The following is a 144,179-nucleotide window of genomic DNA, read 5'->3' on the forward strand; positions in this document are numbered from 1 at the left end:
ACCGCCTAAACCGACAATCGGCCCAATAAGGGAGCAGTGTCTAGCGCGGCATCGCAAACAAATTGCAGCCCCTGCACCAGCTGGTCCAACAGCTCCCCAAAAGGCAGGAGGGACTTGTTTTCCCTCCAAGTCAAGGCGTAGTAACTTCGCCCATTCAGTCAATGTCTGCGTGACAAGGGCAATGGTAAACACTGGACTCAGTGCAGTCCCCGCCAGGGAGTACATATTGCAGGCCACAGCCTCAGCCTTTCTATCCTCTTGGTCCTTAAAGGACGAGGATTCCTCCCCTGGAATAACAGTAGCCTTATTCAGTCCGGAGACCGGTGGATCCATCCTAGGTGGCACAGTCCACTTCTTAACCAGAGACTCCTCAAAAGGGTAGCATCTAGCAATCCGCTTAGACACCCCAGGGGAACGACAGTCCTATTCTTTTGTAAGCATGTTGGCAAAATAAGCAGGAAAGGGAAAAATATTTTCCGCCCTAGATGGCTTAGGAGTGCCAAACCTAACCTGCGCCCCAGGCGCAGCTGCGTCCTCCAATTTCAGGGTCTTACTCACAGAAACAATTAGTGCGTCCACCAGCGCCTTATCTTGCACAGCAGTGGAGGTAGAGATGTCATCCTCGCTATCAGAGGAGACAGGGCACGAGGTAGCAGACCAGGCAGGGAGACCCGTGTCTGCGGTGGCTGAGTCAGACTCAGAATCGGAGACATCAGATGAGGCAGGGGTAGGCAGAGGGTTTTATTAGCACCTCGCCCTTTAAAGGCCACCTGCACCCGGGACACAAATGCTTCCAGAACCGCCGAAGTTGCAGCTGAGATCCAAGGGGCCCTTTTGCCTCCGAGAAGGGGTCAGGTGGGATCACACGTTCTGTAGGGTCCATGTTGCACCAGGGGAACCAGTCAGCAAAAGTTGAGAAAATGACAGAAGTCCCAATGCGCTACAGCGTCCCCCAAAAGGTCAGGTAACATGCCGAAGACCCCCAGATTCCTAGCAGAGAATCCACCACAAAATGGCCGAACCGGGTATACCAAGAAGGCCGCCGATCTCTGCAGCACATGTGGCTACAAGAAAATTGCACCCCCCCCCCCCCGTGCGGCGAGCAGAGCATCTGAGGACTCTCAAGGGGACCCCCCCAACATAATCAATCAGCAGGTGGGTTCTGTAAGTATAGACCGTGACCCCCCCCCCCCGCACGATCATTCAGCCGCTGGCGGTGGTGCACCCCTGACCCCCCATCCTGCCTGAGAACATGGCCCCAGCCCCCAGGAGTAGGCCCAAAACAGCCCCCTGCATGGTGGGGGGTGGGGAGGAAAGAAGAGGGGGTGCATGACAGGACAGAGGGGAACCCGGGATAGTGAGGGTGTGACCGTCCCAGGGAGAGGACCGCGTCCACCCCAAAATCTGCCAGGAGGAAAAAGGGGGAACATTTACTCACCATACCAGAAACACCCCCGCCTCCTGACAGGACCCCTCTCCACCGAAGTGGGGGGGGCTGTCGGCAAAATAGGATCAATGCAACTCGGGTCTAGACCCAGTCGTGTGCGACCTGGCGAGACGTTTAACTCGCAGGGCTAGTCCCCGTCCAGTGGAACTATGTCGCGACCGACCCAGCCCAGAGCTAATGTCTGCGCGGGCTCGCTGGCAGGCTGGGGTGACCAATGGATCTATTCATCCAGCCTGTCGCCCAGATCCGGCATAGTTACTTGTAGAACTCACAGGAAAAAATCCAGAGAAAGCTAGCTAAAAAATTGTCTACATATAAAAACACTTTTTGCCAGGAACAGAGATATCCCAGCAATGAACTAGGTCCTTACTCCTGACTAGGCAAAATAAAACTGACATCCTATGCAGGAAGAGAGAGGGTAATACCCCCTGGCACTGCCAATAGGCGAAGCCAGAACTTTTTTCTGCCTAGTGTCCTACTTCTGTAGGGGGCAGTAAAATCCTACTGATATGCATCAGAGGACTGCGTCCATCATTGAACGATAGAGAAAATAGGTTTACGACGGTTTAAACGCTAGCACAAAAAGGGGAGGAAACGACTGTTGAGCCACGTTTGCAAGAGGTTTCCACACTCCAAGAATGTGTGACAGCAGTTCTGCGATCAATTCCTAAAGAGGCCTTTTTTGGCAATGTTCATAAAACTTCTGGAGTCAGCAGAGTGTTGTAAAAGATGGCGATTATTTTGAAGGCCAATAAAAGGTAATTTGTTTGTATCTTCTATTCTGTTTGTGTTCCGACACCATTCACCAAACTTTTTAGACACGCCTTTTTATACATACAATTCAAACATTGCCCCAGTATATGAAGTCAGAGATACAGTGACCCTGCCTTACCTGTCCACGACACTGGACCATTGATAAAGTCTGGGCTTTGCCCGTCTCAGTGGGCATACCCAGAGGGGTTTCATAGGGCATTCCCGGCATGTGCCAGGAATGTAACTAACATTGGTTGTGCCCTCAACCAAACCATCTGGTGGATGTTATGTACCTTGCGCTCCTCCACCTTCCGTTTAGGATGCCCCACAGATGCTTAATAGGGTTTAGGTTTGGAGACATGTTTGGCCAGTCCATCACCTTTACCCTCAGCTTCTTTAGCAAGGCAGTAGTCTTGGAGGTGTGTGTTGGGGTTATGTTGGAATACTGCCCTGCTGCCCAGTCTCCAAAGGGAGGGGATCATGCTCTGCTTCACAGTACAGGTTGGCATTTATGGTTCCCTCAATGAACTGTAGCTCCCCAGTGCCATAAGCACTCATGCTGCCCCAGACCATGACACTCCCACCACCATGCTTGACTGTAGGTAAAACACACTTGTCTTTGTACTTCTCACCTGGTTGCCGCCCCACAGCTCGACACCATCAGAACCAAATAAGTTTATCATTGTCTCATCAGACCACAGGACATGGTTCCAGTAATCCATGTCCTTAGTCTCCTTGTCTTCAGCAAACAGTTTGCGGGCTTTCATGTGCATCATCTTTAGAAGAGGCTTCCTTCTGAGACGACAGCCATGCAGACCAATTTGATGCAGTGTGCGGCGTATGGTCTGAGCACTGACAGGCTGATCACCCACCCATTCAACCCCTGCAGCAATGCTGGTAGCACTAATACATCTATTTTCCAAAGACAACCTCTGGATAGGACGCTGAGCGCGTGCACTCAACTTCTTTGGTCGACCGTGGCGAGGCCTGTTCTGAGTGGAACCTGTCCTTTTAAACCACTGTATGGTCTTGGCCACCATGCTGCAGCTCAGTTTAAGGGTCTTGGCAATCTTAGCCTAGGCCATCTTTATGTAGAGCAACAATTCTTTTTTTCAGATCCTCAGAAAAATGGATTTTTGTAAGAACTTACCGTAAAATCCTTTTCTCTTAAGCTCATTGACAGACGTAGTCTTCTTGATTCTCAAGAGCTGGGTTATGTTGTCTCCGCAGGAGTAGGACTAGGCAGAATGACAAAACGTTCTGGCTCCACCCTAGGGGGCAGTCCCTGAGGGTATATCCTCCCTCTCTCTGCTACAGGGAATCAGTTCTGTTTAAAGCAGTACAGAGAAATTAACCCAACCCAACTCAATGATAGAGGGGCGGGTACTACGTCTGTCAATGAGCTTAAGAGAAAAGGATTTTACGGTAAGTTCTTACAAAAATCCATTTTTCTCTATCGCTCATTGACAGACGTAGTCTTCTTGATTCTCAAGAGCTGGGACATCCAGAAGCAGTGCCACAAATGAGGGGTGGGATTGACAAAATCCAATCCAATCTAGTAGGCCCAACCGGTGCCAAACTGGAAGTTTTAAAGGCTCATTATAAACAAAGAATGAGACTAAAGAAAAAATTTTCCAACGGAAAAAAACCCTCGAGGTAGACCACTGGTCTCCTCAAATTGCAGCCTGCAAAACCTTGCGGCCAAATGAGGCATCAGACGATGCCATTACATCAACTTTATAATGTTTAGAGAAGGTATGCACCGACGACCAGGTAGCCGCCTTGCACACCTGGACCACTGACGCCTGATGGCGAAAGGCCCATGACGCACTAAGTGCCCGAGTGGAGTGCGCCTTAACAGGGAACGGGGGCTCCCGACCCTTAATAGAATAAGCCTGCACTACCGTCTGTCTGATCCATCTGGAAATGGTCGCGGCAGATGCAGGCAACCCCTTTTTGGGTCCATCTGGGATCACAAAAAGTGAATCCGTCTTGCGAAACGAGTCTGTCGTTTTCAAGTATACCCTGATCGCCCGGACCACATCCAAGGAGTGCAAAGCAAATTCCCGAGGATGACTGGGCTTAGGACACAGGGAAGGTAATACAATTTCTTCATTCAGATGAAATTCTGAAACTACTTTTGGTAGGAAGGATGGATTCGGACGAAGAACCACCTTATCTCTATGAACCACCAGATATGGTGAACGACAAGATAATGCGGCCAGTTCTGACACCCTGCGTGCAGAAGTAATAGCCACCAAGAAGGCCACCTTCTGGGACAACGTGGGTAGAGGAATCTCCCTAATATCTTCAAAGGGAGGTTTCTGAAGAACCGACAACACTAAATTAAGATCCCAGGGGGGTAACGGCGCGTGCACTGGCGGAGCCAGATGTCGCACCCCCTGGATGAAATTCCGCACCAAGGAATGAGTAGCCAAAGGCTTCTGAAAGAAGATGGCTAATGCTGAGACCTGACCCTTGATAGTACTCAAGGCCAGTTTCTGCTCAACCCCTTGTTGCAGAAAAGCCAATATTCGACTAATCGAATAAGACCGAGGACGGAACCCCAAAGGTTCACACCATGCAATGTAGGACTTCCATGTGCGATGATAAATCTTTCTGGAAGTCGCTTTCCTTGCTTCAACTAGAGTAGGAATAACTGAAGCTGACAAACCTTTGTCCTTCAGCACCTGGGTCTCAATAGCCAGGCCGTTAAAGCCAGCGATCGTAAAGCAGGATGGAGGATCGGTCCCTGAGACAGTAGATCCTCTCTGAGAGGAAGTCTCCACGGGACGTCCGCCACCAGTCTGACCATGTCGGCGTACCAAGCTCGACGAGGCCAGTCCGGAGCTACCAGGATTACTGGGATTCCTTCCTCCTCTACCCTGCGAAGAAGTCTTGGCAGTAACGCGAGAGGAGGGAAGGCATATATTAGCTGGTATTGCCCCCACGGGGCGATCAGTGCGTCTGCGGTTTCTGCTAGAGGATCGCGGGAGCGAGCCACGAATCTCTGAACTTTCCTGTTGAAACGTGATGCCAACAGATCCACATCTGGGGTGCCCCACCGTAGGCACAACTGGTGGAAAACGTCTGGATGGAGGGACCATTCCCCCTGATCCAGGGTCTGACGGCTGAGATAATCTGCCTGCCAATTCTCCACCCCCGGAATGAACACCGCAGAGATTGCTGGAACAAATCGTTCCGCCCAGCGAAGAATGCAAGCCACTTCTTTGGCCGCTCGGACACTCTTGGTGCCCCCCTGGTGATTGACATAAGCCACGGCCGTGGCATTGTCCGACTGGATCCGAACCGGGCTGCCCTGGAGCTGCTCGGTCCAGTGAATCAGACAAAGTCTGATCGCTCTCAGTTCCAATACATTTATCGGTAATCTGGATTCTTCCGGGGACCAAAGTCCCTGGGCAGATAATTGACCGAGAATTCCTCCCCATCCGGATAGACTGGCATCCGTGGTCACTATCGTCCAATATATTGGCAGAAATGACTTTCCCTGGCTGAGCATTGGAGACCGAAGCCACCAAACCAGAGACTCTCTGGTCTGTTTGCTCAATCGTATCTGATTGTCCAGGGATTCCGGATTCCGATTCCATCTGAGGAGAATCTCTTGCTGAAGAATTCGGGTATGGGACTGGGCAAATGGGACTGCTTCGAATGAAGCCACCATCAACCCCAGAACCCTCATGCAAGTCCGAAGGGAAGACCAGCTGTTGGACAGTAACAACTGGACTGCTGATTGAATCTTTCGAAGTTTCCCTACCGGAAGAAACACTCTTGTCCTGACTGTGTCTAGAATTAGACCCAGATATTCGAGCCTCTGGGTGGGAACCAGAAAAGACTTTTGCTGGTTCACCAGCCACCCGAATTCCTGTAAAGAAATCATAGTAATTTCTATGTTTTGTAGCAAGGACTGAGGAGACTCTGCATGAAGCAGAAGATCGTCTAGGTAACCTAGAATCGATATACCTCTTTGGCGCAGAAGTGCCAACATTGGGGCCAACACTTTTGTGAAGACCCGCGGAGCCGTGGCGAGACCGAAAGGTAACGCCACAAACTGATAGTGGTTCTCCTCTACGGAAAAGCGTAGAAAACGCTGATGTCCTGCGAAAATGGGAATGTGAAGATAGGCGTCCTTGATGTCTATGGACGCTAGGACATCCCCTGGATGCAGGAAGGCTGCTACCGTGCGAATGGACTCCATTCTGAATCTTCTTATGTTGACGAAAGAATTGAGTGCTCTTAAGTCCAGAATTGGACGCACTTTGCCCTCTTTCCTGGGTATTGTAAACAGGTTTGAATAAAACCCTTGAAACCGTTCTGTCCAAGGAACGTGGACTACCACTCCTTGTTGTAGTAGATCTGTGACTGCTCTCCGCAGATCTTCTAGACGATCCGGAGATAGTCGGATATTGGAAGGGAAGAATCGCGCCGGTGGGAGAGATCGAAACTCGATCTTGTACCCTGACTTTATGACTTCGCAAACCCATTTGTCCGGGATTCTGGAAAGCCATGGATCCGGGAACCGGCGAAGACGTCCCCCCACCCCAGTTATGGGTGGGGGCGCACCTTCAGGCTTTGGATGGTTTATCTTCAGGTCTGGAGGGGGCGGGCTTTTGCTTGCCCGACCAACGACCCCTGATGCCTCCTGTAGGAACCTTGGAGGACTTAGTTTTTTCACCCGCTGGACGAAAAAACCTCTTGTGAGCAGAAAAAGAAGGCCCTCGTCTTTGACGAGTTCCTCTACCTTTAAAATTTTGCGGTAAAAAGGTGCTTTTTCCACCGGTGAGATCCTTAATGATCTCATCTAAGTTGGCTCCAAATAGACGTTCTCCTGAAAAGGGGATATTAGCCAATGCTTTTTTGGAACCTTGGTCGGCTATCCAACCTTTTAGCCACAGTGTACGCCTGAGAACCACTGCTGAGACTGATGCTCGCGCCATTAATGGAGTGGCGTCTAACGCCGCATCACATACAAACTGTAACCCCTGTATCATTTGCTCCAACAAATCTGATACCGCCTGAGGGACTTCTTCTAAGTCCCGGCGTAACCACTTGGTCCATTCAGTTACAGCCTGCGAAACCAGACCAATAGCAATTATTGGCCTGAAAGCTGATCCAATCAAGGAAAACATGGTGCGAGACATAGCTTCTATCTTGCGATCCACTGGATCTTTAAAAGACGGAGCGTCTTCTAAAGGAATAACCGTGGCTTTATTCAATCTAGCAATTGGTGAATCCACCACAGGTGGTTCTGTCCATTTCTTAATAAGGGTTTCCTCAAACGGATAACGCCTGTCAATGCGTTTGGAAATATTAAAAGTGCGTTTTGGCAGACGCCTTTCTTCATCGATTGGATTGCCAAAACATTTGGGCAATGGAAAAACCTTTGCCACTTTGATGCGCTTTTTAGTCCCAAAAGGGATCTCAGTTTCAGCTATTTCTGATGGAATACCCTGTAACCTTAAAGTCTCTTGAACAGATACAATGAGTGCGTTTACCAACGCTTCCTCTCGGGCTATGGCAGATGCCGAAACATCCTCCTCACTGTCTGAAGAGACAGGACCCGAGACACCAATACCAGATGAAGTACCTGCAACTGCAGAAATAGGCTCAGAGTCTGAATCCGAGGTTTCAGATAATAAGGGGTTAGGCGGGGGTCGCTTTCTTGCGCCCTGTCCCTGACAAGCCACTTCCACCCGGGACACAAAAGTTTCCATAATGGCTGACAAAGATTCAATTGTCAATGGGGTGCTGGAGGATCCCGCAGACCCCTCGAGGGGATCCGGAGGAGATACATGAGTGGCAGGGTCCATGTAATACAGGACACTTTTGCCAGCAATAAACAAAAAAACCTTTTTTTTTTTTTTTTTTTTGTGTGTCTCCCCCTAGCGCAATAGCGCCCCTCAGAGTACCTGCTTCTCGATCCCAGAGAGAGAGAGAGGGACCCCCAAGGCTCACCAACCGATGCAGTGCAGTTTCCAACAAACTGCAGCCAGCGTCTGTCTTACACAGACTGGAAGGAGCTGTTTGCTTTTTCCCGGGCAGAAGGCGTGGCTCCGCCCCCTGTGTACGCCTTCCGGCGTTCCCAGCCCTCCACGAGGAAGCTGGGCTCACAAAACATGGCCGCCCCCATAGAAGAGACATAAGACTCCAAAAACATGGCGGCCGGCGTGACCTGAGGACATACATGCATTCGGTCTACGGCAAAATGGCGGCGGACCGCCGATATCATCTTCCCAGCACATCCACCTGCACTCTGCTGAGAAGTGACATATGGATCTACAGAGATACACTGCACATAAGGTAGGATTATACCTCCTATGTTTGCTGTAATGTTACAGTCTGCTGGGTAGAGTGTTAGCTCTTGAACCAAGTCCACTTCCCACAAACACATGCTGTATTACAAGGGGGACTTGTAAGTGTCAGATATATACTGACCATATATGGAGGGGCCCATAATATATACTGCCTCATAAATGAGGAAAAAAGGGAACGTTTACTCACCATACCGAACCGACAGGCACCCTCTCTTCACAATACCCTCTCCACCGGGGTGGGGGTTTGTGGACGCCTCGACTCTCTGGTCCTGGCGTCCAAGCGAGCTTTTAACTCGCAAAGTCAGTCCCTTTACTGGGACTCCGTCGCGGCCGACTCAGCGCACTGGTCTGCACGCGTCTTTAGGCAGAAACCGGGGTGACCACTGGATCTCACATCCAGCCCGTCGCCCGGCCCCGCATACTTACTTGAATATGTCGCGGCCGACCAAGCGCAATGCCTGGTCTGCACGCGCTCGTAGGCCGGCTGGGGTGACCACAAGTGTCGCCCAGTCCGGCATTTTTGCTTGAAGATCTCACAGGAAAAAAACACTGGAGAAAACTACCTAAAAAATGTCTTTTTCTTAAAAGAAAAAAAGTCTTGCCAGGACCAAAAGATCCCAGCAAGGAACTTAGGTCCTTACTCCTGACTAGACAGAAAAAAACTGATTCCCTGTAGCAGAGAGAGGGAGGATATACCCTCAGGGACTGCCCCCTAGGGTGGAGCCAGAACGTTTTGTCATTCTGCCTAGTCCTACTCCTGCGGAGACAACATAACCCAGCTCTTGAGAATCAAGAAGACTACGTCTGTCAATGAGCGATAGAGAAAGCTCTTTGCCATGGGGTGCCATGTTGAACTTCCAGTGACCAGTATGAGAGTGAGAGCGATAACACCAAATTTAACACCTACTCCCCATTCACACCTGAGACCTTGTAACACTAACGAGTCACATGACACCAGGGAGGGAAAACGGCTAATTGGGCCCAATTTGGACATTTTCACTTAGGGGTATACTCACTTCTGTTGCCGGACAATTAGACATTAATGACTGAATTTAGTTATTTTAAAGGGACAGCAAATTTACACTGTTATACAAGCTGTACACTCACTACTTTACATTGTAGCAGTGTCATTTGTACTGCGTTGTTACATAAAAAGATAATAAAATATTTACAAAAATGTGAGGGGTGTACTCACTTTTGTGAGATACTGTAACTTGTGTCGCAATTGTATATACTATACCTAAAAGGGTGCCCCCCCCCAAAAGTGAAGTCACCCTTTAAGTTGTTCCCAACTGCATTTTATAAATCTCTAGACTCAGTGTTTTGTGGCTTTTCCACCAATGTATTACATATCCATTCATACTAATGCAGTTTTAGAAAGAAGGATTTAATGGAAGACAGTTACTATAAAGAATATATTTTACTACATTATTTTGCATGTAAAAAGTACATTTACATTTTAAGCAAACATTCAATTTAGAATAGTACATTTTATGGCCCGTTCCATTCATTGGCCACATAATGTTGCAAAAAAACAAAAACACATAATATCTCAGACACCCCCCCCCCCCCCCCATGAATGTTACTATGAAAGTTTAGAACGTTAATAGGCTATATTATTGTGCGTAAGCTAAAAAGATTTACTATTTGTCTTGAATTCCTATTGAAAAATAGCAGTGCACTTCCTGTTCTAGGTTAGTCTGTGTCTTGAGCTACACAGCTGTACTGCCCCATGCACACGGACATTTAGATGCTAAAAAAATCTTCAAGCATAAAATGTATGGTGCTTTCCCACAACTGAGGAGCCATAGGCAGGGCCGCTGATAAGCCAGTACAACTGGCCCTGTTGTACCGGGCCCGGAGTGCTCAGCTCAGCAGGGGGGCCCGGGCAATCTAAAATCAAACACATAGTGCAGAATAAAAAAAAAAAAGCCTTAATGAAAACCAGGCAGCACCCCCCTCCTAATGACAGCTGGGTGAGTTTTTCGTTTTTCTGGGCCCCTCTGCAGTGATGTTCTGGTGAGTGTGTGGGAGGGACTACTTCTATTTCGGGCGCATGTCAATTCAGTGCCTGCCCTGCATAGGATTCTCTGTATATTGCCTTCCCTGGCGGAGTGATCTATCTTCCCCTGCTCACAGTGCTCAGCTCTGCTCTCCACTCAGCCTGGATGTTGTGAGGCGGCAGAGGAAACAGCTCAGCCGACATTTCTCCACAGGAAGCAGCACTGCAGGAACTGAGGAGGAGAAGAGGTTGGTGATGCTGCCAGTGCCTAACACAGCAGAACAGGTGTGTCTGACTGTCTGAAGACACATTTATTTCACATAAAGTCAGGCAGGGCTATAAATTCAGGGAAAGTCCAGATTGTCTCTTTATTTATTTAACTTTGTGAACGTTTGCAGGATTGCTATACCTAAATATGTGTTTGCCTGTTATTTCCCAAGTCAGCCTAAAGGCTTCTATAGTAAATAGAAATAAAAGTTATCCTTTGACATGTGTGCTTTTAAATCAAACTTTCTGAAAACCAGACTTGTATAAAGTACTCGAAATTTCTACTTGAGTAAAAGTACAAGTGCTCGATCAAAAAATTACTTGAGTAGAAGTGGAAGTGCTCACAGAAAAAGTTACTTAAGTAGAAGTACTAAAGTATTCAACATTTTTTATACTTAAGTATTGCAAGTAGTTTTTTCAAAAAATTTGCTACTTAAGTACTAAAAGTAAAAAGTACCAGTAGTTTTGAAAAAAAATTTCTACTCAAGTACTGAAAGTAGAAGTACAAGTACTGTGTTATGTAGTTATTAAAGAAATAAGTCAAAAGTTTGAACATCATATTGTTTTTATTATTTCAAATGATTTATTCAAATGATTAACCTGTGTTTGTTAGTAGTTTCTTGATGCACTTTAAGCGCTGTAGCACCATTTATTTGTTTGTTTCATATTTTCTTTTTATTGGAAAGATTTGGTATAGCAGCTTTTATTATACACAGCCTTTATTTTCGTATGCGCTGATTTACAAATAACATTATACACATTTTTTTGAGCTTTATGCAACCTGCCATCTAGTGTTCTGGCAGTGGTAATTTTTTTAAAAGTAACGAGTAACTATGCAGCACAAAAAAAAAATACTTGAGTAGAAGTATCGAAATCATCGAAAAAATGTAGTGAAGTAAAAGTAGAAGTAGGAGAAAAAAATTCTACTCTAGGAAAGTACAGATACCGCATTTCGGTACTTAAGTACAGTACTTAAGTAGTTCTACTTCGTTACTATACATCTCTGCTGAAAACAGAAACGTTTTTTTTTTTTCATGTTGGAAATAAAATGCTAACTAACCATATAGCAGTGTCATTGGATGCATTCTGTCACTTCTGTTACAAGGGAAAGTATCAGGAATTCAATAGGTAATGAATTAACAAAGAGGATTCTCCCTGCCAGAGGTGGGAAGCATTATAACACTGCCCTAACAATCACTGCTTTCACTTTATATAAAAACTCAGATGAGAGAGAGGGGGATGGATGGATAGATGGATGGGGAAAGAGACTGAAAGCCACAGATGGAGAAAACAAGACATAGAGAGAATTACAGATGGAGGGGCAGACAGAAAGAGAGAGACAGATAGATAAATATTATATAAGAAAAAAATGAAGAGAGAGCGAGAGAGAGAAAGAAAAATGGAGAAAGAAGCAGAGAGGTAGGCAGAAAGAGAGAGGGGCGGGGAGAGAGAGAGAGAAAGAAAGAGAAATAGAGAGAAAAATAAAGAGAAAGACAGAGAGATAAAGATTATATATTACAGAATAAAGATAGATGGATAAAGAGAGAGAGGGGGAGAGAGACTGAAAATATAGAGATACAGCAGAGAGAGATAGAATATATATATGTCATAGGTAGGTAAAGAGAGCAAAATGGACAGAGGGAAAAGGAGAGAGCAGAAAGATAAATGGAGAGAGAGGAAAGGATGACATAATGAATGAAAGAAAGAGGAACAGAGTGAACGAATGAGGGAGGAAAGAGAGAAAGAAAGAGACAGAGAACAGAAGAGAATGTAGAGAGGAACAATGAGATGAACTGAAAGATCTATATACAGTATCTGAAGCATCAGCTTTTATCAAGAGAACATGAACTTGTATAGAAGGCTGTATACGGTGGCACCTGCAGCTCCTCAGGTGCAGAAATTTTATGCCCAGCTTATTTTTGAGGTTTTTTTTTTTTTAGTTCCCAACGCCACTGCTTTAAAATGTGGTAGGGATAGCACTGGCGGCAATTTATTTCAGTGCCACCCCAGTGCCATTTCAAAACAGCTAGCTTACCCTCAGCATTTTCTGTGTGCCCCCTTTGGATTTAGTAGGAGGCCCAAACACGCAGGGGGCCCACACAGGGAGGGGGGCTTAGTGATGAACTCTTCCTCCAGCAGCCGAAAGCTGGTCTCCCCCCCTCTCCCTGCTGCCAGCTTTTATCTACTGAGAAAGAGACAGTTATCCTTCACTAATCCCCCTCCCTGTGTGGGCCCCCCTCCCATCCCTGGCTCTAATGTTAGCTCTGCTCCTGAGATTTTTATCTCTATCTTTGTTTCTCTCCCTCTGTCTCTCTGATCCAGAGCTCTAACTGCCCAGCCTGTATATTTTTTCATCTCATCTTCATTTTTTTTTATTAACTCAGTTTTTTCTTTTAGATTTAGCAGGAATTCTGTGAGTTATGTTGTATTTGTTTCTGCTAATAATGATTTTATTGTATTTTTAGCTAAATATAGCTTTAATATTTTCTTGGGGGCCCTGTCAGGTAGTCTGTAAGGGGCCCCGCGATTTCTATCAGCAGCCCTGGCCATAGGTGCTATGTACAGCCACCCATAAAAGTGAATGGCATTATGTGGCTGTACACTTGTAAACGCGGATGGCTTCTGCATCCGTCTTTACCCGCATCTGTGCATTTTGGAAATTTCCCCTGAACAAGCCACTTTCACATAGTAAAACACAGAGGCAGAAGCTATTGGCCTGTGGTCCCCAACTGTGGGTAAGCGCCAAAAAAACTTTATGCTTGAAGACTTTTTGAGTATGTAAATATCCATGTGCATGAGGCTTAGCTCTACAGTGCAACCAAGACTGGCTTTTTTTTTTTTTAAACAGGGATAAAAACTGTGCCCCCCGAATGCTAGTTTCAGGAGATTTGATGTCACTACTGTGCTGCTCACGGTTATCTCTGTCCAAGAGCTGTTGTACAAGGCACTTTCTGGGAAGTACTGGGGAAGGGGCAGCTATAGGAGCCCCATAGGCAATATCAGTGATCAGCCCTTTGCCTTTTATGGGCACAGCTTCCACAGTTCCTCTTTAATAATATATGTATATCACTCTTCCTATCCCACACAACTAAAGGCTTACTGAACAAAGATCAGTCTAGTATCAGAGATTAAATATTTTAATCACAACTCTTTAAAAAGCATTATTGAAAGAAAAAAAAAAAAAAAAAAAGGAATAAGCAAAGCTGGGCCTGCCAGTCATTCATGGAATCAAAATATCCCATACAGCACTAGCATGAAAACATACCTTTCTGTTTTAGCGCATTTTTTAGGCTCCATTCACACCTGGGCGTTTTTGAGTGTTTTTCAGCTCCAAAAACGCTCAAAAAAACGTTCCAAAACGCCCAACAAGTAAAACCCCATTCATTTAAATGGCCCCTGTTCACATCTGAGCGTTTTGCAAAACGCCTGTAGCTGAAAAAAGTACATGAGCTTCTTTTTGGGCTGATTACCAGCGTTTTTGATAGATGTCAATGCCTGCCTCCAAAAACGCCTGAAAAAATTGAGGTAAAAAAATCGCTGTAAAATCGCGGTAAAAAACCGCGGTAAAACGCTACGCTCAAGTGTAAGCGCCGGTTCACATTACCGCAACGCTACTTCGGGTGGCGACCTCCGAGGTCGCGGTGCGAGCCGCGACCTCGGAGCGGCCGCCACGGACTTCATAACATTGAAGTCTATTGCGGTCGCCTCCTGGTCTCCCCAAAGAAGCTCCGGACCCTTTTTCTAGGTCGGAGCGACTTGTGTCGCTCCTATTAGAACGGGTCCGCAGCTTCCCTATGGGAGGCAACCAGGTCGCCTCACAGGTTGCCCTAGTGTGAACCGAGCCTGAATGCAGCCTTAATCTCATGTGTTTTGTTTTTTCTTTGAAATCAAAGAAAAACAATTAAATGCATACATGCATGTGTTCCACTGGACTTTGCATTGCATAAAGAATCACAAGTAAAAAACTAAAAATATGCGTTTCCAGTCCTAAAATTAATTTTTCACCTTTATATAAAAAAAAACACAACCACATTCAAGCCCAATTAAACCCTCTTGATTCATGTAATGCAGTCATGTTGCTCATATAGCCAAAAATATGCCACTTCAAATGCAATTTAGCTGCCAAATGCTTCAGCAAGGGTTAATTATACCCTATAGCATAGTCATCTATATGACTAAGAGGCTGGTTAACTATCATTTCAAAGTAGACAAAATACTGTAACGGACACAGAAAGGTTTGGATGTGCCCTTACACCGCATTTTAGGCAGATAAGGGACATGATGAGATTAATTGCTTAAAGAGGATCTTCAGTTCAAATAAATAAAATGTCTGTTCCGTGCGAAAGTGTTAGCGGGTCTAAAACAAAAAACACACCTCCAAAAAGTGGGAGGGAGGAGGAGTAGGTGTTAAAGCACAATCTCTTTTAGTGTAAATTTCCGCTTTCACCAGAAACTACAATGATCAGCCATAACATTATTACCACTGACACATAAACGTGCATAATATGGATTATCTAGTTTCAGTGGTACCTGAAAGAATATATATTACAGATATATTAGGCAGTAAGTGAACATGTTTTTCCTGAAGTTTGTGTTGAAAAAATAAAAAATGGGCAGGTTTAAAGATTTCAGCAAATTTCAAAAGGGCCGAATTGTAATGGCTAGATGACTGGTTTAGAGAATCTCCAAAACTGCAGCTCTTGTGGGGTTTTCTTGGTCTGCAGTGGTTAGGACCTACCAAGGGTGGGCAACTCATGGCTTTCATAGAAATGTGTCACAACACAGTGCATTGCAGTTTGTTGTGTATGGGTTTGTGTAGCCGCACACCGGTCGGAGTACCCACGCTGACCTGTGTCCACACAGCCAAAAGCACCTACAATGGGCACATGAGCATCAGAACTGGAGCAAACATGGAGCAAATGGAAGGTGGCAGCCTGTTCTGGTGAATTCAACAATGGTTTGAGGAACACAAAAATGAGTTTGAGGTATTGACATGGCCTCCAAATTCTCCAGATCTCAATCCAATCAAGCATCTGTGGAATGTGCTGGAAAAACAAGTTTTATCGATGGAGGTCCCACTTCGCAACTTTCAGGACCTTAATCACCTCCCGCCTGCCGTATAGTCAAATGACAGCAGGCAGGATGTACTCATTCCGAGACGTCATATGACCTTGCCCCGCTCATGCTTTTGCAGGTGCTCTTTGTCCCGGTAAAGATACGATGACACGGCTCTTTACCTATGTGATCAGCTGTGTCCAATCACAGCTTATTACATGTAAACACGAAGTCGAAGTGCCAATAATCAGCTCTCCCCGCCTCAGACTGACAGAGCATGAGGAGAGGAGAGACAATCAGTGGCATTTCCTTGCAGGGGAAACCTGTACAGGTAATCAATGCAGCCCCAACAGCGGTGACAGTCAGTGCCCATCAGTGATGCCAATCTGTGCTGCTTTTCAGTGCTCATCAGTACTGCCTATCCATGGCACCTATCAGTGCAGCATATTAGTGGCACCTATCAGTATGGCATATTAGTGCCACCTCATCAGTGCCCAAAAGTGATGCCTCATCAGATCAGCACCCATGAAGGAGAAAAATTACTTAGTTTGTCAGAAAATTTTGTAAATAAAAAAAAAAAAAAAACACTTTCAACATTTTCAGTGTTTTTTTAAGCAAAACATAAAAAAAACCCCTAGTTGTGATTAAATACCGCCAAAAGAAAGCTCTAATGTGAAAATGATAAAAGATTCATTTGGGTACAGCGTTGCATGGCCACACATTTGTCATTCAAAGTGCGACAGCACTGAAAGCTTGACTGGGTTGGAAGGGGGTAAAAGTGCCCATTATTGAAGTGGTTAAAAATCTGCTATGGACAGCATTGTGCCAGAGTCCATGCCTTAATAGGTTACCATGGGTGGTCATGTTCTGGCTGATCGGGTGTACGTGTGATTTTCTGGCTGCAAAGTGTAGAAATCACAAATTATTTGGTGGGTATAGCAGTACACATGTATTTCAAATGTGTAGCCGTTTGCCAGGAACTTGATAAGAGAAGGAACTTGATAAGAGGAAAAAAAAAAAAAAAAAAAAAGAACAAAAAAGACCTTTTTGTCAAGCCTTGAATTTCACTTTTGACCTAGAGCAAAGTTACAATATGTCCGGCAACAGCATCGTTCCATTTTAAGGAACAAAAAAAATTAAAATCTTTTAGCATGTTAGAGAATCAGCGCAAGCAACCTCTACAGAAAATTCCAAATACTATACACTGCTAGCTATGGAATTCAGAATTGGCAGCATTGCTAACAAAAATAAGTAGCAGAAACTACTAGAGGGAAAAAAACAAAAAAAGAAAAAAAAAAACCCTTTACACACTAAGCAGAAAAATTAATTTAATGTTCAAATTAAGGCTCAACGCCAGCCAAATATTTTTTTTTTGGAACAGGGAAAAGTAAATACTTAAAAACTAGTGCTTTGTTCTAGTCTGTGTCCCTAAAACCAACATTAAAAACCTGTATCTGCATCAGTTTTGATAACATTGCATACAGTGGATATAAAAAGTCTACATACCACTATTAAAAAGGTCAGGATTCTGTGATGTAAAAAATGAGACCAAGATAAATCATTTTAGAACTTTTTCCACCTTTAATGTGACCTATAAACTGTACAACTCAGTTGAAAAACAAACACCCTCTGTTAACTGGGGATGTAGCTGTGTTCACATTCAAATACAGGTTAAATAGGAGTCAGAACATACCGGCCATCATTTAAAGTGCCTCTGATTAACCCCCAAATAAAGTTCAGCTGTTCTAGTACGTCTTTCCTGACATTTTCTTAGGGTCCTTTCACACGGGCGGTTCGTATGTCATTTTTTCATCCCATTTTGTTGCGGATGAAAAAAACGGACATAATGCATGTCAATGGGATTGCGGATGTCAGCGGATGACCATCCACTGACATCCGATTTGCGTCCTTTCCTATCAGTTCCGTTTTTTGGAACGGAAGAGAACCCTATTTTTCTTACGTTTAAAAAAACAGAACGGACGCAAAAACGGATGTCAGCGGTGTCATCCGCAATCCCATTGACATACATTATCTCTGTTTATCATCCGCAAACGGATGGGATGATAAACGGACATATGGACCGAATGACACAAATGTCATCCGTGTCCGTAAAAAAAAAAAAAGTGCCGGAGCAGATCACAAAAACGATCCGCCCCGTGTGAAAGGACCCCAAGTTGCATCCTACAGCAAACGCCATGGTCCGCAGAGAGCTTCCAAAGCATCAGAAGGATCTCTTTGTTAAAAGGGTTATCAGTCAGGAATTTCCAAGGCTTTAGATATACCCTGGAACATAGTGAAGACAGTCATCAAGTGGAGAAAATTTGGCACAACAGTGACATTATCAAGAACTGGACATCCCTCCAAAATTGATGAAAAGACGAGAAGAAAAGTGGTCAGGGAGGCTGCCAAGAGGCCTACAGCAACATTAAAGGAGATGCAGGAATATCTGGCAAGTACTGGCTGTTTGGTACATGTGACAACAATCTCCTGTATTCTTCATTATGTCTGGGCTATGGGGTAGAGTCGCAAAATGGATGCCTTTTCTTAAAGAAAAAAAAAAAAACATCCAAACCTAGCTAAATTTTGCAAACACACATCTGAAGTGTGTTTGCAAAATTACTTCCCGCCACATAAAATATTTCAGTTTGTTTTTCAACTGAGTTGTACAGTTTATAGGTCACATTAAAAGGTGAAAAAAGTTCTGAAATTATTTATCTTTGTCTCATTTTTTTAACATCACAGAAACCTGACATTTTAGCAGGGGTGTGTAGACTTTTTATATCCACTGTAGGACCTTAGACTGCTGAAGCATGGAGAAGAGGTGATTGCGGGGTACTGGAGATTGAAGGAACTTGTAAACCCTTCCATATACCCACTGAAGTGACTGTGATACACATAGTTGAAACAAAACCTACATAAGTTGTACCTGTTAAACTCTGGATTTAATGGAGGTAGAGAAGAGAAGACTACAGTTAATTAAGCTTGATTGAGTGGTCAGAAAAAAGGGGGGTAGAGAGTTGAAAAGACACATTGAAGAGTTTCATGAGTAGAGCTCGATGAGAGCTGATTGGAGAGGAGGGACACATCCCCCCCCCCCCCCCTCACACGACACACAGGAACAGAGCTGAGGCTGTCAATCTGCTGGAGCTACCATCCGTCACATTTTTGGTCGGGAAAACTCGTCAGAAGTGACCCATGCAGATAGAGGAACGAGACAGCAAACAGAAATGACACTTTGTGCTCTGGATAGAGGCAAGTACACACTATAGAGGGATATGCTTTGTTCATATTTGCTCCAAGGTGTAAAACCACTTTAAAGTGCATTACTGAACATAAACCAGCAGTTAACCCTTGCACTATGGACGCAGCCCCACTGCAAGAGGATTGTTCGGTTTCTTGGAGTTCAGCTTTAAAAAAGAGAAGTATGGGAAATGGGGTTTTTGTAGAATACTTACATAGGTGGATGCAGCATTGGTCTGATGCTGCATCTGTTCCCTGCCGACTCTAACACTGAGAACCAAGTGATCAAACACCAACAATCGCTCAGTTCTCAGAGCTTCCTGAGCAGACACATTTCACCAGCTCTCTGCTCTTCCCCCCCTCGTTCACTGGAGCGCTGGGTTGTGGAGGGAGTGGGAATGGCCGGCTCAGGCTCTTAGAGGCTCACTGAGAGGCTAAGCTAGGAGAGGGTTCAGGCATGTGGGCGGATCCTGACCATATGGTCGTGATCTTGCCTGAGCCTGGACAGACTGACGTCAGTTGACAGCGGGCTTTAATTAACAAACTACACTCCTGTGATCCACAAGAGAAGTAAAGCCAAACAAGCTTTGGCTGTGCTTCTCCTGTAACCACTTAAGGACCGCCCACATACTGCGGCAGGGCGGCCCTTAAGCGCAAAATAACGTACATGTATGTGATTTTGCGTTAAGGCTATAGGCGGCGTGCATGCGTCGCCGGACCGCTGTGATTAGACACAGCAGGAGCCAGTACGCAGGACCGGTGGCCGCAATCGCTGCCGGCCTCCCGCAATTGTCAAGGAGACTGACAGAACGCCTGTCTGCCTATGTAAACAAGGGAGTTGGCTGTTCTCTCAGACAGGAAGGGAGAGATCGTGTGTTCCTAGTAATCAGGAACACAGATCTCTTACTGCAGTCAGTCCACTCCCCCCACAGTTAGAAAACATTGCTTAAGAGCACACTTAACCCCTTGATCGCCCCTGATGTTAGCCCCTTCCCTACCAGTATCATTTATACAGTAATAGGGCATATTATTTAGCACTGATCACTGTATTGGTGTCACTGATCCCCAAACCGTGTTACTTAGTGTCAGATTTGTCCGCCACAATGTGGCAGTCCCACTAAAAATCACTGATTGCCGTCATTACTTAAAAAAAAAAAAAAGTCCATAAATCTATCCCAGAGTTTGTAAATGCTATAACTTTTGCGCAAACCAATATACACTGTTTTGGTATTTTTTTTTTTTTACCAAAAATATGTAGCAGAATAAAAATTGGCCTAAACTGATAGTTTTTTTTTTATATTGGAAAGGTTTTGTAGCAGAAAGTAAAAAAAAAAATTATATTATATTATATATATATATATATATATATATATAATTGTTTTTTGTTTCAAAATTGTCTGTCTTTTTTTTTTGTTTATAGCGCAAAAAAATAAAAACCGAAGAGGTGATCAAATCAATTTTATTTGGGTACAGTACGTACCGTATTGCAAAAAAATGGCCTGGTCATTAAGGGGGTGAAACCTTCCAGGGCTGAAATCATTACCGGTTCATACCAGCCTAGTGTTTATTCAAATGAATAGCAGATCATCATTTATTATTTCCTAGTTTATTGCTTCGATAACTCATTTCAAGAGGAAGTTCAGTCAAAAAAAGGTTTTTGTATTGGATAGTTAGGAAAGGTTTTAAAGTAAACAAGGCATGGATTAAATATGGAGGGCTGCCAATGCCAACTTCTGCTAGTTGCCTAGATGTTAGGCTAAAACAATGTCTTCAATACTTGGGAATACAAAATCTTCAATACTTGGAATTCGTGGCCTAAAACAGGTATGCAGGGTTGGAAAGGCAGAAGCACTTACCAGCAGATTTGTTTTTTTTTTTATGGAAGAGGTTCAACATGATAGCCAGGCACTAGCATTTAGAAGATTAGATGGCTGCTATGCCTAACCTTTGTATTTCTCCAACAACCGGTTTCTGTGAATGCTGCCTGCCCTTGTTGTAGAGATTGCCCTTAGTGACCACAAAGTGTAGAGAACTTTCTCAACGTGTGCATAGCAATAAAAACATTCCCTTTCACCCAAAATAACAGAAGATTTTGGCTTGAGACCCACTTTAAGGCTTCCAGTTAAGGTCACCCACCTAAGTCCTCCTATACTAGTCATTGGTGCAATTTCTAGAGAGGGAATAGAAGAAACTTCTAGGTAGTATAGGTTTGTTGCTAATCTCTATGCACAGAAACATGCACACGATGCCAAGAATTGTTTAGTACACCACGCAAGTTCCATATTGGTGCCACTGTATCAGGCTGCACATTGTAACTGCTGTCAACAGCTTTGCAAATAATTGTTACTTCTTTGTCTTCAGTGGGTAGAGAAGCCTCCAGCTTCCATAGTTTCCATGCCCATGACTGTCCTTCCTTTTGCTTTTCCCCATATAACTCTGCCACGTTCCATGTGTTCCCTCCATCAAGAGACACGTCTACTCGAACAATCTCTCTCCCATCTCCACTCCAGGCATAACCCTTAACAGTCACTTTACCATCAGAATCTGGAGTGACTGGTTGCCCAGGCTTTGGCTCTGTAATGGCAGACTGCACAGGCAGCTCTTGTATGGAAGGGGAAGATTTAAAATCCACTGTATCCCAGTCTACAGATGGGTTGAACCCTTTGTAATCATTCTGCTGCCAGTGACTAAGACTCTCTTCTGCGCTCACTAATACTCGACCCAGCCACTTCACATTGCGAGCACCCACTACTCCTGGAACAATAACTCGTAAGGGAAAGCCATGGTCTTTTGGAATTGGCTCCCCATTCATTTCATATGCAAGCAGAACTTCATTTTGCTTGTTCATTGCACGTTGAAAGGAGATGGAAGCTCCATAATTTGTTCCTGTTAAGTCTTTATCCAAGCCTTCAAAGTGCACATGTAGAGCGTTGGGTGTGTCCTCTGTGTATCCAGCATCTAATAATACATCTCTTAGCAGTACACCTGCCCATTGGGCATTACTGATAGCTGCTATACCCCAGTCTAGTCCTTTGACTGGTTTCACTGCACTCATCTCAGAGCGTCGGTTTCCAGCACACTGCAGGGTAACAATAACCTCATGTCGAGGAAATTTGGTCTTCAGATCATTAAGGGACAATTTCAGCGGTGTTTCCCGATTCGTTCCATGGGGTCCATCTACAGTCAAGTGGTATTCATCAGGATTTATGTTAGGCACAGGTAAATGGTTTCTCTTGAAAAACAGCTCATTTGGAGTGATATAATGCTCAGTGAGAATTTCTGGAGGAGGTTCAGCATTAAATGGTTTTGCACTGTTGACCTTTAGAACTGGATGTCGAGATGGATCTTGGGAATAGGGATCAGATAAGTCGGGCACCTCTTCCTTGTCACCTGGATCAAGTAATCCCACTTTGTACTCCTGCAGAATTTCCAGAACATGCTCACTTTTGTGCACACCATAAAGAGCCCAAAAAGGTTCTAAAGCTCCTCCAGCTGCCAGCAGGATTCGGTCCCCTCCAGGATGTAACTCTACAAAATCTGTGATGTCAAACACTTCTCCTGCATAGGTCACCCACACCCTGCCAGCCAGCGTTTTGTGTTTCTTTACATCTTCTCTTGTATATGTGGGGAAAGGGTGCCCAACTACAGGGTGCTCCTCAAAATCAGCTTGAGCAACCTAGGAAAAAAGAAAAAAAAGTCCAGTTAAAACGGATTCACTTTGATTCTAAAAACAGCTGTAAGGGTAAAGAATGCAAAGAAGGTATTCACACCTCTGTGTATTAGGTGCAGTGGGTTTTACATGCATTAACCTTCATCCCCATAGAACATTTTTCTGAAACTGCTCCAAAGATGCAGCATGTGGGTTTTATGTTAACACACTGTACCAATACATAGGTGTGGATGTACCCTAAAATGGTTACTGACCGGGAACAAGCATGCAGTAACTAAAGCCAGTGGCTAAGAATTATTGAAGTCCTTGGATCAGCATGACAGACAGCGAGTATCTTTAGAAGGAAAGGTCAGCAACAATTTAACTACATGTGGCCTTATAAGCAGATGCTGGAATTGCTGTATGACAGCCTGGTGTCATTTGGTTGTACTCCGATTTCTACAGAATTAATTTGGTTTCTGTTCACAGTCAACTGTTAGTTTTATCAGACTATCAAAGCAATTAACACAGTTGTACTAGTGTTGGATTAGATGGTGACAACATCATGTAACGTTCTAGGCTACATAGCAACCTAACAAGTCATATATTGTTTAAATCCAATTCCAACTCACAACAGATTTGAATTACAAATTGCCAATCCATTCATCAAAATTAAGCAGCAAAAGATTAAAGATTAGGAACACAGTTGTTATGGTCTTTAACCACTTGCCCCCCAAGCCAATTCTGACACTTCTCTCCTACATGGCGGTTGTTGCACTTTAAGGGATTAAAAAAAAAAAAACACACCACACACAGCACTAAAGTTAGCCCAATCTTTATATAGTGTGAAAGATGAAGTCATGCCAATTAAATAGATTCTTAACATGTCACGCTTTAAAATTGTGCACACTCATGGAATGAAGCAAAACTTCAGTACTTAAAAATCTCCATAGGCTACACTTTAAAATGTTTTACAGGTTACCAGTTTAGAGTTGGAGGATTTCTTGTACTAGAATTATTGCTCTCGTTCCAATGATCACAGCAATACCTCACGTGTGTGGTTTGAATGGTGTTTACATATGCGGGCACAACCTATGTATGCGCTCACTTCTGCATGCAAACACAAGGGGGCGGGGCGCTTTGAAGAAAGAATAAACTTTACACTTTCCCTTTCATTTTTTTTAATCACTTTTATTCTTACTACAAGGAATGTAAACATCCCTTGTAATGGGGAAGTGGAGAAATGGGATTATTGTGGTGCAAAGAAATCTACAGCAAAATTTTCTTTAGTTAAAATATAAAGCATTTTATTAGTATCAGATTAAAATATGCTGTATAGAGAAGCAGCGGCACAAAACAGTTGCCATAGCACTTCATCAACAAAAAACTAAAAACTAGAGTACAAACGTAAGGGTTATAATCTACTCTTCAATTGCAGCCCGGTGTGCCTTTCTGGCCTCCAGCGATTGCAAAGTCTGTCTGTTCCCCCTCCTAGGCATTTGTTCCATTTAGGAGGCTTTTTTGTGGACGCTGATCAGGCGCCTTCTGTTCAACAGCATTTGGGTGAGTCTAATATGGGCGTGAACACATTGGGTGCAAACAGACAATTACTTAGACATAGCATTGTTACCACTTTGGGTCTCTCTGGAGCATGCGATTGTCTTTAACTCCTTTACGACCGCCCGCCGCAGATGTACTGCGACAGGCAGCCGCTCCTGGGCGAATCGCCGTACATGTACGGCGCTCGCTCTTGGGAGTCTAGGGGGCGAGCTCCCGCTTGTCAGCGGGGAAGCCGATGCGTGTGTCAGGCGGCTCTGATTGCCGCCTGACACCTGCGATCGTTCCCCGCTGAGAGAGAAGGACGGTCGGCTGTTGTAAACACAGCCGGCCGTCCTTCTCCCTGTGATGATCACAGAGCCCATGTGATCCTGCTATATAGGATCACATGTCTCTATGGTCATCTCAGAAGCCATGCCCCCCCACCACAGTTAGAATCACTCCCCTAGGGTCATATTTAACCCCTTGATCACCTATACCAGGGGTGTCCAAACTATGGCCCTCCAGCTGTTCAGGAACTACAATTCCCATCATGCCTAGTTAGGTCTGTGAATGTCAGATTTACAATGCCTCATGGGAATTGTAGTTCCTGATCAGCTGGAGGGTCATAGTTTGGACACCCCTGACCTATACCGTGAACCCCTGTTAAGCACTGATTACTGTAGTAATGTCACTGGTACCCCCAAAAGTGTCAAAAAATGTCAGTCAGTTAGGGGTCCGATCTGTCTGCCGCAATGTCGCAGTCAAGCAAAAAAAAAAAAAATAAATAATATATTTCCCGTAGTTAGACGCGATAAAATTTTGCGCAAACCAATACACATATTGCGATTTTTTTTTTACCAAAAATATGTAGCAGAAAACAAATTGGCCTAAAATGTTTAAAAATTTTGATTTTTACATTTTTTTTGGGAATGTCATAGCAGAATGTGAAAAATATATATATTTTTTTTTTTTCAAAATTTTTGTTTTATAGTGCAAAAAAAAAAAAAAAAAAAAAAAAACACACAGGTGATCAAATACCATCAAAAGAAAGCTCTATTTGTGGGAAAAAAAGGACTTAAATTTAGTTTGGGTACAGTGTCGCATGACCACGCAATTGTCCGTTAAAGTAATGCAGTGCCGAATTGCAAAATAGGGCCTGGTCAGGAAGGGTAAAATCTCCTGGGCTGAAGTGGTTAATATTTGTATTTTTTGTTTGCTAGTCTCTGGATGGTTGGTGTTTACTTCAAAGTCCACTGAAGAAGCCGGTTCAGGCGAAACATGGGATGATTCGGAGCACCGTCCTCCTGTTACGACTTAAATGCATGGTTGTTCACCTATATGTTTGTACACTAGTTTTTCATTTTTTGTTGATGAAGAAGTTCTATGGCAACAGTTGTTTTGTGCTGCTGCTTCTCCATACCGCATATTTTAATCTGATACTAATAAAATGCTTTATATTTTAACTAAAGAAAATTTTGCTGTAGATTTCTTTGCACCACAATCCTGATTCTCCACTCCCCCCTTTTTGAATTCTATTATTTTAGGGATGAGATGCTTATTCGAATAAAGCCACTATCTGCCCGCATAATATCCTTTTATCCCTTGTAATAGGAATAGGGCATGACAGGTCCCCTTTACAAAGAGATCTGGGGTCTACAAGTCCCCAGATCTCTCCTCTATGCTGAAAAGCTAGAGAGAAAAAAAAATATGTATTGATCCCAGGCTTTCCAGTTTTTACATGTGCCAGCACCTGAAGGGACGTCACTCCCGGCCTCCGAGGGTCAAAGAGATGGGCGGGGACCATCTGGTACACGGCCAGTTCTATGGTAAATTTCCGCCGCCGGTGGATTTATTCTCTGGCTCCCCGATCACACGGGCGGGACCGGAGGGCGTCCCCTTCCGCAGCCCCCTTCCGTCGCATGCAAAAAGCAATCAAGAGGCAAAACAGCTGCTATAATGGTTTTACTTTGCAGGGAATCGCCTGCTGAAAACAAAGCTATCTGCATGATGCCTGTAGCCTCAGGCATCATTCAGATATCGTTACTTCAAATCCCGGACGTCATATGATGTTGATCGGGGGGGGGGGGGGGGAGTGGTTAAAACATTCACTACTTCGAGCAACAAAAGCAAATAAGAGAGTTAGATAGAGTTAGACTAACTAGTAACTCGGTTTCTAGGAGTTGTCCAGGACAGCATAGAAGATAGGCTCCACCTCCCGAGGTAGGAAACACAGAGCCTCCCGAGGTAGGAAACACAAAGCATCAGGTGTATAAAGGGGCGGTCACCATCCCACTTCCCCAGTCTAATTCAAGAAATCCCCCGGAAAAAAAAAAACACTCGTCCAAGGATACAAACAGCATATAGGGAGGGAAACCCTGCTGTCCTGGACAACTCCTAGAAACCGAGTTACTGGTAAGTCTAACTCTGTTTTTTCTCCAGTCGTCTGTCCAGGACAGCATAGGAGAGGATCAACACGAACTTACCAGATTTGGGAAGGGGGGGGGGGGGGTACTACCGCCTGGAGGACCTTTCTCCCAAACGCTTGATCTTTTGCTGAGAGAAGGTCCAGTCTATAATATTTAATGAAGGTCGAGTCACCCCAGCTCGCTCCGCCCAAGAAGCAGATAGTGCCCGCGTAGAGTGAGCCAACAGGGAAAAAGGGCATTCATTTTTAAGGCTTTTATAGGCCTTTACAATTGCTTGTTTGAGCCATCGAGCAATTGTGTTCTTTGAGGCTTGATGTCCCAATGTAGAACAGAGCATTTGTTTTACTAATGCCTTCGGATAATTGTAAATAGTGTAAGACATGAGCTTTCACACATCCAGAAGGTGGAATTCTGCTTCTTTAGGATTAGTTGGAGACATACAGAAGGAAGGTAAAACAATCTCTTGGGTCCTGTGGAACTTGGAGGCCACTTTAGGTAAGAATCCCGGATCTCTACGCATTACCAGTCTGTCCTCAAAAATTTGCAGAAATGGTTCCTTTATTGAAAGCGCCTGCAGTTCGCTAAAGCGTCTGGCTGCAGAAATCGCAACCAGGAATAATGTCTTGATGTAACCCACTTTAAGGACACAGATTCCTCCTGCGAAAGCTTTATTGTAACACTGTTGCCAAATCCCATTTAGGTACAATTTTAAATGGGACTGGTCTAATTCTTGCCAAACCTTTAAAGAATCTGTACACTAGGGGTTCTAGTGCCAGAGATTGTTCAAGAAACACCGACAAGGCCACTACTTGGACTTTCAATGTACTAATGGCCAGTCCTTGGTTTACCCGTCTTGCAAAAAATCTAGGATGGTTGGGACACCTGCTACCTGCTTTTTGGTACCCAACCAAGAAAAAAAAAAGAAAAAAAAAACAACTTTCCGATATTTTAAATAAATTGCTTGGGTAACTTTTTCCCTACTAGACAGGATAGTGAGCACCACCCCATCTGAAAGTCCTTTTGACTTTAAAAGACTTTCCTCAGATACCAAGCCGATAATTTCAACAACATCTGAACTTTTGGCAACTGGATCGGTCCCTGAGCCAGCAGATCCTCCCTCTCGGGTAACCTAAGGGGAGGTTCTGACCCCAGACGCAAGAGGGTAGAAAACCAAGGCCTTTTTGGCCAATATGGGACCACTAGGATCAAATTGGTGCTCTCCTGAGCAAACTTCCTTAGGACTAGGAGAATGAGTTTCAACAGGGGAAAGGCGTAGCACCGGTGAAAAGTCCATTTCTGTGCCAGGGTGTCTATGCCTTTGGCCCCGCCGTCCTTCTCCAGTAAGAAGTATATCGAGACTTTGTTGTTCACCTTGCTGGCGAACAAGTCCACATCTAGGAGGCCCCACCTTTCTTTGAGTCACTAGCTGGAAGGCGTTCTTGTTCAGAGACCACTCTGATTAGTGCACCCAATGGTGACTTAAAAAGTCTGCCACAGCATTGTCCACTCCCCTGAGGTGGACTGCGGAACTTGATTTTAGGTTTGCTTCCACCCAAACAAATATGGGTTTGCTTCCACCCAAACAAATGCGGCCAGTCGCATTAAGGAAGAGCACCATGTCCCTCCTTGTTTATTGACATCTGCTACTGCCACCACGCTGTCTGAGAGGACTTGCACATGGTGACCCCCAGATCTTTTGCGAATGCCCTCAGGGCTTCCCATATCGCCCGCAACTCCCTCCAATTGGCCAAGCTTAGGCATTCTATCCTGGACCAAGCCCCCTGGGCCACTTTCATTCCCCAATGGGCTCCTCATCCCTAGGTACTGGCTTCCGTGGTAATACGGATGGTCACCAGGAAGCACCACTGAAGACCTTTTAAAAAGGTTCTCCTTGTTTCTCCACCACCAAAGCGTCTGCTTGGTCTTATGGGAAAGGCGAAAGGTTTCATCCAATGACTGTTGACTCCCGTCCCAGACATTTAAGATGTTGGTTTGGAGACCCCTGTAGTGGGCCCTTGCCTAAGAAACCGCCGGAATCATTGCCACTAAGAGCCCCAGGCCCGACATGGCTGTCCTGAGGGACAGTACTTGATTGTTTTGAAAGGTAACCGCTGTAGCCTTTACTTTTTCTGCCATGAGAAAAAAAAAAAAAAAAAAAAAAAAAAAAACTTTCTGCGCCACAGAGTCTACTTTGTACCCCAGATAACACAAGTTTTATGTTGGGATCAGGTTTGATTTATTAACCAGACTAGATCCTCTAGAAACAGAATGGCAATCCGTAAGTCCTCCTGTAACTTGGGCAACGAGTGAGCGAAAAATAAAAGCTAGTCTAAATACGGGATGATTGAGATCCCTTTTAGTCTCAGGGGGGCCAACGCCTCCGCGAGGACCTTCGTAAATATTCTAGGGGAAGCAGATAGGCCAAAATGGTAGATGGTAGAGCCCTGAACTAAAGATGGCATACCTCCCTCCCACACTTGATTGCTACTCAAAATTTGTTGCGATTTACAGTGAATCGGAATGTGCAAAAAAGCATCCCTTAAATCGAGGGGAGCCATATAGCAAACTGGGGGGAGAATCGCTTTTACGCTAAGGATGGTTTAGATCCGGAACCTCCTGTAGGATACCCACTTGTTTAGAGAATTTAGGCTCAAAATAAGACAATTTGCCCGATGGTTTCTTCACTACAAAAATGTGTGAATAGAAACCTTGGTTTGACTGTTGAGGCACCGGAACTAGGATCTTCAGATACATCAGGTCACCAATTTGAGACAGAAGTACAGACGCCTTCTGAGGATCTCTGGCGGAGTGTCCCTGAACTTGATCCAATAACCCTCTCTGATGATCCTTAGAATAAACCCATTTGGGGTAACTTTTTCCCACTGTGGGAGGAACTGCCCCAACCTTCCTCCCACTGGGACCCAGTCACTGGCAGTTGGGGTTTTTGTTTTTTTTTTTTTTTAGGAGAAAAAAAAAAAAAAAAAATACGAACAAGGACACCCGCCTTCCATTGTCCCCTTTCCCACTGTCTTAGTGACTGGTACTTTAGAGGTCTGCCCCTGCAGTTTTTGGGTACGGAAAAAAAAAAAAAAAAAAAACTTTCCGGAACCTTTTTGGCCTTTATTGGAAAGGCTTTCTTTTGATCTTCTGTTTGCTGTCCAGTCCAAAACTTTCTCTTGACCAGTCCAAAACTTTAAGTCCGGTCCAAACAGAAGATCCCCATCGAAAGGAATACCGCAGTCTTACCTTTGAGCCTGAATCTCCTGACCAGGATTTCAACCACAGGGCCCTGCAGGAAGAGTTTACCAAGGCTGCAGCTTTTGCTGAAAGTTTAACCAATTCCCTGAGGCATCTGCCATGTACCCTGCTGCTTTACTAAGCATTGGTAGGGAATCTAGGATTTCCTTCCAAGAGGTCCCCCCTTCCAAATGGGCTTGAAGTTGGTCCAACCAGACTTCCAAATTACGGGCCACTACTGTTGTAGCCATTGCGGGTTTTAAATTATTCACGACTACTTCCCATGTCCTTTTTAATAGAACCTCCATTCTTTTGTCCATGGGTTCTCGAAGGATCCCCATGTCCTCAAAAACGCAAGATCCGTCGCTTGGGCGCATTGCGAATAGGCTGCATCCAATTTCTGAATTTTATTTCGAACGCAGGAGGGATCTTAAAGGAACCTCTTTTTTAACCACTTGCCTACTGGGCACTTATACCCCCTTCCTGCCCAGGCCAATTTTCAGCTTTCAGCGCTCTCACACTTTGAATGACAATTGCGCGGTCATACTACACTGTACCCATATGAAATTTTTATCATTTTTTTCACACAAATAGAGCTTTCTTTTGGTGGTATTTAATCACCTCTGGCTTTTTTATTTCTTACAAAAAAAAAAAAAAAAAAAAAAAGGAAAAAAACACAAAATTTTGAAAAAAAAAAAAAAAAAAAAAGTTTCTCATTTTCGGTGAGTAAATTTTAAAAATAAAATAAATTTTTCTCCTTCACTGATGTTCGCTGATGAGGAGGCACTGATGGGCACTGATGAGGTGGCACTTATGGGCACTGATGAGGAGGTACTAATATGCCGCACTGATGAGCACTGAGAGGCGGCACTGCTGGGCACTGAGAGGCGGCACTGCTGGGCACTGACGGGTGGCACTGCTGGGCAGCACCATCAGTGCCCACACTCAGTGCCCATAGTGCTGCTAGTCAGTGCCTAGATGAGCAGGCACTGACTGTGGGCACTGATGGCGGGCACTGTGGGCAGTTGTGGCATTTTTTTCCCCTCTTCTGTAATCAGGGCACTGGTGATCAGTGCCCTGATTACATTCCTTTGTGTCCCCTTACCGGTGATCTGCTCTCCTCTTCCTCACACTGCAGTCTCCGTGTGAGGAAAAGAGCTGGCGATGAGAGATGATCTCCTATGTTTACATAGGAGATCATCTCTCATTGCACGGTCCGATCACGTGGTAAATGGCCGCTGTGATTGGCCATTCACCACGATCTGTGATTGGCGGTGTCCAAGGGACACGGCTGACACAGATTATCCCCGATGCGCGCTCGCGGGAGCGCGCGGGGAGCCTGTTACTGGGAGGCAGTTTAAAGACGGCGTCCGGGAAATTCGAGTCCGCGCTGTAGCCGTACTTCGGCTATAGCACGGGTCAGAAGTGGTTAAACTTTTTTAAAAAAATTATTTTTATCTCAGGCTCCAACCATTCTTTTTTGATGGGAGTCTGATAAAGCACTATGAACCAGAAAAACCCTAGTTTGACCTTTCTTCAGGGTTTGGTACATTTGGTCATGCAGGGACAATGAAACCTGTTCTTTAATATCCAGAGTTTCATAAAATACTCCTAGCAGGGCTTCCACCTCTTCAAGTGAGAGCTTGTATCTAGGTGATCTTGTCCCAGATTCTAGGACATGCCTGGAAGAAGCAACCGTTTACCTACCCTCCTCTGTTGCTCAAAAAGGGGGAACATCCACTGGTTGTTTGGGGGGTCTCATTATTTGACAACATAGACTTAATTGCCTTCATCTCTTTTTTAACTTAATTGCCTTCATCTCTTTTTTAACTCCGGCAATGAAGTCTTTACATGCCCCCATTGCCTCTTTGTAAACCAGTGTGTCTATACAAGGTTTATATAGAGTGGCTCTTTCCAGCCTTCCTTAAATTTGGAAGCACCGGCTGTACATCTTTCTCCCCCCTGATGTCTCTGTTTCTTTGGGCGGAGCGTGAACACCCCTGATGTCTCTGGTTCTTTGGGCGGAGCGTGAACAGAGAGAGGAAAGAGAAAAAGACAAGATGCAAAAAAGAGGTTTAGACACCTTTAAATGAAAAAAAGGTGCACCATCAACAGTAAAAAAAAAAAAGAAATGGTGCTCGATCCGGGGCTTTCTAGCCTGGATCCAGCCTGAGGGAGAGAGGGACAAAAGGACAAAGGTTAGATCACCAACCGCTGTTGATGGGTTATTTCCCCCCCTCTCCCCCACACCCAGCTCCATAGGTTTAGCCACCCCTGGGCTCTGAGGAAGAGGTTAGCCTCGAAACGCGTCAGCCGTCATCTCATCGGATATGGACTAATTTATGGACTACTCCTGATATTGGAGCAACTGAGCGTGATATGATCTTTTTTCGCCTACGTTTGTGAGTAGCCATTTTATATGTTGCATGAATAAAGCCTATTAATGAGGATAATGCGCTAGGTCGGTGCGCCCTTTCTTTGTTTCTCTTTGCCTCTACCCCTGTGGTTCCTACCTGAGCCAGGCCGGCGCCACTATCGTTCTGTACTGATGGTTCCACGGATCTTTTATCTTATCTACGTTGTGCTTGTGCAGGAAATAGGACCGTTAGCTGTCGGCGGCTGGCGTTTTAAAACCGCCATAGTTCCGTCGTCCTCGTCGCTGTGAGACCCGGAAGTGATGCGTCGGAGGCCCCGCCTTCTTCCTAATGCTGTGGAAGTGGGATGGTGACCACCCCTTTATACACCTGATATTTTGGGTTTCCTACCTTCAGAGGTGGAGCCTCTCTCCTATGCTGTCCTGGACAGACGACTGGAGAAAAATGACCTAATTAATACAAAAGTTTTCTCAAGCCAATCTCTTGGAACAGGGGTCTCCCAACTGTAGCCCTGGGGCCGAACGGGCCCCTTTGCTTGCCTTTATCTGGCCCTTGAGGTACTACTGCTCCACCTGACACCAATGATGGGGAATTGTTTTCCTTCATTCACATTTGGAGGCATTTTCTGCTCCCACTGGCTCCAGTCTGGCCCCCTTAAATCCTTAAAAAAAAAAAAAAAAAAAAAAAAGACAGTAAATTGGCCTTTTTCTCAAAATGTTTGGAGACCCCTGTCTTAGAATAAAGGTAGGGGAGACCTGCTGTGCTCCAGCTACCTGGGAACAAAAGGTGTGCACTGCCAGAGGATGACCCATCAACTAGTGCACAAAGTGGTTAACAAAAGGCAAGAATATAGGTGGCGATGAAAAAAGTGCAGTGCTTTATTAGGCTAAAATTCCACCTAAAGCGCTATACAGAGCGCACTGGTGTAACAAGCAGTGCTTGCCCAACAAATAAATGGATGATGTGAATACTGTATCCTCCTCATAGGCCATATAGGGCCGATGCGACTACAGCACATCACCTACATAAATATAGTTACATAGTTAGTGAGGTTGAAAAAAGACCAGTCCATCCAGTTCAACCTATGATGTGTGTGTGTGTTTGCTTTTAACCGTACATTGTATACCCCTGTATGTTGTGGTCTCTAAGGTGCCCATCTAACAGTTTTTTGAAACTATCAATGCTCCCTGCTGATACGACTGCTTGTGGAAGAGAATTCCACATCCTTACTGCCCTTACAGTGAAGAACCCCTTACGCATTTTAAGGTTAAACCGCCTTTCCTCTAGTTTTAGTGAGTGGCCACGTGTCTTATTGCATCTCCTTTCTCTGAATAGTTTGTTCCTTATGCTAGGGTCACCAGTACAGTATTTGTACATTGATATCATATCCCCCCTCAGTCGTCTCTTCTCCAGAGAGAATAGGTTCAGTGCTTGTAGTCTTTCCTCATAGCTGATGTCCTCCATTCCCCTAATTATTTTTGTTGCCCTTCTCTGGACTCTTTCCAGTTCCAGCACATCCTTCCTGAGGACCGGTGCCCAGAACTGGACGGAATACTCCAGATGTGGCCGGACCAGAGTCTTGTAGAGTGGGAGAATAATCTCTTTATTTCTGGAGTGAATCCCCCTTTTTTATACATCCCAGTATTCTGTTGGCTTTACTTGCAGCGGCTTGGCATTGCATGCCACTGACAAGCCTGTTGTCTACCAGTACCCCCAAGTCTTTTTCCATCCTAGACTCACCCAGAGGCTCCCCCCCCCCTAGTGAGTAGCTTGCTTTCTGGTTTTTGGCCCCCAAGTGCATTACTTTACATTTTTCAACATTAAACCTCATCTGCCATTTAGTTGCCCACCCCGTTATTTTGTTCAGGTCCGCTTGTAAGATTTCCACATCCGGCTTAGAAGATAATGGCATGCTTAGTTTAGTATCATCTGCAAATACTGAGATTGTACTAGATATCCCCTCCTCTAGATCATTTATGAATAAATTAAACAGGATTGGTCCCAGGACAGAACCCTGGGGGACCCCACTTTCCACACCCGCCCAATCCGAGTACTCCCCATTAATCACCACCCTCTGAACTCTCCCCTTGAGCCAGTTCTCTATCCAGGTACTCACCTTATGGTCCATACCTACCTTCCTTAGTTTGTACAGTAAGCGTTTGTGGGGAACGGTGTCAAAGGCCTTTGCAAAGTCCAGATACACCAAATCCACAGGCTTTCCTTTATCTAGGTGGCAGCTCACTTCATCGTAGAAGGTTAATAGATTGGTTTGGCAAGAACGATTTTTCATAAATCCATGCTGATTACTACTTATAATACCGTTTTCATTACTAAAGTCTTGTATGTGGTCCCTTAACATCCCCTCCAAAATTTTGCAGACTACTGATGTTAGGCTGACCGGCCTATAGTTCCCCGGGATACATCTCGGCCCCTTTTTAAATATTGGTACCACGTTGGCTTTTTTCCAATCAGCTGGCACCATACCCGTCTGTAAACTATCCTTAAAGATCAAGAATAATGGTCTGCCAATCACCTGGCTGAGCTCTTTAAGAACCCTCGGGTGCAAGCCATCCGGTCCCGGTGATTTATTTATGTTAAGTTTCTCTAGTTTAGTTCCAAGTCTAACTTCTGTTTGCCATGGCGGCATTTCCTGAGGTGTATTGTTTAGTTCGGCCTTACAAGCAAGGTTCGTGTAGCCCCCCCGATTCTTTTGTGAAGACTGAAGAGAAGAAATTATTTAACACTTCCACCTTTTCTCTGTCCTCAGTGGCCATATTTCCTTTGTCATCTTTTATGGGGCCAATGTGTTCTGGCCTCGCTTTCTTACTGTTTATATACTTAAAGAATTTCTTGGGGTTCTTTTTACTCTCCTCCGCTATATGTCTCTCGTGTTCTATTTTAGCCGCCCTGATTTCGTCTTTACATTTCTTATTACACTCTTTGTAATGCTTAAATGCTGCCAATGACCCCTCAGTCTTGTATTTTTTTAAGGCCTTTTCTTTAGCACTAATATGCATTTTTATGTTGGAGTTTAGCCACCCAGGGTTTAATTTTGCTCTTTTAAATTTTAAATATGAACAATTAAGACTGGTTGTTAGTCATCTCGGGTATTTTCATTCTATAGTAGAACATAGTATAGAGGAAGTAGGAGGAATGAAAAGGCATTGAAAGGAAAAAAAAAAAAACAGAGCAGATAGAAAGAAAAAAAGGGGGGAGTAGGAGGGTGCCAAGACAAACCGGTTGCCGGGATCCCAATCCAGTATGTATTCTAACCTGACATATTGACCGGAAGCGATAAACTACCGTACTACAAAGAATATAGGAGTACCGATAACCACAATATCAATACAACATGAAAATCAGAGGCAACTCTAACCAGAAGACATAAGCTCTGCGTAGCGTGGAATACACTTTAATGCCAGCCAACATGCCCATATATTAGTGAAGGGTGGTTGAGTGTACATAACTCTGGTGAGGTCTTCCATATCATAGATATGGTCAACTGTTTGTAGCCACAATTTCAGAGTAGGTTTTTATGGTTTCCTCCAGAAAAGAGGGATTAGGGAAGCATTCAATAAGTAAGGTACAATGGAGTGTTTGTAAGTTTTAATAGATTCTTGAGAGGAATAAAAAAAAAAAAAAAAAAAAATGTATGATCCAGGGATCATCAGGTTATGGAACCCCAGAAATGTGAGCGATAAGAGCCCCCAAAGAGTCGCAGAATGAGGCACGTCCGCAAAATAAGCGCATGAGTGGCCTCCAGATCACAGCCTCGCCTGCAAGGGAAAAGTTAGACGCGACAGAGTAATGTCATTGTTTGAGTAATTTAAAGTTAATCTCAGCCGCCTTGGAAGATAATGAGGAGATGTGAGCCAGTTGAAGTATTTGGTCTTGTTGGGCCTTCGAAAGTGTAAATTGCAGGTCTTGCGCCCAACCTGCCAGGTAAGGAGAGTAATCCATGTATTCCAATCTTTGAAGAGCCATGTAGAATTGAGAGATGCCCTTGTTTGCGGCAAAGATATGTTCCACGGGGGTGAGATCTTTGAACGATCTTAAAGGTTTTGGAAGTATGCAAATGAACTGAGATAATTGCATGTAGCCCCATTCCTCAACTTTAGTAACTGGGGAGGATGGTTTAAGATGTCAAAGTAGTATGAGTTCCTCATGTTGGAGTACATGATGGAGGAGCATTAGCCCAGGATAGAAAGCCAGCATCTATGCGACCTGGATAGAAGTAGGAGTGACCCAGGATTGGCAATATAGGTGAATTATAATCTCCTTATGATTGCTTCAAAATAGAGTCCCATATGGCTAGGGTCAATTAGGTTAGAGGGGATGAGGAGGGTGAGCGATCTTGGAATGGTTATGAAATCCAAGGCATTAAAAACGTAGGGAAGCCTGAAAGTTCGTATCACAGGTGGATCCATAATCTACTGAGATGGTGAAAAGGCCATTTTGCTATACTATTCAAAACAGCCTAAAATAACGTTTTAAATCTGTTGGGCGATACCACCTCGCATTTTAGATCTACACAAAACTGACATTCACACTAGGCACTTAGGGCTCTTTCACAGGGTCCGCCTCCGTAGGCGGATCCCTGCTGCTCAGCGGGGATCGATCCGCCGATCCCCGCTGAGCCGGCGGATGACAGCTCCGTCTCCGCTTGCAGTGCAGAGAGGGAGGTGACACAGCTCCCGCTGCTCTCTATGGGGGATCGGATGAGAGTGGACCGTCTGTCCGCTCTCATCCGATCCGATCCCTGAACGGATGGAAAAATAGGGTTTCCATCCTTCCAGATTTCACGGACAGGATCGGATACGGATGGCAGCAGGTGTCAGCGGAGGTGTCTCCGCTGACATCCGCTGCCCCATAAAGCTGCATGGAGGATCCGATCAGATCCGCCTAAAAAAAACTGACAGGCGGATCTGATTGGATCGCCCGTGTGAAAGAGCCCTTAAGCTAGTTTCCAGAAATTTACCAATAATAGACTGAAAGAGGTAGAAATATACAGGCGGGATACCAAAGTGAATCATTTAAAACATGAATAGCAACACGTTCATCTTGACGAGGTTTATCCTCTCCAGCCAAGTATGAGCAAGTAAACTCCAGCGACTCAGGTCAAGTTTGATGGAATTAAGTAAGGACAAATAATTGGCCTGAAATAGTTTTAAAAGGGATGGGATTAGCAAAATCCTGAGATAGGTCAAGGAAGAGCCCTGCCAAGCTAACAGGAATGTTGCTTTCAGGGCCTGTGCCTTTGCTTTCTGAATGTGAAGGTTGAGGATCTCTGACTTGGTGAGGTTAATTTTAAAAATTGGAGATCTTACCAAAAACTGAAAATGCAGACATTAGGTTGGGTAGGGAGATCTTGGATTGTTGTAAATAGAAAAGAAGGTCATCTGCGTATGCGGCATATTTGTGTTCTCTTTAACCTACTGTTATGCCACAGATGTTAGGGTCTCCCCTAATAGATAAAAAAAAAGGTTCAAGGGAAAGAGCAAATAAGAGGGAGGGGGGATAAGAGACATCCTTTTTGGGTACTCTTGTGTAAGGTGAACGGGTCAGAGTATGCTGTTTACTCCAATTTAAACAGTAGCTTGTCTGTAAAGAGCTGCGACTCGGGCAAGCATTTGAGGGCCAAAGCCTAAGTGTGACGACCATCAGCAGATTTTCCCAGTCCACCCTGTAAAATGCTTTTTCAGCATCTGTGGAAAGTAGCAGGGTGGGCTGGGAACAAGGTTGAGTGCCATCAGCATGAACGTACTAAGAGTTGTCCTTGGCCTCTGCCAGGAACAAACCCTGTCTGGTCAAGAGACCCATTTCGGAAGTAAAGGGAGAAGTCTGTTCGCTATGACCTTCCCATATATCTTGGCATCAATATTTAATAGCAAAATGGGCCTATAGCTTCCACAGCAGGTCGGGTCCTTACCCGGTTTTGGGATGACAGTATTGTGCGCATGAAGAGTTTTTGTTCTAAGAGAGCCCTCTCCAGATACAAAGTTGGCATAGAGTGTCAGAGTAGTCAGGAGGTTTTGTAGTACTTAGTGTAGTCACCTGGTCCAGGGGCCTTACCAGAGGCCAACTACTTGACAGTAGTGCCCACTTTTGCTTTGGAAATGGGTGACTCTAAGAGGTCTAACGTGTCGGTAGGGAGTTTAGGAAGGTCAGCTTTAGCTAAGAAGTCAGCTAGCAATGTCTTATGGACAGCAGGGTCAGATACAGGGTGTTTTTTGGACGTCATACAAATGTTGGTAAAAGTCTCTGAATAATTTGGCACTGTCAGTAGAGTTATGTACCATGGAGTCTGATCCAGATTTAATCTTGGAGATAAAAATGCTGATTTTTTTTGAACGAAGTGCACAAGCCAAAAATTTACTGGGTTTGTTCCCCCATTCATAAACTTCTCAATTCACTAGCTGGAAGACTCGTTTGTGTTCCATTTGAAGGAGCGCCTTCAATTCCTCTTGTCCTTTGTAAGTTGCAGAAGGATAGAGGGATTGGTAATGCATTTGTGAATGCGCTCTAACTCGCCTACCTGTCTCTTGAGAGAAGCTGAGGCTTACTTCTCAGGAAGGCCTTGTGCAGCTCCCATTGAACTGCTGGAGAAATGCCCTCAACAACATCAAAGTATTGTTGAAAGTTGGGTTGAGAGGATAGGGACGAGCTGGATTAGAGAGAAGAGAGTCGTTAAGTTTCCAGTTTGTCGCTCAAGAAATGGGGGCATGATCGGAAAATGTAACCACTTCAATGGCAGCTTCTCTGAGCCATTAAAAGTAATCGTGATAGAAAAAGATGTAGTCAATTCTTAAATAGGAGTGTAGGGGAGAGTAATATGAGAAATCTTGATCAGTCGGGTGTAATGTCCGCCAAGTGTCAGTCAAATGGTGCTAATGTAAATGTCGCCTTAAGTAGGCACGTTTTTTTTATTAGGGATGCTTGAGGCTTTAAGAGTGGTGTTATTGTGAAGGTCAAGAGCTAAACTGAGATCCACCAGAACTATCCGAAGACCCTGCGCAAAGTTGGACAAAGTCTCTAGGGTGCAAGAGAGGAATTCAACTTGTTTTTGGTTGGGGGAGTAAATTGTTACCAAGACGCAGAGAATCTGTCTAATAGTCTTTTAGGAACAAAAATCTGTCTTGAGGGTTTGCCAGCATATCCTTTAGTTAAAAGTGGAGGTTCTTATGAAATCCGATGGCGACTCCTTTAGCCTTATGAATGTCAGACAGACTATAGTACAAAGCGGGATATGTGGTTGAGGATAGTGTGTGTAAGGTGTCTCTTGCAAAAACACTACATCACAAGATAGTTGCTGCAATTTGCACAATAGTTGAGGTCTTTTCCCCGCAGCATATAAGCCACATGCATTATAGGAAATTACACTTAGTCGCCATGGATTGATTAGAATCAAATAAGCTTTCACTGGGTCAGACTGGGATCTCAGGCACCAAATAGAAAAGAAGGAAGGGAACATAGGTGAAGAGTAAGATAAGGGCAAAGAATGCTAAAGACAAGAAAGAAAAAGCTTAGACAAATGAAAGCAAACAGCATCTGGCAATTCACGCAAATATTTGCAGTGATATAGCAGGGGGTAGACCCTCCAGCCAGTCCCCAGGGAAATGGGGAGCAATTGCCCCAACACCCCAAGGGGAAGCTGTAGTCCCCAAAGATGCAGTGTGTTAGGCCTTGGTCAGGACAGAGGAGAAATGCTGGGTCTTGTTGTCTCCCCAGTTGTAGTATAGCAGGCCATGATCAGGACACAGATGCAACACAGATGGAAGGCTGAGCCTTGTAAACCCCCCAGTTACAGTGTAGTAGGCCCCGATTAGGAGAGGATGATTGCTGGGGTTGGAAGCAGAGCTGCGGCCAGTTGTGGATGAAGTAGCAGTAGGTGCAGATGCAGTAGGGCTTGTACAGGTCCCGAGTAATGAGCCTCATGAGGTCTGGCATTTGGAGCTCAGACTAAGAGCGGTGCGGAAGTCGTGCACGGTGCAGGCAGAGAGCAGGGAGGGCAGGGCCTCCTCAAGCAGTCCATTGTGGGCGGCAGTTTGCTCTGCAGGCTCTGGAGGTGCCAGGGGTCGGGCCCGATGAGCTGTTGGTGGGTGGGTGATGTCGGCGGTGGTGGCTCTTGGGGCCCTCAGAGACATCATTCCCAGCCAGCGTGTTATCCCGACCTTCCTCCTCATCCTCTCCGCAGTCGTCCTCCACCTCCCCTGGCAGTGCCAGGCTGTCCCCGGGGGGAATGGGAGAGCATTCCAGGGGTGCAGATGTGATGCGGGATCACGCTGCATTTTCGCAGCATTCCTGCATCGCACAAATGTGAACCGGGACTTAAGGTTTGACATGTTGAGTATCTATGTACCTTTGCAGTAACATTGTGTGACATAAAAATTGTAACAACCACTATTTTATTCTCTAGGGTGTCTGCTTTCAGAAAATAAATGTTTGGGGGTCCTATGTAATCTTCAGGCCTAAAATTATTTTTTTAAACGTGTGCAAAAAACATAAAATGGCTCTGGCTGTGAAAGGTTAAAGGATGAGTTCATCTTCGGGAACATGTAACATGTTCCACCCAAAAGATTTGTTGTTTAAAAAAAACTGGCTCCTAGATTCCAAGTCAATCTGTTGAGCCCTGGTTAAATAGACTCAAAAATATTCCTAAGCAGACTGCTATGCAGGCAGACAATGTGATCAGTAAAATGGAAAGCTTGCAAGCATAAATACAGCCATGAGTACTATGAATCCAGTGTAGGTTGAATTACCAATATAGTTAGCCAAGGGCCCGGGAAGGGACTACATCCTAGTGCTTGCCTACAGGCAACTGCAATATTGGCTGCGGGAAAGGCAGAGGCATTGTCAGCTTAACCCTGGGGCTGTAATGCAGCTGCATCATGGCCCTTTCCCATGCAAATAGGCCAGGAGAAGAGAAAAAAAAAAGCCAAGCCGCGAGCCGTCTTTACTGTAGGGATCTGAAAACAGCAATATGGGCTGCAGCGCGCTGGGATCATGTGATCCTAGAATGAATGCGTAGTGTTTCAATAAAACTATGCACCCTGCTACTAGCCTACACCACCCATTCTCACTGCTCCAAAAAAAAAAAAAACAGCAGACATTCCCCTTTGTGTACAGCTTACCTTTGCTCTTAAGGCTGGGTTCACACGCATCCAATCGGCATGACATGCAAGTGTGACTGACTCTCAATGAAGCCAGCTCACACAGGTCCGGATTGAAAAAGGGTCCTGTGTGTACAAGTCAAAAATTCAGGCCCGATTCGCACCTGGACACCAAACCGAACTACCCAAAGTACGAACCCGAGGCCACACATGTGAACCAGCCTAAAGCTCTTGTCATTTAGGACTTTAGTGATCACAGCTTGTCTCCATTTCTCCCTCCCATAACATTTCTCCCTCCCAATCATTGATGAGCTTTAGCCACCAATATGCATTCCACCCAGTCACCTCCATTAACCCACCCACTTACCACTCTCTGCCGAAGTCCAATCACCTCTTAATTCACAGCTAACTTCAGTATGACAACCTTTATTAACCCCTTCCTCAGGAACACATTTTTCTGCCAACCACTAATAACCCCCCCCCCCCCCCACTTTTTGTTCATTACCCAATGAATGCTCACCTCTACCCACAAATTCCACTTACCAGCACATAACACCTTGCATTTACAGTGGCCACAGCTACACCAGTCTATACACATTCCTGGTTACTTATCCCTGACAATCTCCATTCATCAGACAGAGCTCATCTTGCCTAACAACCTCCATTCCATCTCCGCTTAAAGTTGTAAACCCCTTTTTACTCCCTTCTCACCTTTGCTTGACAACTTTCACTCACCCCCTGATATTTTGCAAATACTATTTTGGTTTCTTTCGTATAAACTTGACGTTATGGAAGGAGTGAGCATGTATATATTATAGTTTTGAATTGTACCTACTTTTCTCTGCTGTGCCTCATAAATCAGGAAGCTGCCCAATCCCAAAAGAGCCCCAGCTGTGATGACACCCTTTTTCCAATTTTTTTCTCTGGGTGTTGCTTCTGTGCTCTTATATCTTCTTTTTTGTGAGCAGATCTGTACACAAACAACCATCTGCTTCTGCAACCTAGGAAACAATGCAAAGGATAGTAAAATACAATGGTGGAAACGTGCAAAATCTGAGCAGATCAAAGTTGATTGGCACAGTTGCTCCAGATTCTAACTTCAGCTTGTTAAAAGTTAAGCTGGATACACACTACTCAACTTTTGTGGTTTGATTTCCTTTAGATTTACCTTCAACTATGTAGTGCAAGGGCCTGCCTGATAACATACAAATTAAAAAGTGTTTAGGTTTGAACTCCTATTATATGGTTTTGGTAAATCTAAAAGGAAAAAAATCTAAAGAAATTTGTATATGGTGCATTCAGCTTAAAGGGCCATACACACTAAGATTTTCTGAAGACTTTTTCCTTCAGATTTACCTTTTCTATGTAGTGCAAGGGCCTGCCAGATTGCATACAAATTGAAAGTGTTTAGGTTTGACCTCATATTATCTGGTTTTGGTAAATCTTACGGAAACAGTCTTCAGAAAATCTTATAGTGTGTATGGCCCATTAGGCTTTAAAAATGAAAGCTAGACATAGGGGTTGATTTACTAAAACTGAAACACACACACAGAAGCTGGTGCAAGCTGTGCATAGTAAGCAATCAGATTCTAGGATTGTCAAAGCTTAAGGCCCCTTTTACACGGCTCTGTTCCGTCAACAGAGCCGTTCTGCTCAGCGGGGGAATCGATCCGCCGATCCCCACTGCGTAGGCGGATGACAGCTCCGTCTCCGCTCTGTGTGCGGAGACGGAGGTGTCAGATCCCGGTCCCCTATGGGGGAAATCGGATGAGAACGGACCGCCTGTCCATTCTCATCCGATCTGCCAGACGGATGAAAAATAGGGTTTCCATCCGTCAGGATTTGACGGACAGGATCAGTGGGGGATCGATCCGCCGATCCCCACTGAGCAGGCGGGTGACAGCTCCGTCTCCACTTTGTGTGTGGAGACGGAGGTGTCAGATCTCAGCTGTCCCCTATGGGGGAATCGGATGAGAACGAACCGCCTGTCCGTTCTCATCCGAGCCGATCTGAAAAACATTGCCTAATTTGATGAGCCTCAATTTCAGCTGCAACATTCAGATGGTAGGGTCAGAATTTGGCATAAACATGAAAGCATGGATCCATCCTGTCATGCATCAACAGTTCAGGGTGGTGGTGGTGTAATGGTGTGGGGGATATTTTTTGGCACACTTGGGCCCCCTTAGGACCAACTGAGCATCATTTTATTTTTTATATATAATCTTTAAGCAATTTCAACATAGAAACAGAAAAAGGTAAGAAATACAATACAGTAAACAAAAAAAGAGGAGGATTAACAGAATAGATCAATTTCAATAGTGGCAATATAAACCAAGTCAAAGTCATGAACATATTGGACAGTCTTAACATGAAGATTGTGCCTATCGGCCAAACAGGGGTATCCCTCATACAACTCCTGTCTCAATATCCGGATATCATAGCCAGGGAGGAACCCCTGGCGGGACCCAGAGAGTACATGATCTCCATCAACCTAGATCCACCGGCGCAATTGCCACCCAACTTGCACTCCATAGGAAAGATCAGAAGAAAAGAGAGAGAAAGAAATAGATAGTGCTCCATGGAGCCAGTAGAGTACCAAGAACAGGAAGAAGGAAAAAAAAGGGGGATAAAGCAGAAAGACGTCCTAGGGAAATCGCATACGCCCCGAAGGTGAGGTAAGGGGACAGAAACAGTAGCACCTCCAGTTCTTTAGCCCTCCCCGACCAAACTACATATCAAGGATCTCCTCCGAGTAAAACATCCATCCCGTCCAAAATATCCATAAAGCGAGATTGCTGCCCCCGAAGGGTCAACACCCTCCTTTCCGCCTCCATGATCCAGTTAACCTCCCGTTTCCATTCGGCTAAAGTGGGGATCGTGGATTGCTTCCAGTGCCTGGGGATCAGACATTTGGCAGCATTCAATAGAAACGGGATAACACTCAGTTTATATCTCTTCACAGAGGAGTGGGTGTCATGGAAAAGGTATTGAAGGGGAGTGCGACCAGGCATGGAGATAGCCAATTTCTGTATCCAGGGATGGACGGCATCCCAGAAAGGTTGAATAAGTGGGCAGTCCCACCAAATATGCAAAGAGGACACCACCCTACCCACCTTGTCAACAGTGATCGGGGCCTCCAGGTCAGCCAAAACCTGCGCCGGGAGCGGAGGGAGACCAGATTCCTGCACGTAGGCCTGTATCTTGGCTAGCCTGTCCCCCCCCAGGCGTAGGAAGGCGGTACAAAGTTTCATAAAAAGATTGAAAAGACTGCAACATGCAGGCTAGGAGTCTGCCACACTTATTACCATGTTCATAAGAACGATGGGCCCAAAAGCAGAGTCTATCCCGAGCTCTACGGTCCAAGCATTGTGTCAGTGTTTCCCGAAGAGGCCCAAGCTCCAGCGCATCCTCCAGGGCCAAGTCACGTTTAGGTTTCAACTCCAGGGTATGGATCCTCTCCAAGAGATCAGAGACCTCCTGTTGTCTCAGCTTCTTCAGCCTAGTACCTTGAGAAATCAAAATCCACCTGATCACCGCCTTGTGGCCTTCCCAAAGGACGTAAGGTGCAACTTCTGATGAGGAATTCATCTAAAAATAGGCACGCACTTCCGCAGTGACCTTCTCCAACACGGATGGGTCATCTAGGAGATTCTCATTGAGTCACCACATCCGGCGCATACGATGAGCAACAGGAGGTACGAAGGTGAGGGAGACTGGGGAGTGATTAGAGAGTGATTGAACCTATGGAAGTGGACTCAACAGAGTCCAGGTGAAATTGGTCCACCAGGAGAAGATCCAGCCTGGAGTACATATCGTGAACCTTGGAGTAAAAGCTATAATCCCTAGCTCCCAGGTTAGAGATCCGCCAACAATCAACCAAGTGCAATGACCTGAACAATTTCTTGAGGTGCTTATAGGCTTTGAAGGAGAGGGGGGGGGGGGGGATTTACCGGAGGAGTCCAATTCCAGGTCTAAAACCACATTGAAGTGCCCCCCCAGCACGACTATGCCCTCTCGGAAGCCCGCCAGTCTTCGCAACAAAGCGGAGGACAGAAAGGAGGCCATACCAGTGTTGGGCTCATATAAATTAGCAAAGGTGTACAACGGACCATTAATGACACCCTTAAGAAACAGAAACCGTCCCTCCGGATCCTGCAATGCAGTCGTCAAAGCAAACGGGCAACACTTGTGTATGGCTATGGACACCCCTCTAGCCTTAGATATCGGAGACACACTGTGGAACCACTGGGAGAACATCCGAGTAGGCAAGCGTGGGGTGGATGAGGCAGTGAAGGGAGTCTCCTGAAGCAAAAGAATGTCAGGACATAAATGACGCAGTTCCTGCCACATCCTCCCCCGCTTATTGGGGGAACACAGCCCCTCGCACATTGTACAAGGTCACTCGTAGAGAAGTAGCCATAAAGTTCGAACAACATTAGCACTTAAAAATAGACCCAGCCCATCCCCTGACAGGTCAATTGAGCATCATTTAAAAGCCACAGCGTACCTGAGTATTGTTGCTGACCATATGCATCCCTTTATGACTACAGTGTACCCATCTTCTGATGGCTACTTCCAGCAGGATAATGCACCATGTCACAAAGCTCAAATCATCTCACCACTGGTTTCTTGAACAAGACAAATGAGTTCACTGTACTCCAATGGCCTCCATAGTTACAAATCTGCCGCAACTGCATGATGCGATCATGTCAATATGGACCAAAATATCTGAGGAATGTTTAAAAACACCTTGTTGAATCTATGTCATGAAGAATTGAGGCAGTTCTAAAGGCAAAAGGGGGGTTCAAATCAGTACTAGCAAAGTGTAGGTAATACAGTGGCCGGTAAGTGTACGTACTATGAACATACATATGATATACGTTGGAGAGAGGTGGGCATATGGTTTTGTGTGTTTTGGTATGTGTGGTATTGTGATGTCATTTTAAAATTTGATATATGAAATAAAAGTATAGTGTATTTTTGTATTTAGTCCAGTGAGTTGTCTATAAAGCTCTTCTTTGTGCATTTATATATGAGAGTTGAATGAAAATATATACTAGTGCGCTAAAAATGTGTTTCATAAAGACATAATAAATAATGCCAATAAAAAAAAAAAAAAAAAATGACAAAAAATTGTACATGTGACTTATGCTCTTAAAAATAAGTGCTGTGAAAGGTTCGTGAGCTACCAGCATAAATGCATGTAGCAAAAAGTAGTGCTCTAAATCAAAATTCATAGATGAAATAAATACAATGTGAAGGAAAAGGTCTTATTAGGTCCGGCTGGTGTTGTAGAGTGAGCAGTGAGTGAACACAGCTGATGGAATCAAGTGTTGCATGCACCCCCATGGTGGTCAAACAAATGGGTGACTGCTTACCAGAACCAAATGAACTCAGTGCTGATATATATCTTATATGGCGGGATGAGCAGACGGATGCAGCAAGCACCTCAACGGATACAGCAAGTGCTTCAGCAGCCCCGATCCATGCAACTGAACTTCTCATACAGTGCCTTGCGAAAGTATTCGCCCCCCTTGAACTTTGCAACCTTTTGCCACATTTCAGGCTTCAAACAAAGATATAAAACTGTAATTTTTTTGTGAAGAATCAACAAGTGGGACAATCATGAAGTGGAACGAAATTTATTGGATATTTCAAACTTTGTTAACATATAAAAAACTGAAAAATTGGGCGTGCAAAATTATTCAGCCCCTTTACTTTCAGTGCAGCAAACTCTCTCCAGAAGTTCAGTGAGGATCTCTGAATGATCCAATGTTGACCTAAATGACTAATGATGATAAATAGAATCCACCTGTGTGTAATCAAGTCTCCGTATAAATGCACCTGCACTGTGATAGTCTCAGAGGTCAGTTTAAAGCGCAGAGAGCATCATGAGGAACAAGGAATACACCAGGCAGGTCCGAGATACTGTTGTGGAGAAGTTTAAAGCCAGATTTGGATACAAAAAGATTTCCCAAGCTTTAAACATCCCAAGGAGCACTGTGCAAGCGATAATATTGAAATGGAAGGAGTATCAGACCACTGCAAATCTACGAAGATCTGGCCGTCTCTCTAAACTTTCAGCTCATACAAGGAGAAGACTGATCAGAAATGCAGCCAAGAGGCCCATGATCACTCTGGATGAACTGCAGAGATCTACAGCTGAGGTGGGAGACTCTGTCCATAGGACAACAATCAGTCGTATACTGCACAAATCTGGCCTTTATGGAAGAGTGGCAAGAAGAAAGCCATTTCTTAACCACTTTACCACTGCTCACATTGCTGCTACTGCAGCAATGTGGCTCGTTATCGTCCAGCGACGTAGACCTACGTCGCTGGACTCCGCCCCTTGTGGCGGCATGCGCGCACCGTCGGAGGCTCGCTCCCGCTGTTTTCAGTCACAGCGGGAGTCGGGCCAGGGAAGGAGCGGCGGCGATCGCCGCTGCTCTTCCCCGATCGTTGGGGAATCTAGTTTGGAGATCCGCCCGCTTGTGTAAACAGAGCGGGCGGATCTCCTCAGTGACAAGGAGTGACAGATTGCAGTGTTCAGCATAGCTGAACATGCGATCTGTCCTTGTGTCACTCAGTCAACTCCCCCCTACACGTTAGTAAGCACCAGGCATACATTAACCCCTCCCTCTCCAATAAAATTAACCCCTTCCCTGGCAGTGTCATTTTTACAGTAACGGTGCATATGTATAGCACTGATTACTGTAGTAATGTCACTGGAACCCCTAAAAAAGTGTCAAAAATGTCAGTCAAGGGTCCGATCTGTCCGCCGCAATGTCACAGTCCTGCAAAAAAAAAAAAAAAAAAACACACACCAAAAATGACAGAAATCTCTCCCTTAGTTAAACGCAATAACTTTTGCGCAAACCAATCAAAATACGCTTATTGTGATTTTTTTTTACCAAACAGATGTAGTAGAAAACAAATTGGCCAAAAATTAAAAAAAAATTTGATTTTTACATTTTTTTGGGGGGAAAATTTCATATAAAAAAAATGTTAAAAATATTGTTATTTTTTCAAAATAAACGCTATTTTTTTGTTTATAGCGCAAAAAGTAAAAATCGCACAGGTGATCAAATACCACCAAAAAGAAAGCTCTGTTTGTGGGAAAAAAAGGACGTAAATTTCGTTTGGGTACAGCGTCGCACGACCGCGCAATTGTCAGTTAAATTCGCACAGCGCCGAATCGCAAAAAGTGGCCTGGACGTAAGACAGCAAAATTCTCCGGTGGTAAAGTGGTTAAAGATATCCATAAAAAGTGTCATTTAAAGTTTGCCACAAGCCACCTGGGAGACACACCAAACATGTGGAAGAAGGTGCTCTGGTCAGATGAAACCAAAATCAAACTTTTTGGCAACAATGCAAAACGTTATGTTTGGCGTAAAAGCAACACAGCCCATCTCCCTGAACACACCATCCCCACTGTCAAACATGGTGGTGGCAGCATCATGGTTTGGGCCTGCTTTTTTTAGCAGGGACAGGGAAGATGGTTAAAATTGATGGAAAGATGGATGGAGCCAAATACAGGACCATTCTGGAAGAAAACCTGATGGAGTCTGCAAAAGACCTGAGACTGGTACAGAGATTTGTCTTCCAACAAGACAATGATCCAAAACATAAAGCAAAATCTACAATGGAATGGTTCACAAATAAACATATCCAGGTGTTAGAATGGCCAAGTCAAAGTCCAGATCTGAATCCAATCGAGAATCTGTGGAAAGAACTGAAAACTGCTGTTCACAAACGCTCTCCATCCATCCTCACTGAGCTTGAGCTGTTTTGCAAGGAGGAATGGGCAAAAATTTCAGTCTCTCGATGTGCAAAACTGATAGAGACATACCCCAAGCGACTTACAGCTGTAATCGCAGCAAAAGGTGGCGCTACATGGTATTAACTTAAGGGGGCTGAATAATTTTGCACGCCCAATTTTTCCGTTTTTTATTTGTTAAAAAAAGTTTGAAATATCCAATAAAATCGGATTTTTGTAAGATCTTACCGTAAAATCCTTTTCTCTTAAGCTCATTGACAGACGTAGTCTTCTTGATTCTCAAGAGCTGGGTTATGTTGTCTCCGCAGGAGTAGGACTAGGCAGAAAGACAAAACGTTCTGGCTCCACCTTAGGGGCAGTCCCTGAGGGTATATCCTCCCTCTCTCTGCTACAGGGAATCAGTTCTGTTCTAAAGCAGTAACAGAGAATTTAACCCAACCCAACTCAATGATAGAGGGGCGGGTACTACGTCTGTCAATGAGCTTAAGAGAAAAGGATTTTACGGTAAGATCTTACAAAAATCCGATTTTCTCTATCGCTCATTGACAGACGTAGTCTTCTTGATTCTCAAGAGCTGGGACATCCAGAAGCAGTGCCACAAATGAGGGGTGGGATTGACAAAAATCAAAATCCAATCTAGAAGGCCCAACCGGTGCCAAACTAGAAGTTTTAAAGGTTTATTATAAACAAAGAATGAGACTCAAAAGAAAAAATTTCCAACGGAAAAAAACCCTCGAGGCAGACCACTGGTCTCCTCAAATGGCGGCCTGCAAAACCTTGCGGCCAAACACGGCATCAGATGATGCCATTACATCAACTTTATAATGACTAGACAGAAAAAAACTGATTCCCTGTAGCAGAGAGAGGGAGGATATACCCTCAGGGACTGCCCCTAAGGTGGAGCCAGAACGTTTTGTCTTTCTGCCTAGTCCTACTCCTGTGGAGACAACATAACCCAGCTCTTGAGAATCAAGAAGACTACGTCTGTCAATGAGCGATAGAGAAATTTAGATCCACTTCATGATTGTGTCCCACTGGTTGTTGATTCTTCACAAAAAATTACAGTTTTATATCTTTAGGTTTGAAGCCTGAAATGTGGCAAAAGGTCGCAAAGTTCAAGGGTGCCGAATACTTTCGCAAGGCACTGTATGTAACACCAGACTTTCCAAGTTTGACATGCAAATGAAAGAAAGGCTAATAGTGCATTATCCTTAAAATGCTTTATTCAATAAAAAGGTTACACTTACATGTAAATGGAAATGATCTGTCATGGGTACACAAATGGAGACAAGAAAGCCCGGCCGCCTGCACTGTGGACTGAGCACAGCGACGATGCGGCTACTCAGATGCGTTTCCCCTCAGAAGGCGTCAATTGGGATTGGAGGACCTCCAATGCACTATTAGCCTTTCATTTGTTTGCATGTCAAACTTGGAAAGTCTGGTGTTCCATATGAGAAGTTCAGTTGCATGGATCAGGGCTGCTGAAGGTGCTTGCTGCATCCGTCCCCTCATCCCACCATATAGGATATATATCAGCACTGAGTTCATTTGGTTCTGGTAAGCAGTCACCCATTTGTTTGACCACCGCGGGGGTGTATGCAACACTTGATTCCATCAGCTGTGTTCACTCACTGCTCACTCTACAACACCAGCCGGACCGAATATGAACTTTTCCTTCACATTGTATTCATTTCATCTATGAATTTTGATCACTACTTTTTGCTACATGCATTTATGCTGGTAGCTCACAAACTTTCACAGCACTTTAAGAGCATAAGTCACATGTACAATTTTTTTGTCAACTTGATTGCCATTATTTATTATGTCTTTATGAAACAAATTTTTAGCACACTAGTATATATTTTCATTCAACTTTTTTTCCATAGTTCGGGGATTTTTTAGTGCTGCTTTTATATTATTGGACTAGCACATCCTATCTCTACTATTTACACATATATGAGAGTTGGTTTATTAAATCCTCCCTACAGATTGATTGCCATGCTCCAGATTTGATCTGCTCCAGTCTTAATAAACTCCCTATGTGAATAAAAAGTTGCAGTCATTCTCTCTGTACTCTCCCTACCGTACTGCCTGATTAATTAATTGGTATTTTTAAAATAAAAAAAACAGACTTTACAAACATATACTTACCTGCTCTGTGCAGTTGGTTTTGCACAGAGCAGCCCGAATCCTCCTCTGTGCTCCTGGCCCCTCCCTCCTGTTGAGTGCCCCCACAGAAAGCAGCTTGCTATGAGGACACCCGAGCCGAGCTACAGTTCCCTGTGTCCATTCAGGCACAGGGGTGCCGCGCGGCCCTCCCTCTACCCCTGATTAGATAACTGACTTTAATGGACAGCAGCAGGAGCCAATGGCACCATTGCTGTGTCTCAGCCAATCAGAAGGGAGAGGCAGTCGTGCACATTGCAGAATAAAGGGGGGCTGCTGCACACAGGTTTTTTTTCTATCTTAATGCATTAAGATAAAAAACCTTCTGACTTTATAACCACTTTAAAATAACTGCATGATAACCACATTGGTCAACTTTTGCAGCCTGCTGAATGGCCGGATCATACAGGATTAAAAAATACAGATGTATGGCCAAATCTGAAAAGCTGAAGCTTTGCAATGGATTAAATGGTCCAAAATTGCATGTCCAGCCAGCTTACCATTTCTTATGGACAATCCCTTTTGCCTGTATTTGAATTCTCTAGGTCAGAGATACTCAAACTACGGCCCTCCAGCTGTTGCAGAACTACACATCCCATGAGGCATTGTAAAACTGACATTCACAGACATGACTAGGCATGATGGGAATTGTAGTTCCTGAACAACTGGAGGGCCATAGTTTGAAGACCCTTGCTCTAGGTCATGGACTTGTGAATAATAGATCACATGCCCTTACTAATCAGTACAACATTTTATATAGCCCTGGCAATCGGGTTCTACTTTGTTTGCACTGCAGTTTGGGAAAATCTGGTTAGCTATGGTGAATACTAATTTATAGATATTTTATACGCCAGCAAAACTGCAGTAAAAAATAGCTCCACAATAGGCAGTCCAATAGAAATTCTGACCACCATTCATATTTGTACACAAGGCCTGACCACCATTCATATTTGTACACAAGGCCTTTTTCCCCCACACAAAACCAAAAGTCAATTTAGACAATGGAATATATGCCTTGCTGTCCTTTTACGAAAAATATACACAAATCAACAAGGACAGCAGTTTCTCTGAGGAGGAGTTTATTATTAGGAGTTCATATCAGCAGCAATTACCTGATAAGATAAAGGCCATAAAACTAATTGCCCTGGCATATTGTGGAACCGGAAGGGAGATAAGGAGTTGCCTCTAAATAGTGGAGGAGAGAAAGTATTATCTAAAATCGAACAAGGACAGGAAGGTTCATTGATTGCATTGCATGAGCACAGGTTTTTCACTAATGAGGAGATATTTATGAAACCTAACAAAATGTATAGCACAGTAATGGCTTTTTTTGTTCCCAAGTGTAAACAGGACTATAAGCTACTGTGACTCTTCTGCTTCCTTTCTTGTTCCTGAATTTTTCTACTGTGGAACTGTCTGAGTTAGGTCGAACAATATGAATACAGTAGCCAATTTTTTAACTACCTCAATACTGGGCACTTAATCCCCCTTCCTTCCCAGACCAATTTCCAGCTTTTAGTGCTGTTGCATTTTGAATGACAATTGCGCGGTCATGCAACACTGTACCTAAACCAAATTTGTGTCATTTTTTCCCCACAAATAGAGCTTTGGTGGTATTTGATCACCGCCAGGTTTTTTCTTTTTTGGTGCACAAATAAAAAAAGACCAAAAAGTTTGAAAAAAAAAAGTTTTGTTTAGGTTATAAAATTTTGTAAATAGATACGTTTTTTCCTGCACTGATGAGCACTGATGACGCTGCACTGACAGGCACTGATGGAGACACTGATGGGGTGGCACTGATATGCAGCACTGATGGGCACTGATAGGTAGCGCTGATATGCAGCACTGATAGATAGCACTGATATGCAGCATTGGTGGGCACTGATAGGCAGCGCTGATGGGCACTGATAGGCAGCACTGATGGGGACTGATTGGCAGCACTGATGGGCACTAATAGGTGGCACCGATGGGCGGCACTGATCGGCACTGCTGGGGGGGGAATGATGGGCACTGATAGGCAGCACTGGTGGGCAATAATGGGCACTGGTGGGCAGCACTGATAGATGGCAATAACGGGCACTGGTGGGCAGCACTGATAGATGGCATTGGTGGGCAGCACTGATAGGGGGGCTCCACTGGCAGGCTCTCTGAGCCCTGTTTGCCATCCCTGGTGGCCATGGTGGGCATCCCTGGTGGTCATGGGTGGGCATCCCTGGTGGCTCTAGTCGCACCCCCTCCCCCCAGGGCTGCACTGGTAAGCAATGTTCTGATTACCAGCACAGACCCCCCCTGTGATCAGGGAGTAATTAGAAATACTCACTGATCACCTCAGCTGCAGCACCGATCCTCTCCTCTTCTCCTCACTGACAGGATCTGTCAGGAGGAGGGGAAATCAAAGCCGTTACAATGGCTCTATTTACATTACAGCCGTCATGTGATCAGGAGGGCCAATCACAGGGCTCTCCTGCCGCATCTTGTTGCTCTGTGTTCGAGGGACACAGGCACATAGAGATCGCGCCGCTGCGCGTGCCCGCGGCGGCGCGATCTCGCTCCTTCTGAAGGACGTTCCGGAACGTCCGATCAGAAGGATGAGACTCCCACCTGGCCGTATATTTACAATGGCCCGGGCGGGTGGGAGGTGGTTAAAGCGGAGTTCCAGCCTGTAAAAAAAAAAAAATGTAATATATTATATATATATATATATATATATATATATATATATATATATATATATATATATATATATATATATATAAATATAAGTCAGCAGCTACAAATACTGTAGCTGCCAATTTTTAATATAAGGACACTTACCTGTCCAGGGATCCTGCAATGTCGGCAACCCAAGCAGATTTGTCCACTGACTTCAGATGCACACGCCGGCATTACAAGTAAGGGAAACCGGCAGTGACGCCTTCAGGCTTCGCAGACAGTTTCCTACTGCGCGTGCGTGAGTCGCGCTGCTCTTTCTGAAGAGCAGCGGGGGGGATAGAAGGAGGGGCCGGACATGACGGATATCACCATGTAGTGATCTTACCAGCAAGTGGGAGCGGGAACCTGTCAAAATCAGGTACCCCCCCCCCCAAAAAAAAGTGCCAAAATGTGGCGGGTGGGCGTGTGTATACAAAAGCGGAGCTTCCCCTTTTGGGTGGAGCATTCGCTTTAAGATCACTAGCTGAACATTCAGAATTATGTGAAGGCCATCTTTTGTTGAGTAACTCCCTTTTGTTGAGAAAAAAAAAATACATTTCCATCTGGATGATCTATGCACATCGCAGAGATTGTAACAAACTGTTAGATTTCTACTTTTTGCTATTCTGAAAAAAAAAAATAGCAGTTAGTCTGTGCCCATGTGTACAGTGAAAATAATTATCAATCAGTTGCTGCACCTGCAGAGCAGAGGAAATTGGCACAGTCTGCATCCCTTTATAAGTCAAACAAGTAATTGGCACAAAAAGTTCATAATTGTCACTTCAACAGGCTGTGGATAAAGAGGGACAACTGTATAGGAAGATACAGCACGGAAAAGTCAGAGTAGACGGGGGCGGCCTGAAGGAGAGCATGCTCCGCAACGAGTCACCATTACGTCTCCACATTGTGACTAGGAAGTGACATCACGGTCTCCTGGAGCTGACTCCCGTGTGTTCCACCGACCCGGGAATCCGCGGCAACAACCGAAGAATCCTTATACCGTGAGAGCCAGTGGATACACTGCCACCTAGGACCCCCAGGATTGTGATGTCCGATGACCTAATTTTAACCACATGCATTTAAACAAGCTTAACCCTTGTGAGTTAGTTTTTTTTATACATCTCCAAAAAATTACTTTTCTGCTGCACTTAGAAGGCGCTGTGTTCTCCCTCTCTCCTTATCCCTTTAGATGTGACTTCTCTTTGGGAGTATCTCACCAAAAATTACATTTTTGTCACAGGCAATGGCAAAAATATGATTGTTATCTTCTGGGAAAATCAGTGAGCCAATCACACAAGGAGGAAATTGAATTTTCTGGGGGCGTTCTGTACACCATCTGTGTGTGCGCACTGAAAGCCACAAGGTAGCAATATTACATTGCATTTTACAGAAAATTACAGAGGCTGCAGTTTGGAAAGAAAAAAGAAAGGTAATTTTAATAATTCATTTACAATGTAACTTGAGTCACAAATGTATACGATATAATATTTTATTTTTTATTTGCTCGCCCCCCCCCCCCACGAAAATGGAGTTCTGGTGTCTAAATGAACCTGAAAAGGGCAGCGATGTGGAGAAAGAAAAAAGAAAGGAGAGGAGCTGGACAGAAGGTTTGACAGGAAACACAAGCATGATGAGTGAGGGAGTGGGAAATGGAGCTGCGGACTTGTAAGGAATACCCCTGCTGGTGGCCGTTGTCAAGTGAGACTGGAATCCCACCATGGGTGACAGCTTCCAACTGAGACTGGAGTCCCATTTTTGGGGTTTGCTACCAAATGAGTCCCGAACCCTGCTGCTGGAGACCGCCACAAAGTGGAGACCAGGACCCTAATGCTCATGACTGATAAGCAGCCTCTCCAAGAAGCCCAGAGACTTGCTGTCACAAAGAATCCTGACTAGAAAATTGAGAATCTACTAAAGCTGCACGATTCTGGCCAAAATGAGAATCACGATTTTTTAGCTTGGAATAAAGATCACGATTCTCTCACGATTCTCTGTGTAACAAAAAAAAAATTGGGATAACTACTGTTACGTTTTTTTTTTTTATTCATTAAAGTCTATTAATTGCGTTTGAAAGACTGCTGCGCAAATACAGTGTGACATAAAATATTACAACAATCGCCATTTTATTCTGTAGGGTCTCTGCTAAAAAAAATATATAAAATGTTTGGGGGTTCTAAGTACTTTTCTAGCAAAAAAACTGATTTTAACTTGCAAGCAACAAATGTCAGAAAAAGATCCAGTCTTTAAGAGGTTAAACTTCCTTTCTCCCTGGCAGAGGGAAGGAAAAGATACAATGTAATCACTTTGTTTATAGTTACTGGGAGACTTTGCTGATGTTTGCCAGGAGGCTTTTTTTTTTTTTCCACAGCTGTTCTCTCTGCTATGCAAAGAATCAAGCATATTTCAGGGTTAGATCGTCAGGAGGGGTGAATCGAGATTTTCATACGATTAATCGTGCAGCTCTAGAATCTACTCACTCCAACTGCTTATATTTAAGAGAAAGACTGCTTTAACTGAAAAAGGAAACATGAACCTAATCTTTCTTCCCTGTCCATTAAACTGAACTGAGTTTGCATGAGCATACAGAGACCGAGGGAGTCAGCCTAGGTTTGGAAAGAGTTCATCCCCTCGCAAAAGGACTTCCTTTCCTATTGGGACTGTTGAGATCACTTCAAAGGACCAACCATTGCCAGCCAACACACTTACTCCACCTCCTCCAGAGACGGTTTAACCACTTAAAGACCAGGCCTATTTCTGACATATGTTATTTACAAGTTAAAATCAGTATTTTTAGCTATAAAAATTACTTAGAAGCCCCAAACATATAAACATACATATATTTATATATATATATTTTTTTTAGCAAAGACTATGGAGAATAAAATGGCAGTCGTTGCAATATTTTTTTGTCACGCGGTATTTGCGCAGCAGTCTTTCAAAGTATTTTTTTGGGGGAATACATTTCACTGCATTTAAAGAAAACTAAACAGTAAACAGTAAAATTAGCCCAATTTCTTTGTATATTGTGAAAGATGTCACACAGAGTAAATATAGTACCCTTGTGACAGTAATAGGCAGTGACAGGTACTCTTTATGGAGGGATCAGGGGGTCTAAAAGACCCCAGACCCCTCCTCTGCACTTCAAAGTATTCAAAATGGCGAAATCAGCATTTCTGAATACTGACAGTTTTTTTACATTCGGCGCCGTTAGCCGCCTAGTAAACCGGAAGTGGTGTCATGGCGCTGCTTCCGGGTTAATACATCAGAGACCCCATCAAAGCCGAATGCGGCTTTGCTCGGGAATCCAACCAGCCAGTGGACGTGCCGGCTGGTTGCTCGGGTCTCCAGTGGGGGGGGCGCGACGCTCGCTGGGATAACGGCCGAGTGGATAAGTCGATTCGAGGAAAGTGGTTAACTGTTCCAAATAGTCTTTATTCACAAGTTGAATATTGCTAGATTGACAATAAATATTTAGCCAATTTCCTCTATTTGGGTCAAAATATTGTTTAATTGCCCGTTGGTACTTTACCTTACTAATAATGTTTCCTTCAGGCTGTTTAAATAAATTCTTTGAAGTACCCCAAGGTGTGTCAGTAAGTGCTAGGTGAGTAAGCTGTGCAAACTCCAGGTTGGGATACAGAGACAGTGTCCAGAGGCTCCACCGGGGGAAGCACTACAAAAGTGTTCAGACTTAGTTGAACTGTACCAGAATAATAGGATGTTGCCTCAGTTGGCAGGGGCATACAGATACAGTTTTGTTTATATTCAGACTATGAACCTTTGATATGTTTAATACCAAGACAAGACAAAAAAAAAAAAGACTTAAAAAGCATAGGACCGCTAGTGTTCATTATACTCCTGGCTCAACGCAAATGGGCTGCAAAAGAAACAAAAGGCTACTTAATTTGACTGCCATTTTCATCAAAGTCAGAGCCCAATGCAGGCTAATAACAGACAAATTTAGAAGCAAGGTAATGAAGGTGGAACGGTGTTTATTTTCTGTGTTCATCTTTAAAATGCCACAATGGAACATTCAGGGTGAAAGACAAAATCACTTCTCCTGCATTCAGAGTCGATGATACAAGAACTTTGCTCCTGGGTTTCCGGTGATGGGACATTATGCAGAATTCTCCAAGCAGAGCAGAAAAGCTTTATAGCTGTATTGGTTTCCATGGTGGAAAATCACTTGAGAGTGACTAACTACTGTAGAATTTATTACACAAATGCCCAAAGTAGGACTTTGCCATGTTTCATCTGGAGCAGGAACTGAGCTTTGGGAAGGGGGAAGCAAGATGGGACTGGGTTCACATGAAGGGGAATGAAGTGAGAATGTTTCCTGGAGTAGCAAAATTCAAGAAATATAGTGCATTAATAGGCATTTGCATGTATAACCTTTATACAAAACTAGGTGTTAAATTAGGCTTTCACTGTTGTGCTATAGCTTTAATGCCAACTCAAGAAAAAGTATACGCTGTTTGCACTAAAATTAAATATAAATAAAATGTGCATTATCCGGTGTTTATGTGCTTTTAGAATTTTGAGAGGTTTGAGTAGTCTTTAGGTAAAAAAAGGGGCATTTAAATATGAGTTTTAAAAAACATGGTTCTCGTAGTTAAAGGGTTAGAGTTACTTGCCCGTGCAGGTAGCAGCAAGCTATCCAGACCTTCTGGACGTAGAGAAGTCTGTGACCAACACATACCTGGGAAGGGAGGTCACTGCTCCTCCTGGTGATCAACACCAGTCATTCCAGTCTTGGATGCAGACAAACAAGAATTGGCGCGATGGTAGGAAAAGGAGGAGAGCGGGGCTCTGAGAGGTCCGTCACAGCACAGTGAGCAGACACAGACCTGTCATCCGTCTGCTCAGCAGGGGATCAGCAGATCAATCCCCGCTGAGCAGAAACGGAGTCTGCAGGGCAGAAAGCCCCTGTGAAAGGACCCTACCTGAACAAGCTGAAGTTAGAAGCCGATTGGCTATGGCTACCACGTACAGCTACACCAGACTTTGCAAGCTCCAATAGGTCAACCCCAGTTGGGACTTAATTTTTAAATGTAAAAAACTTGGCCTAATAGACTCCACAAAATTCTGGTTTGAATACTGCATATTCTGTCTCACTTTACAACCTAGTTTCATTTTAGTTAGCAGAACCTCACAATCCTAGCCTACATGGGTTGGTTCCACAAGGCACCATTTTCCTGTCAAATGAGAATTCTCCTACTGGGTACTGAGGAACTCATTGGATGGCAGGGTGGGAAAAGTAAGTAAGAGGACCAGCCAAATAGGCAACCAATTGCATGAGGTCAGTGTCAGCAACCCAGGTATTTCTCTCACCACCAGTACCTTTTTACAGTAATACACCAGCTTACTTCTGATGTATTCTCTACTAAAGCAGTAAATGCAATTTTCTCTGCACATGCCAGTACACCACTTAAACTTATCTGTGCAGTGCCTAATCAGGATCAAACTTCACAGTATTATCACTTACAGAGTACACCCCTCACATTTTTGTAAATATTTTATTATATATCTTTTCATGTGACAACACTGAAGAAATAACACTGTTGAGATCTGGGGTCAGGCTCAAAGACCAGTAGCTATAGCAGTTTACACAGGAACCAGCTGGATAGGAACACAGGCAGATGACACAGGCTCACCTGAGGTGCAGAATCTAAGTAGTAACCGGTGTTCACCAGCTCTCCTGATGGTGGAGATGTACTAACCGGTGTTCACCAGCTCTCCTGATGGTGGAGATGGATTTTGCTGCATGTTAGTACCAGGTCGCGGTCCTCAAGATTGCCCCACCAGGAGGTGAGCAAGCCAGGGTCCAGTAGCAGATATAGCAGGTTGGGAATCAGCAGAAGCGTAGTCTAGGAGTAGCCAAAGGTCGGTAACGAGTAGTTGCAGGTTGGGATTAGGCAGAAGAGTAGTCGAGGAACAAGCCAAGTGTCGATAACGAATGGTAGCAAAGATACGGATGGCAGGAGGAGAGACAAGCGAGATATTGGCTGGTGAAGGCACAATATTCTGGCAACCAGGAAGTGCAGAGACATGGCTTAAATCAGGAAGTTCATGGGAGGAGCAAAGGGTTCAAGGCAATTAAGATTCACAGCAGGATCATTCAAGGATTGTCCAGCATTCCAGGTGGCTAAGCGGAGTCACTGCCAGGCACAGTGGAGGTCCGAGGTTCAGGTCTGGGTCCTGACAGTACTCCCCTCCTCCCAGGACGTCTCTGGTGGAATTCCCTTGTTAATCTAGGGGCATTAACATTTTCTTTAGGCTCCCAAGAATTTTCCTCTGGCCCATATCCTTCTCATTGAACCAGATATTGTAACCTGTTCCTAAAGATCTTGGAGTCAAGAATTCTCTCCACCACAAACTCTTCTTCATTCTGAACCTCCACAGGTGGAGGAGGATGACTTCTTCCAAAAAAGGATTTCCATGAAATGGTTTGAATAGTGATATGTGAAAAACCGGGTGAATCTTCATATTGTCAGGAAGTTTTAAGCGAAAACTGACTGGGTTGATTTGAGCAGAAATAAAAAAAAAAAAAGTCCTAAAAAAACTTTTGACCCAACTTGGCAGATGGAACATGAACCTTCAAATTTTTGGTAGGATAACCAAACTGTCACAGACGAGACAGGTGGGACTTGATCTACGATGTCTGTCAGCAGGTTTTCTTGTAATATTCCTGGGCCTTCTTCAATGTATCGATCAGTTGCTCTTGAATTTCTTGTAAAGTACTTAATATGTCGGTAAAAGCAGGAATTGGAGTAGAGATAGGGAGATTAGGAATAAAAACTGGATGATAGCCTGTGTTCAAGAAAAAGGGGCTATGGGAAGTGGAGCTATGTTTAGAGTTATTATAAGCAAACTCTTCCATAGGAAGGTAGTCAACCCAATCATCCTACAGATAACTCACAAAACATCGAAGGTATTGCTTCAAAGTTTGATTGGTCCTCCCGGTCTGACCATTAGATTGAGGATGAAAAGCCGAGGAGATTGTTACACCCAAAGCTGAGCAACAACGTCTTCAAAATTTTGAGGTAAACTGTACTCCCCTGTCAAGACACCACATCATCAGGAATTACATGTCGTTGAAAAACCTCTTGAACCATTACCTCTGCAGTATGCTCCGCCGAGGGTACACCTTTGACTGGTATGAAATGAGCCATCTTAGTGAGATGGTCAACAACTACCAGGATAGTGGTCATCCCTTTTGAAAGGGGAAGATCAACCACAAAATCCATAGAAATTGAGCCCCATGGTCTTGACGGAACAGGCAGTGGTTGAAGTAACCCAAGAGAAGATCGAGGTGTCTTATTGCAAGAACAGATCAGACAAGGCCACATACCTCTTGACATCCTTCTTGTACCCAGGCCACCAAAAGGAACGTGATAAGAGTTCTTCTGTTTTAGAAACCCCAAAATGACCAGCAAGTTCAGAGTCGTGGACCAATTTGAGGGTTTCTACCCGAATTGATTCAGGTACATAGAGGCAATGTGCTTGAGTCCAAAAGCCATTCTTGTATTTGAGGTGAATGTTCTTAGGCGGATGATTAAGAAGTGGGTCATTCTCATACCCCTCCTTGAGAAAATTAAAAAAGGTCTTAGAACTTCTTGACCCTAGAAAGTTCTTTTGAAACAGAATGGTACACATTCCGAGTTGCTTTCCTGGAGAGGACCAGACAACAGTCCCGATAGAGCATCAGCCTTACCGTTCCTTGACCCAGAGCGGTATGAAAAAAAAAAAAAAAAAAAAAAAAAAATTTAATCTGGCTTCTCTAGATGACAATCTTTTGGCAGAACAAATAAATTCTAAATTTTTATGATCCGTGAGAACGGTTACAGAGTGCTTAGCCACTTCAAGCAAATGCCTCCACTCAGAAAATGCTTTAATTGCCAGCAGCGCCTTGTTTCCAATGTCATAATTGTTCTCGGCAGAGGACATCAGCCAAGAGAAATAAGCACAAGGATGGAGCTGCATTTTTTCACCAATTCGCTGAGAAAAGATAGCTCCCACCGCAGAATCTGAAGCATCCACTTCTACAATGAAAAGGTAGCTTTGGATCTGGATGTACCAGTATTGGTGAAGTAGTGAAGAGAGTTTTTCATTTAGTAAAAGGTGGCCAGTGCCTCAGATGACCACAAAAAGGGCGTATTGGAGCAATTTCCTTGGAGAAGTTCCTCAAAGCTTCTGTAAAAGTTGGTAAATCCAACAAATCATATTTCCTTAACATTCTTTTTTTTTTAACAGAAAAGTTTTTATTTATGTGCAAAACATAGCACAAACAACAACAAGGTACATCCAATCATAAGCAGAACACAAACTTCGGGGTTACAGAATCAAAAGGAACTAGAACAGAGATATTAAGCAACACACTGAAGTGTAGCAAATTTCAAATACAACAATAGTGCAAACTTCACATGTCACAGTGCTGAGATTGAGGTAGAAGTGAAAAGGAGGATGGGGGGGGGGGGGGGGAGGAGGCAGCGAAGGGGTGACACTCACAAGTCGTTAAAGAGATATTTCAGGGGGATCCGGGAAAAGGGAGAGAGGGTAAGAAAAAGGAGAAGAGTAAAGGGGAGGGGGGAAGAAGGGAGGGGGGAAGAAGGGAGGGGGGAAGAAGGGAGGGGGGAAGAAGGGAAAGAGAGGGGCCAGAGAAAGACCGGGATGAAGGTGAGAGGGCCGAATTCCCGCCACTGGCAAGGAGTAGGGAAGAGGTCTAGCGATCCAGCCAAGGTCCCCATATCTTATCGAACTTAGCAGGGCACTTCCTGGACATATAGGTTAGTCTGTATAGGGGAAGAACCGCGTCCACCACCTTCCGCCATTGGGACACAGTAGGAGGATCAGTCTTCTTCCAGTTGGCAAGTAAAGTTTTCCTGGCGTAAAAAGAAGCGTAAAAAAAAAAATCAAAAGTTTAGTGTGTTTCCCTGCAGGAAGGTCATCAGCCACACCCAGGAGGAAAATTTTGGGGTCCAGTGGGACATCCAGGGTCGTTATTGGACAACTCCCCTGCAACCACCTGGATCCTGGATCAAAGGGCAAGACCAAACTACATGTATAAAAAAAGGAGCCCACTGCGCTCTGGCATTTGGGGCAACGGTCAGACCTAGCAGGATATATCCGGGCCAACTTTTGCGGGGTATAGTATACTCCTATGGAGGAAGCGGAGTTGTGTGGAACGGTCCCTAGCTGAGATGACCAGCGGAATGCAATTCCTCAGGCCTTCCTCCCAGTCATCCATCGTCAAGGAAAGAATGTCCCCCTGCCGGGCGTCAAAGAGTCGGGTCAAGGCCACAGGGTCATAGGTCGAGATCCTAAGGTATATGGAGAAAAGCAGCCTATCTGCATTCTTGGTAATAAGAAAACGTTCCACCGTATGTGGAGCTACCTGGGGCAGAGTGGGAAATTGCTTGGAGTACGCATGTCTAAGCTGAAGAAAGCGGAAAAACAGACGAGGGGAGTGCAAAGGCAGACTTAAGGTCATCAAATGAATGCAGGGTACCGTCCGGCATAATATGTTCCAATTTCTTGATTCCATATCTGGCCCAAAGAGCTGGATCAGGAATGGAATAGAAATGAGGGAGACGAGGGTTCCCCCAAAGAGGAGTATGGGGGGGGGGGGGGAAGATATCCCCAGTACCCGAAAACCGCCTCCGACACCTGCCTCCAGACCAAAACCGTGGTACGCATTGGGACAGTCACGTTAGGGTGTGCCTTAGGGCCTCTATAGACCAAATTACTGAGCGCCGCGTAGGATCCCAGGATGGCCGCCTCGAGATTAACCGACGGATTGGAACGAGTTTGGGCAAACCACCATCGCACCGTCACCAAGACCGCCGCCCAGTAGTACTGACGAAACGAGGGCAACGCCAGTCCTCCCTGCGAAAGTGGCAGTTGAAGTGTTTGCTCGCTATGCGGGGGGACAGAACCAGACCAAATAAGGCGGAAAGGACCGTATCCAACTTACGAAAGAAGGACAAGGGGATGGGGACCGGGGTATTTCAGAAAATATATAGGAACTTCGGAAGAAAGGTCATCTTAATAAGATTAATTCTACCTACAGGGCAGAGTGGGAGCGTCTTCCAGGCCTGACACCCAAGTACAAGTTGTAGAAACACAGGGTACAGATTATCTGACAAGGAGAGGTCCCTTTGCACCTCAATCCCCAGGTATCGAAATTTCAGAACCCAGGACAGTGGAAGGGAGGGTACAGAGGGCGACGGCGTTGGCGACAGCGAGAAAAGCAGGGATTTATTCCAATGAATCCAGACTCCCGAGAATCTACCAAACCCATCTATAATCTCAAGGGCCGCAGCCAGAGAGTCCCCTGCGTCAGGGAGGTAAAGTAAAGTGTCGTCTGCGTAGAGGGAGATCTTTTCCATCAAGGGACCTACCGGGATCCCCGCAACAGAGGGGAGGGCCCTTATCAGAATAGCCAGGGGTTCCAATGCCAACGCAAATAGGGAGGGGGAGAGCGGGCACCCCTGTCGGGTTCCCCTACCCAGCTCAAAGGAGGGTGAAAGAATACCATTCGTCCGCACCTGGGCCTTGGGTTTGTTGTACAGGAGTTGAATCCAGGAAATACACTTAGCGCCCACCCCGAAACAACGAAGCACCCGCCAGAGAAAGCCCCACTCCACCGAGTCAAAGGCCTTCTCTGCGTCCAATGAAGCTACAAGACACGCGGAAGCAGAGTCTCCCACATATGCAAAATTGGTAAAGAGGCGGCGGAGATTAAGGTCAGTGCCCTTGCCCGGCATGAAGCCCGTTTGATCTCCGTGAACGAGGGATAAAAAAAATCACAGAATTCAGGCGCATAGCCAGGAGTTTAACAAAGATCTTGGCATCAACGTTGAGCAAGGAAATCGGCCTATACGACCCACATAATTCAGGATCTTTGCCGGGCTTAGGCACCACCACAATCACCGCCTGAGCCATGGACTGGGGAAGGGCGCCCAAGTCCGACACCTCATTCACCAGACCATGGAAGTGGGGCAGGAGAACATCCTCATTAGCCTTGAAAAACTCAGATGGAAGCCCATCGGGGCCGGGAGTTTTACACGTCTGTAGGGAGCCTATCACCGTCTGGACCTCCTTCAGAGTAAAGGGGGCCTCCAAGTACCTCGCTGCCTCGGTAGACAACTCAGGGAAGTCAACGAGGGAGAGAAAGGAGTCCAATTCAGCATTAGTATAGTCCACTCTCGAGGCGTAAAGCCTGGCGTAAAAACTAGCAAAATGGTCGTTGATTTGACTAGGTTCTGAACAGATAGAGCCGTCATCCCCCCTAATGCGTGCTATGTGGGTAGTGGTTGAGCGTTCCCTGGAGAGCCATGCCAGCAGCCTGCCCGTCTGCTCACCCTGCTCAAAAATACACTGCGTTTGGGAGAGCACCAATTTTTTGCAGGAAACTGTGCGGAGGAGGGTTATTTCCCTATAGGTCGTCGTCAGTGCACCATATATCCCTCTATTACCAGTGGCCACATACTCCGCTTCCTGTCTCTTAGCCCTGGACTCCAGGTCCTCCAGCTCCAGAGAGGATTCTTTACGAGCCGTCCCTATAATCAGTTGGTACTGGCCCCTAGCATAGGCCTTAAAGGCATCCCAGGTCGTGGCCGAGTCTGCGGTGCCCTTGTTGTGAACCCAGAAGTCCAGGAGTTCAGACGTCACCCTCGGGGCCACCCTCCCATCCGTCACCCAGAACCGAGACAGCCGCCAAAGGCAGAGCCCAGGAGACGTGTCCGTGCCAAGCCGCAGGAGCACAGGAGCATGGTCCGAGATGCCCCTAGGGAGGATGGAGGCCTCAAGGGTGAGCGCTAGGAGGGGATTGCTGACCAATATGAGGTCAATACGGGAGAGTGTAGCATAAGTGGCAGGTAAACTGCCGCTCGTGGGGGTGCTTCCACCGCCAGACGTCCCAGAGACTTCAGCCCATCGGTAGAGTGGGGAGTCCCCGGCTGGATCGCTTCCCATCATGTCCACCGAAGGGATCGGAGGCATATTAAAGTCACCGGCCAACAGCACAAGAGCAGAAGGGTATTGAACCAGGATCGGGGTCAGCGTATGGAGAAGAGACATAGCGGCCGGGGGGGGGGGGGGAATTGTAGATCCCCGCGATAACCATTTCAAGCCCATCACACATGGCATGAAGTACAACATATTTACCCCCGGGGTCAAGGTGGAGATCCAGCAAAACAAAATGTAGGGACTTGTGGATAAGAACACTGACACCTCTCGAATAGGAAGAGTATGTGGAGTGGTAATGGGAGCCCACCCACGGTTTCATAAGTGCAAGGAGTTTGCTGCCCATCAGATGGGTTTCCTGGAGAATGCAGATATGCGGGTGGTATTTCCTCAGGTAGTCAAACATAGTGAGCGTTTAAATTTGGAGTGAAGGCCCCGGACATTCCAGGACACAATGACTAGGGGGGCCATAATAGCAGGGAAGGACAACATAAGGGGGTCCGGATCGCCACCCAAACCCCAGGATCATTTAGGAAAGAGGGAAGGGTAAGGCACACAGCACCAGAGGACAGAAACATTAGAAGGGGGCAGCTCCAAGGCAACAGGAGCAGCCCAGAAGACCATCGTTGCATAAGAGGAACCCACAAAAAAAAAAAAAAAAAAAAGTCACAGTAAACCCCAACAGAAAAAACAAACCCCACCCCCCCACCCCATGCAACCCCCCAAACCTGGGCGCGTTTCAGAGCCCCAAACCAGGATGGCAACTGCCATACGGGGAATGAACAGTGGCACCCCGAAGGGCGATGTGAGGCCAAGTTCCAGAGTCCAGGCCCCAACGTGGATAGCTATGTAGAATGGGAAAATCACGGATGCACGGTCCCTGCAGGATAGCCAATCACCCAGAAGAGTTCGGAGGCACAAAGCTTGATTGCAGACAACTTCAGAAGAAGGAGTAACAACTATGAGAAGTGAATCCAGTAGCACCAGGTCCAAGGCCTCGTATCAGGATACCGAAGGACAGGCTTGGAAGACGTCAATGGGAGGGCCAACAGGGCAGATAGTTGTAGTCGGGGGGAAAAAAGGAAAGAAAAATAAGAGGTCCAGGTCTCAACCAGACTACAGCAGGCCTTCCAAATGTGTAGAAAAATAGGCGGGCAAGGAGAGGCGATTCAGGTCCTAGGGAGGGTTTCAATCCAGCGTGAGGCTTCATCTGGCGAAGTAAAGAACCGGACCGACTCCCCATCCTGCACCCGCAACCGAGCAGGGAAAAGCATACTGCATTTCATTTTCCTGTTACGAAGATCCAACTTGACATGGTCAAAGGAGCGGCGGAGCCTTTGTGTGTCCACAGAGTAACCAGGGAAAATCATTAGCTTAGCCACTTCAAAGTGCAGGGAATCCAACTTCCTAGCCTCCCGCAGGACCAGATCCCTGTCACGAAAGTTGAGAAGGCGGAATATAAATGTGCGTGGCGGGGACCCTGGGGGCCCGCAGGCATTCTGTGCGCCCTCTCCACCACAAAAAAAAAGGGGAGAATTGTGCCTGAGGAAGGAGGGAGCGCAGCAGGCGCTCAGTGAAGGACGCGGGGTCGGGACCCTCAGCCCCCTCAGGAAGGCCGACCACCCAGAGATTATTCCTCTTGTTCCGATTCTCCGCCCTGGACTCCAAAGCCTTCACTTTAACTTTCAGGGTGTGGAGGATGCCAGTGTGCTCATGAATAGTGTCCTCCGCCTCCCCCACCCGGCGCTCAACCTCCGTCATGCGGGTGCGGAACTTATCCATGTCCCTCCGCAGGAGACCGATGTCGGACTGGATAGAGTCAATCTTACCCGTTAGGATGGCTTGGCAGGTGTGGATAGCCAGCATCAGGGCAGTGAAGTGCTCCGAGTCGCGCTGGGTCGGGTCCGCACCATCCGTCTGGGACGCCATGTTGGAGCTTCTGGCGGGAAGGGCCTTGAGGACGGCAGCGGAGGAGGATTTACCGGACTTCGGGTGGTGAGAGGAACGGGAGCTTCGGTGCATCACCTCCACAGCACGGGTCGGGAGAGCAGCTCAAGAGGGTCGGTAGGCGCAGGGACCAGGTAAGCAGCGGCGATCCACACGGAGCTCTCTTTCTTAGCGTCCACTCCGGTGGCCATCTTGGACACGCCCCTTCCTTAACATTGTTAGGGACAGGCCAATCAACTATTGCTTTGAGCTTATCAGGATCCATGCTCACTCCTTCAGAAGAAATTAGTTTGTTCAAACTCGCATTTCTCTAGTTTGATGTAAAGTGGATTCCGCCTTAGTCTCTCGAAGACAGTACAGACGTGCTTAGTGTTCTTCCAAATTATCAGAAAAGAAATTAGAATATCATCCAAATAGGCTATTACAAACTGATCCAACAAATCTCGAGAAACATCATTAATGAAATGTTGGAAGGTTGCAAAGTCCAAAAGGCATAACAAAAGACTCAAAATGTTCATATCTGGTTCTGAAAGCAGTTTTCCATTTATCTCCGGGACGAATGCGGACAAGGTTATATATGCCCCCCATAAATCAAATTTGGTAAAGAGCTTGGTGGAGCATAGTCTCTCGAGCATTTCTGGAATCAGTGGAAGTAAAACTGAAAACAAATACAGTTATAAATCGCTCACAATAATCAATATGGGACTGACCGGTGTTGCAAGATTCACAAGTAAAAATAATATTACATTATATTATATAGTGTGTGTGTGTGTATATATGTGTGTATGGATAGCTATAGATAGACACACATACAGGTGCAACTCCTAACATTTAGAAGGTCATCAAAAAGTTAATTTTCAATTAAATTTCAGTAATTCAATTCAAAAAGTGAAACTCATGTTTTATATAGATTCATTATACACAGAGTGATAGATTTCAAGTATTTCTTTTTAATTTTGTTGATTATGGCTTACAGCTATTGAAAACCCAAAATTCGTATCAATAAAAAAAAAAAATGTAATACAGAAATGTTGGCTTACTGATTCTCTATGGAGTTTAGGTCAGGCTAGTTTGCTGGCCAATCAAGCACAGTGTTACTATGATCATTAACCAGATATTTGTACTTTTGGCAGTGTTGGCAGGTTCCAAGTCCTGCTGGAAAATGAAATCAGCATCTCCATAAAGCTAAGCAGCAGGAAGCATGAAGTGCTCTAGAATTTCCTGGTAGAGGGCTTTGCTGGACTTTATAAAACCCAGTGGACCAACACCAGCAGATGACATGGCTTGCAAAGTCCAAAGGCATAACAAAAGACTCAAAATGTTCATATCTGGTTCTGAAAGCAGTTTTCCATTCATCTCTGGAACGAATGCGGACAAGGTTATATGCCCCCCGTAAATCAAATTTGGTAAAGAGCTTGGCGGAGCATAGTCTCTCAAGCATTTCTGGAATCAGTGGAAGTGAATAGCGATTTTTGATTGGGATCCTGTTTAACTCCCTGTAGTCAATACATGGATGCAGGGTGGAGTCCTTTTTCTCCACGAAGAATAAGGTTGCTCCAGCAGGAGAAGTTGAGTGTCTGATAAAACCCTTCTCTAGATTCTCATCAAGCCACTCCCTGAGCACCTTAAGTTCAGGTTCTGATAAAGAAACTCAACCTAAGGGTATCCCTGCCCCTGAAAGCAATTCAATGGGACAATTATAAGAACGATGAGGAGGCAGCCGGTCAGAGTTCTTTTTATCACAAACGTCCTGAAACTCAAGATATTGTGGAGGCAGCTTGTCGTATGACTGGGTAGTTACCATAGTTGCTTGTGAAATCTGAGTTGGTGGAGGGCTTACTTGATAAGATTCTTTGCATCCCGAGTTGGTGGAGGGCTTACTTGATAAGATTCTTTGCAATGTTCCGGTGTAACATTTAAAGAACGTGTTTCCCAGTTGGACAGATTATGGATAGAGAACCAAGAAATGCCAAGGATGATAGGGAACTTGGGCGATGTGATCAGCTGAAAGCCGATAGTCTCCCAATGGTCAGTCTCAATTAGGAGTTCAAGTGGGATGGTCTCATGGGTCACAGGTCCTGAAGACAAAGGTGTGCCATCCACAGATTCCATATCAATCGGGGAAAATTTATTTCTGCTTTGAATGTTATTTTGGGCAAATTCAATGTCCAAAAAATTCCCCTCAGTCCAGCATAGCAGAGCAAGGTATTTCACTGCTTTCAGCGATAAGCTTTATAGGGATGACAAAATGAGAGGATAACAAAATTAACTTTATTTGTTTCTTGAATCAAACTGAGCAATTGAGTTTATTTGTTCAGATACTGTAACATTACATTAGTTGTCGCAACTGTTCTTTTAAATTTATTGGGACAATTAACTGGGTAATGTCCAGATTCTCCACAATAAAGACATAAGTTCTCTAAAACGTCGTCTTTCTCCTGAGTGGTAATAGATATTTTAATAGCATCCACCTACATAGGTTCAGGAGTGTCAGAACCTGGAAGAACTCTTGGACCCTTAGGAGTATACTGAGTAGTAGAAAAACGCATGCCACCAATACTGCCTAGAATTCAGAGTCTCTCCTTTCAGTAAGTCTTTGAATTTGAATACATAATTTAATAAAAGCCTCAAGGTCATCAGGATTTTCTACTGGGGCAAGCTGATCTTTTACTTGTTCAGAAAGTCCTTGACGAAACTGACATTTTTGCGCTGCTGGATTCCAATTAGTACCTGAAATCCAACGTCGGAATTCAGTTGTGTATTCTGCAACAGAGCGCCTACCCTGCCGTAAATTGCGCAACTTTAGGATCATCAAAAACTTGATTCAAAGAAGCCACAAAAATTATTGAAATTATCCAGGATGACAGTCTTTCTCCACATAAGGGGAGCCCCAGGCTAAGGCTTCCTTAGTCAGTTGATGATAAACAGCACATTTTTCCTGTATGAAGTAAATGCAGCAGGTTGCATCTCAAAGTATATGACATTGTTTAAAGGAAAGCTCTAATTGCGATGGTCTCCGTTAAACTAGAGTGGGAGGGGCATCCGTGTGTTAGTATCAACCACAACAGCTTCTTGAGAATGCATGTCCAGCAAGTGTCTATGCAGATCAAGGATGTCCTCTTGTAGCCCCTTTCACTTCCATTTGTAACCCAGCAAACTTTTCCTTGTAGGTAGTACCAAACGCCTGCAACTCGGAGATTTGTACCCTGAAAGGAGCCACAGCAGCTGCTACGATGGCCTCCATGTTTTGGGCCAGAATATTCTGTTGCGATCTGGGGTCAGGCTTGAAGACCAGTAGCTATAGCAGCTTACACAGGAACCAGCTGGATAGGATTACAGGCAGGTCACTCTGGCAGATGACGCCGGCTCACCTGAGGTGCAGAATCTAAGTACTAACTGGTGTTCACCAGCGCTCCTTATGGCGGAGATGGATTTTGCTGCCAGGTCGCGGTCCTCAGGATCGCCCTACCAGGAGGTGAGCAAGCCAGGGTCCAGTAGCAGATATAGCAGGTTGGGATTAAGCAGAAGCGTAGTCTAGAAGTGGCCAAAGGTCGGTAACGAGTAGTTGAAGGTTGGTATTAGGCAGAAGCATAGTCGAGGAACAAGCCAAGTGTCGATAACGAATGGTAGCGAAGATACGGACAGCAGCAGAAGAGACAAGCAAGATATTGGCTGGTGAAGGCACAATATTCTCGCAACCAGAAGTGCAGACACATGGCTTAAATCAGGAAATTCATGAGAGGAGCAAAGGGTTCAAGGTTCAAAGGCAATTAAGATTCACGGCAGGATCATTCAAGGATTTGTCCAGAGAGCTGTCCAGTATTCCAGGTGGCTCAGCAAGCAGAGTCATTGCCAGGCACAGTGGAGGTCCCAGGTTCAAAACCGGGTCCTGGCAAACACTTTGCTACAATGTAAAAGTAGTGAGTGTACAGCTTGTATAACAGTGTCAATTTGCGGTCCCCTCAAAATAACGCAATACACAGACATGAACGTCTAAACCGCTGGCAACAAAAGTGAGTACACCCCTAAGTGAAAATGGCCGAATTGGGCCCAAATATTGTGTGGCCACCATTGTTTTCCAGCACTGGAGTTGGGAAGAAGTAGAGAGGAGACATTGCTGGACGTGGCAGCAGACGAGGATGTCCCATAATCGGAGTTTCCATTAAGTACCTGGTCATATTTCATTGCCGATGAGAAGACAGTGATAAAGATGGCTTGGAGCCTTTATGGAGCCTTTATGGATATCAATGCTGATTACGACCCCCTGTAATTAAGGGGTCATATCCCTCTGGTAAGAAGTACCTAATCAGAGCACTGGGTGAAGTTTTTGAGGTGAAGGCTTTCCATCATTCCCACCAAGTCCATGCTGTTCACACTGCTGAGAATATTCATCACTTTGAATTGAGCACTTTAAGGACTTTATCTATTTATTTTAAATAAGCTGGTACTTTGCTTTTATCCATTGTTGTAGTTGATGCTATTAATGGTTTTAGCAATTTTAGATCCCATATCGGCTTTATATTTATGCACATTAGCACTTTATTGTGAACAATATTCACTCCTTTGTTTTTCACATTTATCACGTTTTACACGTTTTTTGTTGCTGCTCGCAGTGCGGAAGAGATTCCCACAAACCGCATACTCACCAATTTAATATTTATTATAATTTACAAAAGTCTATTTAGCACTTATCAGTGCAACATTGCTAAATATTATCCACTTTGCGCAGTTCATTTTTGGTTGATTCACCATTTTTTCCAGAACTACCTTAACCCTCTTGGGCATGGAGTTCACCACAGCTTCACAGGTTGCCACTGGAGTCCTCTTCCACGATGACATTACAGAGCTGGTGGATGTTGAGAGCTTGCGCACCTCCACCTTCCGTTTGAGGATGCCCCACAGATACTCAATAGGGTTTAACTCTGGAAACAGACATGCTTGGCCAGTCCATCACCTTTACCCTCAGCTTTTTTAGCAAGGCAGTGGTCATTATAGGTGTGTTTGAGGTAATTCTGTTTGAATACTGCCCTGCGACCCAGTCCCTAAAGGGAGGGGGGGGGGATCATGCTCCGCTTCAGTATGTCACAGTACATGTTGGCACTCATGGTTCCCTCAAGGAACTGTAGCTCCCCAGTGCCGGCAGCATTCATGCAGCCCCAGACCAGGACGCTCCCACCACCATGCTTGACTGTAGGCAAGACACACTTGTCTTTGTACTCCTCACCTGGTTGCCGCCACACAAGCTTGACACCATCTGAACTAAATAAGTTTACCTTGGTCTCATCAGACCACAGGACATGGTTCCAGTAATCCACGTCCTTAGTCTGCTTGTCGTCTGCAAACTGTTTGCGGGCTTTCTTGTGCATCATCTTTAGAAGAGGCTGCTTTCTGGGATGACAGCCATGCAGACCAATTTGATGCAGTATGCGGCGTATGGTCTGAGCACTGGCAGGCTGACCCCCCCCCCCCCCCCTTCAACCTCTGCAGCAATGCTGGAGGCACCCATTCCTACTATTTACCAAAGGTAACCTCTGGATATGACGATGAGCATGTGCACTCAACTTCTTTGGTCAACCATGGCGAGGCCTGTTCCAAGTGGAAACTGTCCTGGTAAACCGCTGAATGGTCTTGGCCACTGTGCTGCAGCTCAGTTTCAGAGTCTTGGCAATCATCTTATAGCCTAGGCTAGTGATGGCGAACCTTGGCACCCCAGATGTTTTTGAACTACATTTCCCATGATGCTCAACTACATTGCAGAGTGCATGCGCATCATGGGAAATGTAGTTCCAAAACATCTGGGGTGCCAAGTTCACCATCACTGGCCTAGGCCATGTTTATGTAGAGCAAGAATTCTTTTTTTCAGATCTTCAGAGAGTTCTTTGCCATGAGGTGCCATGTTGAACTTCCAGTGACCAGTATAAGAGTGAGAGTGATAACACCAAATTTAACACACTTGCTCCCCATTCACATCTGAGACCTTGTAACACTAAACTAGTCACATGACATCAGGGAGGGAAAATGGCTAATTGGGCCCAATTTGGACATTTTCACTTAGTGGTGTACTCCCTTTTGTTGCCAGCGGTTTAGACATCAATGGCTGTGTGTTGGGTTATCTTATACATGCTGTACACTTACTACTTTACATTATAACAAAGTGTAATTTCGTCAGTGTTGTCACATGAAAAGATAATAAAACATTTACAAAAATGTGGAGGGGTGTACTCACTTTTGTGAGATACTGTATTTAACACATATTTTACAACATACAGCAGATATACATTATAGTATTTTAAATAAGGACCTGAAAAAAAAAAATATCTTGCACTGATATATATGGAGATGAAGAAAAATATCATCATTCTGGGGATCAGGCCTTACCTTTGTGGTCTAGCAAGGCTGCGCAGCAACAGTGATGACATTCCATAAAGTATCTTCATATCTGCATCAGAGACAAAGCAAAAAGAAGCTCAGAAGGTTTTTCTAGTAAAAACAGAACTGGATTTTTGTCTTACCGTAAAAACCCTTTTCTCTGAAGTTCACTGACGGACATGGCTCCATGTCTTGTAGACCATTGGGCTTTATGCTGCTCTCTCTTGGAGTAGGACTAGGCAGAAACCTTTTTGGTTATGCTCCTGAGGCAGTCCCAGAGGGAACACCATCACTTCCTGCTATAGGACTTTAGTTCGTACCAAGCAGTGTCAGAAGAGCACATTACTCAACCTAACAGGGGCGGGTGCTGTGTCCATCAGTGAACCTCAGAGAAAAGGATTTTACGGTAAGATAAAAATCCAATTCTCTTGTTCACTGACAGACACAGCTCCATGTCTTCTAGACCAGGGCTTCTCAAACTTTTTTGGGCCAAGAACCACTTCTGAATACAGATATTTTTCGGGACCCACTGTAATTGAATATTGTAAAGCGCTACGGAATTTGTTGGCGCTATATAAATGCAGGTTATATTTAAATAAATATAAGGCTATACGGCACTCACCCTCCTTCCTCTACCAGCGGTCCACAGTGAAGGTGAAGCCCCTGTTTGCCCTCTCCAGGGCCCAGCACACCTCACCTAGAGTCTCCATGATGAGGAGCTCTATGCTGGTCTTGGTGTCCTGGCTCTTCTCCTTCAGATCCTCTACTGGGGTCACAGAAGCTGCCATGAACTCCTGACCCCGCCAGGCCACCTGGTCCTCCTATGGCACCAAGGCTGCTGTCTCTGTCCGCTATAGCCGAGAGAATCCCGCCGCCAGTCTAGCCACCACCGCTGCTGCCAGCAGGACCGAGGAGCTGGCTCTGCAACCCATGAACATATCCTACATAACAGCCCACATACGTACTCATTGATGCAAGTATCCTCCTCCTGGGAAATGCAGACCAGCCTCCATAAACTGCATGGGCGGGTTCCTGAATCCATCGCGATTTGACTGTTCTGGCTCTCTAATTTGTGCAGGCTCGCACAGCACAATTTAAGCAGGCCCGCTCTCAGTGATTTCCAGCTCATCGCGACCCACTCAAATGCAGCTCGCGACCCACCAGTGGGTCCCGACCCACAGTTTGGGAACTCCTGTTCTAGACCATTGGGACTGAGGGGTGGGAAAAAAACAGAGCAATAGATAATTCCTAACATGGCTAAACATAGCCAACCAGGTAAAACAGAAGCTCAATCAGGAACAGTTAACTGGAGCTCGCCACAAAAAAAAAAATAAAAAAAAAAAAAAAAAAAAAAAAAATTACCCCCTCGAGAGGCGGGAGCCTCTGCCGAACGCCGCATCCGAAGATGCAAGTACATCCACCTTATAAAACTTTGTGAATGTGTGTACAGACAACCACGTAGCTGCCTTGCACACCTGAACCACTGATACCTGATGATGGAAGGCCCAGGAGGTACTAAGTGCCCTTGTAGAATGCACTTTAAAAAGGAGAAAGGAAAAGAAGGAACCTGACCCTTACTGGAAAAGCCCGCACCACCATCTGCCTGATACACTTGTAAGAGGCAGGCCGCATCTGCTGCGACCATTTCCAAGGTCCATCAGTAAGAACAAACAAAGAATCAGTCACCCAAACCGCCCTGACCACATCCAAGGAATGTAAAGCAATTTCTTTTGGATGTTTCAGCTTAGGACACAAGGACGGCAATACAATATCTTCATTCAAGGAAAAAGGTTATACACCAGGAGGGGATCCCCCCTGCAACACCGAGCCATGAGCACCCCCAAAAAGGGAGGCCAACAGCGGCACCCACCCACCACTCTCCGGCCCAACACCCAACAAACCCCCCATCCCATAGCACCCATGCCCCCTAAGAGGAGCAGATGAGGACACCTACGCAGGGGAAACCCCACTATGGAGATGGGGGAAGAACATGAGGGGGGAGGGAGGACACAGGAAGGGGCCTACCATCCCTAGGGAGGGCCCGCAACCACCCCAGCAATTCTGAAAGAAAGGAGGGGGGACACTAATCACCACGGCACCAGACGGGCGCTACTCCCATTAGTCCACTGCACCATCTTGGAATGGGGGTGCTGCGGCCTCAGGTACACTGCGACTGATCGTGACTGCTGTCGTGACCAGGGCTATGCGACCGAGGTGTTTTCGCCTGCCCACCCCCATCCAGTGGGGCTATGTCGCGGCCAACATAGCACGAGCTAATAGTTGGGTCACGCTTTCAGGTCAGACTGGGAAGACCATAAGGATCTAGGATATCCAGAGCATCGCCCAGCCGGCCGTTGATTGTAGTTCACACAGTAACAAGTTGATTGTAGTTCACACAGGAAAAAAAAGAAAAGTAAAAAAATCCATTTAAAAAAGGAAAAAATGCCAGGACCACGGATTCCAGCAGAGACCCAGGTCCTTACTCCTGACAAGGCAGAAAAAAAAAAAACTGAAATCCTATAGCAGGAAGTGATGGTATACCCTCTGGGACTGCCTCAGGGCAGGGCGTAACCAAAAAGGTTTCCACCTAGTCCTACTCCGAGAGAGAGCAGTATAAAGCCCAATGGACATGGAGCTGTGTCTACCAGTGAACGAAAGAACACTCATTTTAAGTCTAACACCATCACATAAACCTATGAAAATTCTAAATTAATTACGTGTAGTAGCACACGTCACAAACCTATTGGAATGTGAGTGTGGACTACAATACGTGGGGAGAACCACAAGAGTGTAAGATTAAGAGAACATGTAAAACATAAAAAAGGGCTTCCGTCAACATAGTCTAACCATTTTAGAAGATACCACAATAAAGATCCTACTAAACTTTCCTTTTGTGGAATAGATTGGTAGAAAGACACTGGAGGGGGTACGAATATGAAAAGAGCTATTTCACAAAATGAAACAAAATTGATATACCAGCTCCAGAGTATGGACAATACAGGGTTAAATGTGGAACTTGATGTAAATTGCTTAATTAATTATTTTTAAATGATTGCTATTGTAAGCAATGAGTATAAATGAGTATAGTTGTAATTGTTGATAAACAGAACGATTACCCTGTAAAGGGAGATTTTATTATATGCTAATCTAACCTAAATATCCATCTGGATTATAAATGGACATTTTCATATCAATCACACAATAATTTTCTCAAGTATAAATGAAGTATGTATTTATTCATTTATTGTTAGGGCATTAAGGAGGGTAGAATAAGATACATTCGTTGAGATATATGGGTGTAGTAGGAATATGGCAACGGATGAGAGAACCAAGATGGAGATCGCGGCATTTCCGGTGGATAATGCTTGGATGAATAATAGTACGGGTGCAGTAGGTGGTATTAGATGTAGAATGAGGAGTTCATGGTATAAAAGGCAGATGGTCATAGGATACCCCCAGCTTCAGAAGACGTCGAGTAGGAGGGGGTGAAACGCGTAAAGCAGGGGACCAACTTCTGACGTCATAGACAGTAGATGGAATGCAGGCCACAGCGGGGACCACCACAAGCTAACATTGCCTGATTTTGTTTCCATCTTGTAAGTGCAATTGATTTTTTAGGTTTTAATAAATAATACAGTGTTACGCTGGGAGAATTCCTTCTCATCTTTAGGACACAGGCTATTGAGAGTCTAACAATGGAGAAAGCAGTAGTAATACCCTTAACGGCATTGGTTTCTTGATTACACCAAGTGAGCTCAAGAAAGAGGAAGACTAGATTTACCACCTGCAGTGCTTATATAGCACTTTATGCTGATTTTTAACATACTGTCGGTGAGTAGGGAGACAAGAGGGAAGCACAGCAGGATTCACCTACTTTTGTACCAAGTACTGTCACTTTGAAGCATGGGAAGGCCTTTCAGTTATAAATTCTAGCACTGTCAAGCACAAGGACTATTAACTCTGTGCACTTTATTAATTCTTTATTGGATAGACTGTATAATATGTACAGCACTCTAGGATATTTTTTTTTTAAGTAATGATTGATAGAGTTTATTTTAAAAGCAGCGCTGATACCAAATACTATATTAATTAGTCGCCCAAAGGGCCAACTCCACCTGGGACACAAAGGACTCCAGGACCTAAGTCAGTGCGACCATGGATGGTTGGGACCTGGAGGGCCCCCGTGGCCTCAGAGAGGGGATCAGGTGGGGAGCTGTGTTCTAAAAGACTCCATGAGTCACCAGGGGGACCCCACAAAAAAGTGTAAGACACTAAGGGACAACCCTACCGCTCTGGCAGCACACCCGATTGCCAGTCACAGAGCCCAAATCAATCCTCAGCAGAGGGGGAGACCCATCAGACTCACTACCCCACAGAAAACAGGCACTGCAGCCACCAGGAGAATCTGCACTGCACGTACGGTGATCAGAAAAGGAAATGATCCAGGAGTCAGCACCAGGGGATGAGGGGGTTGCCACTGCCGAAATCTCTGCCCATAGGGCTCCACTGTCATGGCCGCCGCTGTTTTCTATGGCAAACCACCGCAAAATGGTCGGACTACACAAAGATGGAATGGCAGCAAAGTCATGGAACAAACCATGCATTGCAGCAAAGCCTACAAGAAAATGGGGGCCCCGTGTGGCACCACGAGGCTTCCAGGGACCCAGGAGAGATCCTTAAGCCTCAGGACAGACAGGCAGGACAGGGGGACCTGGCAGGAGCCCCCACCAGGTACAACCCCCCCTGCACAACTAATCGTTCGGTCGCAGGTGGAGCACACTCGCCCCAATAGCGCCCTGCCCCCACCCTTTTCATAGCTATCAAAATGGGGGGGGGGGGGGCTGTCGGCCAAGAGGAATGCTGCGACTCGGGCGTTTAACTGGCAGGCCAGCCCCGTCCAGTGGGGCTAGGTCGCGGCTGGCCTAGCGCGGAGCTGAGGTCTGCGCGTGCTTGCTGGCCAGACTGGAGTGATCGCTGGATCTAGATTATCCAGCCCGTCGCCCAGTCCAGCAGTTGACTGTAGATCTCACAGGAAAAACCAGGAGAAAAAAAAAAAAAAATCTATCCAAGGGCTCTTTCACACGGGCAGTCCGATCAGATCCACCTGTCAGCTTTTTAGGCGGATCTGATCGGATGCCCCATTCAGCCCTATGGAGCAGCGGATGTCAGCAGTGACATGTCCGCTAACACCCGCTGCCATCCGCATCCGATCCTGTCCGTGAAATCCGGACGGATGGAAAACCTATTTTCCATCCGTCCTGGGGATCGGATGGGATCGGATGAGTGCGGACAGGCGGTCCGCTCTCATCCGATTTCCCATAGAGAGCAGCGGGGGCTGTGACACCTCCCTCTCCGCACTGCAAGCGGAGACGGAGCCGTCATCCGCCGGCTCAGCGGGGATCGCGGATCGATCCCCGCTGAGCAGCACGGATCCGCCTACGGAGGCGGACCGTGTGAAAGAGCCCTAAAAAGAAAAACATTTTTTGCCAGGACCAGAGATCCCAGCAAGGCAGAAAAAATAAAATAAATGAAAGAGTACCTATAGCAGAGAGAGGGAGTATACTCCCTGGGACTGCCCAATAGTTAAGAATATCAAGCGCTGTGTCCTTCAATGAACTAAAGAAAATCAAGAAAATGTTGGTTTACTGAAAAGTATGTCAGTGTACATTATAGTATGCACTCAATACTTGGTCGGGCTCCTCTTGCATGAATAACTATCAATGCGGCGTGGCATGGAGGCGACCAACCTGTGGCACTGCTGAGGTGTTATGAAAGCCCAGGTTGCTTTGATAGCGGCCTTTACATCTTTTGCATTGTTGGGTTTGGCGTTTCATCTTCCTCTTGACAATACCCCACAGATTCTCTATGGGGTTTAGGTCAGGCAAGTTTGCTGGCCAATCAGATACCATGAACATTAAACCAGGTAAGGGTAATTTTGGCAGTGTGGGCAGGTGCAAAGCCCTGCTGGAAAATGAAATCAGCATCTCCATAAATCTCGTCAGCAGAGGGAAGCATGAAAGACTCTAGAATTTCCTGGTAGAGGGCTGCGCTGACTTTGGGCTTGATAAAATACAGTGGACCAACACCAGCAGATGAGAGGACTCCCTAAATCATCACTGACTGTGGAAACTTCACACTGGACCCCATGCAACTTGGATTCTGTGCCCCTCCACTCTTCCTCCAGACTCTGGGACCTTGCTTTCCAAATGAAATGGGGGCATGGCTTGGTTGGGGCCCAGGCTGAGGCTGTCTCCATCACTTCACCACATGCATGGATGTGCTGCATTAGGGATCCTTTTCCACTCTTCAGTGGACACAGTAGCTGGGATGGGCTCCACTTCCTCGCCGCTACTCATACAGCAGCGGACATACACATCTACATCGCTTCCCGACTCTCCATATGAGCCTAAATGGCACACTAATTTACTGTGGGTCACAGTGAGCAGACAATTGCTTGGAAGGAGGGATTCTTCTGTCAGCACTGTCTGTGTTGCTAAGGTATTCATGAGAGGAATTCACACCATCTATGGCCTGCCTAAAGCTGGATATACACTATACAATTTTCTTTAGATTTTTTCCTTTAGACTTACCAAAACCATATAATATGAGGTCAGACCTAAACACTTCTAATTTGTATGCAATAAGGCAGGCCCTTGCACTACATAGTTGAAGTTAATGCCCCGTACACACGTGCAGATCGTCGGCCGAACGATCGACCGTCTTGTCCCCGGGCTGTCGTGTCTGTTGAAAAGTGCAAAAGACTGCACAAGAATTTTGTCCGCCGACTACAGAAGTGATGTCATGTGATGGTTAACTTTCCCTGTGTTTTTTCTTTTCTGAGCATGCCCAGTCTTGCAAATCTGCTGTCTGTCGGCCGAATTCTGTATTGACTGGCGAACAATCGGCCGCTCTGGTGTCGGCATACAAAAATTTTAATGCTTGCACGACAGATTCTTTTCGGCCGAAAGTGCGCTGTCGGAAGCATCATACTAACAAGCCGAAAATCGGCCGATCGGTCGTCGGCCGAATCTTTTCGGCCGACAATCTGCACGTGTGTACGGGCCTTAAATCTAAAGGAAATCTACCAACAAAAGTTGTATAGTGTGTATCCAGCTTTAGACTTTACCAGATTAAAGGGCCATACACACTATAAGATTTTCTGAAGACTTTTTCCTTTAGGATTTACCAAAACCATATAATATGAGGTCAAACCTAAACTTTCAATTTGTATGCAATCTGGCAGGCCCTTGCACTACATAGAAAAGGTAAATCTGAAGGAAATCTAACCACAAAAGTTGGATAGTGTGTATCCAGCTTTACACCACAATTTGTTCTGTAATGAACTTTCACAGTAGTACTATAAGGCATCATGCACACTGGATGTTATTAAAAATCAGTAGAAAGCTGTAGTAGGGATTTTTCAGCTTTTTTTAAGCAAAACTAAACTATACTCAAAAGTTTAAGGCTCAAATACTTTGATAAACACCGAATAGCCAAGTTTTGGCGTTAGAGCATTGGCGTTAATCCATTATTTTCTTCCAGCCAGAAAACTACTGATAAAAGCATATGTGTGCATGGACACACAGGATAACATGCTGGGGAGTCTATTGGCTGCAGAAAAAAAAAAAAAGTCTGCCGCCAAAAACGTCCAGTGTGCATAAACCCTGTGCACATGAAGTTTTAAATGTACTTTAGGTAAACGGGACAAACAAATTAAGGTCTAACTCCAGCTAAAACCTTTTAAGCAGTTACAGTGCCGGTTCACATATGTGCGGCTGCGGCGATCGCATACAATATCGGAGCGCACTGCTCCTTCATTATATGCGATCGGGTGTGTGGTGCGAATTCAGCTATACACTTTGTATGGCTAAATTCGCACTGCACCCGCAGTAAAGTCGCACATGACCCTTTTTTTGAGCCGCATCAGGATCGGATCGCACAGTGGTTCACACTTGTGTGATCCGATCCTGTACGAACTGTAAGATCGCACTGCGATATGCGATCAAACTGGGGGTGTCATTAAGATTACATTGACACCCCCAGCGTATCGCATATGGCAGTGTGAGCTCCCAAGGGTGCGTTTGCGATGCGGGAACAGGCTGCGAATTCGCAGCCTTCCCGCATCGCATAAGTGTGAACCGAGCCACAGCGAGGAGATGAACTATTATCCTTATCTTATCTATACAGCTTTCTCACCACACCCAAAGCACTATACCCAGATAACACTTTCAAAAACAACTAGGTTAAGAATATTAGTCGGTGCAGTTCACAAAAAAAAGTTACACATTTATTCATAGTACACATTGCAAGTGCTGTTTAAAGTATAACCAAAGGCATTTTTTTAGATACGAATAGAGTGTTTAGAACTGTTGCTGTTTTTAGTGCTATAACTGTTGCTGTTTTTAGTGCTGTCTGTGGTTCGTTAAAAAGGCTCATCCTATTTTTGTCCTGATTTTCTTTGTCACCAGAACAGGAGTATAGGAGGAAACTTTCCGATAGGGACACTAGTTCTGGTGACAGGCAGGGATTCTCTCAATTTCAGTTTCGGCTATGGCACAGGAAGAAAAGGGAAAGCTCCCCAATGGGATACTGATGGAATAAGAAACAGTCAGGGGTTTTAATCCTCCCTTACTCGATCGAAAAAGGAAAAAAAAAAAAAAAAAATTACCTTTAGTTGTACTTTACTGCTGCTTGAGCAATTCACTGTACAAGCATTAACCAACCAACAGCTAAATATTTACTAGAATAACCTTTTGGATTCTGCTTTATACTTAGAATTTTACAATGGACAGCTGTGAAATACACAACACACACACACACACAGATTAGAAAACATTCTGTAAAGCAAAATTCCAACTGAATTGGGTTTGACAAAATTTGCAATTCAGTGCAGGGCAAAGTTCCTACATTTCTTAGCTCATAAGTTATGTTTTAGTATGAAGTAGTGGAGAGCAGCTCAAAACCTGAAAATATAGTATGCAAAAAAATGTTTTTAAAAAATTGGTTGATTAGAAAGCAAGTATTTAAGAGTATCATTTATCACCCATTCATTCCCTCAACGCAGGCTCAATACACGGGCACATACAGGGGGTTGGACAAAAATATGATAACCCCACATAATCTGCAGGTGTGAAAGTAACGACATGTTTCATGATGAAATCGGAAGGGATGTAACGTTACTTTGTGGAAAGCCTCACTTTCATTCCCTGCATGCGCTGCTAGTAATACGGAGTTATGTCAGAGCTTACCGAACTCCAAAGAGGGCAAATTGTTGGTGCCCACTTAGCTGGTGCCTCTGTGACTGAAGTGGTCAATTTGCTGTGCCACAAGCTACAGTATCAAAGCATATGCAGTTTCCAGGAAAACGTTGCCTGATCAGCAATTCACCACTAAAGGGAAAGCAGCTCCACGTGAGCACATTAGCCATCCATCCACAGCATAGCCAGGGTTTAGGTGAAGGTGCTAGCACAGCTCCTCTGCAGATAAACAATCGAAAGAAAAGCGTAAATTGCTGCAACACTTCACCTTTACTGATCCTTCATGCAAAAGTCATCACAGACAGTGCGGGGTACAGTAAGAGTTGATGCGTTTCACACTGTGGCTAGTGCTTACTCGGAACCTCAGGTGCAGCCAATTGTGGATTTCTTTTAAAGGTCACCTGATAAGCGTAAGCACAGATGACATGGTCAACTGACCAAGAGACAAATGGACATTGTGCTGAATTGTGACCCGGAATAATTAAACAACTGCAGCAAAGTGACTGCAGAGCTCAATCTCTTCCAAAGCCCATGTCGACAAAAACTGTGTGGAGGAAACTCCATAAGAAATCATTCACGGACGTGCTGCAATTGCCAAACCATTAGTGACCGATATTAAAGCTCAGAAGAGGAGAGAGTGGGGCAACACCTATAACTCATGGACTATCGATCAATGGAAGACTGTAATATTGTCCGATGATTCGAGCTTCACACTGTTCCCAACCACTGGATGTGTTTACTTGTGGCAAACACCATCCCAAGCTTACAACCAGGTCTGTCTTATGCCAACAGTAAAGCATGGGGGCGGCACAATCATGGTTTGGGCAAGAATATCTTGGTATTCTGCAGACCACATCATCTTAAATGGTAGAGTCACTGCCAGGGACACATTTTGGATGACTATGTGCATGCCAGGATGCAGACATGGTTTACTTAAGACTGTGCCATTTAACAAGATGATCATGTCCAATTCACACAGCTGGTGTTGGTAAAATTGTGGTTTGAAGAGCATGCAGACATAGTCTCGCACCTTCCCTGGGCACCGCAATTGCCAGACCTCAACATTATAGAGCCACTGTAGTCAATTTTGGAGAACAAGGTTAGGGGTAATTTTCCGCCTCTGGCATCTCTGCAAGAACTGGAATGATTTTTGCATGAAGAGTGGTATCAGATTCCATAATCCGCCATCCAAGACTTCTATTTGTAAAATTTTAGAATTTAGGCCATCTTGAATGCCAAAGGCGGTACAATACCATACTTGGTAACAATTTCGTTCTTTTACCTGGCGTTTCCTTATTTTTGTCTAACCCTTGTAGAAAACAGTAGCTTTCTAGATGCCCTTTACACCAGAATGCTGTGCTTTGCAGACATGCTACAATTTTATACAGCTCAACGCACTGCATGTCACCACACTGTTTCAATTAGCTGTGGTGCAAAGACTTGACTCGAAAAAAGTATTTGTGACACTTCAGTAAAGTTAAAAAAAATAAAAAAAACACAAAAAGCTACACCGTGCTTGTAAAGCACCACTCCAACACAATGAACACCAGCCTCCGACTGGTTTTGTGATTCTAATCAAGTGTATAAGGCATTACGTTCATACAGAAAATGTTGGGTTGGGCTTGCAAGCTACTGGCTGAGCACCGCTAGTATGCAGAAGTTGACACTTTGACTCTCCAGCTGTGGTAAAATCTACAAATCCCATCATGTCTCAAAGGGATCAGACCTGTGGCTGTCAGTCTTGCAGTTCCTCAACAGCTGGAGAGCCAAAGACTGCTTATCCCGGTAGAATATACAGTGTAAATGACTATTCTCTCAGGAGGTGAAATGGATTAAAGCCAGCTCACAAAATGAGCGGTCTTGGCTCATTGCATTGCAACAAGCCAACAAAGACAATTTACACAACACATAAAAGCACGCCTTATCTAAACAATCTTTTACAGAGACAAGTGTTTATAAGGCTCGTGCTAAGAGAATTGTACAACAGTGCAATCCGCAAATCCAATTTATGCAACTTTTAACAACCCCCCACATGTGTACACTTGCCCGGTGGACAATAGCACAGAAAATTATTCCTAACTAATTATTTTGCTTAAATGAACAAAATAAATTTTTTTTGCTTAACACGTTCCCGCCAGGCCTATAGAAGATTGACAGCCAGGCGCATTACCATCCTAACTAGACGTCATATGACGTCCTTGATATCACGCCACTTGTGCGCGCCCTTGGACACAGCACATCACAATCAGGGTAAAGAGCCAACGATGTAGGCTCTTTACCAAGTGATCAGCGGTGTTCAATCACAGCTGATCACATGTAAACAAATGACGGTTAACGTTATTTCCTTTCCTCAGCGCTGTCAGTGTGATAAAAGGAAAGCCAATAACTGGCTTTCTAGTTACAGGGGACATTTACACTGATCAGTGCGGCCCAATCAGCCCACCCCCCATCAGTGCGGCCCCATCAGCCCACCCCCCATCAGTGCGGCCCCATCAGCACACCCCCCATCAGTGCGGCCCCATCAGCACACCCCCCATCAGTGCGGCCCCATCAGCACACCACCCATCAGTGCGGCCCCATCAGCACACCACCCATCAGTGCGGCCCCATCAGCACACCACCCATCAGTGCGGCCCCATCAGTGCGGCCCCATCAGCACACCACCCATCAGTGCGGCCCCATCAGCACACCAGGAAAATTATAACAGAAGAAAACGTTTTTTTTTTTTTTTTTTAAATGTTGGTCTTTTTTTGTTTATTTAGAAAAGAAGAAAAAACCCAGTGGTGATTAACCACTTCTGGACCGGAAGGATTTGCCCTCTTAATGACTAGGCCATTTTTTGCGATTCGGAACTGCGTTATTTTAACGGACAATTTCGCGTTCGTGCAACACTCTACCTAACAAAAATTGATGTCCTTTTTACCCCACAAATAAAGCTCTCTTTTGGTGGTAATTGATCACCTGTGCGATTTTTATTTTTTGCACTAACAGAAAAAGAGCGACAATTCTGAAAAAAAAAAAAAAAATTATATATTTTTTTTTTTTTTCACATTCTGCTATAGAACATTCCCAGAAAAAAAAAAATTCATCATTTTAGGCCAATTTGTGTTCTGCTACAAAAAATAAAAAAAATCGCAATAAGCGTATTTTGATTGGTTTGCGCAAAAGTTATCGCGTCTACCAACTAGGGGAAAGATTTGTCATTTTTTTTTTTTCATTAGGAATGGCGTGATCTGCGATTTTTAGCAGGACTGCGACATTGCAGCTGACAGATCGGACCCCCTAAATTACATTTTTGACACTTTTTGGGGGGGGACCAGTGACATTACTACAGTAATCAGTGCTAAAAATATGAACTGTTACTGTAATAATTACAGGGGTTAATCCAGGGGTGATCAAAGGGTTAAGTGTGAGCCTAGGGGAGTGTTTTCTAACTGTATTGAGGATGTGCTTGTGAAATAAACACAACCTATATAGGAGGATCACAGGCGCTCTCTGATCATTTCAGAGAGAACAACGGTCTGACGGAACAGCTAGTGGAATGTTTATGTACAGTGGGTACGGAAAGTATTCAGACCCCCTTAAATTTTTCACTCTTTGTTATATTGCAGCCATTTGCTAAAATCATTTAAGTTCATTCTTCTTCCTCATGAATGTACACATAGCACCCCATACTGATAGAAAAACACAGAATTGTTGACATTGTTGCAGATTTATTAAAAAAGAAAAACTGAAATATCACATGGTCCTAAGTATTCAGACCCTTTGCTGTGACACTCATATATTTAACTCAGGTGCTTTCCATTTCTTCTGATCATCCTTGAGATGGTTCTACACCTTCATTTGAGTCCAGCTGTGTTTGATTATACTGATTGGACACACCTGTCTATATAAGACCTTCTAGATCACAATGCATGTCAGAGCAAATGAGAATCATGAGGTCAAAGCAACTGCCTGAAAGATCAGAGACAGAATTGTGGCAAGGCACAGATCTGGCCAAGGTTACAAAAAGATTTCTGCTGCACTTAAGGTTCCTAAGAGCACAGTGGCCTCCATAATCCTCAAATGGAAGACGTTTGGGACGACCAGAACCCTTCCTAGAGCTGGCCGTCCGGCCAAACTGAGCTATCGGGGGAGAAGAGCCTTGGTGAGAGAGGTAAAGAAGAACCCAAAGATCACTGTGGCTGAGCTCCAGAGATGCAGTCAGGAGATGGGAGAAAGTTGTAGAAAGTCAACCATCACTGCAGCCCTCCACCAGTCGGGGCTTTATGGCAAAGTGGCCCGACGGAAGCCTCTCCTCAGTGTAAGACACATGAAAGCCCGCATGGAGTTTGCTAAAAAACACCTGAAGGACTCCAAGATGGTGAGAAATAAGATTCTCTGGTCTGATGAGACCAAAATAGAACTTTTTGGCCTTAATTCTAAGCGGTATGTGTGGAGAAAACCAGGCACTGCTCATCACCTGTCCAATACAGTCCCAACAGTGAAGCATGGTGGTGGCAGCATCATGCTGTGGGGGTGTTTTTCAGCTGCAGGGATAGGACGACTGGTTGCAATCGAGGGAAAGATGAATGCGGCCAAGTACAGGGATATCCTGGGCAAAAACCTTCTCCAGAGTGCTCTGGACCTCAGACTGGGCCGAAGGTTTACCTTCCAACAAGACAATGACCCTAAGCACACAGCTAAAATAACGAAGGAGTGGCTTCACAACAACTCCGTGACTGTTCTTGAATGGCCCAGCCAGAGCCCTGACTTAAACCCAATTGAGCATCTCTGGAGAGACCTAAAAATGTCTGTCCACCAACGTTTACCATCCAACCTGACAGAACTGGAGAGGATCTGCAAGGAGGAATGGCAGAGGATCCCCAAATCCAGGTGTGAAAGACTTGTTGCATCTTTCCCAAAAAGACTCCTGGCTGTATTAGATCAAAAGGGGGCTTCTACTAAATACTGAGCAAAGGGTCTGAATACTTAGGACCATGTGATATTTCAGTTTTTCTTTTTTAATAAATCTGCAACAATGTCAACAATTCTGTGTTTTTCTGTCAGTATGGGGTGCTATGTGTACATTCATGAGGAAGAAGAATGAACTTAAATGATTTTAGCAAATGGCTGCAATATAACAAAGAGTGAAAAATTTAAGGGGGTCTGAATACTTTCCGTACCCACTGTACCTTAATGCAGACAATGAACCTTTAGGCCCCTTCCCGCTAGTGGACTGTTCAGATCCGCCTGTCGTTTTTTCAGGCAGATCTGAACGGATGCCCCATGCAGCTCTTTGGAGCATCGGATGCCAGCAGAGACATGTCCGCTGACATCCGATCCTGTCCATCAAATCTGGACAGATGGAAACCCTATTTTCCATCTGTCCAGCAGATGGGATTGGAGGAGGAAGGACAGGCGGTCCGTTCTCATCCAATTCCCCCATAGAGAACAGCGGGGACCTGACAGCGAGTCCACCGACGGACTCCCATGTGTGAAACAGGCCTTAAACGTTAGAATCACTTTCATAAGTAATGGTTTATGAAATGTGTTACATTGTATTCTTTCCCTTTTTGTTTGCTGGCCTTTACCAGTTATTGAAGATGTATGTACAATATATCTCCATCTAGGAGGCAAAATGTCCATCGTATAACATCTTTACAAATTATTTTTTCTAATTGTACATAGTTTGTAGACACCTTGAGACTGGTCTGTGTAGTTAGTAATATTTGTTACCTTTATTTTTGCTTTTTATTCCCCAATTCCCAGTATTTATTATATAGCAGTTGGTTTGATTAGCATGATCGCTCTATATATTGCCCCTTGTATAGTAAGTTAGGCTTGAGAGTCCCTACCCTTTAGGAAGCATGTCACCACTATAGCAACAAACATGAAATAGTAACACCTCTGGTGCGTTCAGGTAGTTGAGGATGCTGCTTATTATACACCACATTGGGAGTCTATCTAGGCTGCTGTATTTCTTGACCCTAGATGTGCTGCTCCATTGTTCACTTTTGTGTGTTTATTACCATTTTTACATTATTAAAAAGTGTTACTAAACTCAGGAGCCTGCATTCATTATATCTGATCTACCACAGTACACAACATGGAAATGCAATTATTTTACTAACTATTAACGGCTAAATAGCTTTTGTCATCAGCAGCATATAGCACTCTTGTGACTTCTATCAGTGTCTGTAGGAGGAGCTTTCATTTTCCTCTGACTGTTCTATGAGTCTGCAGGACCCTTGATTCTCTGTCTGGAAAGTGCAGATTGGAGGATACATGTTATGGGCACAGGGGCAAAGAAAAAAAACTCTATAGCAAATAAACACCAAACAGAGCATGTGCAGAGTGACTCCAAAGGCTCTGTACTATCAGGAAATGGATTGGGGACTGTAGCCAAAGGGGAGGATCAGAGAGACAGGATCAAACAGCCTTTTTACACAATGCACATGATTAATCCCTTAGGTTCCACAGTGAGTGTAACAAGCATATACAGACTTATTTTACTGTTGTGGGTTTAGTAACACTTTAACTACATCTTTTAATGCCCTAGGTCTGTGTGTCCTAGTTTTTCTCTTGCTGTATGTGCACAGCTGACTGCTCTCTCATATCTATGACCCTATTCCTAACAACTGTACATTGTTATGTCCTACCCAACTGGTTAGAATGGGTATGAACTAACACAGTAAATACATTGTTTAGGTAGACGGTCACATTTACAGAAAACAGTAACTCTATGCAAGAATGTGCCTCAGGCTCTACTGTATAAAAGGTACAAGGGGTCATGTCACATGAGCAATCCTCATTTTGGCTGCAACCCTCCCATTTGCTAATAGAGAACTCACGCACTTTTATGGCTTTGATCCATCAATGTGCCCTCACTGGTGAATGCGATTTCGTTCAGTGAGGAAGCAGCATAATAGGAGCAGGTGGGTGCTCCCAATGTGCTGCCAGTGATGGGATCACTACTGTGACATTAGCTCTCTTTCCTCTCCCCATTTCCTAGACTCTTTGCAATGGCTGGATCCACACACATTATTGAAGCGGCACTTTAGCCAAATGGCAGGACATTCTGCTCATTGCCCTCTTCCCCCCCCCCCCTCCTCTATACTATTTGGCACTTTATTTTGGGGGAGTGGGTACCCCCCACTCCCGCCTGGATTGCCCGCAGCCTTCTGGAACACATCACATGTCCCAGAAGAATGCAGCACCACTCACAAATTGCAGTGCGGCTCGTGCATGCACTGTGGGAATCAGACTGTATAGCTGCTTTTCTTTAGTTAGGATGCCGGTGCTAGGGACCTGAAACTCCGTAAAGAACTGGCTCAGGTAAGGACAGCACTGGATCCCTGCACAGGTAAGTGTTTTCATTTTAAATGTCAGCAGCTACAGGATTTGTAGCTGCTGACTTTTAATTTTGGGGAGAGACAGAAGATCTTCTTTAAGCGGGAGCTGCAGTCATTTTTGTGTTCATGAAAAGTCAGCAGCTACACTTTGTAGCTGCTGACCATTAACAGGCACTCACCTGTCCCATGATCCAGCGATGTGCTCACCTGAGCCATACCTTCCCTTCATCTTCTATCATCAGCATCTCAACTGTGGGAACCCGGCTGTGACAGCTTGCCGCTTCACAGCCGGGTACCCACTATGCATGTGCGAGCATTGTGAATGGTGCTGTAGTCTTCTGGAGGAGGAGGCCCAAAACATCCCCCTTTTGGATGGAGCTCCGCTTATAGGGCTTGGTTCAGATCTATGTGGCTGAGTGTGGGGCAACCCATTCATGTGGAGAAAGAAGTCCCAGACCCTTTTGTAAAATTGCACTGCACTGAATTGCATGGGGCTGTGGCACTATACAGTTTGGCATGCACTTGTCGACACATGGGGGTGCCATTGAAAAAAAAAAAAGCAGTGTGTTTCTGTGCTTGTTGGGAAAGCCCAAGATTTTGCATAGATCAGGACAAGCCCAAAGTGGAACTAAATTCTAAGGACTCCTTCAGACAGACGATTAGTCCCATCCTCTGTGCAGAGCCACTGGCAGAGACAGCGTATGCGTCCAGCTCAGAGCTGCGAGCAGGCAGCCTATACAAGCGGACGCATGCACAGCGGCTGCACAACACAATGGCATGAGATGCCTGCATGTCAGATCTTGACACGGATTGTGTTCGTGCAGCCGCTGCACCTACATCAAATTCTATGTGGCTGCCTGCACACAGCCCCAAGCTGGATGAACACACCATCTGCTCTGCACAGAAGATAGCAGTCATCTCCATCTGGAGACCTAAATGTTAACCCCTTGGTGCAAGCCATATGCAAATATGCACCCTCTCGACGCCTGGCATATTTGCGGTAATTGTTGTTTGTGTATACACTTGTGCTGAGAGTGCACTTGCACGCGATGCGCACTCCCTGCAGTTACTGTCCTCTAACCAAGAGCTCCCGGATCGCTCGCTGTGATTGGGAGTTTTCAGACCACGTGACAGCCAATCACGGCCGTCACATGATCTTAAGCCACGCCCCACCTCCCAGCATCTTCAACCACTTAAAAAGTAAACCCTCCTCTGCAACTTGTACCTATAGGTAAGCCTATGATAAGGCTTACTTATAGGTACTGTAAATATCTCCTAAACATGAACCATTTAGGAGATATTTACCTTTCATGCAGCCAGTGACATCACTTCAGAGCCCTGTGCTGTGACGTCATCGTGGCTCCAGCCAATCAGATGGCCGATGACGCAAACCTGGAAGAAGGGTGACTGAACATGTCACCCGTGAGAGAGGTGAGCGGGCAGCACTGCAAGGCTTCGTTCTAAGGTAAGTATTTCAAAATGAGCTAGTATGCGATGCAACTCATTATGTGCCTTTCAGGTGTTTGCTTTTCTTTTAATTTTCTGAGGTTTACAACCTCTTTAACCACTTGCCGACCGCCGCATGTACATATACTGCAGCGGTCAGCCCCTCACAGGCAAAGTGACGTATGGGTACGTCACTAATCTGTGAGGCTCTGGGGAACGAGCGCGCGCCGCCGGAGGTGCGCTCCTACTCCCGCTCCATCACGGACCCCCCCCGCGCGTGTGCGGGTCCGCCGGGCACTCGCGATCGTCCGTTAGAGCGGGAGAAAGGCAGGCGGCTGATGTAAACAAGCCGCCTGTCATTCTCCCCTGTGTAGGAACAGTGATCATACGGTTCTACTATGTAGGACCGTTGATCATTGTTCCTACAGCTCAAGCCACAGCCAATCACAGTTAGAAGCACGCCCCTAGGGACACACATAACCCCTCCCTCTCAAATAAAGTTAACCTCTTCACTGCCAGTGTCATTTTACAGTAACAGTGCATATGTATAGCACTGATTACTGCAGGAATGTCACTGGTAACCCCAAAAGTGTCAAAGAGGTCAGTCAAGGGTCCGATCTGTCCGCCGCAATGTCGCAGTCCCACAAAAAAAATATCGCAGATCGCTGCCATTACGCGTTAAAAAAAAAAAAAAAAAAAAAGACAAAAATCTTTCCCTTAGTTAGTAAACGCAATAACTTTTGCGCAAACCAATCAAAATACGCTTTTTGCGATTTTTTTTACCAAAAATATGTAGCATAAAACAAATTGGCCTAAAATGTTAAAAAATTTAGATTTTTAAATTTTTTGGGGGGGAATTTCATATAAAAAAAAAAAAAGAGTGAAAAATATTATTTTTGCAAAATTGACGCTCTTTTTTTTGTTTATAGCGCATGATCAAAAAAAAAAAAAAAAAAAATTGCACAGGTGATCAAATAGCACCAAAAGAAAGCTCCGTTTGTGGGAAAAAAAGGACGTCAAATTCGTTTAGGACCGCGCAATTGTCCGTTAAAAGTCAGGCAGTGCCGAATCGCGAAATACCCCCTGGTCAGGAAGGGGATAAAATCTTCCGGGGCTTAAGTGGTTAAAGCACTAGTAGTAGGTAGCACTGAGGTTAAAGCGGAGTTCCAGCCATTTACTCACCTGTCCAACGGTCCAGCGATGCGGCCGCCGGAAGCCTCGATCCTCTCCCTCGGCGCCGGCATCACTGCTGTGGGCACCCGGCTGTTTCAGTTTGCGGCTTCACAGCCGGGTACCCACTGCGCATGCGCGAGTCGCGCTGCGCGCCGTGATTGGCCGGCAATCTTCTGGGACCTCTGACGTGTCCCAGAAGATTGCAGGGAGGGAGGGGGAGAGGAGAACTTCCGCTCAGGGCGCCGCGGCGCTCCGAGCGGAAGTGGGAGCGGGCACCTGTCAAAACTAGGTACCCGCTCCCCCCCCCAAAAAATGACATGCCAAATGTGGCATGTCGGGGGGTCAGGACTCCCTAAAGCGGAAGTTCCACTTTTGGGTGGAACTCCGCTTTAAGAAAATAAAATAATATTAATGCAATCGGGCTCATTATTGCAGAAGAGACATGCAATGCATTATAAATGAACTCACCTGCTTGGCCAGAATCCTCCGCTTTATCATACGGAGTTACTCATGTGTTATGTAATCCTGCATCGGCTAACCAAGAAAGCCAAAGACTGGCATCTGGAAGATGCTGGAAGGGGAGATGGCAGGCATTGGGGTAAGTATTGCAGACTTTAGTGCCCCATTATTGCTGACATACACTACACTGACTTCTAGTGATGGAAATGCCATATGGAGAAGCAGCTTAGCTCAGCTTCCCCCTTCACCAGGTATTAGTGTGAGGGAAGCAGAGCGGTGACCCCTGCAGTGTGTAGAAGTAAGTACGTAGGCACAGAACTGAGCTGCCACAGACACACGTGTATCTCCCTGCGCTACGCTGACGTACTGCCACTGCTCAGCCTATAGAGGGGGCGCCTGTCCTGGAGGAGGACCCTCGAAAGAATGTCGTTATATAACAGCCGCTCTCTGCCCTGTGCGCTGTACTAGCGGCTTACTAAGCGCTCTATTCCCCCCCCCCCCGTATAACTTACCTCACAGAACCCGAACCTCCTCTCCCCTACTCGCCGAGCTCCCCGGCTTCACGCTGCTCCTCCAATTATACAAGCCGTGACGTCAGTGGGCGGGCTCGCACACCCGCCCCCGTGTGTGCCAGTCTGTGGAGGAGATACGTTTGGTGTGAGGGGGCCCCTGGGCTAAAGAAGGGGAGGGGCACAAGTTTGCTATCAGTAGCCAAGCACTCAGCCTTTCTTCTGAAGGAGAGAGGAGTACACGGGGCCCTCGGTTTCCATTCCTCCTCACCTGTCTGAACAGTAAAAGAAAATATGTGGAAAGTATAACTAAAGACAAAGCCACATATTTTCTGTGTTTTGGATAGAGTGGAGAGGGGATAGATTTAGTGGCGTCACTAGGGTTGGTATCACCCGGTGCAGTAACTCGGTGTCACCCCAACCCCTTTCAATAATGGTTTTGTTTTTTTTTTTACTAATGTAACTTGTAAATCATAGCTCCCATATAACAGTAAGCCCCCGTTCACATACACGTGACGCTACTTCGCACCGCGACCTCCGAGGTCGTGGTGCGAGCAGCGCACCGCGACCTCGGAGCGGCCGCCACGGACTTCATAACATATGGCGGTCGCCTCCGGGTCGCCCCAAAGAAGCTCCGGACCCTTTTTCTAAGTCGGAGCGACTTGTGTCGCTCCTATTAGAACGGGTCCGCAGCTTCCCTATGGAAGGAGACCTGTGAGGCGACCAGGTCGCCTTAGTGTGAACGGGGGCTAAATGTAATGACAATAGCAACATTAATAACTAGGAGAATTAAAAAGACCTTTAAATTACAATATCATATGAAAATAATAAAACACAGCTGTCAGGTCCCCATGCATCTCTATGGGGGAAATGGATGGGAACAGACCGTCTGTCTGTTCTCATCCAATCCGATCCCCTGGACGGATGGAAAATAGGATTTCCATCCATCCAGATTTAATGGATCGGATTGGATGTCAGCAGACATAGAGATGCATGGGGGGACCGTTCAGATCCGCCCAAAAAAACTGACAGGTGGATCTGAACGTACCATCTGTGTGAAAGGGCCCTTACATATAAAGACCAAAGTGCATTTCCTTAGTGCAAATTCATATACAGTACTCTATTCAAAACATATATGCAATATTCATACATAATATTTGTATTATTCAAAAAAAAGTGCAATTACATTTACTCATAAAAAAGTGCCAATGTGGAAAATAGTGCAATTAAACTTAAGGTGCCCAGACAGATATATAGTGCTTCTTTTTGCTTTGTGCTGTTAAATAGTCCAAAACTTCAATATGTTTATTTATCAGATGCAGTGCTTGTCTCCCTCTCAGCAATCAGTTTATTCACCCTTAGGGCTCTTTCACACATGTGGACCGTTCAGATCCGCCTGTCCGTTTTTTTGGCGGATCTGAACGGTTCCCCCCATGCATCCCTATGGGGCATCGGATGTCAGCAGAGACCGACTGATCCGATCCGTCAAATCTGGACAGATGGAAACCCTATTTTCCATCTGTCCAGCGCATGGGATCGGATGAGAATGGACCGACGGTTCATTCCCATCCGATTTCCCCATAGAGATGCATGGGGATCTGACTGCTGTGTCTCCGCACACAGTGCGGAGAACAGCTGTCATTCTCCTGCTCAGCGGGGGAATCAGCGGATCGATCCCCCGCTGAGATAAACGGAGTCCGTCCGATGGACGGACAGTGTGAAAGGGGCCTAAAGGCCCGTACACACGTGCAGATTGTCGGCCGAAAAGCTTCGGCCGATCGGCCATTTGTAGGCTTGTTAGTATGATGCTTCCGACAGCGCACTTTCAGCCGAACAGAATCTGTCGTGCAAGCATTAAAATTTTTGTATGCCGACACCAGAGCGGCCGATTGTTCGCCAGTCAATACAGAATTCGGCCGACAGACAGCAGATTTGCAAGACTGGGCATGCTCAGAAAAGAAAAAAGACAGGGAAAGTTAACCATCACATGACATCACTTCTGCAGTCAGCTGTAGTCGGCGGACAAAATTCTTGTGCAGTCTTTTGCACTTTTCAACAGACATGACAGCCCGGGGACAAAAGACGGCCGATCGTTCGGCCGACGATCTGCACGTGTGTACGGGGCATTAGTGTCAGTGTGAATTTGCTATTCCTCCTCTGTATGCAAGGGCCACTCCCCAGACAGATTTGGACCTGCAAGGCCCCCCCCCCCCCCTGCGTTTTGAGTACAGTACAGATGTCCTTCTAGTGCAGGGGTGGGGAACCTACAGTTCGGGGGCCGTATGCGGCCCCCGAAGTCATCTGGTCCGGCCCCCATGCAGCTGAGTCTGTGTCTCTCAGCTGATCTGTCAGAACGGAGCCGATGCTTCCTGTATAGTTCCTGCTCTGTTATGACAGTCTGAGGCACAGGCAGAGTGATATCAAATGCACTCCGCCTGTGACCAATACAGGAAACATCACCTCTTCCAGCCAGAGCCAGTAGTACCAGCCAGAACCAGCAGTACCAGCCAGAGCCAGCAATACTCACAGCATTACCAGCCAGAGCCAGCAGTACCAGCCAGAACCAGCAGTACCAGCCAGAGTCAGCAGTACCAACAGCAGTACCAGCCAGCAGTACCTACAGCACAGTACCAGCCAGCAGTACCAGCCTGAGCCAGAAGTACCCACAGCAATACCAGCCAGCAGTACCAGCCTGAGCCAGCAGTACCCACAGCAGTACCAGCAAGCCTGAGCCAGCAGTACTCACAGCACAGTACAAGCCAGCAGTACCCACCAGCAGTGGCGTCTCCAGCTTTTATATTTAGGGGGGGCACATGGGGGGACGGAGACAAAAGTAGGGTGGCCAACTATAAAACACAATTTTTTATATATATATATATATATATATATATATATATATATATATATATACAGTGGGTACGGAAAGTATTCAGACCCCCTTACATTTTTCACTGTTTGTTATATTGCAGCCATTTGTTCATTCTTCTTCCTCATGAATGTACACATAGCACCCCATACTGACAGAAAAACACAGAATTGTTGACATTGTTGCAGATTTATTAAAAAAGAAAAACTGAAATATCACATGGTCCTAAGTATTCAGACCCTTTGCTGTGACACTCATATATTTAACTCAGGTGCTTTCCATTTCTTCTGATCATCCTTGAGATGGTTCTACACCTTCATTTGAGTCCAGCTGTGTTTGATTATACTGATTGGACTTGATTAGGAAAGCCACACACCTGTCTATATAAGACCTTCCAGATCACAATGCATGTCAGAGCATGAGAATCATGAGGTCAAAGGAACTGCCTGAAGAGCTCAGAGACAGAATTGTGGCAAGGCACAGATCTGGCCAAGGTTACAAAAAGATTTCTGCTGCACTTAAGGTTCCTAAGAGCACAGTGGCCTCCATAATCCTCAAATGGAAGACGTTTGGGACGACCAGAACCCTTCCTAGAGCTGGCTGTCCGGCCAAACTGAGCTATCGGGGGAGAAGAGCCTTGGTGAGAGAGGTAAAGAAGAACCCAAAGATCACTGTGGCTGAGCTCCAGAGATGCAGTCAGGAGATGGGAGAAAGTTGTAGAAAGTCAACCATCACTGCAGCCCTCCACCAGTCGGGGCTTTATGGCAGAGTTGCCCGACGGAAGCCTCTCCTCAGTGTAAGACACATGAAAGCCCGCATGGAATTTGCTAAAAAACACCTGAAGGACTCCAAGATGGTGAGAAATAAGATTCTCTGGTCTGATGAGACCAAAATAGAACTTTTTGGCCTTAATTCTAAGCGGTATGTGTGGAGAAAACCAGGCACTGCTCATCACCTGTCCAATACAGTCCCAACAGTGAAGCATGGTGGTGGCAGCATCATGCTGTGGGGGTGTTTTTCAGCTGCAGGGACAGGACGACTGGTTGCAATCGAGGGAAAGATGAATGCGGCCAAGTACAGGGATATCCTGGACAAAAACCTTCTCCAGAGTGCTCTGGACCTCAGACTGGGCCGAAGGTTTACCTTCCAACAAGACAATGACCCTAAGCACACAGCTAAAATAACAAAGGAGTGGCTTCACAACAACTCCGTGACTGTTCTTGAATGGCCCAGCCAGAGCCCTGACTTAAACCCAATTGAGCATCTCTGGAGAGACCTAAAAATGGCTGTCCACCAACGTTTACCATCCAACCTGACAGAACTGGAGAGGATCTGCAAGGAGGAATGGCAGAGGATCCCCAAATCCAGGTGTGAAAGACTTGTTGCATCTTTCCCAAAAAGACTCCTGGCTGTATTAGATCAAAAGGGGGCTTCTACTAAATACTGAGCAAAGGGTCTGAATACTTAGGACCATGTGATATTTCAGTTTTTCTTTTTTAATAAATCTGCAACAATGTCAACAATTCTGTGTTTTTCTGTCAGTATGGGGTGCTATGTGTACATTCATGAGGAAGAAGAAGGAACTTAAATGATTTTAGCAAATGGCTGCAATATAACAAAGAGTGAAAAATTTAAGGGGGTCTGAATACTTTCCGTACCCACTGTATATACACACTATCTATCTATCTAGAATAGAATGCACTCCAGAGGCCTTGTTACAAATTCACTTTGTTTTATTTTTTATATTCCTGACAATGGGCCTCAGTCACGAATATTTCATTTTTATATATTTGAAGGCCCAGAGCATGCGGACAGCATTAGCGGAGTCACCTGTAAGGTGAGGCAGCAGTACGCAGCAATGGAACCAGACACAGCGAGCCAGCACACAAGGAGCAGGCCCGGAGACATCCGTTTTAGAGGTGGCACTAGTGGAGCAGTTCAGCTCAGCTCAGCTGTAAGATAAATTCAGTCAGCATGTCAGCCCACATTGTCATTTTCAGGGGTGTGAGAGTGGTATGAGATGCAAATGTGCAGTGGACTCAATGTGAGTCCATTGCACATTTGCATCTCATACCACCCTCACACCCCTGAAAATGACAATGTGGGCTGACATGCTGAGTATGCTGACAGAATTTTACAGCATTGTTCAGCTGTAAATTTCTGTCAGCTCAGCATGTCAAGCACTGTCCACATTGACAATTGTTGGGTCAGGGTGTGAGGGTGGTATAATGCATTACAAATGGGAAGTGAGTGGACTCACTGCTCCAGTTTAAACCACGTATACTCCTTAATAAAATATTTGAATAAAGAAAATATATAATTGTTAAGAACATTGTCCTTATGTATGGTTTGTATTTATATTTAAATATGGGGAGCAGCCATATTTCATGCTTTGTTCTTTGCAGTGCTACACAATGGTTGTGCTCCATCTCACTACCTATTCTAATGTATGGTTAACTGAAAAAATGTCAGAATACCTCTGGAGTTCAGGAAGTGACCTCTGTCACAAAAACTCCCATTCCTACAAGCAAAATATTGGTGACACTGAATCTCATGACCAATATTGAGCCCAAAGCTCCAAATTGGCAGGTCAGCAGCGGGTCCAGTTGTGAAGAGGGATACTAAAGGATTTGTGACTGCTTGTACCATCTGCACCCAGAACAAAGTCCCCTCTTGTGCACCTGCCACCTGCTGGCACATTAATGCCTCTTTAAATTTTTAAGGAACTCTGGGAACATATGACCATAGATTTTATCATGGATCTCCTACGTTTTTACAGCTGCTTGCATTTTAATGCCGTTCCAATTGTCAAGGAACCCTGAGAACATATGATCATAGATTTTATTATGGATCTCTTACGTTTTGACAGCTGCATTGTCATTTGGGCTGTGGTAGACAGCTTCTCTAAAATGGCACACTTCATACCCCTCTCCGCTCTTCCTTCTGCAGTTCTGCTGCAGCTCTTGCACCAGTCTTTATCCAATAAATTTGTAGACTGACCACCATGCCACCTCATAACAACTCAGGCAGGGGAGTCCAATTCCCAGTTCCTTGCTTTGGAAAACCTTTGAAAATCCATCATGGAAATCTCTCTGCAATTATCATCCAATTATTATCACACTATAAAGGCCAAATGAAGAGGTCAAGCCCTAGAATAGTAGCTCTGATTTATCCTGCCTTGGGCCAAGTTCACCCATAGTGATGACCTCTTATTTCTAGCTCCCAGGAGGAATTGAGTCCAGTGTTTCACCTCCCACTGGCTGAGGCTCAGAGGCTGCCACCCACCTGATGCCGCCCGGCCTGCGGGCTGCGGCTGCGGCTGCGGCTGCTCCTCCTCATGTGTGTCCTGGGCTGGTGCGTCAGTGTCCCGACTCCGGACTCGGTCCCCGCGACTCCCCGACAGACTGCAGCCACATGTCACAACAACACCACGTGAGTCACGCCACTCCCGCGCGGCAGTAGCGCGCGCGCTTTCGGCCAGGCTGGGGAGGGCTGGTGCTTGGTGCACACTGCGCCCGGCGCCGCCCCGCCCCCCGCCGGCCTTTCACTGTGTGTGTGGAGGCGCTGCGGCGGCTGCGCTACTGGTGCTTGGTGCTCACTGTACCCGGCGCCGCGCCGCCCCGCCCCCCCGCCACCCTGTCACTGTGTGTGTAGAGGCGCTGCGGCGGCTGCGCTACTGCTGCTTGGTGCTCACTGTGCCCGGCGCCTCCCCGCCCCCCGCCGGCCTGTCACTGTGTGTGTAGAGGCGCTGCGGCGGCTGCGCTACTTGCGAGAGTGAAATGAGAATCAATTTTTGTGCACATAATTAATTGGGGGGGCACATGGGGGGCCCAGAATAATTTTGGTGGGGCCATGGTCCCCTCTGGCCCCCCCTAGTGACGCCACTGCCCACCAGCAGTACCAGCCAGCTATACCCACCAGCAGTACCTACCAGCAGTTCTTTTCAAAACGTACCACGCTCCAGACTGACCGACGCAAACCTGGAAAACCTGTTGCGAGTAGCAACATCATCAATACCAGCTAACATCACACACCTCACCAAAGAGGAGCAGTTGCAGCCATCACATTAGGGGTGAGTTAATTAAATGTTTGACCAAATATAACAGGCAAATGTTTAAGGTGATCATTTTGTACGGCCCCCGAATGGTTTTCGAAATACCCAAATGACCCTTGGCAGAAAAAAGGTTCCCCACCCTTGTTCTAGTGGGTCTCATCTGTTTCATCTTTCATGCACTGGGGAGAGAAATATAAAAAAATCGCATCCAGACATAAAGAAACATACCCAAAAGAGGAGCTGGGAATAACGTAGAGAGACGGTCTGGATGCAATTTTTTATATTTCATATTTCTCTCCCCAGTGCATGAAAGATGAAACAGGGGAGACCCACTAGAAGGACATCTGTACTGTACTCAAAACGCAGGGGGTCCTTGCAGGCCCGAATCGGTCTGGGGAGTGGCCCTTGCATACAGAGGAGGAATACTAAATTCACACTGACACTAAGGGTCCATGTACACGGGACGTTAGAAAAAACGTCCTGCAAAGCTATTTCTGACGCCGGGAAAAAGCAGCTGTTAAACGTGCTTTCAGTAGCTTTTTCCATTTGCGTTATTGCACGTTTGGCCACGTTGCTTTTAGCAGCGTTTTTCTTCCTCCATTCAAAATCAATGGTTCCCTATGGTTCCCCCGGCCGCGTGAACGTGAGGGAGCGCAAAGGGTAGGGAGGGGAGGCTCAGGGTGGCCCGGGAGGAGGAGCAAGTGAGAGAAGTCCAGGCAGCAGACAGTACACACAGTGGCGGCTGGTGCTCTAAATTTTTGGGGGGGCGCAAACATAAAGATGTAATAGGCATTGCTTTGCGGCAAAAAACGCTGTAAAAATTTACGTGACTTTGAGGTCACAAAAGTGTGAAAGGGGCCTTCAGTAATCAAGGTATAGTGTGCCCCATTCAATGCAGAGTAACCAGCGTGCCCCCTTTCAATGCAGAGAGACCAGCGTGCCCCCATTTCAATGCAGAATGACCAGCGTGCCCCCATTCAATGCAGAGAGACCAGCGTGCCACCAGCAGTGGGGGTGGTGTGGGGGGGATCAGGGGCAGCAGTGGGGGGATCAGTGGCAGCAGTGGGGGGTGGGGGGTCAGTGGCAGCAGTGGGGGTTGTGTGTGGGGGGGGTCAGTGGCAGCAGTGGGGGTGGTGTGGGGGGGATCAGTGGCAGCAGTGGGAGTGGTATGGGGGGATCAGTGGTAGCAGTGGGGGTGGGGGGTCAGTGGCAGCAGTGGGGGGGGGGGTCAGTGGCAGCAGTGGAGGTGGTGTGGGGGGGGATCAGTGGCAGCAGTGTGGGTGGTGTGGGGGGATCAGTGGCAGCAGTGTGGGTGGTGTGGGGGGGTTCAGTGGCAGCAGTGTGGGTGGTGTGGGGGGGTTCAGTGGCAGCAGTGGGGGTGGTGTGGGGGGGATCAGTGGCAGCAGTGGGGGGGGGTCAGTGGCAGCAGTGGGGGTGGATCAGGGGCAGCAGTGGGGGTGGTGTGGGGGGAATCAGCGGCAGCAGTGGGGGTGGTGTAGGAGGGGGATCAGTGGCAGCAGTGGGGTGGTGTGGGGAGGGGGGGGATCAGTGGCAGTGGTGATAGAGGGATGGGATCAGAGTCACTCACTTGCAGATCACTCAATTCCCCCTCCGAGGCTCCTTGTGTGGTGGACGGAGAGCTCCTCCCCTTTCACTCTACTCCCGAGTCCCGACATCTTCCTGCAGAAAGAATGGGTGGAGCCCGTGTGCCACTGCCTATGAGTGCGGGCGGAGAGGATGAGTGCGGGCGGAGAGGATGGGTGGGGCGGGGACTGTGTGCCTGTGAGAGTGCACCAAATGACCAGTGCACTATCTCACGGGCGGCGGCGGGCCCCCTTGCAGAGCGGTGTCACCCTCCCTCCGGTGGACACCCTGGTGCGGTCCGCCCCCCCCCCCCCGCACCCTGCTTGTGACGCCACTGGATAGAATATCTGTCAGAATTGTATTTCAGCAGGGGCGGACTGACAACTCATGGGGCCCCTGGGCAATAGGAGATCATGGGGCCCCTGTGTCCCCATTCACACTTAAGCCACACCCACACAAAGCCCCACCTACATATTGCATTACTCACAAATGCTTTAAAGCAACAATATAAGAAAAGCAGTGTGTCACCGTCTAGCAGCAGTTAAACTGCAAGGAGGGCTGTGTCCAGGGCCGGCACTACCTATAGGCAAGGTAGGCGCCAGCCTAGAGCGCACATCAGTCGGGGGCACTGCCCCCGCGCTAAAACCCCCCCTGGGAAGAAGGACTGCTGGGCACGTGCTGTCAGTGCTCTTTCCTGTGACACTCCGTCTCCCGGCCCCACCGCCGCCTCTTCAAAACGCTGCCAGAGCTGTGTGTTGCTAGGTATTAGAGGCGGAGGTTGGTGGTGTGGCTCACCAGTTGGGGTGGGGCTGTGCGCGTGATGGGGTGGAGAGCTGGCAGAGGTGATCCGAGTTTCGGGCTGCTGCTACCTTGTGTGCTGTCACCTCCGAACAGAGTAAGGAAGCGGCCGGGATGCAGCCTCCTTCATGGAATGTGAGTGGGACCTGTCTGGGGAGATTAGCCTGGAGGGGAGGTGATGAGGGGCAGAGGGGAGAAGTACCTCCTGGGCTCTGTACTGGGGGTCATAGGGCAGAGGGGAGAAGTACCTCCTGGGCTCTGTACTGGGGGTCATAGGGCAGAGGGGAGAAGTATCTCCTGGGCTCTGTACTGGGGGTCATATGGCAGAGGGGACCTGATTGGCAGAAGCAGTCCCCTGACTGTTTGTTGTGACAGTCCAACATGGAACTGTGTGTGTGTTTATTATTATACATTTGTATTCAAAATTATTCAACCCCCCAATGCTTTAAAGGGTTTTAGGGAATATAGTGTACATTTGTAATTGTATTCAGAATGAAATCCTACAAGGACTTCTTAAAGAACCATATGCAACTAAAATGACATCAATTGGTTTTGTAATACAGTAGTAAAATGTGAATTCTTCATTGACACAATTATTCAACCCCTTAAAGACTACCACTCTGAAGAACAGAGGTTCATTGAAGTGTTTCCAATCAGGTATTGAAAACACCTGTGGATGTCAGGGAGCAGCAATAAAGCCTAATAAGCACCAATTAGGCAGCTTTAAAATGACTGTGATACTCAGCTCCTTCTAGACATTTACTGGTGTGGTTACAAACATGGTGAAGTCAAGAGAATGGTCCAGGAAGACAAGAGAAGAGGTGATTACTCTTCACAGGAAGGGCAATGGCTATAAGAAGATTGCAAAGATGTTAAACATACCAAGAGACACCATAGGAAGCATCATTCGCAAATTCAAGGCAAAGGGCACTGTTGAAACGCTACCTGGTCGTGGCAGAAAGAAGATGCTGACTTCGACTGCTGTGTGCTACCTGAAGCGTAGAGTGGAGAAAAGTCTCCGTGTGACTGCTGAGGAACTGAGAAAAGATTTGTCAGATATGGGCACTGAAGTTTCTGCACAGACAATACGGCGCACACTGCGTAATGAAGGCCTCCATGCCAGAACTCCCAGGCGTACCCCCTTGCTGTCTCCAAAGAATAAGAAGAGTCAACTGCAGTATGCCAAAAGTCATGTGGACAAACCACAGAAGTTTTGGGATAGTGTTCTGTGGACTGATGAAACAAAATTAGAACTGTTTCGGCCCATGGATCAACACTATGTTTGGAGGAGGAAGAACAAGGCCTATGAAGAAAAGAACACATTGCCTACTGTGAAGCATGGCGGGGGGTCAATCATGCTTTGGGGCTGTTTTGCTTCTGCAGGTACCGGGAAGCTTCAGCGTGTGCAAGGTACCATGAATTCTCTTCAGTACCAGGAGATATTGGATGACAATGTGATGCAGTCCGTCACAAACCTGTGGCTTGGGAGACGTTGGACCTTTCAACAGGACAATGATCCCAAGCAGTGTCGGCCGATAGGGGGCGCGGGGGCGCAGGGGCGTCCCCCCGTCCCCCCCAAACAAAAAAAGAAAGAAAGTTTAAAAGAAAAAAAAAGTCAAATTTTCGTCCACTAGGGGCGCCGGACTGTGTCCTGGGTATAGGGGTGGTTTTGACTGGGTATAGGGGGGGTTTTGACCCCACCCTCGGCCAGCAGGGGTGCCGATTGGCGCTCTTCAGGGGGTCATCGGGGCGCAGAGCAATGCGCCCCGACGCCTCCCACTTTTCTGATGTCCGGGCTGTGATTGGTCCAGACTCCAGCCTGGACCAATCACAGTAGGACATCATCTGGTGAAGTGTGTCGCGCAGCCAGCAGCAGTGGAGAAGACGTCCCATCCGCAACTCCGCACTGGGCAGGCACTCAGACCGACGAGGCGACGACTCGAGTCACTCACCACTCACCGTCACCAGGAGGACCAGTCCAGGAGCCTGGAGCAGGAGGACTGGAGACAGACGGAGTCGCAGACCAGTCCAGGACTCGGGGAGTCGGATCGGGCGGCCGCGGGCCGGGCCTTCTTCTTCGTGGATGTGGAATCGTGGACGGACGGGACGGCGTCGGCAGCACTGCAGAGACGAGACCGTCACCGCATCCATCCGGATCCAGACCAGGCCGCAGCCGCGCACCAGAAATTCCACAGGCCGCGGCGCGCAGCGTGAGGTGAGGAAGAGCGGTCCAGCGGAGGTCATCTGGAACGGTGGAACCAGTCGGTCATGGTCGGACTCCAGCCCTGTGTGCAGCAGCCCGGTAATAGTAAGTGAGTCCTCAGGCCTCTGTGACTGTCCCCAAAACAAATTGCTGTGCAATGGGCAGCCATTACCAAATTCGATTGCCAGCCATTGCCAATTTGCCATGCCATGATGCCCTCCATGATGATGAAGCACAGCAGCACTTGAGCACTAGTCTGGTGGTCTGGGCCCGGCCTGGGTAACTTAATAAATCTTGCAACGTGACCTGCCTGTACCTACCTGTTCTGGCCTGGCCTGGGTCCATCCATCCATCCATCATTGATGGATGGACCCAGGCCAGGCCAGAACAGGTAGGTACAGGCAGGTCACGGTGCAAGATTTATCAAGTTACCCAGGCCGGGCCCAGACCACAGTGTGCAGATATCATTATATATATCATCATGGATGGATGGATGGATGGATCATCCATCCATCATGATATATATAATGATATCTGCACACTGTGGTCTGGGCCCGGCCTGGGTAACTTGATATTATTCTTGCACCGTGACCTCACCTGCCTGTACCTACCTGTTTTCCCCTGGCCTGGGTCCATCCATCCATGATGATAATGCTATCTGCACTCTGGTCTGGGCCCGGCCTGGGTAACTTGATAAATCTTGCACCGTGACCTGCCTGTACTACCTACCTGTTCTGGCCTGGCCTGGGTCCATCCATCCATCATGGATGGATGGACCCAGGCCAGGCCAGAACAGGTAGGTACAGGCAGGTCACGGTGCAAGAATAATATCAAGTTACCCAGGCCGGGCCCAGACCAGAGTGTGCAGATATCATTATATATATATCATCATGGATGGATGGATGGATAAAAGGGGCATGTATGCTGGTCACTACATTGAAAGGGTGCCTGTACGCTTGTCACTACATTGAAAGGGGGCATGTACGCTTGTCACTGCATTGAAAGGGGGCATGTATGCTGGTCACTGCATTGAAAGGGGGCACGAACGCTGGTCACTGCATTGAAAGGGGGCACGTACGCTTGTCACTGCATTGAAAGGGGGCCTGTACGCTTGTCGCTGCATTGAAAGGGGGCCTGTACGCTGGTCGCTACATTGAAAGGGGGCATGTACGCTGGTCGCTACATTGAAAGGGGGCATGTACGCTGGTCGCTACATTGAAAGGGGGCATGTACGCTGGTCGCTGCATTGAAAGGGGGCATGTACGCTGGTCACTGCATTGAAAGGGGGCATGTACGCTGGTCACTGCATTGAAAGGGGGCATGTACGCTGGTCGCTACATTGAAAGGGGGCATGTACGCTGGTCGCTGCATTGAAAGGGGGCATGTACGCTGGTCGCTGCATTGAAAGGGGGCCTGTACTGTGGGATTAGTGCCAGGGGGCCTGTACTGTGGGGTTTGTGCTAGGGGATCTGTACTGTGGGGTTTGTGCTAGGGGGCCTGTACTGTGGGGTTTGTGATAGGGGGCCTGTACAGTGGGGTTTGTGCTAGGGGGCCTGTACTGTGGGGTTTGTGCTAGGGGGGCTGTACTGTGGGGTTTGTGCTAGGGGGCCTGTACTGTGGGGTTTGTGCTAGGGGGCCTGTACTGTGGGGTTTGTGCTAGGGGGGCTGTGTACTGTGGGATTAGTGCTAGGGGGCCTGTGTACTGTGGGATTAGTGCTAGGGGGCCTGTACTGTGGGATTAGTGCTAGGGGGCCTGTACTGTGGGATTAGTGCTAGGGGGCCTGTACTGTGGGATTAGTGCTAGGGGGCCTGTACTGTGGGGTTTGTGCTAGGGGGTCTGTACTGTGGGGTTTGTGCCACTCTCAGTCAGTGTATCCCATAATAGGGTGTCTCTCACAGTATATGCCATAATAGGGCCCCTGCTCCCTATTATAGGATATACTAGTACTGAGAGACCCCTTAATATGTGATATATTGGGAGAATTTGTTCACGCAAGCAAAATACAGGGGACAAAATGGGTGGAGTCTATAAGGGGTGGGGCCAAAATATAAGGGCGGGGTCTTGCGCCCCCCCATCTTAAAACTTCACCAGCCGCCACTGATCCCAAGCATACCTCCAAGTCCACTAGAGCATGGTTGCAGATTAAAGGCTGGAACATTTTGGAGTGGCCATCACAGTCACCAGACTTAAATCCGATTGAGAACCTCTGGTGGGACTTAAAGAAAGCAGTTGCAGTGCACAAGCCTAAGAATGTGACAGAACTGGAGGCTTTTGCCCATGACGAATGGGCGAAGATACCCGTAGATCGCTGCAAGACACTTGTGTCAAGCTATGCTTCACGTTTAAAAGCTGTTATAACTGTAAAAGGATGTTGTACTAAGTACTAAGATTGAATGTCACTTGGGGGTTGAATAAAACTGATAATGATGTGAGCACAGAAAAGACATTTGTGGCTATTTCATTATAAATGTTATGTTATATTTGTCTGACCTACACGTGCCTCTTTGATTTAATTGTAAGCAGGATGACTGAATGATCAAAATCAATGTCAAACTGGCCAAAACAATAAAATTCAGTGGGGGTTGAATAATTTTGAATACAACTGTATGTAGAATACCATAGAAATCCCCTGAACACAGTAATATACTCTGATTATGGAACAACATAGGGGAAGCCTTCCATATACTACCCTATACCTGTCTGTATACATCCCCAGCCTGTCCGCAACCCCCCAGCCAGTCCGTATACCACCCCAGCCAGTCCGTATACCACCCCAGCCTGTCCGTACACATCCCCAGCCTGTCAACATACCACCCCAGCCTGTCCGTATACTACCCCAGCCTGTCCGTACACATCCCCAGCCTGTCCATACACATCCCCAGCCTGTCAACATACCACCCAAGCCTGTCCGTATACAACCCCAGCCTGTCCATATACCACCCCAGCCTGTCCGTATACCACCCCAGCCTGTCAACATACCACCCCAGCCTGTCCGTATACTACCCCAGTCCCCAGCCTGTCCGTATACTACCCCAGCCTGTCCGTATACCACCCAGCCTGTCAACATACCACCCCAGCCTGTCCATACACATCCCCAGCCTGTCCGTATACCACCCCAGCCTGTCCGTACACATCCCCAGCTCCTCTCCTCTCTAAGATTAGAGGTCTGTTTAGAACCCTGGTATATCACCAAAGCCTCCCAACTGGGCTCCTAAAAAAAAGTTGTATAAAGTAATAAAAAATAATATTGTAAAACAAAATAATAAAATAAATTGGTAAAAAAATTAACAAAAATAAAAGACTACTGACCCCATCCACTGCCCTATTGACACCGTCCACTGCCCTACTGACACCGTCCACTGCCCTACTGACACCGCCCACTGCCCTGCGGACGCTGTCCATGGCCTTACTGACACGATCCATTGCCCTACTGACTGACACTACCAGGGTTGCAAAGGTCGCATATGCGACCAGGTTTTGGTGTTTTGCTACCGTGGGGGGGGCCAAAACAGCAGGAAGGAGATCCGCTACAGAACATGTGAAAAGGTCCTACTGTTGGATTGTAATAAAGAAACCTGAAATGGGAGCAAATGGCCTCAGGAATCAGTGGGATGGGCCCAGGCTGGGGGTCAGGGGGGGCCCCATGGGTTCTTGCACTGGGGCCCTGAAAGTTCTAGTTACGCCTCTGAAATTAAATACATGTAAATACATACATGAAAATGTGTAACGTGTTAAAAAATATGAAAAAAATTCATGACAACTCCATAAAGCATAAAAATGACATTTAGTGTCCAAATAATTAATTGTGAAAAAGAAAAATATATAAAAAACGAGTTCCGTGAACCAAATCACAGTAAAGTTAATCCAGTGATCCATCCACCTGATGTGCAACCACCAACATATAATAAGGATGCCTGCTTACCAGAAAAACGGCGGCCTCCAAACTAATGAAGAGCCCCACAACACTTTAGCAGGTAAGTATCCACGATAGGACAAGCATCGGCAGTGTGTATTCAGGCGTGTGTCCAATAGAACGATACTCAGAATTAAATGAATGAACAGATCATAGCTCAACCCAATCAGGCAATAAAACTTTTATTTAAAAAGTAATACACTTACAGACTGGAAATAGGAAACACGTATAAAAACATCCTTGCAAGTGGGAGAAAGCAAAGGATGGCGTTCCTGGTGTATAAAAGCTGGCTGCAGAGCGTATTGACATCACGTCTGGTCTCACCCAACGTGTTTCATCATATGTTTGACATCCTCAGTGGCGTTGGGGGTGACGTCAAACATATGACGAAACGCATTGGATGGGACCAGACGGGACGTCACTACGCTCTGGAGCTAGCTTGTATACACCAGGAACGCCATCCCTTGATTTCTCCTGCTTGCAAGGATATTTTTATACGTGTTACCTATTTCCAGTCTGTAAGTGTATTACTTTTTAAACAAACGTTTTATTGCCTGATTGGGTTGCGCTATGATCTGTTCATTCCTTTAATTCTGGGTATCATTCTATTGGACACTCACCTGAATACACACTGCCGATGCTTGTCTTATTGTGGATACTTACCTGCTAAAGTGTTGTGGGGCTCTCCATTAATTTGGAGGCCGCCGTTTTTCTGGTAAGCAGGCATCCTTATTATATGTTGGTGGTTGCACATCAGGTGGATGGATCACTGGATTAATTCCTTTTCTCATATGCACATTGGAACTTTATGGTGATTTGGATCACGGAATTCGTTTTTTATATATTTTTCTTTTTCACAATTATTTGGACACTATGTAATTTTTATGCTTCATGGATTTGTCATTAATTTTTTCATATTTTTTAACTCGTGTTACATATTTTTATGTATGAATTTATTTAAAAATGTATTTAATTTTTTTTATATTCATTTGCATTTATCACAAATTTATATTCTAAGTCTTTTGCACTAGGCACTTTATAATCATGTACAACCATTTCTAGCGCTGCACTTTTTTTTTTGTCTATGTTAAGCTTAGTACACAGGGGCCAAATGTCGGGCAGCGATGGCCGGTTCAATATAACCCGGTCGACATTCGGCCCATGTGTACTGGAGTCAGCCTGGCTTTTGTCAAAGGGGATGACCAAAAAAAGGTCTGCCATATGGCACCAGATCAGCGCTTTTAGCCACTGGCTGGAAACGCTGACTGAAGCATTCTAAGGGGGGGGGGGTCCCACTGTCAGATCACATAAGCTCAACAGGGGAGGTTTCTGTACCAACATTGGATTGTTAGTATAGAGGCTCTGACCTAAGCTCAGTTTTTTTTTTTTTTTTTCCATTAGCCCATCGGGTTGAAAAAAAAACTAGTAGTGTGTACTAGGCTTTACCATTAGTGGCAGCATGGACTTTTGCACACATTCCTGGCTACCACTGCAATTGGGAGTGTGTTTACGTTTGTCAAGTCGACTGCTGGCTTTTTGCTGGAATAAATTCAGGTGGCTGAAATGGCACCTGATCACTTTCACATCTCTCATAAGTTGCTGCTGTTTGCCATGTATCTCAGGGCCCTGCTCGTTCTGGGATAGGCATGGTGGGAGTCAGCTGCAAAAGAAAACAAGGAATACGTCATTTCTATGTTACGTGTGGTCATTTTCTGACCACTGTGGCTGGGGAAGCAGCTGATCAAGTACAGTCTGTGCTATGATCTGTTTACATCCATTTGCCCATAGAAATACATTTTGTTTTTCATCTATTCAAGGGATGGATGAAAATGGACAGACGGAATGCCTGTGTGAAAGAGGCCTGAGCAGTGGTTTCTGGGGCAGTTCTGGTGTTTGGGGTTTACTTCAAGCTTAAGTTTACTTAAAAGGAAAAAAAAATAAGAACAAGGCACATTGCATACCTTCAGTGGGACCCATCCCTTTTGCAGGTATGTCCTCGTTTAGCAGAAATCTTCCTCCGCCATTGCAACCCCACCCCCCATATTCTTACAATGTTTTTTAATAGGACTAAGGCCGGGTTCACACTGGTGCAATGTGGGAACCACAGTGATTCCTGTGCGGGTTCCTGCATCGCATCTGATTGGTTTCAGTTCGCAGAACGCAGTGCCAACTGTAAAATCAGATGGAATCAGATCGCATTAGTCTGAACACCCATGCAATCCGATTCCAGTGCATACAAAAAAAGGGTCCTGTACCATTTTGGTGCGACTGCGATGTGATTTCAGCCATACACACTGTATGGCTAAATTTGCATCGCACAGACATTGCATGTGATGTGAACAGCAATGCGGTGTGAATCACATGCAATGTCTGGCATTACATAGGTTTGAACCCAGCCTAAAGGCTCATACACACTTGACGAAAATCGGACGAATTATCCTCCGATTTCTCTCTCTCATGCTAAGCGGTCATAACCGTTTTTGACAGTGCATAATGTTCACAAATTTCTTGTCCAATTTTTGTTCCTTGACTTCCGGGTCGTCAACGACTTCAGATCATGCGCGGTCTTTCGTATCCGATTTTTCGCAGACGTACAGCATACACATTAAACGAAAATTGGTTGTCTGGGGACGGACAATAAAAATTTTGGTGTTTGTCCCTCCGTTTTTTTTCGTTGAAAATGTCGACATCGGCTGCTGAAAGTTGTGTACACACTAGCCGAAAATCGTGCGATTTTACCTCGGACGGGAATTTTCATCAGATTTTCTACTAGTGTGTACCCCACCTTAAGGGTCTTGTCATCGGGACTCGGCCTAGCTCTTCCATTCATAGAAGTCCTACTACAGCTTCTGTCAACGAAACACGATCTATGCATGGAGGGGGGCGGACCTTTCAATCATTCAGCCATCCTTCTTTCATAGTTCACTTTCATTTATAGAAGCTAAAGTTTTTTGCGCTATTTTTTTATATTTTGTGCACTTAGGCTTTAAAGCATGAAAAAATATAATTACTATATATTTGCAATACTTGCACATTTCTTCCCTTAAACACACTACAGGTACAGAAAAATACAGTAAAGCCCCGTACACACGTACCGATGGTCGGCTTACAAATGTTCCTCTTTTCTCCCCGGGATGTCGGTGTCTGCTGAAAAGTGCAAAGACAGCACAAGGACAGCACAAGAATTTTGTCCGCCGACTGCAGAAGTGATGTCATGTAATGGTTAACTTTCCCTGTGTTTTCTATTTTCTGAGCATGCCCAGTCTTGCAAATCTGCGGTCTGTCGGCCGAATTGTGTACTGACAGGCGAACAATCGTCCGTTCTGGTGTCGGCATACAAAAATTTTCATGTTTGCAAGAAAGACTTTTGTCCGCGGATTGTGCGCAGACATCTGTCGGAGGCACCATACTAACACGCGTACAATCGGCAGAACCTTCGTCCACCGACGTTTGTATGCCGACGATCGGTACGTGTGTACGGGCCTTAACTGTTGATTTGTCTAAAATATAGTGTGTTCTTACCTTACTCTTTGAGATGACAACACAGTGTATTATCAGATTTTAAATTCTTGGCATGTGTTTTCTGCCTCGCCTACTTCAATAATGATGGATTTCAAAGAACAAAAATCTCTCCTCATCTCCATAATGGCTTCATATGCAGAAACAAGAGTTCACAGGATATTTTATGAAACCAATATAACAAAATGCTTTAATGGTTATTTTCAGACCAAAGAGGAGCGAATAAAAGAAACTGATTTTGAGGGATTACTTATATTTTTAACTTCAGAGTAAATCTGGAGCTGGAGCTCAATTGCTGGAATCACTTAGGCGCCTGTGCTAGCAAACGTGGAACACTGCCAACCCTATTCATGCCCCATAAGTACAACAACTGTTCTCTGCAGTCCATAGATTTTTATACACTCCAATGAGTCTATACCAATTTGCCTACCAGCCAAGAAAGCAAGAGATGTCAACAGGTGGACAGACCCAGGGTTTTATAATATTTGAAACCCCATGTAAGCAGATGGATAGTTTGCTAAAGGCCTGTATATACTTGCCACTGTATTTTTCATCAAAAGAAATATATGGTAACAGCATACGATTACATTTTAAAACATCAGCATTGTATGAATACAAACACAATAAATGGTAATAATAATAATAGTTATTTATTTATTTTTTAATAGTTATTTATTTATTAATAGTTATTTTTAACAATCCAATATAAGCTTACTTGAAAAATCTCCTTTCATCTTGTAAGTGCTGTTCATTTACTGGCCATCTCTTTCTACAACTTCATGGATTCCCTGCATGCTTTGCAGATTCTCCTCTGGTCATTCCTTTGGTTTGTTTTGGATTTCTATATATCCCATGATACCTTGCTGCCTGCAAGTATTGATTCCTGTACTGACTCCACCTCCTGAAACTCCTCCTCTCAGCACCTCTATAGTTCAGAAGGCAGGCTCTGTGAAATGTGTGACACATTAAAGAGGTTGTAAACCCTCTTGTATAACTTTTACCTATAGGTAAGCCTATATTAAGGCTTACCTATAGGTGCTATAAATATCTCTCAAACTTGCACCGTTTAGGAGATATTTACAGCGCAAACTGCCGATGACGTCATTGGCGCAGGCGCTCTGAGGGAACGGCCACCCGTGCCGTTCCTTCAGAGCTCAGTGCCGTGAACGGCGGCTCCCGCGCGCATGCGCGGGAGTGATGTAATCGCGCCTCCGGCCAATCAGATGGCCGGAGGACGCGAACCCGGAAGCGGGACGGCAGGACATGTCGCCGTCCTGTCGCTGAGGTGGCGGCACGGCGGGGGCTTCGTTTTAAGGTAAGTACTACATAATGAGCTAGTATGCGATGCATACTAGCTCATTATGCCTTTCTCTTTACAGGGCTTTTTTTTTCTCGGATTTTTTTTTGGACTTTACTTCCTCTTTAACTACGTCACAGAATTCAAGAAAGAAAATGTGTGGGGATCTTCACAAATAAGTTTACTGACTTCAAGATCGTTCGGAATAGAATAAGACTGTTGGAGTTATGTTTTCTTTAAACTGTATATAGTCATGCGTAATTGAATGTTGGAGTTTTACTTTAGCTTTTAATTTTACTGAAAATCTCTCTGTTTGTAACTTAGAAACAATGGGAGGAAATTTACATCCTCAACAGCAAAAATGTCTGAGTTGTGAGAATATTTTTTGGTCACACAGTATTTTTGCTATTCTGAGATGTTTCTTTCCCGTTTACTTTATATTTTTACCATAGATGCACTTTAAATACAGTTTTCATCTTTTTTTTTTTTTGTATGCACTCCAGTGTTGCCTGCACAACAATACTCTGGACCAGCTTCCTGAAATTTACAATGGTGGACCACACTTGTGCAAAATGTCGGCACAGCTGCAGGTGTGCCATCTCTACCCCAGGGGCTCATGTGAAAGGGTGACAACACTGCTTAGAGACAGTTGTCACCCCCTAACAGAAGTGTATGGACGCAGATCTTCAAAGCCGGTTCACCAGGTATTAATTCAAGGAAACCTGAAGATTTATAGAACAACTTTTGAAATTACAAACGCTACAGGACCTTTAATTTCAGTAATTTACTGATATTTTCATATTTATTGGCTTTAACCTGGAAATACTGCCACTAGGCTCATTTCACAAAAGTTAAGGCACTCTATCTTAGCCATGTGACTACAATTTTGAAATCTTAATGTTTTTTTGAAAATAAGTAAACTAAGGTTCTTTTTTGATGGGTTTTGGGATTTTGTTGATGGAAAAAATGTTATCAGTTTGAGACGCTTCTGAGATCATCCAGAATGAACTGACGGGTATTTGACCTGCAACAAAGAAACTGGCCCCACTCCAATGTCAAGCTTCACCAAACTTTATTAATCCAGGACAGGAAGTCCATCCAGACCAAGCCTCACTCAGTGTAGACTCCCTGTGATCTTGTTGATGTCATTGGAGTGTGGCCAGTTTCTTTGTTCCTTGTGGGAGCTTTTACCATCTTCATCAGCCAGCAGCTATAGCCACAGAGATGGATAGACTGCTGGCTTATAAATATCTTTCTTTGGTGTTGGCCTGCAGTTAACTTCTTACTAACCTACACTTGACCAGCCTCAAGCAGGGTTTTGCATATGAATAGATATGTATAGGTACAGGAGTCTCACTTGAAGCAAACTAAAGCCCATTGACTAAGGCCTTATCCAGTTGTTTTAGCTTTGTAAATTGATCATATGTTATTACAAAAAAAGGATATTTATGCTGGTGTGCTGGCTTTATGGATTGAGCCTAAAATCTCTACCACCATATTTATGTCTTACAATACAATTTCTTGTAATAGGGAAAACCAAGATCATTAATCACAGCTACTCTTTTTACCTTTATCTAAAAATATTGTGACCTATGACTACTGAAACCATGCATCCATTAAGATAGACTTTAAAAGAAGAATGTGTTCATATTAAGATAGAGCTGACTTTTTTAAAACACCCAAAACAAATGCAGTTTTTCGGTTATGGTATAAGCTGACAACCTTGGCAGCAACTCAGAACCAGGATAAATAGGATGTCCTATACTGTTTCATGCACTTGGCTGAAGAAAACTAGGAAGTCAAACAGAGGCATCACCTCCACGTCCAAAGGCAGACTGTATAATGGTAGTGCACAGACAGTTTTGTCACATGCTTTTATTCTCCTTTCCTCCACCATGTAGTCCATGGCACAGATAAAAACTATGCTGATTAAATGCAAACCGTACGATCCAGTATCGTACGAGAAAAAAATTGGGTTTGTCCCTTCGGATAATTTTGGACGAAAGCTGTGTACTAAGGATCAGATTATCATATGATCGCATCAAAAGCGATATTTTTTGTACGATTTTCTGAACATTAGGGCTTTTAGTTAGACTGCCTGCAAAGCTCTTTTATCAAGACGGTTAACTGTATGGTAGTTCAAAAAAGCATTGAACAAGGCTCAATACAAGAAGGGATAGGTCCATCCTTCAAGCACAAGGTAAATTATTTATTGAGGTTTAGCTAGTACAGGGCTCGACAAACCCCAGGCGCCAGGTCTCATTGGCGGCTAGAATTAGCAGCCTGGCGCCTGGGCTACACTGTGGCAGGTGTCTTGTCCCAGACATCCGAAGTCTCCCGCATGTGGGCTGTGGCTCCCTGACACCCGCAAGTTCTGCGCTGTCTGTGTCAGCTTTCAGAACAGAGCGGATGCTTCCTGTATTGTTCTGGCTCCGTCCTGTCACAGGCGGAGTGATATCAAATGCACTCCTCCTATAAGGAGACCGAGAAATACAGGAAGCATCGGCTCTGCATGCTTCCTCCAGCACCGCTCCTCACACTCTCTACCAGCAGTACCCGCCAGCAGTAACCACAAGCCGTACCAGCCAGCAGTAAGTCACATGTGCTAGGGGTGCAACTAGCTCCCAGCACATAATTGCAAATATTCCAGCTCGTTCAGTGTTTCTGACTCCTACCACCATGACCACTTCAACTCACTGAAGTGGTCATGGTGGTTAGAGTGTTCCTTTAATATCTCTCAGAAGAAGTAAACCTCTGTATACTGATTACATTTCATTTGATCATCCTCTAGTTGTGTTAAATTGGTGGTGGTGGTGGGGGGGGGGGGGGGGGGTTGGGGCGCAGAGTGAAACCTCCCTAAAATGAGTTCTTGCAGGTTGGGATGTTTGTTGTCCCCATGCGGCCCCCACCTGCGGGTGCATGGACTACGATGCCATGCCGGCCAGTAATTGAGGCCGCGGCTTTACGGCATGCTGGAGGGAGACTCTTACATCAGGGAACTGGCGCCCTCTTGTGGTGGCCGGGGCTGCAACAAGCAGTCACTGGTGGAGCTGAGGCCCCTGCCTGTTCTCACTGCTCAGAGAAGAGGTTGAAGATGTTGAGGGCTTGATCTGACACCCTGTCCTTACCCATGAGTGGACAGGGAGTGTGGGGCAGCTGGTTGGAACAGCCTCAGTTCCATTTACTACCCCACAATTATGGAAGCAGATTTATTTTTTTCCTTCCATTAAAATTATTATTATTTTTTTTTTTAATTGGAATGCAGATATGGGGGGGTAGGGAGGAACCAAAGCAGCCAAAATATAGGCAGATTGAATTTTAGCTTTACTTTTTGGTCTAGCAAGGAGAGGGAAAAAAAAAAGTACAAATCCCGCCTTATCCCACCTGATGTCATGCAATGGGGCCTAATGTAGACATTTACCTACCTTTTTTTTCTTAAATTATATTTTTAAAAATATAAAAAAAATTAAAAATAAAAATAAATTTTTTATTAGATTTTATTCTCTCCCTGTCATTCCACAAAGCTGAAGGCCTCTTTAACCCGGGCTGTCTGATCAGGTCCACCTGTCAGTTTTTCAGGCGGACCTGATCAAACCCTCCAGTCTCCTCTATGGAGTGGCAGATGTCCGCTGAGAACCGTCGCCATCCGATCCTGTTGGCCAAAAACAGATGGATGGTGGTCCTACTTTCCATCCGTCCGACGGATCGAATCAGATGGCATTGGATGGAAATGGACAAGCAGTCCATTTCCATTCGACTGCCCCATAGAGGAGAGCAGGACTGTGTCCATGTTTGTTCTGTATAGCAGAGCGGACAAGACCTGTCATCAACCTGCTCAGTGGGGATTAGCAGAGAAATCCCTGCTGAGCAAGCGGATTCTGCTTTGTGGAGGTGCACATGTGAAAGGGGCCTAAGATGGCATGAGTTACTGGATCTCCTATCGCCTCCAACTTGCTGCACTGTCCTTCCCTAGTGAGCCACTGCCCATCACACCATCAAGCAAAGTACACATGGGTCGAATGCCAGGCAACATCAGCCGATTCATTAAAAATTGGAAAGGGGGGGAGGATAGCCGCGCTTGGTTAGCAAAAAGGCAGCCAGTACATAAGTATTATCAGACCAAAAAGCAATTAAAAAAGGTGTACAGCGCCAAAAACTTTACAGATTAATGACATGCAACAGAAGTTTAAAATAGACAAAAGTCCATAAAGTCCATGAGACCAGGTGCTTAAGGATCAGTAATGAGTAGAGGAAAAAGGAAGAATTCCAACACCATATAACTGAAATCCCAAATCTTGGAGAAATCACGGGTTCTAGTAAAGTTGTCTCCTTACCGGAACGTTTGACCCCGGTTAAGGAAGGGTCAAACGGGCATAGATCATAGGAACCCAGAATAAGCGGTATCCCCAATGATGGCTGGCACCAGGTCCGTCACACTTGATTCATAAATGGTATAAATTCGACATAACTTCACATCTCCTAAGTTCCTTATCTTGAATGGTAAAGGATGCCCCTCCAAAAACAGATGGAACTCAGATAGTGAAGTACGTATGCTTATTAAAACTCAACAAAAACAAGGTAAATTACTCACATGTTGTTGCATGATACAAAACATAAATTCAAGATGGCCGCGGCTGGGGTAGTGCCTGCGTGCGGGCCGGCGTACCTGGCGCGTTTCGTCATAACATGGGACGTTGTCAAAGGCAAAGCCCGCACCAAGCAGCACACCTTAAATAGAATCCCCGGCCGGAAAGGCGTAATGACGCATTTCCGCCTACGGTAACTCAATGGGGACGCAAGATGGAACGCATCTCCAGAAGCCGCATCACTGGATGTTACATTATATCCGAGCTTGCGCAACAGAAAGGTAAACATCAGGAAATATGCGCTCCAACGGGACGCATGCGTTCCACAGCGAAGAAACAAAATACCGGAACACTTGCGTTCCACCCAGCGTCATACAGCATTTCCCTGATAAACCAGACATGGACAAAACCATACGGTCAGCAGCCCTATCTTGGAATTATTCCAGGGATACGCAACAATATAGACCAAATAATGAAAAGAACGGATAAACAGAAAAAACCCTCATCCTTCATTAAAAGGTCGAATAACAAATTACATAATCATGTTAAACTCCACAAAAAGCGCATAAAATCAAACATGTAGAAATCTTAAATCAAGAAAAAGCTTTATTGAGAAAAATTCACACCATTACATTCAAAAAAGAAAAAACTGTCGGATGACAGCACAAACCATAAACATTACATAGCCCACACCTTGCCACTGTCCCCCCCAAGGTTATCACATATAAGTACAGTTCGATCCACATAAAAGAAAACATAATATATGAAAAATGCAGGAAACTCCCCCACCCCATTCATTCAAACCACAAATTAACAGGAGTGCCACCCAAGGTATTACATTAACAAACGGTCTAGAACGAGATCATCAGGGACCATGCCCGGACTGTTCAACCATACACCCCATACCTTAGAGAATTTCTGAGGCACCCCCCTATGCTGGTAGATAACCTCCTCCATACGTAAAGTAGAAGCCATCTGTTCCAGCCACATCCTATACGTAGGTGATTCCTGTGCTATCCAGTGTTTCAGGATAAGTAAACGAGCCTGGAAGAGTGCCCGAGTGGCAGCTTCCCTCAGAAACCTATCTTCCACTATTGACTCCAGTATCCCAAGAATACAGTGTCTGGGATCCCTAGGGATATCCACCCCCAGAGCCCCATTAATGGCAGATATCACCGCGGACCAGTATCTGTGCAACTTTGGACATCTCCACAGCAAGTGAATCAAGTCCCCCTTCTCTCTCTGACATCGTCCATAGAGATCATCGTCGAGAAGACCAATGGAATGAAGTTTCAGGGGGGTGTGATGCACTCTTAGTAGAATGTAAAGCTGCGACACCTGGTGGGAGACATTAAGAGAGAAGCCACGAACTACCTCCAAGGCCTCCTCCCACAGTTCCCCCAGGATCTCCCCCACATCCTCGCTCCAACGGTCACAAGCCGGGCTTGGGTTCTTTTCCAAGAACGAACCCAGAAGAGAGGCATAGCAGCTAGATATGAAGCCCTTGGTGTCCGTGTATTGTTGCATAAGGAAGAAAACAGGAGTTGGGGACAAGAAGAGCTGTCCCTGGGCTGCCTGTGCCCGCGACGTGTGCCGCAATTGAAAATAATAAAACCGCATACTGTCCGGAAGCGAGAAGCACTCCTTAAGCTGCTCAAAAGTCAGGAGGGACCCTTCCCGCATAATATGTGTAAGGTGAGTCACCCCATATGCTCGCCACCTATCTGCCTGATCCAACTTGCATAATTCAGGATAAGTCTTACTGTCCCAGAACGGGCTGAAATTAGTGTAGCCCAAGGCTCGCTGAAGTTGTTTAGTTTTGTCCCATATTTTTGTAGTAATCTATAGGTCAGGAAACGCTTGTTAGGTTTAGAAAACAGTTGCGCTTCAAGTCCCTCCGGCACCCCTCGCGTGCCAGCAAACAAGCGTCCCGGACACCGCCCCTACCAGATGTTGCAACTGGGAGGACAGATAGTACAGCCACGGGTTAGGAAGAGCGAGGCCCCCCCCCTTCGCGAGGTTTCTGCAGTTGCTCCATACGTACTCTAGCTGCCTTACCCTTCCACATAAGCGTTCGGAATAGAGTGTTGACTATGCGAAAGGTTTTCAGTGGAATGACAACAGGAGAATTATGGAGGAAATATAATAATTGCGGCATCAACACCATCTTTATGAGGTTCACCCTACCGGCTAGTGATAGCCAGAGCTTGTTCCAAGTCCTGATTTTATCGCAAAATCTGGTGAGAAGGGGACTAAGATTAAGTAAGCTATACTGGGTCGGATCCGCTGAGACCATGACCCCCAGATATTTAAACTGCTGGACCACGGGGACCAGACAGTGGGGACCTGGGAAAGGGGCGACGTCCCTGTCCAACTGCAGAAGGGCCGATTTGGACCAGTTTATAGTGAGTCCGGAAAACCGCCCGAACTCAGTAATAACTGTCATAACTGTTCTCAGGGAAACATCAGTATCTCCCAACGTCAGGAGCATATCGTCTGCGTAGAGCAGGACTTTATCCTGATAGGGACAATATCGGAACCCCACGATGGATTGCTGAGCTCAAATGCGTGCCGCAAGGGGCTCTATCGCTATGGGAAATAATAGGGGGGACAGTGCACACCCCTGCCTCAACCCCCTTCCTAGAGAAAAGCATGTGGAGACCCTACCTCCCTCCCTAATGGAAGCCGTCGGTTGATAATACAGTAACTTCACCCATGAGAGGAAAATAGGGCCAAAACCAAAGGATTCCATGGTCGCCCAGAGGTATCCCCACTCAACACTGTCAAATGCCTTGTTGGCATCCAGTGACAGCAGCGCCCTCTCCCCCGTGTTATCCGCCGGTGTCTGAATCGCCACAAACAGGCGACGCAAGTTAAGGGCCGTAGATCTATTGGGCATAAATCCCGCCTGGTCTTCATGTATGATGTTTGTTATAACCTTATTAACTCTACGCGCCAAAACTTTAGTCAGTAGCTTGACATCCGCCTGGAGCAAGGAGATGGGTCTGTAGGATCCCCGGTCCATGGGGGGTTAATCCGGTTTAAGCAGTAATATGATGCTTGCCCTAGTCATAGACTCCGGAAGAGTCCCCACCTCCCTAGCCCTCTGGAACACCTCTAATAATTTTGGCATCAACAACCCAGAGTAGTTTTGATAAATTTCAGCAGGAAGGCCATCATCTCCAGGAGCCTTAGATCCCGGAAAGAGGGCCACCGCTTCTAGCAACTCATGTTCCGTAATTGGGGCTTCGAGCTGCATCCGCTGTTCCTTCGTCAACCGCGGTAGAGGAGTGGCACCCAAATATTCCTGCAACTCTTCCGGGCCGTAATGAGTCCGCGAGGAGTACAGGTCCTTGTAAAATCTCATCAATTCAGCCATAATTTTATCCTGCGTATTAACCAAAGCCCCGCCAGGCAGCCGGAGAGCCCCTATGGGAGGAACCGATGGGCGTGCCCCCACCATTCTCGACAGCATGCGGCCCGTCCTTTCCCCCTCTTCATAAAATGCCGTTTTGGCAAAAAAACGCTTTTTGTCCGCCTTGGAGCGAACTTCCCCAACCCACACCGACTGAGCCGAGAGCCATGCCGGCCTCGTATCATCAGTGGGGTTGTGCAAGTATTCCTGCTCCAGCCACTGTGCACACTGGGATAGTTGTTCCTCAAAGCATTTAGACCTGGTCTGGACCTTCTTAACATTAGCTATGAGAACCCTTCGGACAAAGCTCTTAAAAGCCTTCCATCCCCGAATTGGTCGTGCTCCTCAAAAAGTTGGCAATGGCTGCTGAAATGTCATTATCCGGCGGAAACAGTTTCAGCCAGAAGGCATTCAAACGCCAGGGAGCTCTACGTAAGTCCACCTGAGGGCGAACTTGTAATCTGACCACCAATGGGGAGTGATCCGAGATTCCCCTGCGGGCATACTCAATGTCCTCCACCATGGCAATAGCCTCCCTGTCAGGGCCGGACTGGCCATAGGGCATTCCGGGCATATGCCGGTGGGCCGAGGCCTCCGCCATGATCTGACACAGTCACTGTGTTTCTGTGTGTGTCCGCCTGTCGCCGCTGTTGCTGGCCTCTCCGCGGCCAATTCCGCTGAGAGTCTGGGCCACATTACCGCAATCTGGCCGGCCGCCGCTGTCCCCGACTAGTCCCCACTCCTAAGCTCCGCAGCGGCATCCAGCGTAGCTCAGGAGGGGTGGACCGTGAACTGTCAGGTGACTCTGAGACGAAGGCCGGGGGTGGAGCTAGAGAGATCCCTGCTTGCCTTGTTGTTGGGAAGAAGCGGGAAGTGGAAAAGTCGCCAGCGCCGCACCGTACCGCACAGCAGACACTGACAGTGACAGTCAGTCTGTCTGTCTGAGTGTGGTGTCAGAACACCACCCGGCACCCACGACCACACGAGCCAAGGCCTGCTGCAACAACAACATGGTAAGGAAAGGGCAGCACTGCAGGACAGCAGCAGCACTGTGATTGACATAAACCCATTCTGAGAAATGACATGCAGACTGGAAGTGGCTTTGTTGCAGTCCAGCACCCAAGGCCTGCAACTGCAAGGTAAGGAAGAAATGGTACAAAAGCAATGTAACACTAAAAAGTGTTGGTCTCCTCTAAAAAGGGGGGGATTTTTAAGGCAATGAGCAAAATATGAATGCTAAATAGAAAAAACACAATGGCATAACAACAATATAAAAAAAAATGTAAATTGTTTATTTAGTACAATTAAGAAAATGTATAAAATGACAATGTTGTCACATAGGAAATAGTTGTTGACATTCTGGTCATAAGTTCCATGGCCAAAAAAAGGAAAAACCACAATCGGTCATGGATCACAAAAAAGCCGCAAAGGATAACACAAACACAATGTAGCAATGGAAGAGAAGTTTGAGGAAACAAGGGATACACCACTCCCGCCCCGGGATAGCAACCCCAGGGGAAGGAGAGTGTTGAATCCAACGCGTTTCGAACCGTTTATTGAACTTTTAAGTTCCGATCTTCATCAGGGATATAGGATTTGGTGATCCCTTTATTTTCCTTCCTAAAAAGAACAACAAACAAACACACAAAAAAACAATGTAAGAAAATATATATATGCATGGATGCACTGCCAAACTTGCCTTATAGCAGCAATTATGGATATGAGCACTAAAAGCCGCTGATACGTAAGCAGATACCCACCCAATCTTCTTGTCCGTAATTAATTGAGTATATGGCTGCAAAAATCCAAGCGTCTTTGAAATGACTGTTGGCCAGGAGAGGGCCCGGCGAAGCCGGGAGGCTAAACCTGATATCCCGCTTGGTAGGAACGTCTGCCCGTCCAGTAGGTTCATGGGGTATAAATAGATAAAGGTACCCCCTAAAAAATGGTGCCTAAAAACAAAGAAATAAACATACATGTATAATCATGGAATAAAAGTGTGGCCACCTAGGTCACAAATTTACAGGAGCAAAAAAGCGGGGGTGAGTATATGAACCAACCTCCCAACCATAATATCTGGCATGGGGTTAACAAAAGGTATGGACAACTGGGCTTTCGATTAGTTTGTCCTGTCTATGTTGGACTTCATCCTTCACAATAATATTTTTGTTTTCCAGGGTTCCCACTACCTCCAGGTGCAGGGTGTGGCTCTGGGGACCTGTTGTGCCCCCACATATGCCAACCTGTACCTGGGGGAGTGAGAGCGGGCGGTCTTCTCAGACGAGGCCTTGTCTATGTACACCTGCCACATTCTCATCTGGCAGAGGTACATAGACGATGTCTTCCTCGTCTGGGATGACTCCCTGGAACTGCTTGAGACCTTTCTCAAGTGTCTCAATCAGAATGTTTTCAATTTATTTTTTACTATGGTGGCCGACAAGAGGCAGATTGATTTCCTTGATATGACGATCTTCAAGGGTGAGGATGGCAAATTACTGATTAAATTGTTTCGGAAAAAGACGGCTGGCAACAACATCCTGCATGCCGACAGCTTCCACCCGGAGTCGCTCAAGAGGTCGATTCCCTACAGCCAGTTCCTCAGGGCCAGACGGAACTGTTCGACCTTTGACAACTTCCGGGTGGAGGCTGACAATCTGACTGAACGTTTTTTGGCCAGAGGATATAGCAAGTCCTGCTTAAGGAAGTCGTTTAACAAAGTTAAGGATTTAGAACGCAGGGATTTGATCTTCAAGTCAGGAAAACAACGTGAGGATCATACAGTAAGAATGATCACACGAAACTCCAAAGAGCATGAGCCTATTGTGAAGGTCCTTGCTAAACATTGGGACATTCTGACAGATGACCTTACCTTATCTAAATTTGTCTCTCAGAAACCATCTGTGGTTTACAGAAGGGCCAGCTCTATTGGCCAAAAGCTGGTCCAGAGTGAATTTAAGGGTGATCGCAGACATGATCCCTGTCGTACTTGGGGCACTTTTCCGTGTGGGGCATGTTCCTTCTGTCCGTTTGTACAGAGAAGACTTTCCTTTGTCCTCCCCAATGGTGAAAATTACAGATTGTACCATTTTGCAAATTGCAAAACTAGGGGGGTCGTCTACTTGGTGGAGTGTGAATGCGGCTCATTTTATGTGGGGAAGACGAAGCAAGAGTTTCAGGCTCGGGCTACTAAACACCTAGCAGGCATGCGAATAGGTAACCTCTATCTGCCCCTTGGCAGACACGTTGCTTGGGATCATCACTATCGCAGGCCTCAAGTTAACTTCACCGTTTTGGACCGCATTCACATTCCACCAAGAGGCGGTGATTGGAATAAATTACTACTCCAATGGGAGGCACGTTGGATTCAGACTCTTGATGCCACCAAGCGACCAGGCTTGAATGAGTCGGAGAGTTTTAGACCCTTCTTGCAAGGGTTTAGCTCTGGCAAGACAGACTGAATCCCCTCCAGTCCCCTTTTGTTCCCTTTTTTTTTTTTTTCTTTCTTCTTGGTTTTACCATTCGACATGTTTTTGAACAACAGAGCTGAGTTCTTGTACATATATAAACTTTTTTGCATGTTTTTTACATGTTTTTGCATTGTTATTGGCTAAGAATTTGGGCATGCATGTGCTGCACTGAACTGTCTACAAGCATCGGTCTATGAATTGTGAATACTTTGGACCATTGCTGGTACCTTATGGCATGGAACGGGGGTTTTTTTCTTCTTCCCCCTCTTCCCATTTTTCTTACAAGATCCAGCCTTTTATTTTATTTTCTCCTACGGGGTGTGAAGGATCCACACAATTGTTAGCATCCATGTTGGGTTTGGATCGTTATTAATTAACAACTTTTTTATGGGTATATTAATGTTTTTTGGATGGCCAGGTAGAAAGCATTCCCCTTGGTGGTTATTTTTGCCCCTCCAGTCCGGCACAGGTAAGCCCATACACGTATATTTCCTATATGTGTTGGGCATTGAGCAAAGTGTTCTGCTGGATTGGAATTTTGTATTCCACTATGCCTCTCACTTGCCTCCCATGTGTCGGTGGTTTGTTGGTCCTCTGCTTTTTTCCCCCCGAAGCTGTACGGAGATGACTGACGTCATTTGCGGTGCGCCGAGTGCGACGCTACCGGTTCACCAGCGGGGATGTAGCTACTTCCGGGTAGCGCTAACCCATGGGAGGGGCTTAGTGCGCGGCCTCCCGCCACGCACGGCCTTTTACAGAGGACGCCAAGGCTCACTTTTTGCGCCATTACCCCATGCTCCTCCGTGTGTAAGGAGGCGGCAAGGGGTCCACATACATGCGGTATTGCATTTTATTGGGTGCATAGCTTTTCAGCGCTTAAGGACTCCACTATCTTTGGAAAGCTTGGAATATCCTGGACCTGGCATTGTAATATTGGGGACCTTCTTTTTCTGGTGTACATTTACCCCTTGGTCCCTAGCCCGGGGTTTGTTAACCCCATGCCAGATATTATGGTTGGGAGGTTGGTTCATATACTCACCCCCGCTTTTTTGCTCCTGTAAATTTGTGACCTAGGTGACCACACTTTTATTCCATGATTATACATGTATGTTTATTTCTTTGTTTTTAGGCACCATTTTTTAGGGGGTACCTTTATCTATTTATACCCCGTGAACCTACTGGACGGGCAGACGTTCCTACCAAGTGGGATATCCGGTTTAGCCTCCCGGCTTCGCCGGGCCCTCTCCTGGCCAACAGTCATTTCAAAGACGCTTGGATTTTTGCAGCCATATACTTAATTAATTACGGACAAGAAGATTGGGTGGGTATATGCTTACATATCAGCGGCTTTTAGTGCTCATATCCATAGTTGCTGCTATTATATTTTCTTACATTGTTACATCTTATATATATTTTCTTACATTGTTTTTTTGTGTGTTTGTTTGTTGTTTTTTGTTCTTTTTAGGAAGGAAAATAAAGGGATCACCAAATCCTATAACCCTGATGAAGATCGGAACTTAAAAGTTCAATAAACTGTTCGAAACGCGTTGGATTCAACACTCTCCTTCCCCAGGGGTTGCTATCCCGGGGCGGGAGTGGTGTATCCTTTGTTTCCTCAAACTTCTCTTCCATTGCTACATTGTGTTTGTGTTATCCTTTGTGGCTTTTTTGTGATCCATGACCGATTGTGGTTTTTCCATTTTTTGGCCATGGAACTTATGACGAGAATGTCAACAACTATTTCCTATGTGACAACATTGTCATTTTATACATTTTCTTAATTGTACTAAATAAACAATTTACATTTTTTTATATTGTTAGTATGCCATTGTGTTTTTTCTATTTAGCATTCATATTTTGCTCATTGCCTTAAAAATCCCCCCCCCCCTTTTTAGAGGAGACCAGCACTTTTTAGTGTTACATTGCTTTTGTATTGACTTTATGGGATGACGGCAATATTATGTCACTTATCACCTGGGATTAATTCATTTGTCAGGAAGAAATGGTACAACTTCACAAGACACTCTGCTCTTCTCCATCCCATCCCTCTGCTCTGCTCCATCCCATCCCTCCCACCGCCATCCCTCTGCTCCATCCCATACCTCGCACCGCCATCCCTCTGTTCTGCTCCATCCCATCCCTCCCACGCCATCCCTCTTCTCTGCTCCATCCCATCCCTCTGCTCTGCTCCATCCCATCCCTCCCACCGCCATCCCTCTGCTCTGCTCCATCCCATCCCTCCCACGCCATCCCTCTGCTCCATCCCATCCCTCCCACCGCCATCCCTCTGCTCTGCTCCATCCCATCCCTCCCACCCTCTGCTCTGCTCCATCCCATCCCTCTGCTCCATCCCATCCCTCCCACTGCCATCCCTCTGCTCTGCATCATCCCATCACTCCCACTGCCACCCCTCTGCTCTGCCCCATCCCGTCCCTGCCACAGCCACCCCTCTGCTCTGCTCCATCCCATCCCTCCCACCGCCACCCCTCTGCTCTGCCTCATCACATCCCTCCCACCACCATCCCTCTGCTCTGCCTCATCCCATCTCTCCCACCGCCATCCCTCTGCTCTGCCTCATCCCATCTCTCCCACCGCCATCCCTCTGCTCTGCCTCATCCCATCTCTCCCACCGCCATCCCTCTGCTCTGCCTCATCCCATCCCTCCCACCGCCATCCCTCTGCCTCATCCCATCCCTCCCACCGCCATCCCTCTGCTTCATCCCATCTCTCCCACTGCCATCCCTCTGCTCTGCCTCATCCCATTCCTCTGCTCTGCCTCGTCCCATCTCTCCCACCGCCATCCCTCTGCCTGATCCCATCTTTCCCACGCCATCCCTCTGCCTCATCCCATCTCTCCCACCGCCATCCCTCTGCTCTGCCTCATCCCATCTCTCCCACCGCCATCCCTCCCACCGCCATCCCTCTGCTCTGCCTCATCCCATCCCTCCCACCGCCATCCCTCTGCCTCATCCCATCCCTCCCACCGCCATCCCTCTGCTTCATCCCATCTCTCCCACTGCCATCCCTCTGCTCTGCCTCATCCCATCCCTCCCACTGCCATCCCTCTGCTCTGCCTCATCCCATCTCTCCCACCGCCATCCCTCTGCCTCATCCCATCTCTCCCACCGCCATCCCTCTGCCTGATCCCATCCCTCCCACCGCCATCCCTCTGCCTGATCCCATCCCTCCCATCGCCATCCTTCTGCCTGATCCCATCCCTCCCACTGCCATCCTTCTGCCGGATCCCATCCCTCCCACGGCCATCCCTCTGTCTGATCTCTACCCCTCCCATGAGGCAGTGGTGATGGGGGGGGGGTTAGGGATAACATCAGTAGCGATGGTGGTGGGGAGGTGGGGATAGGGATGACATCAGTGGCAATGGTGGTGAGGATAAGGATGACATCAGTGGCAGTGAACATTGTCACTCCTATCCCCACTGCCACTGATGTCATCCTTATCCCCACCACCAGTGCCACTGATGTTATCCCTATCCTTACCACTACTTCCACTGATGTCAACCCTATTCTCATCATTCCCACTGATGTCATCCCTATCCTCAACACTGCCACTGATGTTATCTCTATCCCAACCACCACTGATGTCAACGCTATCCCCACCACCACCGCCACTGATGTCATTCCTATTCCCACTGCCACTGATGTAACCCCTATCCCCACCACCACTGATGTCACCCCTATCCCCATCACCACTGCCACTGATGTCACCCCTATCCCCATCACCACTGCCACTGATGTCACCCCTATCCCCACCACCACTGCTACTGACGTCATCCCTATCCCACCACCACCATACAAAACTACATACAAATTTTGGGGGCGCCTGTGAACAAAAACCTTGATTTTACTACGCGTGTAATATATGACCCTGCACACTGGAATGAGAGCAATAATTATAGGATCATTTTTCATGGTTAACTCTGAACTGATGACCTCTATGATCTTTAACCACTTTACCACCGGAGGATTTTGCTGTCTTCCGTCCAGGCCACTTTTTGCGATTCGGCGCTGTGCAACTTCAACTGACAATTGCGCGGTCGTGCGACGCCGTACCCAAACGAAATTTACGTCCTTTTTTTCCCACAAACAGAGCTTTCTTTTGGTGGTATTTGATCACCTGTGCGATTTTTACTTTTTGCGCTATAAACAAAAAAAGAGCGTTTATTTTGAAAAAATAACAATATTTTTAACATTTTTTTATATGAAATTCCCCCCAAAAAAGATGTAAAAACCAATTTTTTTAAAATTTTTTGGCCAATTTGTTTTCTGCTACCTATGTTTGGTAAAAAAAATCGCAATAAGCGTATTTTGATTGGTTTGCGCAAAAGTTATTGCGTTTACTAACAAAGGGAAAGATTTCTGTCATTTTTGGTGTTTTTTTTTTTTAACGCGTAATGGCGGCGATCTGCGATTTTTTTTGCGGGACTGCGACATTGCGGCGGACAGATCGGACCCTTGACTGACATTTTTGACACTTTTGGGGGTACCAGTGACATTACTGCAGTAATCAGTGCTATACATATGCACTGTTACTGTAAAAATGACACTGGCAGGGAAGGGGTTAATTTTATTGGAGAGGGAGGGGTTAATGTATGCCTGGTGCTTACTGACGTGTAGGGGGGGAGGTGACTGAGTGAGTCATGGACAGATTGGATGTCCAGCTATGCTGAACAGTCCGATCTGTCACTCCCTGTCACTATGGAGATCCGCCCGCTGTGTTTACAGCGGGCGGATCTCCAGACTCGATCCCCGACGATCGGGTAAGAGCAGCGGCGATCGCCGCTGCTCCTCCCCTGGCCCGATTCCCGCTGTGAATGAAAACAGCGGGAGCGAGCCTCCGGCGGCGCGCAAGCGCCGCCCAGAAGGGGGAGTGTCTGACGACGTAGTACTACGTCGTCAGACGATAACGAACCACTCTGCCGCAGTAATATTACTGTGAGCAGAGGTAAAGTGGTTAATAGCTTTGCCTATGGAAAATATAGGGTACTGAAATGTGTTGCTATTTTCGGGCATGCATAGTCTTAAGGTTTGACATGTTGGGTATTTATTTACTTGACACAAACTCATCTTTTATATTTTAACCAAAAATTGGGTAATATATTTTTAATGTACCCTAAAAATACCTGTTATATCTTAGCCTGGGTTCACACTAAATGCAGACTGCATCTAAATAGCAACCTGTCCATGCAAACAGATTGTGGAGTGTATGTTAGGTTAACAACACCCCGCAATCAGTTTTCAAAACGCAGCGCGATTTGCAGAATCGGATTGCATGGGTGTGCAGGCTAAATAGAACTAAAAAACATAGAGAAACCGGTAGTTGTTCATCATTGGTTATTTTGTTAAAAAAAAAAAAGAAAAAATGGGCTGCTCAGCCTAAAATGCCCGGGCCTATTTTTTGTCCCAGTCCGGGCCTGCTCCGTTATCCACACATAAATCTATACGAGACAATGCAGAGTGTGTTTTGGAGAAACAGGAAAATTGCACCGTGTCAGGGTTTTTAAGGCGCCATACCTCAGACCAATCCATCTCCGCCAGAAAGCAGGAAAGAGCTGTACCTCTTGCCGCACCCACGGGGGAAGGTGGAGGGTGCCTGTCCCTGGCAGGGTCCAGCACCCCATTAAATTCCCCTATAATAAACAATGGCAGACCAACTTTGTCCATAGTAAATTGGAGGAGCTCCCTGAGTACCCCAGAAGAAAAAGGAGGCGGTATGTACATTATGAGTGAGAAAATGAAAGTGCGCTGATTAGGTATTGAGAAGCTGCTATCTTAGAGCTATGTACACTATCGCTAACACACACATAACTTGAAAAAGCATACAAATGTATGAACAATGAACAATGTATGAACACATACCTCCCCTCAGAGTCCACCCGGACCCCCAGTTCCCGAAAAGGCAAGCGACCCATGAATCAGCACACTGACCCCCAGGGAATATGTGGAGTGAGTGGAGTGATATCCCCAACCCACCCATGAGTACCGAAGACACCCTACAGAGTCCCCTGCCATATGAGTCTCTTGTAAAGCAATAATGGCCGGGTGGTACTTTTGTAGCTGATGGGCCACCATAGCCCGCTTGAGCGGGTAGCCCAAGCCGCGGATGTTCCAAGAGACTACCGGTACCCCCGCCATAAGAAAAAATGATAGAAATAAATGCGTGGAGACCGGGGACCCCCTCCAAAGCGGCCAAGGCCCAAACAGAAAAGATCCTCAGAGGGCTGCCGGTGTGGAGACGTGGCATCTTGACAGTGTCCAGAAAAACATGCGGTGTGAATCTTCCCAAAAACAAAACAAATGTCATATGAACAAGAGCTCAGTAAGTCAAGGCACAACGGCACCCTGACAACGAACTGTCTGAAAAGAGGCGGTCCACTCCAGACAGACACGGCTGCAGCCCTACCGTCCAGAAGGGACCCACCCGGCCAATATGCACAACGGTGCAAACACAAAAGTAGGCTCCAAAACAGAGCCGTGTAGAAATACATCTTTGCTCGTCAACACTTGCCATAGTCGGAGCTGTAGATTCCAAACCAATCACGGTAAACGTCCCCGACTGGGTTAAAAACAAACAGCGTGCTAGCACACGTGCAAAATGTAGAATAGCTCCCGTTCAGAAAAATCCGGTCACTGAAGAAATCCCGGTCACTCTCCACGCTCATCCCTGTTCCTACGGCCGAGAGCAGGCTCGTGGACATCCAGCCAATTCGCCACATCTGCAGCAGTGTCAAAGAAATGCGCCCTGCCTTCCGCCGTAACTCTCAAACGGGCAGGGTACAGCATAGCATACATCAGGCCAACTAGACTGAGTCTCTTCTTCACATCAATAAATTTAGCCCTTTGTTTTTGTACATCCGCCGAAAAGTCCGGGTAGAAGGACACCCTGGCTCCATTATATCTGATATCGGCTTTTTCACGAGCAAGGCGGAGCACCTTCTCCCTGTCCCTCTAGTGTAAAATCTTGGCGAGCATGGGCCTGGGAGCATTACCAGGCAGTGCCCTAGTGGGAACACGGTGTGCACGTTCCACCGCGTATAGAGGAGAGAAGGACTCACGCCCGAAGATCTCACAGAGCCAGTGTTCTACAAAGTCCGTGGGGTCCCTGCCCTCCACCTTCTCTGGGAGCCCCACTATCCGAACATTATTTCTGTGCAGGCGGTTCTCGATATCTTCCGTCTTATTCTTGTTAGCCTGAGCCTGCCTGGCCGTTTCCCTGGATTCCGTAATTAATGTGGGTATCTGGTCCTCCAAGTCGCAGATGCGACTTTCGGCAGCTTTGGTGCGTTCCCACATTTTTTGTAAATCCTGGCGCAAAAGGGCCACTTCCTCCGTGAGACCCCCCAATCTGTCCTTGACAGTGTTCACTTAAGCTGTGCATTTCTGTACAGCTTGAAGAATGTATCCCAAGGTGGGCTGAGTCCCCTCCAGCATGTCTCCCTCCAGCTCAGCACTGAACTCAGGCTGCTCAGGCAGTTCCATATCCCCCAGGCCCTGCTGACCGTCCGAGTGCCTGTGCTGTCGGGGGTGCAGACTCCACATCGCTGGGTCCCGGGATGTCACACAACTTTTTAGCATGCAGCAGGATGTCACCAGCGCTGTCCTTTCCCCCTGTGTACAGTGTTTTGGGCTTTGAGCCTGTGTCTTTCTGCCCGTCAGGTTCTTGGGATGAGTGCTGCGGAGTCCCCACGCCGGCGACATCCTGACCGGCCGAACCAGGGACAGAGCCGTCCTTCTGCTTGCTCCCGCGGGTCATAGCAGCGCCCGATCGGGACATGCAGGGTGTCTACAGAGTCCAGGAGAACCTAATACAAAGAACAGTCCAGGGTGAGCAGCGAGCAAAGGAGGGAGTACAGCCGCTTACCACGTCCGCCGAGGCACCGCCGCGATCGTCCGCCTGCCGTAGGAAAGGCCGTGGCTTCAGCCGGTAACTAGGTCTCGGTCCGGATCTCCACGAGTCCCCTGCAAAAAATACAGGCAGGATTCCGTGGCAGGGATGAAATAAAGTCTCCGGGAGGCGAGCTGGAGCCCGATGATGGGAGGCAGAGGTAGGATGGCAAGGGATGGTAATCCGGCGGAGCGGAGCTCTCCCCACGGTCCAGGACCTCTGGTTTTCAGGTACACATCCGGGAGCAAGAGGCAGCAATAGACTCAGGGGGACCCCCTGAGAACGATCAGTCCACTAATTATGGTTATCCGGCCGAGGAAAGGATCTTATGGAAGGATTAATGTCGGGAGCTCCGTGAGCTGAGTCCTCTCACATGGCCGGTCCGGCCACGCACCTCAAAACATGTAGAAATCTTAATAGTGGACATGACCATATTGTGCATACATATATTAAAAGGCGCACAACAGGACAAAAATCCATATCACAAACCAAAATCAGTTAAAAATAGTATAAGAAATAAAACATTTTGTTAAGATCATATACCTAATATACCTATGAAATGGATCTAATACATATAAAATATAGACAAAAATTATAAAATTGGTCTGAAGATGCATGAATCCAAGGATGATGTAAATTGGAGTGAGACATCAACTGAAAGAAACAACAGGCCGATCAGCTGTTGTTTATAAAACAGTTGACATCCCAGTCCACATTAAGGCCATGGGGCGTATAGCTCTTATCATAGATCCAGCGGGTCTCCTTTTGGGAGATCTCCCGTTTCACATTACTCCCCCTCCAATGGGAGATGAATCTATCAATAACTATGATTCTTGTGCCAATGGCCTTCTTATCATGGCATTCCAAATAGTGCCTAGACACACTGTGCTTCGGAAAGCCACGTCGGATATTGCCAAGGTGCTCGTTAACCCTAACTTGCATTGTCCTGATGGTCCTCCCAACATATTGGTACACCACGTTCTTGGTAGAACATGTGATGAAATTATCAATTGGATAAATTTTATGTGTGGTCCGCGATTGGAAGGAACTAACCTTCCTGTCCTTAATGTAATTGGCCTTGCAAACCACACATTTCCTGCACGGAAAGAAACCTTTTATTTCAGGAAAAAGATTGGAAGTTCTTAAGGCCGATCAATGATGTTTGGTGCAACCCTCAGTCTAAGAGGGGGAGCCCCCCTATAAACCACCATGGGTTGTTCTCCCACCACCGATGACAAAACCCTATCATTTCTCAGTACCTTCCAGTGTTGGGAAAAAATTATTTTAATATCCCTATATTGTTGGGTATAGGAAGTTACAAAGGAGGTTCCAAATCCCACATTGAATTCCTTTACTTTCGGGGTATCTTTTAACATGTTAGACCTGTTTATATTTGCCACTTCATTGATCATTATCCAGTTCGACATTAGAGTATCCCTTATCGATGAACTTTCCCCTCAGAATCTGTGACTTGAAAAAAATCATCTAAATGGGCACAGTTCCTCCGGACTCTTATAAATTGGCTCTTCGGCACCGACCTCAGCCAATAAGGATGGTGGAAGCTGTCAGTGCCGATAAAGCCGCTCCGGTATAATAGGTGGTTGTTATCAAAGCATTCTCTCGGACGGCGATATTAAGGTCCAAGAAGTGAATGTGGACATGTTGGGTATTTATTTACTCGACGTAACATCATCTTTCACATTATACAAAAAAGTCATGCTAACTTTAGTGATTTTTTTTTTTCATGAAAGTTTTTTCCCAAAAAAAGCATTTGAAAAATTGCTGCGCAAATACCACGTAACATAAAAAGTTGCAGCGACCACCATTTTATTCCCTAGGGTGTTTGCTAAAAAATATATATATAAATGTTTGGGGGTTCTGACTAATTTTCCAGAAAAAAAAATGATGATTTTTACATGTAGGAGAGAAGTGTTAGAATTGGCCTGGTTGGCAAGTGGTTAATTACCATATGTAATTACTTCAGAGAATTGCATCTCTCCTATTAGAACACTACTGATAAGACTGTAGATGGGCATACCAGAGCCCCAATGGTTTCTGCCAAATCTGAGCTGACAACCATTCTAAATATCTGGTTCCATGCACATCATGAGCTTAAAAAAAAAAAAGCCAGAAAAACGCTAGATAAAAAACAAACATTACATTTTTTTGCCAGGTTTTAGCAGCAGTTAGGAGTGTTCAGCATTTTCTTCTGCTGGCAAATCACTCCCAAAAACGCAAAAAAAGATTTTTTGTCTGCTGCTAGAAGCTGAAAAAAACTTCTAGACTAATGTAGTGTGCATGGACACATAGGATAACACTGGAGAAGCAGCAAACAAATGCTCAAAAGATGCTGCTAGGAGGGATTTTTAAAGTGGATGTAAACCCTCACATATATTCAGTGAAGTGAACAGCCTCAGGTGATAAGTTTTAGGCTCCATGCACACAGGGTGTCATAAAAACGAGCGCCAAAGCTGTTTCTTGACGCCGGGAAAAAGCAGCTGTAAAAACGTGCTTTCAGTAGCTTTTTCCATTAGCGTTATTGCAAGTTTGGCCACGTATCTTTTAGCAGCGTTTTTTCTGCCTCCATTCAAAATCAATGGTTCCCTATGGGAGCCTATTGATTTGAATGGAAGTCGCACGGCAAGTCCGATCAGGATGATCCCACTTGCGGCGCGACTTGCGCTGTGAGAATCTTGAGGGGGAACTCCACGTCAAAATGGGGAAAAAAAACGGCGTAGGGTTCCCCCCCAGGTTCAAAACCAGGCCCTTTGGGTCTGGTATGGAATTTGAGGGTAGCCCCACGCCGAAAAAAACGGTGTGGGGTCCCCCCCAAAATCCATACCAGACCCTTATCCGAACATGCAGCCCGGCAGGCCAGGAAAGGGGAGGGGACGAGCAAGCGGCCTCACCCCCCCTGGACCATACCAGGCCACACGCCCTCAACATGGGGGAGTGTGGGTGCTTTGGGGCAGGGGGGGCTCTGAACCCTCCACCTCAAAGCACCTTGCCCCCATGTTGATGAGGACAAGGGCCTCATCCCCACAACCCTGGCTGCTGGTTGTGGGGGTCTGCGGGCAGGGGGCTCATCGGAATCTGGAAGCCCCCTTTAACAAGGGGGCCCCCCAGATCCCGGACCCCCTCCCTATGTGAATGGGTATGGGGTACACTGTACCCCTACCCATTCATCCCATAAAAGGCAGTGTGTGTAAATAACGACAGGAGACGTTTTGAAAAGTTTATTAAACATCTTCATCCGGTCTTCTCCGCTCCGGTCTTCTCCTCTCCGCTCTTCTGGTCTTGTCCTCTCCGCTCTTCTGCCCTCCGCTCTTCTGCTCTTTTGCCTTCTCTGGTCTTCTTCTTCCTCGGGTCCTCCTCCGACGCTGTCACCGGTTAATATGCCAGTCTCCGGTCTCTGCAGCTTGTTATATAGCCATTAGGGGCGGGGCCTCCCGGTGACGTCACCGGGAGGTCCCGCCCCTAATGACTATATAATAAGCTGCAGAGACCGGCATAATCACCGGTGACAGCGGAGGAGGAGGACCCAAGGAAGAAGAAGGCCAGAGGAGGCAAAAGAGCAGAAGAGCAAAAGAGCAGAAGAGTGGAGAGGACAAGACCAGAAGAGCAGAGAGGAGAAGACCGGAGCGGAGAAGACCGGGTGAAGATGTTTAATAAACTTTTCAAAACGTCTCCTGTCGTTATTTACACACACTGCCTTTTATGGGGTGAATGGGTAGGGGTACAGTGTACCCCATACCCATTCACATAGGGAGGGGGTCTGGGATCTGGGGGGCCCCCTTGTTAAAGGGGGCTTCCAGATTCCGATGAGCCCCTTGCCCGCAGACCCCCCCAACCACCGGCCAGGGTTGTGGGGATGAGGCCCTTATCCTCATCAACATGGGGGCAAGGTGCTTTGAGGTGGGGGGTGCAGAGCCCCCCCTGCCCCAAAGCACCCACACCCCCCATGTTGAGGGCGTGTGGCCTGGTATAGTCCAGGGGGGTGGGGCTGCTCGCTCGTCCCCTCCCCTTTCCTGGCCTGCAGGGCTGCATGCTCGGATAAGGGTCTGGTATGGATTTTAGGGGGGACCCCACGCCGTTTTTTCGGCGTGGGGCTACCCTCAAATTCCATACCAGACTCAAGGGCCTGGTTTGGAACCTGGGGGGGAACCCCACGCTGTTTTTTTCCCCATTTTGGCGTGGAGTTCCCCCTCAGAGCCGGTTCACATAGGAGCGACCCGACTTGCCGGGGGAACCTGTGAAGTCACGGTGCACAGCGCGCACTGCAACCTCGGAGCGGCATGCACAGACTTCATATCATTGATGTCAATGCAGGTCGCCCCAAAGTAGTACAGGACCCTTTTTCTAAGTCGGAGCGACTTGTGTCGCTCCTATTAGAACGGGTCCTGTGCTAATCTATGGCAGGCGACCCACGGCGACTTGGTCGCCCCAGTGTGAACCGGCTCTCAAGATTCTCAAAGTGCAAGTCGCGCCGCAAGTCGGATCATCCTGATCTGACTTGCGGTGCGACTTCCATTCAAATCGATAGGCTCCCATAGGGAACCATTGATTTTGAAAGGAAGAAAAAAAAGCATACAACGTGGCTTAACGCACGTTAAGCAACGTTATGCAGCCTTTAGCAGCATCAGACGTTTTTACAGCTTGACGCTGCAGCTCCAGAACGCACAGTTCCTGGGTTTTATTTGGAGCTGTAAAACGCCTATGCCACTTGGAGCTCCTAAAAGCTCTATGTGTGCATGAGGCCATAGAATAACATGGATGGGCATTCTGCAGCTGCAAAAAAAAAACATCTGACGCTGCTAACAGCAGCTCCAAAAACGTCCAGTGTGCATGAGGCCTTACTTGTATTTGTGCTGTCTTCAGCTTTCTAGACTGTTTAGAAAGTGCATAGAAAGTGCACAGCCTGTTAGAATTTTCTCTTCCTGATTCACCTGTGGGTGTGGATCTTTCCACACACTAACACAGCTGATTGGAGGAAAGGCACACCCCCCCCCCCCCTCTGCACATAGGCAGAAACATGAAGAGCTGTGCTGTGAATAGACCATCTCTCTACTAATCTATTTAGAACACCCTTGCTGACACAAAATTCAGCCTGGTTTTATCGCAGTTGATGGAGAGCTTGTCAGAAGTTATCTTGCTGATAGCAGAAGGAGCAAGAGAAAGCCACTTAGGGCTTTGAAGAGAGATAAGTAAACACTACAGATAGATGAGCCCAGGTCAAATTTGATGAATGGGGTTTAGATCCATTTTAAGGTAGTGTGCATGCCTGAATGTATTTCCCGTTTGCTGCTCTATGGCAGAGGCCTGCTTTTCTGGTCCTTAACCATACCGGTTTATACACATACACACACGGTCAACAACTTTAGAACATCAGCATTTTTCCCATTTTTTTTTTTCATTTTTTAAAGGAAGCAATGCAAGTGCATTAAATAACATGAAATGGTACAAAAGTAAGAGTATTAAAAATGTTTAGCTTGTCAAACACTGAAAATTAGTAACAACTTTTCTATAGTATTTAAAGTACATTAACTCCTTCATGGCCAAGGTAAAAACATATCTTAACCACTTGCCGACAAATCACGTACCTGGTACGTCATTTGACTTCAAATAGTTGTACCGAGGTCCTGTTTTTTTTTAACTAGCTGCTCAGTTATTACAAAAAGCGGGAGGGGACGCCCCCCCCCCCCCGCCACTTTTTGAGGCTCGCTCAGGCTCTCCCGTCCCACAGGGGGACCCAAACCACTAGCCAGGACATCCGCCAGCTAGTCGGAGACCTGAAGAAAGCCAGAATCAGCCAGAATAGGTCCCTGCTATGGTAACCCGGAAGCAATGACATTACATCACTTCCGGTTTACTGGCATGTTAACGGTGCCATTTTTTGAAAATCTAAAGTATTCAAAAACGCTGATCTTGGCGTTTTGAATGCTTTCAATTGAAAAGGAGGGATTTGGGGTCTCCTAGACCCCAGATCCCTCCATAGAGAGTACCTATCACATGCCTATTGCTGTCACAAGGGTGTTTACATTCCTTGTGACCGCAATAAAAGCGATTAAAAAAAGCAATAAAAAAAAAATGAAAGCAACAGTGTAAAAAAATAAATATATATATATATATATATATATATATTTATTTTATTTTTTTAAAGTGCTCCGGCGCCCCAGTGCTAGTCGCCGTTGTGCGGAATTTTAAAGCGTGTTTGGTATCTATTTACTAGGAGTGACAAATTTTTATATTTTACAAAAAAAAAGCGTTATGTGTTGTGTTTTCCTGCAATACAATTTAAAAAAGTGTATTTTTTTCCCCAAAAACTGCGTTTGAAAAACTGCTGCGGAAATAGTGTGACATAAAAAATTGCAAAACCCACCAATTTATTCTCTATGGCCTCTGCTTTAAAAAATATACAATTTCTGAGGGTTCTAAAAAAGTTTCTAGCAAAAAACAAAAACAAACATAGAAACAAATAGTGCCAGAAAATGCCCAGTGTTCAAATGATTAATGCCCGAACCTAGTTTTGCAACATTAGCATGTGTTAGTATACCTGTACATGTCTGCAACAAAATGTATACAAGTGAATTATACCTTGTTTTGTTCAGAAGAAATTGGGCCTTCATTCGGTGCTTAATGGCAATGGATTTTTCCTGTTAAAACAACCCAAAATGAATACCCCTTATCCTGACTTGCATGAGGATTCCACATATATGTATGCATATTTATTGTCTGTACTAATTTTTAACCTACCTAAAACACGAACACGAACACTGACCCAAGTAGTCTTATTTTCCCACAGACTTCTCATCTAGAGAGGAGAAAGAAGAGCAGGGAAATGTATAAAACAAGTGATCATTGTGATTGGCTACCACAGTAACCACATGAACAGGAGCTCCTCCTCCTGGCTCCCAACAGTCTGTCCAAGACCAGGAACTGTCAGCAACAGCTCAGTCTCCATGCTGGGCACATGCAATCAAGCCAAGCATCATGCCTCCCCAAAAACATGGTGCTTATATTTAGCGCCACTCTCATATATGCTCTCAAAATTTTGAGGAAAAGGCAATTAACCACTTAATGACCGCTCACCGCAGATTTACTGCGGCAGGCAGTCGCTCCTGGACAAACCGACGTAGTACTACCTCGCTCGCTCAGGAGAGACTAGGGGCGAGCGAGTGCCCTCGCTGACGCGCTCCCGCCCCCGCTCATCAGCCGGGGAGCCAGTGCATGTGACCGGCGGCTCCGATGGCCGCCGGCCACTTGCCATCTCCCGCAGCTGAGAGAGAAGGACAGACGGCTGATTTAAACACAGCCGTCTGTCATTCTCCCTGAAGTGATCACAGAGGCTATATAGGATCGCATGTCTGTGATTACTTCACAAGCCACGCCCCCTGACAGTTAGAATCACACCCCTAGGGACACATTTAACCCCTTGATCACCCATACTGTTAACCCCTTCCCTGCCAGTGTCATTTTTACAGTAACAGTGCATATTTTTAGCACTGATTACTGTAGTAATGTCACTGGTACTCCCAAAAGTGTCAAATGTCAGTTAGGGGTCCAATCTGTCCGCCGCAATGTTGCAGTCCCGCAAGAAATTGCAGATCACCGCCATTACTAGTAAAAAATAAAATAAGAATTACAAATCTTTCCCGTAGTTAGTAAACGCAATAACTTTTGCGCAAACCAATCAAAATACACTTATTGCGATTTTTTTTACCAAAAGAATGTAGCAGAAAACAAATTGGCCTAAAATGTTAAAAAATTAAGATTTTTACATTTTTTATGAGAATTCTATATAAAAGAATGTGAAAAATATTGTTTTCAAAATTGTCACTCTTTTTTTTATTTATAGCACAGAAAATAAAAAATCGCACAGGTGATCAAATACCACCAAAAGAAAGCTCTATTTGTGGGGGAAAAAAAGGTTGTCAATTTCGTTTGGGTACAGCGTCGCACGACCGCGCAATTGTCCGTTAAAATCACACAGTGCCGAATTGTAAAGTAGGGCCTTGTCATTAAGCAGCCAAATCCTCCAGGCTTAAAGTGTTTAAAGGAAAATAGACCATTAGAGGTCTTTCCTGTAATGAAAACCAGCGTTTCTTACACCATCAAGTACCATTTTTAAATGGGAAGAAACTCTGAAAGCACAAGTCTTATAGAGCCAAAGTCCCAACAGGACTGATTACAGCATGTCAACAGCATGATTACAAGCATCTTACAGGATAACCTCTTCAAGCACAGCTTAAAGCTAACATTTTAGACATTTTATATATATATATATATATATATATATATATATATATATATATAATAATAACCCCCCCCCCCCCTGCTTTACACATTTGGATTTTTTTTGGGGGGGGGTGGGGGTTCAGTCTGTACTTGTTCCCACTTCCTTATTCCTCATGTAGACAAGGACAACGTAGCCTATACTAAATTATCTACCTTGGACACTTTCCCCCCTTCCAGTCCAGGCCATTTTTAAACTTTCAGAATTGTTATACTTTGACTTACAATTACTCAGCCATGCAAAACTGTACCCAAATTAAATTTGTATCATGTTTGAGACAGACAGAGCTTTCTCTTGATGGTATTTAATCACCACTGGGTCTTTGACTTTTTGCTACGAAAAAACAATTTAAAAATTTGAAAAAAAGACAACGTTTTCTTAGTTTTCGTTTTTTTTTTTTAAATGTGTAAAAGTTAGCCTACAAACTATGGTATATATATATTTGAAAATTGATCAGTCCTGATGTACTGCCTGCTCACCCCTTTTTCTGAGGCCCTAAAGTGCCAGAACAGTACAAATATCTCCCAAAATGACCCCTTTTTGGAAAGTAGAAAGTCCAATATATTCAGTAAAAGGCATAGTGAGTTTTTTGAAATTGCAAATATATTGTGATTTTTTTTTGGAAAATGAAGACAGATTATTTTAAATGCTGTAAATTTAACACGTTTTTTAATCACACACAGCATGGACATACTTACAATTACACCCCAAAACAATATATAATAATAACAGTTCAAATAGGGACAACAATCCTTAGTCATGTGTTTAGTTCTATCCGGACTGATCAACAGAGATTCACAAACATGTCCCTCCACTAATCCAAATGCACTCACTGGAATGCAATGCTGCACAGATTATAGGCAGCAAACTGGGCTCAGTAGAATCATCCAAGACTGTTAGCTCATTTACGTCAAGAGGCAGATATAAGATGATTCACGACTCTTCAGTCCTAACTCCCCCTGTGTAGTGAATTTCCCCTCGCTGGCCAGGAGATGCAACGACACATAGCAACTTAAGCTTAATGTAGATACATCTAATTTATTTCATGTTCGGCTCACATATTTATGGGAAATTTGAGCGGCAAATACTAGTTTAAACTAGTTACAATTCATGGGTCAGTTTAACAATAGAATATATCTCTACTAAAACAATACATGAAAAGGCTTTTGTTTTCCCTATACATCTCTGTCAATGTGGGGTGTCTCGTGTCTGAAATTGCGTTTGTGGAAAAGCCGCTCCGTCTCTGTTCAGCTGTCTGATGTGTTAATATGTAAGTAATTTTCATTGTGTTCAGGTGTTGTCTGTAATCTGTATGCGAGGCCTAACTTGTTAAGTGTCTAGGATGAATGAATGAGGTGTGTTTAATATGTAAACACCTACTAATGTGTCTGTAGTCTATATGCAAAATTCCAACTGCCAAGTGTCAAGGATGTATGAATGTGGTGTGTTAGTATGACTTGTTAATGTCATTGCAAGAGCCCACATTCCATTTTAGAATGGGCACTAGCTGAAATATACCATGAACTTTAATATTTCATTAAAGCACATTGATACACTCTTTCAAAGACCAGTGAATCCTTCTGAGCATTCCCTTCAAGGAGATGGATGATATTTTTTTATTTGGGATGACAGCAAACAGACAATTCCAATGGTGAAAACAGCATGTGGATGGCAAGACTGAAAATGGGATAAATACTCCCCAAAAATCAAAGATATTCCTAGTGTAGTACTTATGAAAAAGTTGTAAAATAAATA

General features: G+C 45.8%; 1 protein-coding gene across 1 annotated transcript; it reads right to left on the minus strand.

Moving 5' to 3' along the window:
- Positions 1-20,959: 20,959 nt before the first annotated feature.
- On the minus strand, positions 20,960-94,552 carry SUOX (sulfite oxidase). Its single transcript, XM_082245740.1, has 4 exons — positions 94,530-94,552; positions 74,359-74,419; positions 42,268-42,433; positions 20,960-22,772 (listed from the first exon to the last, which is right to left on the minus strand). Exons 2-4 carry the CDS (start codon positions 74,415-74,417, stop codon positions 21,312-21,314), a joined length of 1,686 nt encoding a protein of 561 aa, XP_082101866.1. The 5' UTR covers positions 74,418-74,419; positions 94,530-94,552; the 3' UTR covers positions 20,960-21,311.
- Between the last annotated feature and the right edge of the window lie 49,627 nt (positions 94,553-144,179).

Source organism: Pelophylax lessonae, assembly GCF_965119305.1.
Source record: "Pelophylax lessonae genome assembly, chromosome: 2".
NCBI classification, from domain to species: Eukaryota; Metazoa; Chordata; class Amphibia; order Anura; family Ranidae; genus Pelophylax; species Pelophylax lessonae.

Coding starts and splice junctions, on each gene's coding strand:
- SUOX (XM_082245740.1), bottom strand. CDS start 74,417: ATGAAGATACTTTATGGAATGTCATCACTGTTGCTGCGCAGCCTTGCT. Junction 42,434..74,358: donor AGCCTTGCTAGACCACAAAG/GTAAGGCCTGAT, acceptor ATTGTTTCCTAG/GTTGCAGAAGCAGATGGTTG. Junction 22,773..42,267: donor ATGAGGCACAGCAGAGAAAA/GTAGGTACAATT, acceptor CTTTTTTCCTAG/GTTGCTCAAGCTGATTTTGA.